The sequence below is a fragment of the Hermetia illucens genome, chromosome 5 (genome assembly GCF_905115235.1).
Source record: "Hermetia illucens chromosome 5, iHerIll2.2.curated.20191125, whole genome shotgun sequence".
Lineage (NCBI taxonomy): Eukaryota > Metazoa > Arthropoda > Insecta > Diptera > Stratiomyidae > Hermetia > Hermetia illucens.
The window spans coordinates 66,573,169-66,717,347 of NC_051853.1; the positions used below are offsets into that span (position 1 = coordinate 66,573,169).

The following is a 144,179-nucleotide window of genomic DNA, read 5'->3' on the forward strand; positions in this document are numbered from 1 at the left end:
CCTCTTTCGTAAGTTTGACGATTGGCCCAACGTCACATCTTCGGCTACATTACCACAAGGCGTGTTTTCTCTCTTTCATAGTCAGCTAACGCTAAGAACCATGGGAGAATTCGGTACCCCGACCAAATTGATAAGAGTAATTAGGCTGACCCTTATCAATGTGCGTGATAAAAGCAGCAGGATTACTCTCAAGACCATTCAACACCACGATCTAAGGCAAGGGGATGCCCTATCATGGGTTCTCTTTAACCTGGCCCTGGAGGAAATAATTCGCAATGCAGATGTTAATGCAAGATGGGCCATCCTCTCCAAGTCCACCCAACTATTGGCCGATGCTGACAATATCGACATTATGAGAAGAATAACCCGAGATGTACAGTCTACCTTCATCTAGATCAAGCAGGCGGCTCAAGATCTTGGGCTTCACATTAATGATATCAAGACGAAATACATTGAGGCAACGAGAGAGCCAAAAAACAAAGAACCAACCACATCGAATCGCACTGGTCAAACGAAAACAATAAAAATAGAAGACTACAACTTTGAGACCGTTGAAAATTTCCCCTATCTAGGGTCGAAAATCACAACCGATAACAGCTAAGATAATGAAATGCGCGCAGAGTTGTTGGCAGCCAAGAGAGCCTATTTCAGCTTACAAGAACTATTTCGTTCAAAACGTCTCTCGTCAGTTCTCATGTATGCTCCGGAGACCAGGGTTCTTAGCAAAAAAAATTGCGAAGTCTCGGCCACGTGCGAGAAAAGAATCCTCCGAAGAATTTTTGGACCCCTACATGAGAATGGACGATGCCGTAGCCTACATACCGATAAAATCTATGAGCGATACCGTGACCGTTTGGTTGTGGATAAAATCTAGCTCAATAGGTTGCGGTGCGCGGATCACTTAATCCGTACGGATGACGATGATCCAGACCGAAAAATCATATATCTGTGATAGAAAAAGAAAACAAAGCAGACCCTGCCTGAGATGGAGAAATGGCGTACGTCAAGACACCAGGCAGTTTTTAAGGATACCGGATTGGTAGCCCTCAACGCAAAAGCGGGTTGTCTGGAGTTCCTGACTTAAGTAGACCTAGATCGGATACTGGTGTCGTGCCGTTGATGATGATGGACACTCAGAACCACAGAAGGCGAAATGTTCTTCGATTCATCACACAGAATGCCAATTGTGCGTGAAATAACTTTATTTTTTTGTTTGCAAATATAGGTAGAATGGTTCTCAAGTTTTCCAATGTTGATAAGGATTGTGGTTTACGCTCTTCGGTTCAAAACGCAACTGAGTTGTAGAATTTCTTCCAAAGGCTATGCATAGAGTCGGCTTGGGGTTATCCGATTGTTACAGAGGACTAAGTTTACTAAAGAAATCGAAGATATCACAAAGTGGAATTCCTAATCCATATAGAAGAGGCCAAGACGGCCAAGAATTGCTAGGAGTAAGTAAGTAAACTCTGAAATTCTGATGTCAGAAATGAGCCCAAGCAGCCAATCCTGTTGCCTCGAAGTCATGACCTCACATTCCTGATAGTATGTGAGGCACAGGAGAATACTCTCCATAGCGGCACAAGGACAGTCCTGAATTATTTAAGAATAATGTATGGATGTATGAATGTATTGATCCTGATTGAACAGAAGTAAGCGGACTCCATCGTTATTTAACATGTGTTCGATATGCGAACCGTCAAACTCAACAACTAGTGAGGTATATTCCTACAGTTCGCATCATCCCCTACCCACGGTTTTTTGCATGACTGAGTATACTACGCAGGTCCATTCAAGACACGGATGCAAAAGGGGCGCTCTACTGCTTTCCTAAAGGGATGTGTTTGCATTTTCATATGCATAGTGACCAAGGCTGTGGATTTGGAACTAATAAGCGACTTGTCGACTGATGCTTTCCTGGCAGCTTTTAAAAGATTCAGAAAGTAGATTCAGAACTTAAGATCTCTCATTCTAATCCCGAAAAATCGTGGCGTTCTCAGCCCTTGACGCTACAATAACCATTAATCGCAGTCCCTAAGGTTGATAAGACTCAATGGAGTCTGTACGTACGATGGCACCAATTGAAAGCGATACGTCAGACGTTTAGGCAGAGGAGAACCCGTAAACATCTAAATCATCCATAGGCGAAAGCAAAGTTAATTGACTAGACTCCGAATGTAAAGATCGGTGAGCTGGTTCTTCTATGAAAACGTGATCCTCCCCTGACAAAGTGGCTATTGACACGAATCTATATCGTCGTCCATGTTTACATATTGGACGTCTCATCTCCATCGTTATCCTCTGATTAACAAACATCCATTTTTAAGGTTTTGTGTAAACACAAAACCTTATTAAAATCGGTTTACTGTCTGTCTGTCTGTCTGTCCGTCTGTCTGTCTGTCTGTCTGTCTGTCTGTCCGTCACACGCATTTTTCTCGGAGACGGTTATAGTGATTGACACTAAATTTGGTAGAAAGGTGGGAACTGTGAACGCTCACGCATACAGTGAATTACATCCTTTTACGTCGAATTTTTTTCATCAAATATAGTCATGTGGGGTATCAAATTAAAGGTCTCGATTAGTACTTTCCAAAGCCGATCTTAGTTTTGACATTCGTTGGAAGGGTGGGGAGCGCGAAACTACCAAACCGAAAAATCTGAAAAAAATCAGAAGGCTGCCACTATATGGTGCCTGGGCTCCGAAATACCTTCCATGCCGATATCTGTTTAAATAAAGTTAATAATAGTATATTACTATAATTTTTTGTAATTGGTTAGAAACCCCCTTAAGTTCATCCTAGTTCCATGAAATTTTGCAGTGATATAGGCTATAATATAGAGCATGATCTTGCCAAGTGGAAATCGCACTATTACTAACAAAGTTATAATACCTCAAATTTGTTGCTTCTTTGAAAATTGAAGACTATGAATGTCAATATCACCCAAAAGTGGATACTCTCACATAATATATGGATATATTGCGTGCTACGTACTAAGAAATACACAAAACCTTTCGTACCTGAAGCGTTCAGCTTCCGGTTTCCCGACTTGTTTTGTGCTAATTTTTGTTCTTTGGTTCTTTTCTTTTGGCTGCTTTCTTCTTGGAAAGTGGAAACGGCTTCTTCTTTTCTGCAATGGCTTTCATTTCTGGAGTGCTATCATACTCTTCTTCGCAGACTTTCGATCAGTTTTTTATTCTACTGCTTTTGGGTAACCACGAAAATCTTCAAAAGAGAAGACAGCTTGACTTGGACCAGCTCCTGGATCAAGGGCACTGATTTCTACATAATTTGAAGCTGCTCCTTCTTCTATTTGTGCGAGGCAACCATTGGACGACTCACTTGGTACAACAAAATCATGTTTCTTGGGTGGTTGATCATCCACAGTGTCAGCAAGCAGTCGATCAGCACAAATTTTGCATAAAAAGTCTGCTTCGGTAAAAACATGTCGTTCAAATCACTTTTTTGGAATCCTGAAATCATATTAGAAAGCTCTTTGCTTTTCTGATGAGCTGTGTTCACAAAGAATGCTGTATTATAAATTGATGCTGTTTTCCCAGGGTTTTGCATCATCCAAGAGTCAAGAGCTATATTATAGGCCAAAAAACAGTAACATCCTATGGTGGCATTTTACTTAATGACTGGGGAGGTAAAGTCCGTACACATTGTGCAGCACGAGAACTTCCAAGGACAAATGACTTTCTACGTTGTTAAAAATGAACAAAGTAGGGTTCTCTCCAGAACTGCAGGCCTTGTGAATGAAATGCTTAATAACTCGACAAATAGTTCTAATCCAACCAGTAGGGGTACCTAGGCCAAATGTGCATTTTACGAATAATTATAGAATGCCCGCTACTTTCTCTTTCCCCATGATGGAGGACATGGTACTTTGTTCATCACTGCTACTTCATATGCAATTCGTCGGCAATCTTCTACTGATGTAGTGCATTTTAGAGTACATAATTAGGAAGTTTTCCAGTATCTCCTCTTGCTCTGCTGTGAAAACCATCCTAAATGAGTAATTTGGCTTTTTATCTCACATTCTCCTCAATAGGTTCTTTGATTTCTTCCGACAGTGGTGACTGCGTGCCTAATCCTGTTTTACCGCTTGGCTCACCACTTCAATGCTATCAATTATAGATCGCCTCCAACTAAAACCATATTGTGTTGATGAGAAGTATTCCACAATACGTATTACATCAATCAGTCATGTCTTGATAAGCTGCTCAACCAACTTCCCCGCTGTGTCCAACATACTGAGTAAACGATACGCTGACGGCGCCTCAAGGTTGCCATTGCCTTTGCTCATTAGCAGAAATCTCGCAACCTTCCAGCGGGAGGGAAAAACACCCGCTGTCAAATATGCATTGAATGCGCCGAGTGGCAAGTTCAGCTTGGACAGAGCCGCTTCTCTAGTTCCTCTACAGTGAAGGGTGGGCATTTCTCCGTACTCACTTCTTCATCAGGACAGGATAAAGGGTCTGCACGATTTCTTCCATCTGCGCTGTTTCCATAGAACAGAATGACCGATGGACACCGAGTTTTTTGGTAACCAGATTATTCCTGAGGCTCCATGTCTCTCTGTCGTCGTCGTTGATTTTCTCCTGTCAGTAGAGTGCCTTCTGCCAGTTGACCTCGTTGCGGAGGTCTTTTTTCGCACTCTTATACTCTGGGGATCTAACCGCCATCTCGTTATGGCCTCTTTCACGCTGAGCAATCCGCTGAAGTCTGAGGATCCCTTACTAATATTTGAACCTTCTATTATCAATCATCCCAGCTAAATATTCGCCTTACTGTTATACGATTTTATTGTTCTGACTAATTGTCATCACTACGTTTTAAATGCAAAGTACATTGGCTGTACATTCGCTGATTTGGAATTATTGATTTGAATATAAATATTGTAGCATTAAGAATACCAATGTGAAATTACATATGAAAAGAACATGGATTTTCCTAGCGGATTTGCTATTATCATAAAAGATATACTCTTAAGGGGGCCATCCCGTGTGTCGGGTTGGAGAAATCGATCTTTTTTTTTGCATGAATTGTATCTATATATAGTGGAGAATATGTGGGCAAAGGGATTTTCCGATATTCCGAGTCCTTCAGAAATTACAGGGTTAAACAGGTAAGGAGTTTGCAGCCCCGGCTAGAGTACTCGATGAGAAAGAGCATCCAATCTTTTTTTACCTGTTAGTTTTTTACCTGAGCCTTATAAATTTGAACACAGGTATAAGTATAAAAAGATAAAAAACCAATCAATTGTCTAAACTTATTTACTGTTTGGAATAAAAAGGATAATCCAGTCTAGAGTGACTGAAAGGCGTTCAAGTTATACTCAGCTATATTTTGTTGTAAGTATTGTGCTGTTTGCGTGTTTAGTGATTTTTTTAAATAGATCGTACGAAGGGAGATCACTTTAACGTTCAACGTCATGCTCGCACTAAAAAACGAGTATTTCATGGGAATCGATACTTATCAGAGAAGAAAAAGGACTTCGCATCAACATCAGCAAAGAAACTTTTAGCAAGCATGAACATGGATGTTCCGATTGCGACAAGTTTTGTATATTGTATATTGGATTTTGCTGGAGTTTTCTCCGTTATTTCAGCAAATTTCTGCAAATAATAAAATATACGTAGTAGTAAAAAAGGAATACGTAGGACATGTCGAGAAAAGAATGGGAACGCGGTTTAGAAATGCAAAGAAGAATCACAAAGGCATTGGTGGAAAAGGGGCTGGAAAACTTACTGATAAGGACCTCATTACATTTTCTGGGCTAGCTATTCGTCGACAAGCGAATTCGATAGAAAAAATGAAGCAAGAAATTTGAGAAACTTTCTTCCATAAATGTTCTACAGACGAAAATCCTCAGCATCAAAATTGTCCAGCAGGCTAGGACAGTTGGTGCAAATGGCGCAAACCGGAAGCTAAAGAAGAACTGGATAGTTTCCACCACGAGAAGGCACCTTTGACTGAAGAAGTTCAAACAGTTATCAAACCAATCTATGAAGATTTGCCACGAGATGATCTCTTGAACAGATAACAATGAGCTGTTAAATGCAATGATCTGGACTTCCGCTCTTAAACACCTTCACTCTGGGGCCAAGATATAAGAAATATCCACTTTTCTGGCTGTAATTATTTTCATTGAAGGATTCAATGGCATTCTCAAAATCCTAGTGACAATGGGATGTCAAGTTGGTCACATATGTCAGGTTTATGCCGACCGCCGTAATGAAGCGCGAATTTGGCGGTCCGAACGACGATCGACTGACCTCGCTAAAAGAGCGACAATTGACACCAGAGAGCAACAATCGGCCTTACAAGACTTTTTTGAACAAATGGTGGGTGCTCTCTATGGACCAGGTATAGCAAATTAATAGTGAGCTAAAATTTTACTGTAGATAATCACATTTAAATTTTCAAATGCGTTTTTCTCGAAACCGCATCTTGAAAATCGGCTGCCACCATAGCTCAAAATCTATCCAACCAAATTCTTTGAAATTTTAACGGCTTCTTTAATACATATTTCTACGGTCCGCAAACTACGATAATTGCAATCGGACTGAATGTTTTTTTTTATTCATAAAAAAAGCGTAAGAAAACACCAAAATCCAAAAAATTAAGTTTAAAAGGCCACCAAAAATTTACCTTTTAATATTTTCTAATTATCCTAGTTTGCGGACCGTGGAATATTGTCCACATTAAAATGCCGTATACTTTTTTTTCCCTCAGATGAACACAGCGCCCTGCAGCGTGGCAGCAGAAAAACACGTTTTTTTGGAGATGGGTGCATAAATTAACACCTATTCCGAAAATTAGCTACGAAATCAAGCTGAAAAATTTATCACATATACTAGAGATATCAATAAACATAAGGTGAAAAAATCACGTTTCTATCTTTATCCAGTCCTTCAAAATAATTTTTCAAAAGAAGGCAAAAAAAACAGCCTTCACACGGGGTGACCCCCTTAAGTAACATCGAGACATATCTCTCCTAAACAACCTGTCTGACTGGAGCGGTCAAACCAGAAGCTTTTACCACTTACAAATTTAGATACTTGCTATCCCAATCAATATTATTGGATACTATTGAACGAAGGCTAGTCAACCTAGTGACAATTTTCGTGGCCGTTAAACGCTGGATTGGCAGTCAAAGGTTAGTATAGGTCCCAGGGTAAAACGTGGATAGGTACCCATGATGGAGCATTTCTTTATGAAAAACTTCAGACGGAGAAGGATGAAGGCGAGTCTCCCGCACCTAAAAACGGGAAAAAATGTACCAACTGGTCCTTCAGGATGGGGGTTGGGTAGGGCTGATAACCTTGCACAGAAAACGACAAACGGCAAAAAAATAACATTTTCTGATGGAACGCGCGCTCCCTGTACAAACCGAATACTGCTGAGCAGCTAGCCGATACCCTATGCCAATATAACGTTGATGTATCAGCGTTCCAAAAGATGCGCTGGACAAAGACCGGTTTCCTGGAGAAGAGCCCCCACACCATATATTATAGTGACCATCCAGTAAATCACGTAATCGCAGTAGGTTTCTTAGTCAGCCAAAAAATGAATCCTGCTGTTGTCAACTTTGAAAATATAGATGAAAGGCTATGCACTCTGCGTTTCCGAGATAAATTTAGAAATACAAGCCTCATTCACATTCACGCCCCTAAAAAGGAGACTGGCGAGTCGGAAAAGGATACCTTCTACCAGGCAGTTGAGCGGACCCTCGAAGCCTGTCCCAAGTATGATATCAAAATCTTTGGGTATTTTAACAGTCAAGTAGGGACGGAGCCCGCATTCAGACGATATGTCGGCTCCCATAGCTTCCATAGGGATACACATGATAACGGACTGCGAATTATTCAGTTAGCAGTATCGCACGGAAAGATTATTGGAAGTACCTGGATTGCGCGGAAAGTGGAACACAAACATACGTGGGCCTCTTCAGACGGGACCACTTTCAACCAAATTGACCACGTGCTGATCGAACATCGCCACTTCTCAGCCTTGATGAATGTCAAAACATATAGGGGGGCCAATATAGACTCGGACCATTATCTCGTTGGCGTCACCCTCTGACAATCAGGTGAGAGTGAATACTGAAGCCATTCACAACACAACCCTTCGCAACACCTATAAGGGGATATGGATGCTGTAATAACCGCCGCTAACAGATGTCCTAAAGATGAAGCATCAACAAATGATTTTCATAACCACCTGAAGAAAGTTATCGTAAATACGACCAGAAAGATACTTGGCCCCAGCCGCAAAAAGAGTCGGAACGGCTAGTTTTACTATGAATGTAAGCTAGCAACGGAACGGAAGAATGCCGCATGCCGAGTAATATTGCATATCTTGCTAGGCCGGATAGCCCCATATGCCCACAACTTAATAGTCCCATAGCAAAGAGGCTGCATTCCAGGCTAATCAGTAACAGATCAGAATTTCTCTGTGCGGCAAGCGATGGAAAAACTGTTGAAATATGGACATCAGTTGCACCATCTTCTCATCGACTTTAAGATCGCCTATGCATAGGGTAAAACTGGACACGGTCATGAGAGAATTCGGTATCCCGACGAAATTGGTAAGACCGACTAGACTGACCCTAACCAATGTGCGAGGTCAGATAAAAGCGGCAGAATCGCTCTTAAGACCATTCGACATCAACAACGTTCTAAGACAAAAAAATGTCCAATCATGCGTCCTCTTTAACCTGGCCCTGAAGAATGTGATTCAAGATGCCGATGTAAATGCGAGAGGCACCATCCTCTTCAAGTCCACCCAACTACTGACCTACGCTGACGATATTGACGTTATGGGAAGAACAACCCGAGATGTACAGTCTACCTTAATCCAGATCGAGCAGGCGACGCGAGATATTGGGCTGCACATTAATGAAGGGAAGACGAAGTACATGGTGGCAACGTCAGCACCAAAACCAAAAGCGAAAGAATGAACAACATCGTGGTGCACTGGTCAAACGAAAACAATGAAAATAAGAGCTTACAACTTTGAGACCGTTGGAAATTTTTTCTATCCGCGCACGGTTGTTGGCAGCCAATAGGGCTTATTTCGCTCGAAACGTTTCACCTTATTGTCAAAGCTCTTACTGTACAAGGCAATGATCTTGCCAGTCCTCATGTATTCCTCGGAGACTTGGGCTCTTAGCAAAAAAATACTGCAAACTCATGGCCGCGTTCCAGAGAAGAATCTTCGGAAGAATTTTTGGCCCCCTACATGAGGACGACCGATTCCGTAACCTACATAACGACGAAATCCATAAGCGATACCACGACCGTATGCTTGTGGAAAAAATCCGGATCAACAAGTGTCGGTGGGCGGGTCACTTAATCCGTATAGATAAGGATGATCCATCCCGGAAAGTCTATAAGGACAATATCTATGGTAGACAAAGCAGACGAAGCAGAGAGAGATGGAGCGATGGCATAGGTCAGGAGGCTAGATAGCTTTTAGAGATATCGAAGTGGTGAATCTCGGCGCAAAACCGGGGTGTCTGGAGTTCCCTATTAAGGCTGGCCTATACTGGATACCGGTTGCTGCGCAGTTGATGATAACGATGGTGATGTTAAACACTGGAACCTATTTCAGATTACATAAACTTTCTAAAATATAGATTGAGCAGAAAAATCAACTAGTTAAATAAAATGTTTTTAATAAGAAAGTTCCTTATACTTATTTTTTCTGCAAGACTTAAAGAAACCGTCAGTCATCCTTTCTGAAATATTCGGATTTGATTAACTTATAGATGTCCTGTTCCGGTATCTAGCTTAATCCTTCATTGAACTCCCTCATTCTACATACATCCTTTGCAGTAGGCATGTAACCTTGTACGCGACTAGTTTGCATGCTTTCGAAAACAACTCCCTTTTCAATATTGACCTTAAGCTACGGATTAGTCTGACATTTCAAAAAGGACGAAGTCACTGTGTTTTTATTCGACTGCACGTGTTTGCTCATTGGACAAAAAGTATTAGCTTATTAGTGCTGACATCCATTATCTTTATTAAGTTGACTTTTTGGACTTCTCCGGAAACCACATAAAGTTTCATTTACTATTCGTATTAGAAATATAAGCAATGTTTAGCGTCATCGACCGCCTCGTATACTGCTCCCTCTGCCTTATTTATTTCCATCTGCGGCTGGCGGGAATGGCAAATTTCAGATATGACAAAATGCGCGGTATCTTAGTTCGTTCAGTGTTCTGGGGTTATTACAGTGTTATTATAAACACTGGCTTCATAGCCTTCATCGCATATGCATTAAAACAGTTATTCATCACTTACTGGACTATAGAGGGAAAAGTACTTTCTATCGCAACAACTGCTGGCATAGCACTTGCCCACATTTCGACTATATGTTCGATTGGGACACAATTATGCAAACAAGATCAGTTTTTGAATCTTGTCAACAGGATAATCGTACTTGGGCGAAACATTCATCACGACATCGAAGTGAAGAAGTTTGCAGACCGTCAATTTCTTGCACTGTTCCTATCAAAAATTGCAATGTGGGTGTTACTGAAATGTCTGGAATTTAGATTCCTGATCCTTGCCAACCAGTTCAGAAACTGGGAAAGCATTTTGTACTGGACCCTAATAAGCACCGCATCGCATGTGGGAGCAGCTCCATTGACCCTATTTTACGTCTCAATATTATTTGTCCTTAGATTTTATAATATCTTAAACAGTGAACTTAAATTGCTAGTGTATCGCATGAAACTTGTTAGTGAAAGCAGACAACATAATAAAATGGAACACTATTGTAAGTTGAGTGATCTTTTAGATGCATACATATCGCTCTTCATAGATATCCATGGTGTGGCTGTTGATGCCGTGAAAATCTTCCAGTTCCAAAACTTAGTCATACTCAGCAAAACCTACGTAAATTTAGTAGCGCGGATGTACTATATTTTCCTTCTGGCTGAGACCGCACAAATAGCTGACGAGTATCTATACCTTTCTGGGATCTATTCCTTTTTCTGGTTTATCGATGACTTACTGTCCTTTTTCGTAGTTACGCTTATCAAGACGGAGACCAACAAAAGTGGAAAATACGAAAGAGTTGCAAGCGAGTTTCTAGGAGTGGATGAAAGGCTTCAAAAAAATGTACATAAGGTTATTATCCAAATTGCTTCATTTTGACATAATCATTCTTTCAGATCGAAATGCTGTCCTTCCTCCTCATCTTGAAACGACATGATGTCAAATTTTGTGGCATGGTTGATATAAATCGCGCATTCATTTTGTCTATAATATTTTCAGCGATTTTCGATTTTATGCTTTTAATTCAATTCCATCGTGCAACGTCAAAATAAAGAAGCTTTAAATAAAATTAACTTTGAAGTTCTCCTTCAGGATTAATTTAAGGAAATTTACTTGTACATACGAAGATGCCAAAATTGCAATTTCCTCATTACACCGTTAGAAGAAAGGATTTTTTCATACTATTATAAAGTGGCCCAGAAATTTTTATGAATTAGACAAGACTATTGCGTTGTAGCACAGTAGCACGGTTCTCGGGCATTTAACCATCGCACTTTTTGGGGGGAATATCGAAGCACTTAGTTTTTAAGGCTTTGTGTGAAACAAAAGCTTATTAGAATCGATTTTTTTTTTGAGGACGTGGAAATCTTAAAAAGACACTAGCCAGCGTGTGGGATTTCTACCCACTAAAACCATCCCCGACGCCCTCCAAGCCCCGTGGAGCCACCGTACGGTATTACATCACAGGGCGGAGTCAGCGCATTTTAGCTTGGTCTCCTTTCGTCTCTATGCGCCGTACGTAACCGCGCTTTTCTAGTGTCCTCTGCCTTTCGCAGTTTACTCTGAATAGATAACGACCATGGAGTTGATCGCATCCCAGTCTTCCTGACATGCTAACATTCTTCGCACAGATTCTCTGGTACGAGCACCTCTCCTAGAGTCTCCTCTAGGTTCTTCCTTTCCTCCACAAACCTTGGACAGTGGAAGAATACGTACTGTGGTTCCTCTGGGACTTCGTCGCAGTTTGGACAATCGAGTGAGGTATCCAATTTAAACCTGAGCTGAGGTACTGGCGATATCCTCCACGCTCCGTGAGAAACTGAGTAACATTATAATTAATCCCACCGTGCCGTCTCTCCAACCACTCGTTGATGACAGGGATGAGGCTGTGTGTCCACCGACCCTTTCCCGAGCGTTCCCAGCGCTCTTGCCATCTATTTAGAGATGTCTTCCTTTCGGATTTCTTCGTCTGCGATAAAACAGAGATAGACTTCGCATTATATATATTCGTCATCTCATTAGCCAATATGTGAATGGGCATCAGATGACGAATGCTGCATCATCTGAGACAGTCCTAAATGCCGAGCACACCCTTAAGGCTGTTCTTCTGTAGACTGAACTCAGTTTGTTAGCGTTAAATGTAACCTGCAATATCCTTCCCCAAACTGGAGCTGCATAGAGCAGGATAGAACTCACTACCTTAGCTATAAGCAACCTGGAAGCATCTCGTGGCCCTCCCATGTTCGGTATCATCCTTGCCAGGGCCACACTCGCAGTGGATGCTTTGTCATAAACATACTGCACGTGTTGCTTATAGCTAAGGCTTAGAAGCGATGATATGATTCCCAATTTGAATACGGACAAAATATCTTTTACGGCGCATGGTAATGAGGACCGCTTCCGTTTTTTCCTCCGCATCTCTCCGACCAGAACTCTCTGGCCAACCCTTAACAGCACTGATCGCTTCGCATGAGTATAACTCAGCATCTTCGAGATACTTTGCGACCATAACCAGCGCTATATCGTCGGCGTATTCCACCACCGTGGCTTCCACCGGAAGGGGAAGATTAAGTACGTCGTTGTACATGATGTTCCACAGCAGTGGACCCAGTACGGAGCCCTGTGGGACACCCGCGGACACAACGTACTCCTGGGGTCCGTCATCAGTTTCATACCAAAGCCTCCGTTCTTGTAAATAGCTGTTGACAATAGCTGCAAGATAAGCGGGAATACCAATCTTCGCCAGAGATTTCCGTATTAGCTTCCAATTGGCCGAATTAAATGCTTTCTCTCATCCAGGGTCACTATCACGCAATATTTGCCAGTGCTGCCTTTTCCTTGGATTGCATCTTTGGCCAAGCCAGTAACAATTTTGATGGCATCAATGGTTGATCTGGCTTTGCGAAACCCATACTGCCGATCTGAGAGACCTCCCGGGCTCTCAACAACCGGGAGTAATCTATTATAGATTACTCGCTCTAGCATTTTGCCCACAGTGTCCAAAAGAGATAGGTCTGTTGGGAGTTGGCTCACCTGGAGGTTTGCCAGCCTTAGGCAGTAGCACCAACTGCTGCCGTTTCCATGATGCAGGAAATATCCCCTCGCCCCTCCGGTCTGGATTTCACGGCCGGAGCCTTGTTATCTCCTATCCTAGCGCAGATCTCCAACAGCTCATCACTGGTGACTGGCGGTATTGCCGTTTCGTTCAGAGGTCGCTGGAAGCTGTCTATGCCCTCCTCTTGCTGGAGGAATAACCCCTGGATAATTTTTAACAAGAATGAAGGACACGTGATCAGCGGAGATGATCGGCCTCTGAGTCGTCCCATCACGATTCTATAGGCGCTCCCCCACGGGTTTACGTCCGCTTCTGAACAAAACTCCTTAAAACATTCCCGCTTGCTCCGTTGGATGGCGAGCTTCAGGTTTTGCGGGCCTCCTTATAGGCGCGCTCTTTTTGCCCTTGGTCGATTCTGCCTACCGCTCTCTGAGCTGCTCTCCTGGCTCGATGACAGGCTGATCGAAGGCTGGTCAGTTCAGTATTCCACCAGCAGTTTGGTTTTCTACCGGGGAATGACCCCTCTTAGGCATGGACGCATCACACGCTTTGACGATGCATTGGGCCACATGAACAGCTCTTTCCGTAGAGGCGCCTGCTTTATTAGGTTGGTCTAACCACACCTCTATGAAGGTCTGCTCATCCAGAGCTTTAGAGTCTGTCTGTCTGTCACACCCGCTTTATTAGGAAACAGCTTGACCGATTGTCACGAAAATTGGTAAGTGTGTGTGATCTGCTGCTCCCTTTACATGCAGTAAGTGGCGCCATTTTGTGAATGGTGTAAAATTTTTTTTCATAAATATGGGGTATCAAATTAAAGGGCTCAATTAGTTCTTTTTGAAACTGGTTCCATGTTTGATATTGGGTGAAACATAGGGGAATGACCCACAAAAACAGGTCTCATTCTCGAAACCTACGCAACTGAAAAGTCTGGAAAAAATCACAGTGGTGCATCTCTACAAAATCTAGACCTCAAAATATATCCGGTTCCGATATCTGCACAAATAAACTTAATAATAGTATATTTCCACATTTTAGAAATATGCCCGGCAACCCACCTTATGTTCACCCCAGAAGTACTTTTGGCATCGGTGTAAAGAAGAACGCTCTAATTTGTTCTTCGCTCTCAAAATAAAAAAGATGCTCTACAGTTGATATGATCCAGGAAATGAAACATTAAGTGGATGGCATACTCAGGGTTTCCTGCATTCTTAATAGCTCCCCATATCTGTGAACGCAGAGCGCAAAATTTCAATCAAAGGAAAGGTCTCAACTAGCACTTGTAAACTGGTTGCATATTTGATATCGGGTGGAAGGTGAGCGAGTGAGAGCTCAAAATATGACCCACAAAAAGTGTAACAGGTGTCGTTCTCAGAACCTATCCAACCAAAAAATCTGAAAAAATCACAGTGGTGTACCTCTACGAAATGTAGGCCTCAAAATATACCCGGTTCCGATATCTGCATAAATAAAGTTAATAATAGTATATTTCCACATTTTAGAAATTGACCCGGCAACCCCCCTCATGTTCATCCCAGAAGTACAAACATAGTGCACAATTTGGTCAAGTTTGAAAAAAATCCAACTATTATTAACAAAGTTATAGGGGGTGAAACTGCTTTTTTTTGTGAATTTCTACTCTCTCTGCATTCTACAACCTGTATGGCGTCATCATCAGATATCAATTCATCAATACCATAACGAAATGAATTCTTATGAATGGGGTCCCAAAGAATTATTTTGTTCTAGTTTTTAACGTTTTGTGTAAATACAAAACCTTATTAAAATCGGTTTACTGTCTGTCTGTCCGTCTGTGAATTACATCCTTTTACGTCGAATTTAAGGGGGCTCCCCATACATGCAAAAGGGGGGTGTGACATTGACATTCGTTGGAACGGTGGGAGCACGGGGGGTTGAAAGTGATCACTTCTTTAAGGGGGCCATTCTCAGAAACTACCTAACCGAAAAATCTGAAAAAAATCAGGAGGCTGCCACTATATGGTGCCTGGGCTCCGAAATACCTTCCATGCCGATGTCTGTTTAAATAAAGTTAATAATAGTATATTACTACATTTTTTGTAATTGGTTAGAAACTCCCCCTAAGTTCATCCTAGTACCATGAAATTTTGCAGTGATATGGGCTATAATATAGAGCATGACCTTACCAAGTTCGGTGGAAATCGCACTATTACTAACAAAGTTATAATACCTCAAATTTGTTGCTTCTTTGAAAATTGAAGACTATGAATGTCATATGAATGTTATACCCGAAGCGCGAGCTTCCGGTATTTCGACTTGTTCACATATGCCATGTAGACAATGCATTTTTTAGGCTCCTTTATGGTTTTCCATGCGAAATCACAATAAACTATCGACAAAAAGCCAGTTATAGATGGTTTTCTGTCTGTCGCAGGCACTTTTCTCAGAAACGGCTATACCGATTGACACGAAATTTGGTGAGAAGGTGGAAAATGTGAACCGCCAGACATGTAGTCAGTGATATTCGGTTGGGGAAAAAGAAATGTCATATTTTGTCAATAGATGGCAAAACTTAAGCATATTTTGTGTTGTACTTACCGCATCGGGTTATACTATACGGCGATTTGAAGACGACAATCTGTGCTACAAGTGTCTCGTTATTTTACGTTTTTACTACTTGAGAGGTAAAAATGCAACGAAGGTGGCCGAAAAAATTTGTTTATGGGTTTATGGGTCACTGTAACGATTCGCACAACACAGTGTTGGTTCGATCGATTTCGTTCTGGTGTAGTGGATGTCGAAGATATACCCCGTAGGTAGTAGTGGTAGGTCAATCGCTCGATTGGTCAGGAACTGGGTATAGACCATAAAACCGTTTGGAACCATTTGCAGAAGATTGGATTCCAAAAAAGCTGGATGTTTGCGTGCCACACGAGTTGACGGAAAAAAATCTCTTGGACCGAATCAACGCCTGCGATGCACTGCTGAAACGGAACGAATTCGACCCATTTTTGAAGCGGATGGTGATTGATGATGAAAAGTGGATTACGTACGACAACCTCAAGCGAAAAAGATCGTGGTCCAGAAGCGGCCAGAATTGGTCAATAGGAATGGTGTTGTGTTCCACCAGAACAACGCTCGGCCTCACACATCTTTAATGACCCGCCAGAAGCTACGGGAGCTCGAATGGGATGTCCTATCCACCGTACAATCCGGACCTGACACCAAATGATTACCATCTTATCCGGCCCATGCAAAACGCTCTTGGTGCTACTAAGTTGACCCCAAAAGAGGATTGCGAAAACTGGCTGTCTGAGTTTTTTGCAGGGGGGGACAATGAAGTTGCCTTCAAAATGGCAACAAGTTTGCGAACAAAACGGCACATATTTGACTTAAATCTGATAATTCTAAGTATATTAAATTAGAAAGGCGGGGAGAGGGAGGGGTCGAAAGTGATAATTTCTTTAACGGACCCATTCTTAGAAACCACCCAACCAAAAAATCTGAAAAAAATTATGAAACTGCACCTCTATGGTGCCCAGGCCTCAAAGTACTCTCCATTTCGATATCCGTTCAAATTAAGTTAATAATAGTATATTACCGTATTTTTGGGGAAATTGAGTAAGACCTTCCTTAAGTTGATCCCAGAGTTGTAAAAGTTAGTAGTAGTATAAAATATAATAGGAAGCATATTATCCCCAAGTTTGATCACAATCATACTATTAGTAACAAAGTTTACCGTGTAAATTTACTGCAACTAAATGTCAATATCACACAAAAGTGAGTAGTCAGACATGCTAAATGCATATACATAACGGGCTACGTACAAATGGGATAGTTCTACACTCAAATATACTCACAGGAGAAGCAAACAAAACCTTTCATACCTGAAGCGCCCAGCTTCCGGTTTCCCCACTTGTTCAGTCTATTTTACGAATTTTTGTTTTTAGTTATTTAACGTCAATATGCCGCGGTTCGTTGATCGATCGGATGATCTCCAAGAATATAAAGCCATAAAGGAGATTAAAATCGACAAGAAATCGTCGCGAACTGTTGCCACTGGGCAATGGTTCCACAATAATGCCCTATTGAAAGAAATTTGAAGAAGCCGAATTAAATGCTGCCACTGCTAGCTAAGAATTAATGTTGGATATGTTGAAATCATCCTCTAAAATAGGTGGCAAGCCGGTGAGTTTTTTAAGTTTTTTTTTTTTTTGAAATGATAGGCTGAAAGTCCTATTAATAAATATATTGTCCTTGAGATATTCAACGTAGAACAGGAACGAGCTTTAATGAAGTATATTTTAAAAGCTATTGACATTTACCATGGTATGAGCATCAAAAAATTTAAAGCCGTGGCTTTTAATTACGCCAAAGTAAAAGTAATCAACTTCAAGTATCCTGATGAATGGAATACACATGGCCAAGCTAGTGCAGATTGTTATTATGCTTTTATGCGGCGACATCCCAAATTATCGCTTCGAACACCTGAACCTTTAATAAAGAAAATGTTGATGTGATTTTTCGATAATCTCTCACGTGTGATGACCAAAACACCCTTCGAACCTCATAAAATTTGGATGAATGTGGCGAACCCACGGCCCCGACAAGAATGGTAAAAGTTATTGGAGCGAAGGGTAAAAAGCAAATCGGTTCAAATACCTCTGCGGAACGAGGAACGAACGTGACTTCGGTATTACCTGTTAATGCAAGTGGCCAGTCAACTCCACCTTTATATCTCTTTCCACGTAAAAACATTGAAGAGATATGCATGACTCATGCAACTGTTGGTTCCATAGGTGTTGTAAATGTTTCGGGATGGAAGACTTCCGAAGATTTCGTCAAATACGTGTAACACTTCATCCAACACGCTAATGCCAACAAAGAAACAGCTCTCTTGCTGTTCGATAATCATACTTCTCACTTATCAATCGAAGTGATTGGCATGGCTATCAAATATAGCACTGCACACACCGAATGGAGCCATTGGGCATCGCAGTGTTGGGACCGTTTAAAACGATATATGCTGGGAAACACCACGACTGGAGCCACGTGAGCGTTACATTCGATCTTCAATGTCTCAATGTGCCGCCACGCCGTAAAACACCAAAGCAGACTTCAAGGCACAGGAGTTTTCCCATTCAATCGTCATGCCTTCACCGATGTCGACTTCATAGCTGCCCAATTCAGCGGTGAAAACCGATGGGATAATGAAAACGATGAGCAAAAAACTGAACTAGGTATTGTGGTTTTATTCTCTTGTGATGTTGCGGAAAAACGAAGAAGTTTTAACATCTGAAGCTTCAATATCTAAAGTAGCCATCACATCTGGTATATAATCTGCTTCTCTACATGATGCATTAAAAGCTGTTGCTGCAGTAAAGCAAGCTGCACCGGCCTAAAAGTCAAATCGTGGTCGCAAACCGAGGCAAACGAGCACTTTGACATTGCCTGAAGTGGTAAGCAAAATTCAACAAAAAGCTGATATAAGGTGCGAGAAGACCGAAGCACAGAAAAAGATGATGCAAGGGCATATCCAGCAAAGTAACAGAAAATTCATGCTTCATTTACACCAAAGAAGAATCGGCAAAGCCACCAACGGCAGGTGAAAATGTGCATTCCTACATCATTTATAGTAAAAAATTAGCAAAGAAGCAAAACCGAAACAACACGACTCATTACAACGAGTGCGATTGAGTTGCTCACTTGCAATATACGTACTTTGTATGTACATATGTATGTATACTTTTATGCACGAAGTAAATCGGAAATAGGTGTACGATCAATTTACATAAATGCATGTGTAAGCATAGAATTCGGTAATAGGCAATGTTTGTTTGTTTAGCGTGAGCATAATATCTAGGTCTGTAATATGTAGGTATTTCTTGTAGTCCAAAAAAAGGAATATTTTGAGCTTTTAGCCATATACGAATGGAAAAATGTGCGTAGAAGGTTTCTCACATAAGATGAACACGAAGTACCAGCTCCCGGTATTCCGAATTGTTTTTTTCTTTCTTACATTCAAGTTTGGGTGCACTTTTTTGAAAAACGGTGAGAGATATCGAGTTATTTCATTAAGTACATACTGGTTTATTCATATAAATTTTTTGAAACAATTGTGTTGAAAATCTAATTTAATAGGTACATTGTAAACAAAGGGCAATAATCAATGCGTTTCTATATGGTAATTATTTTTTCCTTAGATCACGATCAGCTGATACCATCGCTGAAATTTCTGTAGGCGCATATTGATTCATATGATGTACCATAAAAATTTCATTAGCATTCCTGCAGCCTGAGAGAAGTCTACCTCATGACGCAAAAACACGATTTTTCAGATGAAAATAGAAATAGATATTTTGGGCTTCAATACCGAGTTTACTATTCACACTCGGTGTAGTCTTCACATCACCTTCACTTTACAGTTATTTTATGTGGTCTGATCAGGGAAAATATTTTTTAAACGTGCTTTTGTCGTTTTTTAGTCTCTCACTTTCTACAGTCTATTTTATTCCTTTTTGGTGAAAGGGGTTTGACAAACTTTTTTACAACGTTCCAGTTATATGAGCGAATTTTTTAATACAATACAAAAATTTTGGGTCTGGCCTCCCCTTAAAAAGAAAAGTGTCCATTGGGATGATTTGGGACTTGCTTTGCTTTTCATCAACAACACCGCTGTCATGATACATTGTTGATAACAGCCCATCATTTCGATATGTTCCTCTCATTACTCATTGTTGTACCAATCATTGTATTTTTATCATTATCATCAACGGCGCAACAACCGGTATCCGGTCTAGGCTTACCTTACTAGGGAACTCCAGACATCCCGGTTTTCCGCCGAGATCCACCAATTCCATATCCCTAAAAGCTGTCTGGCGTCCTGACCTACGCCATCGCTCCATCTCAGACAGGGTTTGTCTCGTCTTCTTTTGCTACTATAGATATTGCCCTTATAGACTTTCCGGACTGGATCATCCTCATCCATACAGATTGTGTGTGTGGCCGCCCACCGTAACCTATTGAGCCGAATTTTATCCACAACCGGACGGTCATGGTATCGCTCATAGATTTCGTCGTTATGTAGGCTACGGAATCGTCCAACCTCATGTAGGGGGCCCTATGGAGAGACGTTTCGAGCAGAACAGTTTTTGTAGCCTGAAATAGGCTCTATTGGCAGCCAACAACCGTGCACGTATTTCATCGTCGTAGCTGTTATCGGTTGTGATTTTCGACCCTAGATAGGAGAAACTATCAACGGTCTCAAAGTTGTAGTCTCCTAAATTTATTCTTCCGTTTGACCAGTGCGGTTTGATGTTGTTGGTTGGTTGGTTTTCAGTGCTGACATGTCACAATATATTTTGTCTTGCTTTCATTGATGTGCAGCCCAAGATCTCGCCCCATTCGCCACCTGCTCCATCTGGATGAAAGCAGTTTGTACGTCTATTTTCTTCCCGTGATGTCGATATCAACAGCATAGGTCAATAGTTGGGTGGAATTAAAAACGACACATGATAGGACATCCCCTTGTCTTAGACCGTTGTTGATGTTGAATAGTCTTGAGAGTGATCCTGCTGCTGTTATTTGGTCTCGCATATTGGCCAAGGTCAGCCTAGTCAGTCTTGTCAATTTCGTCGGTAAACCGAATTCTCTCATGGCCGTGTACAGTTTTACCCTGGCTATGTTATCATAGGTGGCTTTAAAGTCGATGAAAAAATAATGCAACTGATGGCCATATTCCAACAGTTTTTCCATCGCTTACCGCATAGAAAATCTAATCTGTTCTGATTTGCCTGGAGTGAAGCCTCTTTTGTATGGACCATTGATATTCTGGGCGTATGTAGCTATCCGACCTAGCAAGATAGAGGAGAATATCTTATAGATGGTACTCAGCAACGTGATACCGCTATAATTGCTGCACTGCGTGGTATCTCCCTTTTTATGTATGAGACAGATATTGCCACATTGCCAGTCGTCAGGCATTGATTCGCTGTCCCACACTTTGAGTATAAGTTGATGAACCGCTTGGTGTAATTCGTCGCCTTCATATTTAACCAATTCAGCTGTAATTCCATTGGCTCCTGGCGACTTATGATTTTTAAGCCGATGAATTTCACGATGATGTTCTGATTGTTCAGTAGCTCATCAAAGTACTCAACCCATCGCTCCAATGTGCCCATTCTGTCAGAAATCAGATGTCCTTTTTTGTCTCAGCAGGATGAACATCGGGGTGTTGCTCCCTGTACTTTTCGAGTTCATAGACCTGTTGGTTCTCCCAGGCTTCCTTTTTCCGTCTGTGAAGTCGCTTCTCTGCTCGCCGGAGTTCGTGATAAGTTTCCGCGCGTACCCGCGTTCTTTGAGAATGCAACATTGCTCGGTATCCATTTCGTTCCTAGCTTCCATTCATCGTCAAACCAGCCGTTCCGACTCTTCTTGCAGCTGGGGCCAAGTTTGTTTGTGGCCATATTTATGATAAAATTCTTCAGGTGATTGTAAAGATCATTTGTTGATACTTCATCTGCAGGATCTCTGTTGACTGCGGTTATTGCGGCATCCATTTCCCTCTTATAGGTGTTACAGAAGGCTGTGTTGTGGATAGCTTTAGTGTTAACTCTCACCTGATTTTCAGGGGGGGGTTCTGGGTGGTATTGCTATTCGAGCTCGGAGCATCATGCGAGATGGTGATCCGAGTCTATACATATATTGTCCCCCGTATATGCTCTGACATTCATCAAGGCTGAGAGGTAGCGGCGTTCAATCAACACGTGGTCAATTTGGTTGAAAGTGGTCCCGTCTAGAGGAGGCCACGTTTGTGGACCGCTTTCCGCGCAAACCTGCTACTTCAAACAACCATTTCGTGTGACACTGCTAATTGCATAATCCGCAGTCTGTTATCATTTGTATTTTGATTTAAGCTATGAGAGCCAACGTACTCCCTGAAAACGGGCTCCGTCCCTACTTGACTGTTAAAATCCCCCAAGTATGATTTTGATATTATATCTGGGACAGGCTTCGAGGGTTCGTTCTACTGCCTCGTAGATGGTATCATTCTCCAACTCTACAGTCTCGTCTCGTCTCGTTAATGAGACTTATTTTTCTAAATTTGCCTCGCAAGCGCAGAGCCTTTCGCCTGTGTTTTCAAAGCCGATAACAGCAGGTTTCATTTTTTGGCTGACTAACAAACCTAATCCGAGCACATGGTTTACTAAAGGGCCACTATAATATAAGGTATAGTGACTCTTCTCCAGGAAACCGCAACGCATCTCCTGCAACGCTGTTACAGCAGCTCTATAATAGGACAGGGTATCGGCTAGCTGTTTGGCAGCTCCATCTCTGTACAGGGAGCGCACGTTCCATGAGAAAATGTGCAAATCGTTGTTCCGTTATCGTTGCCGGGTTCGTCGTTGTATTATCCGTCAAGTCCCAGGCTCCTGTTGTTGGTTCGTAACAAGTTGTTTTTGGTGTAGGGTTGTCAGCCCTACCCAATCGCCAACCTGGAGGACCAGTTGGTATATTTGTCCGGTTTTTAGGCACGGGAGACTCGCGTTCATCCTTCTCCGTCTGCAGCTTTTCGTTAAGAAAGAGCTGCCAACGGTCACGTGGAGGTGGAGACAGAGTAGACCTCTTAGTGTTGATTCAACAGGCGTTTCCCAGATTTTATGCTCCATCGTGGGTGCTAATTCACGTTTCGCCCTGGGTTCCATACTACCCTTTGACCACCCGAAAAGTTCGGAGTTAGAGAATAATTCGATTTAGAGGAATTTCGACTTAGAGAGATTCGGATGTAATACATAACTCCGGGATTTTCGACTCTCCTAGGCGTGTTTTTAGTTCCAAATTTCGTTAGCTTTGTGTAGGATCACATGATTTCTTGATCTTAAATTTTAGCAATGCGAGATATTTACATAACTCCCTTTTTTGTAGGAAACATTATTTTATAAAATAAACATAAACGACCCTGTTACGCCAGAATAGTAAAAAACCACATTAATTTGTAATCATATTTGACGACCCTTCTAAGAAGCAGAAAAAGACTCAAAAATAAACACAAATTCCAAAGTCCGGACTCCCCACCTTCAGTCTTGCTCAATAAAACCAACAACTCCCATAAGAAGACGTCCAGCTCAGCGAAATGTAATAAATAATTCAAGCCAAGGCCCCGTGCCCATCTCGCCGCACCCCGCTCGGATCAAATTACCAACATTTGTTGTTGCCATTCATTGCCTGAGTCTAATTGAATTTCCGCTCATCACGCACCGAACTCGTGGAAGCATCATCCCCGCACGCCTCACCCGACCCTTTTCGAAACGCGCAACCAGTTCTCTACCCTACTCCACTTTCACCACTACATTGGTCGAGGAAATCCCCACTCCGGCACGACTGCTTTTCCGCAGCAGCGCTCAGGGGAAGCCAAGCGGAGCCGCAGCTGCTGCAGCGCGAGTCGGGGCTGAGCAAACACTCGAATCTAAAAACAACAAAAAGATGGCCAGCTGCCGAGGCAACAAAGATTCTTGCCAGCTGCAGCCAAGTGCCAAGGCGAGTATCGACCCCGGCGGTGGCGGCGAAGAACGGGAAGGGAAATGGCCGGGGCATGAAATTAGACGCCATAAAAAATAATGGATTCACTTCAGGAATTAGAGTTTTACGGTCTGCCCTGGGGCGACGCCAAAGCGAGCCCGGCGAAGGGCTGGAATGGGGTGCGCTGCACCCTTTTTTAATTCGCACACTTGGCGTTAATTATCACGAATCTGGGTATCATTGCAACCGGGCGAAAGCGGGTCTGCGATTAGATAATTGCGTCGGTGGCGTGGTGGGAAAAGTTAATTATGCAAATCAACAGAGAAATTGTTTCTGCAAATCACAACCAATTGTGGAGCCTGGAATTAGCATAAAGCTCCCCATTGGGCTCGTACGGAATTCAGATGGCAATTTCTGTGTTAATTGAAGATCACAATGAAGGTCAATTTATCTAAATTAAATTAAATGGACCCGAATTCGCTCCATCGAAAATAACAATAATTTTTGCTTATTTTTCTGACTATGCATCCCAAATTCAAGATTTCTATTTATCTGAACCCAAGCCGCGAGGCTCGAATAGGACATCGGACCTGCATAAGAGGATTTGCTGGTTTGTTCTCTGAAGACGCAGTCACGACTTCGCCGACGCAAAACAGGTTCCCAAGACGCCGCTTGAACGTGTTGGTTCGGAACATCTGCCCACGCCATGTACAGTCTACGCTTTCTTCGAGGTCGAACGCGGGTCATGTAGTGAAAGGACGGATAATCCCCACTCCGGGAAGTTGGCAACGCGACGTTCGCCGGAAACGAGATAATGATTCCCACTCATTGTGGCTAGCAACAGCTAGGGGACGGCTAATGGGCATCGATACTCGGGAACGTGCTACGTGTGCGGAACAGATTGGAGTATCGTTAACTTTGCTTTGGTTGTAGATAAAGATACGAGAACAATGCCAGATACTTGGGTAGTTTTCCGATCTGTAGTTTGTTGGTTGGAACCGAAGAAACTTTTTGTTCATAGTAAATTAAAGTTGCCAACAAAGACGGTATCAATTATAATAAATGCAGATACCCGCAATCTTGATGGGTATTGTATTGTGCATTGATAATTCTAATGTGTGTTTAAAATTTGGGCTGGCGGTGTCCTCCCAAACGCAATTAGTCGACGTGTAATTCATCTAGTTTACAACGCATGGCATAAATGGGTTCTATGGGCGTAAAAAATCCTTTAATACAAAGACTTTTAGAAAGTTTTCTTCTATTTTGCTAACGCATGTGGGTGATCTTCATTAGAACATCAAAAATGCAAGTGGGAGCTTAGACCAGCTTAGTTAAAAAATTGACTATTCTTAACTAAAACTGTCGCATTTTGACCATTCAGATTTGTCAGCCCCCAATGAAGAACCACAGACTACGCTTGTCTGTTTCTCTGCTATTCAGGTATATGGTTGAAGCGGCATTTATTTGGTGGTGAATTTTTCGGGTTTATATATTATGTATAATCAAATACTCCTACCCTTATGGATAATAATAACCAAACCAAACGTCCATTGAAGATTCCAAACTCAGATATTCATTGTTTCATATGGACCCCACGTTGGGCGCCGTCTGTGATTACTTGTAGACCATCCTTATCATGATTATCCAAGTTGACTACCGTTAAACACAGGAAACAGTCGCAAAAATGGCATCTCACATTGCATAGTCAATGAGATATAAAGACAAGGTGTGTACTTATAGGCGACCCATCACTAACAACTGAAATAGAAGAGGATACAATCCATCGTGGATTTTACTCCATTTAATCACGATATCTGCAACCAAAGTGTTAATCAAACGCACCTCGACCGATACTTCGTTAGAAGTACACCTACACTCGGGGCGAACCTAAACTGTTGAAATTCAGTACTTTTTCAGTTTTTATAATGGTTCTGCTCTTTTGGTTGAACGTAGCGCACGAAAACTCATGGGGGCATCCTCAACAGTATTGTTCATTACACGATTTATATGGTGGCAGTACTATGGTACTATGTCTATCTGATCGCTCTCTTTGATAAGGTGGGGTTGGCCACCACATCGTGTGAAGGAATCTTCCGATCAGCGACGAATAACACGAAATAATAACAGTCACTAATGGAAAACGATAGTTCGTTGATACGAGTAAAACTCAGCGATTACGTATTTTTTCGGGGTGGCAGACTTAGTAGGAAATGTCCCTGGGTAAGCACTGGAAACCCTAAGCAAAGCGTTAATCTAAAACCTAACCCGACATGTTCTTGTAGGTGGAGTAAGTTAAATTCGCAAAGGAGAGTTTGGGTAACGAAGGGCTTCCCAGAATAATTATCTTTGAATATTTACAGGGGTTAATACAAGTACCAAAACGAAACCACTGATAAATCCACGCACAACTCAGTGTTCCACAAACTCTGAGGATGAAATTATGGAAAAAACACATCTGCCCTCGGAAAAGTAACATAAAGTAATAAAAAATCCCGGTAACAAGACATCCCAACCCTTTCACACTCTTCAAAGCCCAAAAGCGAAGGAGGTTTGTAGAACGAGCACGAGGAAGCGTGCAACCTAATCAATAGAGCAGATGACTCCATCTTGTAGCGAACGCCAAAGCTGGAAATAAAACGCCCTGATGAAAATTTCTACTAACACCTCCATAGTGCGGATGGTGAGGTTACGGATTGGAGAAGTTACCTTAAACTTTTACAGTTAACCTTTAACAATATGAGCAAACGATCGACAAATACAGAAGCTAATCTAGATAAACCGTCGGCATCGAATAGCCGCAATGGCAACAATCAAGTGAAACCCGAGGATTTTAATATTTTTTTGATTTTACATAAAAAGGAATCTTATTGCTTAGGATAGTGAGGGATCCTAAGCCCACATCCACTTGATGTTGGACCAGACTGTACCCGTGAGAGTAAGTGGCTCTCCATTTGGTCTGGTCCAACATCAAGTGGATGTGGACTTAGGATCCCCCACTATCCTAAACAATAATTTAGCTTTAGCCTAGCTCAGGCTCAAACTATTGGTTTCACTTGGATATAATTCGCATCCTTGGCGTATTTTTGCGAATATATAAAGGAGGGTTTTCCGTATGGTGCCACTTACAGTCACGCTACTCCAGGGCGGAGGTGAGGTAGCATCTGATGAGTTACCCCTGCCCTGGACGAAACCGTTAGTCCCTATTTTTAAAGGGAATCTGCCGGCCAGATTGCAGTAATGTGTGGGATTCTTACCCATTAGAAGGACCACCACTTCTTCGCGTATATCTCCGCGGGACCACAATGGGAAAACTCCTAAAAATGCCCCTTCTGTCATGAACGATTCAAATGTTCTTATGAACTATGTGTGCCGTGCCTGATTTTAGCAACGTGATGGTTTTATACAAAATCCCCTATTCACCCATAGATTTCCCTGAGTGGTCGTCCCGTTGAACTGTTGGCTAAGGTCCATTTTCTTCCTATTACGGGGAAAGAATTACAATTATTGTCAACAAAAAACATGGACACGACATTCAGGGTAATTTTTTCCAGGAAATCTTGTTAATTACAACCTTGTAAGCAGCGCACCACGGGTTACTATTTGCCTCAGCTGCCTGTAGTAATTTTTCTTACTTTCCAGTATGACGCAGACACGATTAACTCAACAACGAGGTTTCCTGGTTTCACCGTAGTTTGATTTCCTACTGTGGTGGAAACGCCATTGAGCCATTGCCTCAGTTATCCGCTTATATACCTGACCTCTTCTCCTTGGGTCACGACTTCTGTCGATGGTCGCCCAGAATGTCTTCTCCCCGAAAGCTACAGCGAACCAGCCAAGTATTTTAGTCATTTTCACTTCCGGCTTCGACTGTCACCTCTTTGGCTTTCAATTCCGAGAACTGTGGGCTTTAGCGTCCAACATCAAGCCGTCTAGCGTCTCCTCATATTGCACTATTGTTAAACCAATAAAAACGTAAAAACTGTAAATATAAACACCGTTCACTTTGCGATTGCCCTTTTGTATAGCTTACTTTCTTCATGCCCATATCGCCCTCGTTATTTCGGGACGGAGTTTATTTTTGCTGAACACCTTTGTTGATTATTGGACCTCCATTCCAAACTACTAACAAAGTTTCCCACTACTGAGGCACTGCGGTTGCTGGATATCAGCGACCGGGAACCCACTTTTTGACTCCCAAAAAACGCTGGTACTAGGTTTCGGAAGCCCTGAATCTTAAAAAACTTCCTTTTCGTCCTCCATATTTAATTTGATTTCTGAGTATCCTCCCAAAGCCAATTTTTATCCTCCGCAAGAGAGTACTCAGTTGCGTAGATGTCCATAACGCATTGACGAAGCATTCCTTTATCCCCACAAGGGTGGGTGTAAATATAGTGTTAGTCCAGAAATCTAAGCTAGTGAATGAAAGCATAACCGAACTCAGGAGCGTGAGAAACAAGCTTATATACGACATGTTCTGTAATAAGCCCAGGATGTATTCACTAAATCTTAAATTTACAAATTGTTCACTTTAACACACAGGAGAAGACCAACGGCTTATCTTTATGAGATCCCGTAGGTTGTGGCTGTCATAAATAAGTAAACAAATCCATTACCTCGGATTTGCTTCGTATAACGATAAGCATACAAATTTGTTTCAAAGAATGTTTACTTCTTTGATACAACCGTACTGTTACCTCTTATAGCAGGTGAAATTTATATTAATTTTGTTCACCATTAGTTTATTGTGCGAGGGGGTGTACTGCCTCCTTTAATCTGCAAAGGAACTACAGGGTACAGAACATAGCTATTCTCACCGATAGCCAAGCAGCGATCAAGGCACTTAGGTCCAACCAGGTGAACTCTAAACTGGTATGGGAATGCCTTGAGAGACTGAATACACTCGGTTCGTCCAATAAGGTCTGGATACCTTGGGTTCCAGGCCATGCTGGGTTGGAAGGCAATGAGGTAGCGGATGAACTAGCCAAGAAGGGAGCAGGGATGCCTTTACACGGGCCAGAACCCTTCTGTGGAATCGGAAACGGTTTCATGGCTATGAATCTAAGAAACGAAGAGAAACGGTTGAGGGAACTATATTGGGCGGGCCTACCAGGGATGGAGCAGTCCAGGGTGCTTATTGGGGGATACGAACCCATGCGCACAAAGGATTGCTTAAACCTCATCAAAAAGAACCTCCGAATCATAGTGGGAATTCTCACTGGTCATTGTCGGCTGAACTATCACCTAGGGCTAGGGTTATCTACGGACACTGCCTGCAGGTTTTGTGAGGAGGAGGACGAAACCTATATGCACGTCCTGGGACAGTGTCCGGCACTTGTGCAAAGTAGGTCGATACATCTGGGAGAACACTTAATACCAGATGCAAAGCTGAAACATCTGGAAGTGGGGAACATACTAAAGTTCCTAACGGTTACAAGCCTGCTTGAAATACTATGATCAATAGGTACACTATAACCAGTAAAAGGGGCACAATAGTTCTTCAAGGACGCGGTGCGACTTTCCCTTAACAGAATAATAATAATGGAGGGGGTGTACGAAGATACGATTTTTGGACGCGCCAAAAATTAATAAACAAATCATGTTTAACTGATTTTTTGCTTATAAAATTAAAATAGTTTTTTTATTAAAAACAATTACTCAATACAAATAAAAATTCAAAAAAGTAAGTAAAAATAAAACAAATGTTTTTCGACTAAATAAGAACACATTTTTTTTAAAAATGGATTTTTTTAGATTAGTTAGGAATTAAGGCTAAAAAAATACGGAATGGAGGGTGCCTAAGTACAGGGAACAAAAGGTTATCATTAATTTCCACAATAAAGATGAAATCTCTAGGAGTATTGCCAACATTTTTAATGAAACCACGACGACTGCATACAATATTGTCAAAATCTTCAAGGAGGATGGACCCTTCGAGTGTGGATACTCTAAAGGGCGACATTTGACATTTGTTTTGAAGGCGGCGAGTGCGAGGAGCGCAAAGTGATTTCTTTAACGGACCCGTTCTTAGAAACTACCCAAGCGGTGTCCGGGCCTCAAAATACTCTCCATATCGATATCTACTCAAATTAAGTTAATAATAGCACATTATTATGTTTTTAGGTAAATTGACTGAAAACCCCCCTTAAGTTTATCCCAGAGTAACAAAAATTTGCTATAATATAGACTATAGTATCAAACATCATACAGCCAAGTTGGATCGTACTAATATTGATAAAGTAGTTTTTTTTCCTGTAAATGTACTGTAACCCAAAATACTAAATATTAATATCCCACTAAAGTGAGTAACTTGACATGCTAAATATACATACATATACCTTACGGGCTACTTACAAATGATATAATTCTGCGTTCAAATATACTTACACAAGAAACACATAAAACCTTTCATACCTGAAATGTTAAACTTCCGCTTTCCCGGCTTGTTACATGTCAATTTGAATACTAACATAATTAGGCAACTTCTGTCAACTTTGCAGATTTGTAAGTTAGGATATTGCATTTTAAAATTTAGATGAAAAATGGATTTTAAAATTTCTTCAAAGTTTGAATAGTTATATCTTCAAAGTAATGATGACCTTTGCAATTGAAAAAATTGTTTTCGAAAATGGTATCAACTCGGGGATTAAATGATTGAGGGAGTGCAGAATTGTGATTGGGCAGGTTAAGCTTTCTGACACTATTTATAAAAACGGTTTCACTCTGTAACGGTATAAGATAGAGTGGCCGATCCATGGAACAATTTTCTTCAAACGAGTAATGCCATCCACCATTTAAATAAAGGCTGTATAAAGGCATATCTCCTCATCTTAGGACACTTTGATTTACTGCATTTCGAGTTACAATGCTTAAAAGGTTGCAGAATATGTTGAAACGATTAAAGTCGGTTCCCTAATAGTATTTACCGCCACTTAAATTTCATATTATTATCTAAAATTTGGTAAGAAATATTCCATAAACCCTATTGGCCAGGATTCTCGGCTTGTACCAAAAAAAACTGTTATTATCAAAAAAAACTAAGAGTTGGCCAATAGTGTCAGAAATCAAATTGAAAACCTCAAATTTAATGCCAGCTGAGAATTGTTCCAAGATGGAACTAGTGCTGGCTGTGAAGAAATTTCCTGATCTGCTTAGAAATCTTCTTTTTCTTTAACCTTTGTCTCGTTCACAAGCCATTAGCCGTAATGGTGATTGACTGCACCATTTTGTTCATTTAAAATCGCCGTTGTTTCGGCCTGCCTTTTGGTCGCTTCCCATCGATTTCGACGTTTAGAATAACTTGGGAAGTGAATTCTCGTTAGCACGAATTACATGACCATACCATCGAAAATGCCTCTCTAGCAATTTTTCCACGATCGGTACAACCCAATATCGATCGCTTAGGAATATTATTGAGAAAGATAGTTAGATCCTAACACGTCGATGAATGTACCATCAGATGGGGTCGTATTTACTTCCAAAGAAAAAAGCTACATCACCTGGCTCCAAAGTCTACGAAGATAGGCATCAGTTATCAAACAATCAAGTAAAGCTTTAAGAAGTACAATTTATCACGCAAGGGTTTACTATTAGTGAATAATGCTCCAGGGCATCCTACAACTGTAGAAAAAAGTGGTGAAAATATGAAAGCGTTCAGCCTACTGCCAAACATCACTTCTCCGCTATGGCGAATAACATTATACAAAAATAGGCAATTATCAATCAAGGAAGCGGCCTGCTTTAGGAGGCCTCAAAAAGGGGTTTTTTCACGATTCTTTTTTTTTTAATTGTTTTTAACTTTTAAGAAGCTTTTTTTTACATTTTTTTTCAATATTTTTTTCAACAAATTTTCTGGAATAGAAAACAATTTAGTACTGAAGGAAGCAGGCTAAACTTTATCCCGAAGCGTTCATTGATTCAAATACGCGCCCAAATCTAGAGAAATCATAAAAATGAGAAGTCTAAAGGAGTTTCAAAGTTTTCTATAAGTACAATTTTTAAGGGTTTTGCGTAAAACAAAACCTTATTAAAATGGATCTGTCTGTTTGTCTGTCACACACTTTTCTTCAAAACGGCTAAACCGGTTGAAACGAACTTTGGTGGACAGACGGGAACTATAAAATCCCACGCATATAGTGAGTGACATAAATTTAGGTGGAGCGTGAAGAAGGGCTCCCCATACATACAAAGGGGGGATTTAAAATTTTTTTCATCGGATATCAAATGAAAGGTCTCGGTCATTGCTTTCCGAAACTGATATTAGTTTTGACATGAATTGTATGTTAAAGTGCGCGAGTAAGGAGTCAAAATGTACACACTTTAAGAGAGATAGGACTTATTCTCGAAAACTACCCAACCCAAAAATCTAGGCCTGAAAATATGTGCCATTTCGATACCTGCTCAAATAAACTTACTAATAGTATATTACCAACTTTTAAAAATTGACTGAAAAACCCCCTTTAAGTTCATCCTAGTAATACCAAAATAGCATAGAAGACAATATCTTGCACACACGTGTCCATTTCATGGAAATCTGGCATTAACGCCAAAGTTATAGCAGTTCAATTTATTCAGTTTATTGCTTCTAACCTCATGCAAATAAGATGCTAACATGATAATTAACGAGAATAATTGACATTCGAGTGAAATTTTAAAATTTCATTCATAAAGAATCTACTTCTCCATTTTTTGTGGATATCGTGCATTCTACAACGTGTATGACGTCATCATCCCATACCAATTCGTCAATTCAACGAAGTAAGTTCATATGAATGGGGTCGCAAAGAATTATTTTGTTTTAGTTTTTTTAATCATTTCTGTATGAATACCAATTACTCCAACCAGACATCTGTGTATGAAGTTTGCAACAAGTTTCTCATATAAGAGGAACGTAAAACCTTTATACCCGAAGCGTGAGCTTCCGGTTTCCGACTTGTTTGTATCTGTTGTGGTTTAACTTCTTCACATTTGCTAATAATATTAAATTCCGATTGTAAAGTATGTGAAGTTGACTATTATCAATACAGTGCTTTCTATCAAGTGATTTATTTAAATCGCTTTCTAAAAAATAGAAGGCAATGGAATTTTTAATTATGTGACATATAACTGTAATGCACTCATCGCTCCTCACATCTTCGTTTTTTTCTTCATCTTTTGTCCCGTTCACAAGCGGGGTTGGGTCGTCGTAATCGGTTTCACTATTTTGTTTTAACAAATACCTGATCTGGATGTAACCGTGAGCCTTTTAGCGTATCAAGCCACCGTTGTTTCGGCCGGCCTTTTGGTCGTTTACCATCGACTTCCATGTTCACACCAATCTTGGTAAGTAACTTCTCCTTAGCGCGAATTACGTGACTATACTATCGAAGATGCGTCTGTTGCAGTTTTTCACGATCGGTGATCAAAACGTGTCACGCCACTAGTCCAACGCAACATCTTTGTCTCCATTGCCGCTAGACGCCGTTCGTTGTCTTTCACTCACTCGACACTCGAGACCGACAAGACGGATGTCATTGCGATAAATTTTAGATTTGAGACGTTTGCTGATACTTCGATCATAAAGAACACCAGTTTTGGAATGCCCCTTCATCTAGGTTGTGTTAATGCGTGAAGCAATTTCATTACACAGTTCTCTATTGGCTGATAGCATTGACCTGAGACATTTGTCAACGGCAGTGACCTGCCCAGAACTGAGCGATTTACATATCTGGAGTCAATGCTATGTCAATGGAGGACTGCGTTATACTTCTTACATAGAAAAACACAAAACCTTTTATACCTGAAGTGTCAAGCTTCTGGTTTCCCGATTTGTTTGAATATTTTCAGTAGACATTTTTTATTCAGCAAATAACAAGCTGGCTCTGGGAACAAGTTGTTCCGGAAATATCGCTATTTGGTGAATAAAACATTTCTACTAGCGACGGAGACGATATTGAATTTTGATTCCTAAAAACGGTTTGCTAAAAATACCGCGACCACGTATTAACTGTTTTCAGTAGTTATCCACTAATTAGCTATTCTTGATCCATATAATAGTCGAGCCTTACCTACTGTGTTGAACATCCGTTACCTTTCCATGTAAAGAACCCCAACTGGATACTCAAAAGGAGCTGATCGTGCTGTTGTTTAGCCATTCGAGTGCAACGTAACTACCTGCTCTGCTTTGTGTCGAAGGAAGCAATGATTATTAGATTCTTTAACTTATGTTCTCAAATATATTACGAATCGATTGGTGAAAAAAAAACATCTCTTCGACTACTTAAAGCAGGTTTCCTCCTTAAAGAAATCTGGGGAAACATTTATATTAGGCGCTGTTAAGCATATTAAAACTTCTTGGAAAGAGGCAACTATTTCCGCCATGAAGAGAGCCTAGCGTAAAACTGAGCAAGAATAAGTAACTCCTTTGGCCCGGATACCAAAAGTGATTTCGAAAAGACCAATAATAAACATTATTAAATTGATTAAACTATAGGCTTTGGCGAAATAGTTAAAGAGGATATATTTAAAGAAAACAATCCTCACGAAGACCCTTTCTTAACGAATATTGTAATATATAACCCAGAATTAAACATGGGGAAGGGGAGTTTTCCACCCAAAATAAATCCGAAGTTTTTTAATCATAGGCTTTGCAGATTTTCTTCTAATAAATAATTTTATTTTGAATTGTAGTCTCAAAATGGTGGAGCTTCTACATTCTAAATGCGCTTTTAATATCGTTACTTGTAGGTGTGTCCGGATGGCTCGAGTGGTTAGAGCGCTGGGCTGTCGTAGCAGAAGGTCGCGGTTCAAATCTCACTGGTAACAGAGGGATTTGTTATCGTGACTGGAAGTCGGATACCAGTCGACTCAGCTGTGCATGAGTACCTGAGTCAAATCAGGGTAATAATCTCGGGCGAGCACAATGCTGACTACATTGCCTCCTACAGTGTACTGTAGTGTACCGTTGCGGTCTTGAATGAAGTGCTCTAACATACTTCAAGGCCTTGATCCAATATGGATTGTTGCGCCAACGATTATTATTATTATTATTACTTGTAGGTACTATATTAATTTAGACATCTCACAATCACTGACATGGTCTTACATACTGAAAAGCTGTTATACAATTTCGAGAATCATTGTGTAAATCACTTGGTAAACAATCTCTCATGGAACTATCGCTACCAAATCAATACCTCAGAATCATCGGGGTAGAGATAGGTAGAACTGAAAATTCTTTTGAATCAATTTGGGGGTCATTGTTTAAATGTAACCCAATAGGAGTGTTTTTACCTTTTTTAGAAACTTACGTCATATGTATGTGGTATTTCGGAAATCAGGCCACATCTCATTATCGAGCATAACCAGAACCCACCAGGAACATCGAAACTGATACTCAGTGCTTAAACTTTAGGCTCGATTTCGTCCGCCTGTTGTTCTTTGTTGCATCTGATATCTTTGAGAAATGTTACATTAAAGGCAAAATGTTAAAACTCCTATCATGGAAATATATATATATTTTTTTTTGAGAATTGTGGGGTCCTAAGGCTGACGTCTGACGATTTGTCTCTGCCTTGGCAAGAAACCGTACAGCCGTCATCGCCTGACCTTTTTGTAAAGTTTGGGTGCAAGCCCTTAGCGAGGGGTCCGTGGACCAGGAAAGAGGGAGTAAGTTGCTCCCCATTTGGTCTGGTCCGGCATTAAGTTGATGCGTACTTAGGACCCCACAATTCTCAAAAAAAAATATATATTTTCAGCTCTGGCCAAGCCTGGTCAATAAGGCGGATTTGCGCTCAATATAATTCGTAGTCATGTCGTATTCTGCGAATTATATAAAGAAGCACTTAACATCGGCGAGCCGCTTCAGTCACACTGCTCCCAGGATAGAGGTGAGGCAGCGTATGACGATTTGCCTCTGTCCTGGTAAGAAACCGTAAAGCCGTCATCGCCTGACATTTTTGCTATCATGGAGTCAACTCTAAACCAAAATTCACATCAACGATCAAAGGAGACAGAAAAATAAAATATATTCTCGACACAGCAAAGGAAATCAGGACCACTCATTGCAGTATTTTCAGTAACAAAGTTACTAAATTTAGTACCTTTTGAAGTTCATCAGTATTTGAGTACTTTTTGGTACTTTTAAATAGGTTTTTTTCAAGACGTTTTTACAGACCATGACTCACAGCTAATATTTGACAATATCATGCTTTGCTGAATGACAAAAAGAACCGAAAAGTTGAACTGGTAACGTAAAATAGGAACCAAATTTTCCCCGATATGATTTAATACCTTTTTCAGTTCGATGCATTATTGTCATACAGTTGTAATTGCGTCCATAGCTTTAAAATTGAGCTTCAGATTTGGTTGGTTTTAATTAGAATTCGTTCATTAGGAAACAAGGTTTCTCAAACAAAGTACCAAAAATATTGGTAGCCATATTACACGATACACATGTCTATGGTACAAACTACAACAACAGGAGGTATGAAAATCTCGGTACGCTTATATAAAAGTATGATTTAGTACTCTTTTGCCACATTTTTAGTACCTGAATAATATCTGATGATAATGAAACTGAGGCACAGTTTGATTGTGTGTATGCCCTATACTCCACTAAGAAGCGAACAGGAAATACTAATAATTTTCCCACGTCCAGACGTCGAGGCAATATTTCTCTAAGAGGAAAACATTGAACCAGGGAACTTACTCAGCCTTACTTTAAAACGGGAAATTCAGATTACTTCCTTCAATAGACAATACTTACTAAGGATTTGGGTACAATATGTTAATGATGAAAAAGAGAGCAGCAGGCGGTAGCGTAATCTTCAAAAAGAGCAAAAACCCATACATAAAGTGTGCAGTAACCAAACACATAGTAGAACAAAGACACCATTTAACGTAGAATCACATCGAGATCGCCAAAGGAGTAAATGATGTGAAGAAACTGGGCGCTTCAGGTGTGAAAGGTTTTGTGTATTTCTTTTATAAAGACATTTGTTCCATTAGTACGTAGCACATAATATACGCATAAGTATATTATGTGAAAATGTCCACTTTCAAGTGATATTGGCATTCAAAGTCTTGAATTTAAAAAGAAGTGAACATTTTTCATCTATTTTAACTTTGTTAGTGACAGTGCGATTTCCACCAAACTTGGTAGGATCATGCTCTATATTATAGACTATATTGCTTGCACTATGATGACCTTAAGGGGGGTTTTCCAGCCAATTACTACAAATTATAGTAATATACTAGTATTATCTTTATTTGAACAGATATCGGTATGTAGGATATTTCGGAGCATAGGCACCATGTAGTGGCAACCACGATTTTTTTTCTGAGTTTTCGGTTGTGTAGTTTCTGAGAATGTTAAAGAAATAATCTCTTTCAACCCCCCGCACTCCCCACCTATGCAACAAATGTCAACACTAGGACCGGCTTCCGAAAGTATTAACCGAGACCTTCCATTTCATACCCCACATTGATGAAAAAAAATTACACCCCCTTTTGCATGTATGGCATTATATTATATTCGACGTAGAATTATGTAACTCAATGTGCGCATGAGCGTTCACAGTTTCCACCTTTCCACCAAATTTGGTGTCAATCGCTACAACCACCTCCGAGAAAAATGCGTTCGACAGACAGACAGACAGTAAACCGATTTTGTTTTGTTTTACACAAAACCTTAAACACTTCACATTTCCAAAATTCCCCCTGAAAAAAAGTTGAACACTGACATAGGCAACAATTTTTGTGATTTGGTTGAGCTTTAAGCATACAATTAGACTTTAGGTAATTAACATAATAGGATACTTAGATTAATAGGCCAATTAGGATATTAGAACTTGTATAAATCGAAAATAAATTATTTGAATTTCAGAAGAGACTAGACCAAATCCGGTATTTGTCTTTCTTTCTTTATATCTTATATTATTTGATTACAATACAAGACATAAATTGCATGATTAAATTGTAACATTTATTGGACATAAGTATATCTAATTAAATAAAAAGTGGAGCAATTTTGACCGGGCATGGAGGCGAACTGCCCGGTAAAGCTCTCCTATCTTGGCATCTATATCACCCATGTGGGGTATGAAAATATTCGGCTTGCAAATGAAACTTGGTAAAAACCGCCCTCTTACTATTAAAAGACCACCAAAATCTACAATTCGTAAATGCTTCCTCGTTCAAAGATGAATAGTTGCTAAAGAAGTCAATATTATTATAATATGGGAATTATTTGAGCGACACATTTTCAATAAAATATAAATTTCATTTTCAATCGCATTAACATACAAGTGAAACCAATAGTACAATAGTACAATCGTAATCACCGTAATAACATGAAAACACAAAGAATGATTTCGGTTTGCTCAAAGGCTCTTGTAGATATGTATGCGCCCACAAATTGCAAACAAACCCTCATGTACGTATGAAGGTAAACCAAAATTAGATATGAGGTCGTTTACTTTCAATTTGTAAGCATATGTTTATGTTTATGTGTGAGTGAGAAAGTACAATCCAGATAAAAACATTTATCTGATCCTCAATTTAGCGCAAAAGTGCCCCACTGACTGCATTAGTATAATTACTTGCAACCACGTTGCGAATAATGAAGCTGCAATCATAGCTGCAAGGATACATTGCAAAGCTCAGCTCCTTCAAAAGACCAAAACATAATCAGCACTTATCCGAGATTTTACCATATAAATGGCTCTTCTGATTAGATATTCTATTCTAGTTCATTTGTCTGATGGGAAACATCGATTGCCACACACTACTTAAAAACAGCACCATGGCCATGCACTCAAAACCATTATCCTTAATATTATTCCACCTCAGGTTGAAATCATAAAAATGTGCATGTCATCAACCAGTAAGATTAAGCAATCGCGACTGAGAATACAGGATTATGATTACACGATTATGATTACGTGATTACATTATTACGCAATTCCAATCGTAACGATAAGAGCACAATTTTGATCATGAAATTCGTAATCATAATCACGTAATCACGAATATGATTTTGTTCAATTCTGATCAGATTCCAACTTTTAATACCAACGAATCTAGAAAACCTACTAATTCTTCTAAGCGCTAATACATTGCAGAATAAACATATTCTATATAAGTATGTTCAGAGCGATTGAGGGGGTCTATGTAGTTCCGAAGGTCCCATGTTCCAAAATGGTCGAAATTGAGTTAAGTATGGTACTGAATAGAATAGTACAGCAACTTTTTTCCGTACGGCTCCCCTTCAGGGTGATATGGGCCTTCAAAGTCGGTTTTACAATAAGTAATCACATGTGTTTTTAACACAGTTTTTCGCGTTTCCTGACGTTTTTGGAATATGTGACTTCTACAACCCTCAATTGTCTTTCAAAAATATGAATGGGAGAATCGTTAAAAAATGGGAAAGGCGTGACTCTCAAACATTTTATTCTCATTATCAACCTTTACATGCTTAGAAACAGTATCTAAGATTGTAATTTGTGATCAATTTTCTATTTCAATTCTGATTTAGCAAACAGTGAACTCTCCGCGTAAGAAACTATTTTTTTGTATGCTGAAATAATAATTTGACCTGCCCAATTACGATATTCGTTGAAAAAAAAAACTATTCGGAAAGCGCATTTAGAAATTATAATAGTGTGAAAATCGACATCTCACTAAGCGGAAAAAAACGCGGTGATTGACTGACGCTTCATGTGACGTGACTGAGCGAATAGTTTGAATCTTATCTACGTGAAAGCGTATGATTTAGTGTTTCCTACTTCCGACTTTTGAAGTAATCACTCACTTTCTAACAGTTACGTAAAAGGACAATCCGTCAATTTTTAGTAGTAATGGTAACGAGCTATAATGCAACTTCCGACAAATACAACGTCCTCGAAACGAAAAGTGTGAAAACGGAAAAGTCAATATGTTGCGCATTAATTACATTGTACTAATTAGAATAATAGTGCTGTAATGCATCTGGCAATATCTGTCTCCACTGATGGCTTCCAACATATTTTCTATTTTACAAATGTGAGTCCAAGTTTTCGACATAAGCTACATAATTGATTTGCAGGTCCTAGGATAATGTTTACCCGGTTTTGGCAAAAATAACGGTCGAACAAAGATGCACAAAAAACTTCATTCACGACTTTATCTGGTTGGCGATAGAAATGTATGTTTTTGGAAACTTGGCCAAAAAATATCGGATTCGCACTGAGCGGATTTCGATCCTTAAGTCGATTCATCGTTTATTCATCTTCTTCAAAATGCTTTCCAAGACACGCCTCCTTTACAATTTTGAACCTGTAGGTCGAATTTTCTCTGGGTGGTCACCATTACTACCACTATCACAGCAAAGAAGGCCAACCTGTTGATAGCGTGCGGCGCTAATGCAAGGCATACGCTTTAGAGCAGCTCGGTGTGTAACAGGGGTAGTACACCAACCTTCCAGATCGGTTCAGCATCCGGAAGCTGACGAGTGAAACCTTCAGCATCTATTACTGGCACAAATATTAGCAGCCATAAAAGAATTGCCTGAAGAAATACCAATCGGTCATCAAGGCTGCCAAGAAGCGGTCCTGATTGGGCTATTGCCAGAACATCGGAAGCACATGCAAATCTGCGAGAAAATTGATAGACCAGTAGCTTACTCCGAAGAGCAACTTACCCCCTTCATCATGAAGGGGGTAAGTTGCTCCCGAAATATATATCTACACTGTAAAATAGGAATACATCCTTTTTTAAAAAGTCGTAAGCCCCTGGACGGAATCTTCTGGTGAAACCTTGGAGTTCCTGTTCAGATGCACTTCTCGGTTTACGACGAGGATTGTGAGTCAGAACCTTGCCTAGAGGGTATACATCCACCCCAGCCGTGCGAGACTATCGAATCGGTAATTACCGAGGATAAGATTGACTGGGCTATAAACAGCTTCCCCGCAAATAAATCTCCGGGCCCACATGTCGCAATGCCAACCATGCTACCGAAGTACCACGAGCTCATTATGCCGTGACTTGTGGAGATTTACTGGAGCAGTATCTCTTTGGGATACGTACCACGACCTTCAAGATGCGCACGAGTGGCTTTCATACCGAAAGCGGGCAGGCACCGTCATGAGTCCGCGAAAGACTTTTGATCAATCACTCTCACCTCTTTCGTGTTGAAAACTTTAGAGACATCTACTTAAGGACGATTATGGAGAAGGTGTGAATGTTGGCTGCAAGATGCGGACTCGGCATAAATCCAACCAAAACAGAACGGATGCTATTCATCACCAAGGCAAGGGTACCCGCGTTCCACCTACTGCGGTTGAATGAAGAAATATTGATTTTTTCCTCCAATATAAAGTATTTAAGTATAACCCTGCATCCAAAGCTAAATTGGAGATTGAACATAGAACTATGACTTAAGGAACTCTCTATAGTCTTCTATGCCTGCAAAAGTTCTCTTTTGCAAAGAAATTGGGTCTCCAACGGAGGATAGTTCTCAGGATGTACATGTGTAGCTACCAGGGCTCTGCAGTCCTGCGCGGCAAATACTCTCAATGTACTCCTATACTTCTTTCCCCTTGACCTTCACATTAACTACGTTATAGCGTGCAGTGCTGTCAGACTACGTGAGTCAGAATGTTGGACAGCGAAACACTACAGACATTGCAACCTCCTAGACGAAGCAATTCCTATGGGCTACATCACACACAAGCTACACTTCATGAGAAACTTTCCGGTGGACTTTCCGACCATTGCAAAGTGGAATACCAGCGACGTATTGCAAGGGTATGACACAGTATCTTTCACCGACGCAACAAAGATGTTCTATGGATTTGGTGTGGAAGTTTGTCGAATAAACACAGTGTATCTAAGTTGTACGGTATTCCAAGTTTCGCCAATGTATTCCGAGCGGAAGTGTTGGCGATACTAGAAATCTGGCAATGCCTGGGACATGATCCGAGTCCCAGGCCTAACATAGCCATTCCGACCGACAGCCAAGCGGCCATCAAAGCCTTGTACTCAGAGTCCAGGCTGATAGGCAACGAAGAAACATGCTAAACAATCTAGGCAGCACGCTTAAGAACAGTCTCCTCTATGTTCCTGGTTATAGCAACATAGAGATCTCTGCTCCCCATAGTCCTTCCGCGGGTACAACCTGTGTTCCGATGGCAACTATCAAGGGTAGAATTTTGGATGCCGCCAGACTCGGTATACCTTACAATTCGCATTGCCGAAGCTGCAGAGAAGAAGGGAAACCCTTCGACACTTCCTTTGCGATTGCCCAGCTCTAGCTAGAGTCAGATTACGGGCGCTAGGTAAACTATTCTTTGAGGGCCTCAGAAAGATATCTAGCAGTAGGGTGGAAGAGCTGGTTGTGAAAATCAAAGCCAACTGCCCTCTTCCTTCTTGCCCTTATAACAGTAGTCATGGTCTTAGGAGTTTATGGCATCAAAACGCTGCACCACAGCGCTAATTGGGATCCTCGGAGCGGCCACTGATACCTACCTATCTACCTACGGACATTGAAGACAATGAGTTGGCAGATTGATGACTGTAACACGGGGAATTCTGGTATTTGTGAGAAGGGTTAAATACAACTTAGCTGTACTCGAGGAATCACATATGAGAATGCTACGCATGGATTACAGGAAAATTAAAGATATTGCGCCCATCTGTCACGAAATGGACAGGATAAGAACATACGTTAAATCAAATCCCTCGAACGGAATTTTGAACATGGACCCTGCAATAAACCAGTGACGACTTTGCAAAATCATAGAATGTGGAACCATGAGTGGGCTGATAAATAATTGAATGGAGGTGCTTTACATAGGATTAGACTATGCAACCTATCTTCAGAGTTTGTTATTTTCCAAATGATATTCTATGAAATGAAGACTACATTTGACGTTTAAGAATCCACTCCCTTAAGTATTGATTTATTTTGGATTTTTTGGGTTGGGTAGTTTCCGAAAATGAGTGCTGTCTCACTTTAAGTTTGTACATTTTGATTACTTACTCGCGCACTTGGCAATTCACCTCAGAAACTAATATCAGATTCGGAAACTACTAATTGAGATCTTCCATTTGATAACCCTCATGACTATATTCCATGAATAAAAAAAATTACATTCTCCCTTTACATGTATGGAGAGCCCCCCGTTAAACTGAACGTAAATTTATATCACTCATGGTATACGTGGAATTTCATAGTTCCCATGTGTCCACCAAATTTCGTTTTGAACGATTTAGCCGTCTTGGAGAAAAGTGTGTCTGACAGATAGACAGACAAGCAATGAATAGATTTTAATAAGGTTTGGTTTTACACAAAACCTTAAAAACAACTCGTAACCGGGAAGTTCGACGCTTCAGGTATTGATGGTTTTGCATGTTTTTACTTACAAGTATACAGGAATTCAGAACAGTCCCATTTGTACGTGGGCCGTAATGCATGTATCCCCCGCATGTAGTTATCTTTAATATGTCAAACTGGTCACTTTAGTGTGGTATTGATATTTAGTATTTTAGGTTGCACCAAATTTGTACGGAACCTTGAGCAATCTTGCACTTCTGTAACTTTATCGTTAATAGCAGGATTTTGATCAAACTTGGGGGTATCCTTCTTTATACTATGTTATATTGCTGCATCACTTATGAGTCAAGGATAAGCTATTTTTAACTTAATTTGAGTGAATATCGGTATGGAGGATATATTGAGGCCTGGCAGCTACGTGATATTTTTTTCAGATTTTTTAGTTACTGAGATTGTTTCTGAGAATACATCCGTTAAAGAAACGGTTTTTTCCAGCGACCGCCCCCCCCCCCCCCTCCCTGTCTCTCCAACAAATCTAAAAACCAAGAGAGAACCCCCTTAAACTTAATTCCTCTCCCATCGTTATCCTTATCCTCCCGTCTTTCCTTATTTCAGAATTATCAACAATGAAATAATATTGGACGTTGTAGTTAACTTTTCTACAAATACCCATTTATCTAAAATACAACGATATAATGAGATTTTATTTGATTAGGTTTCATAGTTTTAGCCTTTGATTCACTGTAAACTGTGCAGAGGGAAATGAAATCTCGGATACCATAACAAAAGAGGGTGCAATCTTCGCCACGCCGGGCACGAAACCAGCAATTTGAGCATCAGTAGCATTGGCTAACCAAAGTTGCCCATCTCTACTAAAGCTGTCTTCATAAACTAAGAAAAAGCGTCCCATAACGGCAGATGGCAGAGCCTAAACGCTGCTCGAAACAAGAAACTTGCCTGTGAGAACCTGACATGCATACCGCAAAGTTAAAGCGAGAAGACTTGGAAAAGTATTGTAGGCATTCTGACAAGCCGTTAAGTCACAAGCTGGACATACATATGTTCAGAATTGGAATCGGACAAAATGATTCGTGTCTCTCTTGTAATGAGGAAGCCGAACCCATGGACATTTACTATGTGAATAGGGGGACCTGCCTATGGACACATCAGACATCATACCTTTGGTGCTCATGTGATCCAGTTGCAACCGGTAGCATCACATCTACTTACGGAAATGCTGCGACATATATACAAATCCGGGATATTCCGCTAGACGCGGGAATCGAGTACAATTGGATACCACGATCTAAGTGTTCAGAGGTTATAAAACGATGCTCCCCCACCACAAATAAACACTCACATAGTTATGCGGGGATGAAATGAAGTGAAGGATCTTTGTGCTTCACGATTCTTAGCTTTGAGATCGATTATAAAAGACTGGGAGATGAAAAAGTGGGGTTATAATTGAAGAACCCGTTTCCAGAATCTACTCACTCATCTTTTTCTTCAGCCTTTGTCCCGTCCACAAGTGGGGTCGGCGTTGTGATCGGTTTCGAGAATCTACCCAGTCCAAAAAATTAAAATAACTCACCCCTGTATAGCATCTAGCTCTCAATATACTTAATATGACCAAATGAAACTAATAATAGTATAATATATAATTACATTTTTACGGAAAATGGCTGCCACCTACTTTAAGTTCATGCTAACATCATTGTTAAATTTTGCTTATATGATGCTGAAAAGTTTAGTGAAAATTGTGCAATTGTTGACAAAATTGCCCCCGCCACTACAATCCAAAACATTAGTCATCCTCCCAAACATCCATACATTAAAAACCGAGTTTCCGACTTGCCTCTCTTTTGCAGTCTCCTCATTCCACAAAAACTAAGGGGCCATATAGGGGATATATTCTTTTTTAAGGTTTTGTATAAAACAAAACGTTATTAAAATCAATTTGCTGTCGGTCTGTTCATCTGTCCGTCACACGCATTTTGCTCGGAGATCGTAGCAGCGGTTAGCACCAAATTTGGTGGCAAGGTGGGAACCGTGAATGCTCACGCACACGATGACATCCTTTTACGCCAAATTTAAAGGGGGCTACCCATACATGTAAAAGGCGGGTGTAAAATTTTTTTTCATCAAATATAGTCATGTGGGGTATCAAATGAAAGATCTCGGTTTGTGCTTTCCAAAGGTGGCTTAGTTTTGGAATTAGTTGGAAAGGCGAGGAATTCGGGGGGTCGAAAGTGATCATTTATTTAACGGGGCCATTCTCAGAAACTGCCCAACCGCAAAATTTGAAAAGGTCAAGATGTTGCCACTATATGGTGGCTAGGCTCCGAAATACCTTCCATACCAATATCCCTTCAATTAAAGTTAATAATAGTATATTACTATAATTTACAGAATTTGGCTGCGAAACCCCCTAGCACCAACCTAGTCCTAGCACCAAGAAATTGCAGCAATGTAGGCTATAATAGAGAGCTTGATTCAACCAAGTTTGGTCGAAATCGCACTATCACTAACAAAGTTATGATATGCCAAAGTTGCCACTTCTTTGGAAATTCAAGATTTTGAATGTCAATATCACCCAAAAGTGAATATTCTCACATGATAAATGCGTATATTACGTGTTACGTACTAATGGGAAAAATTCACACTCAAATATCTTTTTAAAAGAAATACACAAAACCTTTCATACCTAAAACGTCCAGCTTCCGATTTCCCGACTTGTTTTTTCAATAAATCGATTTTCTAGAAATATTTTTTTCTTATAGTATAGGAATAACGTTCAATATAATAATATATGTATATGTCTGCAAACCCAGACAATGTGTAATGTTTATCTTAGGAGCGCGTGGATACTAAGAATCTCCTAACATGTTATTCTAAAAACGTCAACTACGTTTTTTTAACTGATGATGATTATGAAAAATCCATTCAATCGAATTGGCTCAAATTTTGAGGAATCATTTTACACATAGAGAAACTGATCCAAAAGTAATGATTATGAAACATACGTAGTTCTCTAATAAATCAACTTAGCAGCTAGTGTGGATTGCTAACAAGTCCTCCAAATTGTTAGCACTGATGAAGTGGTTTCCGAGATATCTGTATTTGCAAAATATAAATCAACCCTAGCTAAGAGGAAAAACGTCATCCATCACTTCGTTATCGTCTACAAAATTCGTCCCTTGGGGGTACCTGATTGTTGTTTCGTTTCAGGGTCAAAATGGTGAAACCAGGTCTCATCTACAGTCCGCTTGGAATTTGCGAAATGTCGACCCGTTGTTAAGATTTTGTTGAAACAGCGCCTAGCTTCTGATTTCCGACTTTATTTTTCGTTTCCCACTTCGCAGATAGTTGAAAGACTGAAGTAAATAACAGGACCCCCCAAAAATTTTAATATTCAACATAATCCCGAAATCGATTAAATCGTCAATTCTAAGCAAAAAATCTGTTATGGAAAATGTTCGTACAAGTAGTAGCTTTCGAATCATTCATATTCAAACATGTCGTTTTTTCGTATTTTAAATGTGTTTTCGCAAATAACTCAAAAACATGCTTTTTATATATAAATGATATGAAGAAGAAACTAATTTAATAACAAATCTTTCTGTTTTTCATGGACGCAATGCGGACTGAATATTTCAACAAAAATATCGCAAACCAATAACTTTTCCGTGCGAATTGAAGTGAAGCTTTTTTAAAGAGGACCTACCCGGTACGATAGAAGTCACTGGGATAAATAATAACAGAGTTATAATCTAAATAATATAATTACCCGAATTTTTGAAATAAAAAATCAATAAAAGAATACCCGGTTTTCTCATATAAATTAAAACGCACCTAGAATTAAAAAAAAATGAAACAATTATATAAAACTCTGGAAATTTGGAAGCACCTTTCCAATGAAAATCTGACAAAAACCGAATAAGCTACGCTCAAAAGCTTGCCAAATTACCGAAATTATGCAATCAATCCACGTGAGTCGGATGCTAGACAGCGAAGTCCTACGGCCATAGTAATACCCTGGACTAAGAATATCGGTAACTCTGGGCATTTCCAATGGATTACGCCATACCCAAGCCGAGCTTCAATTGGAATTTCTCTGGGGGCTTTCCAATAATAGCACACTGGTAGACCGGTGACGTACTGCAAAGTTATGATACATATTCTCCATTGACAGTATAAATATGGTCTGTGGAGTCTGTGCAGATATGCACAGTGTCGCCGATTCGTACCGTCTTCTGGGATTCATCAGCGTATTCCAAGTAGAGGTGCTGGCCACACTGGACACCTGTAATTGATTGGGTCATGATCCGGGTCCCAAGCCCAATATAGTCATTTTCTACAGTCATTATAGATTTACAATTAGTGGGGACAACCTCCATGCCGGTAGATTAGCGCAAAGGCGCACTGAGCAAACTTGGAGATACACCAAAACTACCCTCCTCTTGGTTTCCGGTCGCAAAAACATAGAGTGGGATGAGCGGGCTGACCATGTGGAGCTCTGCTGCAGTCCTTCGGAGGGTACAGTCCATGTACCCGCTGGTAACTGTCAAGGGAAGAACCTACTCGCACTACTTAGTGGCCATGGACTTCATATGGCAGGGACTCACCACCTGCATCAAGTCAAAGTGTATTTGGCCGTCCATAACAAGACCCGATCGCGACAGTTTTTGGTCCAGGCGCATACATATTGGACTATGCCGACAAACTCGACTTACCCTACAATTAGTATTGCCTACTTTAGGTAAAGCCAAGCTGCGGACACTAGATAAATAAATTTTTGGGGATTTCAAAGAGACCTCTGGTGGCAGGGTGGAGGAGCAGCTATCATTCGAGGATGTAACAGGCTTGATCTGAAGCTCTGCCTAAGCCGGACTCTGTTTCCTTACTCTTCCCACGGGAGTCGGGTTCTAAGAGGTTTCCGGCACAGTTAGATACTAGACAGCTACCTCACTCCCCCTTGCCCCTCAAGGGGGGAAATCAGTGCGAGTACACACGATTTCAAATTGTTTTGCCCTTGAGCATGAGCGAGATGTACCGAAAACCCGATCAGCTGTGTTTGACATACCGCCCGGACTTACCAATGTATTGGTGAGATTGGCAAGTTTTTGCTTATGTATAAGTGAATACGTGAAACAACTTTTTGCTATATGGGTGAGCACGCCGTAGTACCAGAATAGCAAAAGTTCACCGATCTCTCTCTTACCAATACGATTTGACGAAGATTATGCCTTTTCCTTGTTTAGCGTCTCTGATGTGTACAGATAAGCTTCTGCAAGCACATTTGCAAGTGGGGTCATTTTTGTAAGGGTACTGCCTATAGTAGATCTACTGTGGTTTCCGGTATCAAAACAACGCACCACACCCTATCCAAATTTAAGTATTGATTCAGCAAAACTGAGGAAACAGTTTTGTTGGATTGTTTACAGGTCACTTAGAAAACCTAAGTACTACGAGATTAGATTTTTGGCTGCTACTTGTAGTCTAGTCTAAAATTGATAGCCAAGGTGTAGCTTCCTCGAAACTAAAGCTATAGCTTTGTACTGAAGAAGGGGGTAAGTCACTCCCAAAATATATATTAACATTTAAAATTAAAAATTGTAGTTTGGAGGAAGCTACCCTTTCTATCAATTCTGGGTACTACCCCGCGCGATTCGCTATTGTATTCTTACGCCAAAAAACTTGGACGTCGTGGCCACTACTTTGTTCTTTAACTGTTTGTAACAAAGGGATTTTAATTTTACGGACTCAGAAAAGGAGAATGTAAAATGTTAAATTTATAACATTTCTATGCGTTTAACATTACAATAATAGTTATCGCTCCGATGCTTGTAGTTCTTCCAAATAAAAATAAAAATAGGTAGCTCCTCCTCAATACTTAGTACTGAGGAAGAGAGTAAGTAGCTCTCGAAATACGCATTTACTAACTATTAAAATATATTGTAGGAGGAGAAAGCTACCTAGTTTTATTTTTAATTACAATAATCCTTTGAAGGGTTATTCTAGTGTTAAACGCGTAAGAAAGGATATCAGCTGTTATAAAAAAGAAACTTTGACAGCTATCGACCTAAAATGTGCACACTTCTCTATTAAAGGCTAATATAACCTTGTGATTTATTTTCTTGACGACTTTTTTAATCACCAAAATGCTTCCTTAACTATTCAAAAATTATATCCAAAAGTATTCTTGTGAAGGAATTTTTTTTTAAATAGCCAAAAACGTGCATCTTTTGAGTAAAGGCTTGGTGTCGATCTGCAGGTAATTTGCGAGCGAAATTCGCTATTCTTTAACCTTATAGTGTAAATGATGGCTAATAATGTGTTATATTGTATCGGTATTTATTAATCTTTTCAAATAGGTCACTAGATGTCTCTAGTGCTTGAATATTTATCCTAGAATAAGAGCTGATGCCAAAAGCCCCTCTAGAAAACATAAAGTAGGTTTCGCCGTGAGTAACTCCTGTTTCTTACAATTAAACTGATTTCATTAGCCTCGATGAGATAAGTTATTACCGCGATGCTTGATCAGATTTACTCAAAACTAGGACACAAGTTTTAAGGCTAAAAAGCAAAACAATTCCCGATAATTCTGTGAATAATTTATATCAAGGATGCCTATAATGGTATAATGCAAATTATGAATCAATTTGGAATTACAATGGCATTTTATTATTATAACTTTCGCTCAAAAGCTGACGAGTATAACAAAATTTCGAAGACACTCGCCGATTCTTAAAAAATCAATATATCTAGAAATCTGTATCCTATATACTGATTTAGATTAAAAAGATTTTTTTTTCTAGCTTTAGATTAGCACTAGTTTTACTGCGTGCCGCAGAGTATCTAAAATTCGACTCGCTTCGGGGGAAATTCTCCGGTGCCGCCATTTTGATATACATGCACCTGTACAAAAATTTACTAAATATAAAAAAATATAAACGCAATAATTGCCTCCACTTGAATCCATCTACCGCCTTTTGTTCTACCAAGTAAAACCATTTTTAGGCCTTTACAGTGTGCTTACCCCTTAAACAAGGCGGGAAACCGGAAGCTAGACGCTTCAGGTATGAAAGGTTTTGTGTATTTCTTTTATAAAGAGATTTGAGTGTTCATTTGTCCCATTAGTATGTAGCACGTAATATATGCGTACATTATGTGAAAATATCTACTTTCAAGTGATATTGACATTCATAGTCTTGAATTTGCAGAGAAGCGACAGCTTGGACCTAGTATAACTTTGTTACTAATACTCCGATTTTCACTAAATTTGGCAGGATCATTCTCTATTTTGTGATTCTAGGGTGAATTTAAGGGGGTTTTCCAGCCAATTACTGAAAATTATAGTAACGTACTATTATTAACTTTATTTGAACAGGTATCGGTATGGAGGGTATTTCGGAGCCTAGGCATATGGTGGAAGCCCACTGAGTTTTCGGTTAGGTAGTTTCTAAGAATGGGTTCGTTAAAAAATGATCACTTTTAACACCCACACACCCCACCTTTCTAACAAATGTCAAAACTAAGACCGGCTTCGAAAAGTACTAACCGAGACCTTTAATTTGATACCCCACATGACTATATTTGATGAAAAAAAAGTACACCCCCCTTTGCATGTATGGGGACCCCCTTAAATTCGACGTGGAAGTATGTAACTCACTATATGCATGAGTGTTCACAGTTCCCACCTTTCTACGAAATTTGGTGGCAATCGTTACAACCGTCTCCGAGAAAAATGCGTGTGACCGACAGACAGACAGTAATCCCATTTTAATAAGGTTTTGTGTTTAGACAAAACCTTAAAAACGAGAGTCTGCATCATAGTTGAAATAAATAATTGCGACTGCAAACTCCCAGAAATATTAAGTCAAAAATCTGGCCGCGATTCTGATGTCAATTAATCTCTGGACCCTCATACCCTGGACTATTACCTCAGCGTAAGGTTGCACTTTATAGCTATGCTTACTAGTGAGAGCTTAACAACAGAATCGACGGTTGCGCATTCGCCAATATTACCGCTAGCAAAGAGAGTACATTTAGGTTTCTACTTCAGCAACTCCCATATATCGAAAATCCACCCTTGAACTGCCACATATTCTTATAGTCGTGCCTTCAATAGTCTCAAAAATAAAAACGTTGAATTTTTGTGAAGATATGGGTGGGTTCCAATTCGGCTTTCGTATGTTTTTTTCTTAATGCAGATCGCTCCAATGAGGTAACCGTGGTATTAACACGGTCACATACATCCGATGGAGCATGGTCTTTGTGGCTGCAGCATGTTGCTCTCGGAATTTAGTTCCCTCAAAAGCCCCACATTGGGCGCCATTTGATATAACTTTGAAAACAATGCAGTTTCTCCCTCAAGCAGATAGCTGTTCCGGAACTAAGCTGCTTCTCGATGGATTAGCCAACCTGCAATCGTAGTAGAAGACTCAACCGGTTTTCGAAACCATGATTAATTCTCTATTATACCAAAGCTAACCTTCTTCCTCTTCAACCTTGATGGGTCGCACCATTTTGCTTGGTCATACGCTTGTCCTGAACAGAGTCAAGAAGCTCTCATTCTCCATCCAGCATATCAAACCTTCTTTGTTTCAGCCAGCCGTTTGGTCGTTTTCTATTGGCTTCGATATTCAGATAAATCTTGCCAAGAGAATTTCTTCAGGGCGGAACTCATGTCCAAGCCGTCGAAGACGCCCCTCTCGCAATTTTTCCACGATCGGCACAATCGCATATTGATCGCCGATGTCCTCATTTCGAATATGATCAAGGCGTATTACGCCACTGATCTAAAACAACATTTTTATCTTCATAGTTGTTCTCGTTATTTAAATCTCGTGCTGCATCTGCACACCCTTTGCATCTATTGGAAGTAGATCGGTAACTCAGTTTCTTGGAAAAATCACGTCGTTCTTAAGATTATTCCAAACGGCGCCCAATGTGGGATTTTCTGCAAACAATTTCCGGATTTTTAACTAAGAAATCTCAAAAATCATGGTGATACCAATTACACCAAAAGCAGTTCGCATTCGATTTTAAAAATTTGAGACAGGATGACTGAATCGTTAGATAACATCCAGGCATATCACAGAGCAAATGAAATAAATTTTACGTGCTGCTAATAGTTATCATGATTAATTAGTTTAGATAGATAGATAGATAGATAGCTTTATTAGTGTAAATCAATTCATGTTCAGATACAATCAATATTTAAGTGATACAGAATTAGTTTAGATAGTAAATATCTTTCTGCATTAGTGACTTCGCCTTTAGAATTCATTCAAAGTTTCCCTGCTTGTCGTAAGAAGCAACTAAAAGTAAAATTCGAAAGTAACTAATAGAAAGTGATCCAGCCGTGGAAAGTCCCAGAATTGTCAATTACAACGCTTGGTCTGAAAACAAACTGAGTATTTTGTGCTATTAAACAGTTTTCCTAACACTCAGCCCGCTGCTCTAGTCAATAGTAAGCAATCGTATTTCTCGCTAAATGCATGTCCTGCTGCGTACCTGAAACTAATTACTGAAGAAGTCATTGGGTTTTTAACCCCAATTGAAGGCGTCCTATGTGTTATTCAGGTAGCGGAAAAATAAATAAAAAAAAATAAATTTTTAAAAAAATTACCTCCTCATTCCTGGGCTTGCAATGCCAACGCAGGACTTATTCATTCAGATAATTATGCAGACTAGAGTTAACTTTTGCTCATGAACTTTCGAAAGATGTGGCTGCTTCGGATTCTCCCATGCACCAAAGCAAGCCGTTGAGAGGTATCGACGCTAGAATGTCCCACTCGCTTCGTATCGATACCCCAGCACTTGTTTATTTAAAAAGCCCCTGCACAAACCCTGGCTGGTCTCTGGCAAAGCCAAGGTAAATCCTTGCGGCTCAAGAGCTGTCGAAACGAAAGGGCTCCGGCGAGATGAGGGGGAAGGAGTAGTGAAAGCGACTGCGGATTGTGTACGGGAAGCGAGTTTCGGCCTGAGCTCAGCTGCTATGGCGAACGTCGGCCTCAGCTTCGCAGCCATGGGAAACTTGGTCTGGCAGCGGCACGGCGGCGCAGCACAGCACAAGACGGGCGAAACGCAAACCAAGTAGTGTTGTGTGAGTCTCTCTCGGAAGCACTACGCGGTCCACGGTCGCCTCCGCCTGTTGTCTCTGCAGTCGCCCGTGTGTGTTCCCATGCCTTCTGACAATCCCCGAGTGTTGACGTTATTGAACTAATTGAAAATAAACGCGCGAGACCGACCGTCCATTAATTTACGTGCAGCAATTGTGACTTTTCCTTCGCCGGCGCGCGGAAGCCGCGTATATTGATGCTGTTTGAGCGACCAGCGCGCGAACTGTGTTTCGGTAGGTAATCAATGATGTAAGCCGGTCAGGCGGCGTTTCAGCGGCAATGCTGAACAGCTGATGCACTTTTTGATTGTCGTTTGTTTTTGTGATAATCGCGTCTCATTGGCCACATTAGGAGCAACCATCAACTTGTCCGTTTGTTTACGGGACTCAGCTGTCACTTTCACTACTCACTTGCCGCCCTGTTGATTGTTATCACCGGCATTCGGCTGAGTGTATTTTGTTTTGATGATTGACAACAGTTTGTTTAGTACTTTAGCGTCAATTAAGTATTTTTCATTCTTATATCGGGTTTTATAAAGGTAAAGATACTTGGATTCGGGAACCTCCGAATTTTAGAAATAAAAGAAATGATGGAATTACCGGGTTTGTCTAGCGTTGTAAATTGCAAACACGGATTTTTGCCTGCACGTAGATAGATAACATTGCTTTTATTAATAATTGCCCTACCCCCTAAACAGCTATAGTCTGAGTTTGATTCTCGATAATAGTGTCAACTGTTTTGGATTTCAGGATTAAGTCGAATTCCTCCAATGTGATTCCTTTTAACCAATATTGACAATACCAAACTCATCGAATTTCGTGACAATAGGTTCAATTATGTCCGAATAAATTGTAAAAGCGCACAGGCAAACGTTGACTTGGATATAGTAAGTTAGTAACATGACAGCACTCCTAATCAAGACTTAGTGTCTTGCGGACGGAGAACGGAGGCCATACTAACACAGCGATGTCATATCCAGTAGAACGGAATACCTTGGCAGGGCCACAGTGGAGTGTATTAAATCATGTATATAAAATGCGTTCTCAACTACCAGAACGTTCCAGAATAAACCTAATAAGCCAAAATCAAGCCCAAGAATTTTTGGAAAATTAGAACCTAAGGTTTTTTCAAATAGAGCCGAATATTTGAAATCACTAATGTCATATAAAATGTTTAACTTTGGCATTCATTTGGAATTACGATCCTTGGAATAAAGGTGAAATTGAAACGAATGACATTTTGGAATTCATCGAGGAAATAAACAGAAAACTTCCTATAAAATTCGCAAAAGGATATGATCTACCGAACCTAACTTCCGGAAAGCACAAGGCACATTTTGGCCACTCATTCATTCCATAGTACTGAGTCAAAAACAACAAGGGGGAAGATTTGCCATTAATGAGAAAGCTTACAAAAGATAATCTTTCTTAAAAATATGTATATATGGCTACCATAAGAAGATTCGGACCTTTACCCTACAGATCAGGCGCAAACATATATATATATATATATATATGTATGAATTAAGACTTTGAAGAACAGATTCACACTGCGCACTTTACATCATCTCCTGACATAACATGGAGAAATATCTAAAGAAAAACGAAAAGCTAAGGAAAACTTAAAAGGCAGGAACCTAAAGTGACCATTGAAATTAACTATGGTGCAGAACATACTTTCATGCCCATGTGATAGCGAAGGGAGCCCATTTTAGGCACTCCAGCCTCCTCCACGTCGTGTACAAAGTTATATATATAGAGGATACAGTGCATTAGAACCGCGCACGGATGGATCAGAAATCCAGATCTAAAAGGGAAAATAGATCCGATGGCGCGTAGAGGTTTAAAACTAGACACCTATATGCCAGCAATGGAGGGAAGTTCCATGATGAATCGGATTCGCTTGTGATGCTTCCTTCACACAGAGGGTCTTACTGGAAGCAGGAAGGGGTCCTCAAAAAATGAATTGTCTATGTTCATTCATAATATTTTCTTTCAAAATAAAAAGGAATTGTACATTCGATTCAAATAACTAAACGCTTCAGGTATGAAAGGTTTTGTGTATTTCTTATATACTTGAGTGACTGTTTGTCTCATTTGTATCTAGCATTCATTTTTTATTTAGTATCTCAAACTATTCGCTGTAGCATAATTCCGAGTTTCGCAAGGCTAGATTGCAGTAAATCTACAACAAAGCGACAATTTTGACCTATTATAACTTGCTAGTAATGGCAGCATCGTGCATTATATTATAGTCCATATTAGTACAGAATTTTATGATTTTAGGATGAACTTAAGGGGGGTTTCCACTCCATTTTCAAAAAAATATATTATTATTATTAACTTTATTTGAGCGGATATCGGTATGGAGAGTATTTTGAGCCTTAGACACCGTATAGTGGTATCTTTGTGAATTTCAGAATTGTTCGGTTGGGTGGTTTCTGAGAATACTACCTTTGAATACATACTACGCCCTGTAGTCTCCCCTTTACAGCCGATGTCAAAACTAATACCGGCTTTGGAAAGTACCAATCTTCGAAACTTTTCACTGACTATATTCGATGAAAAAACTAACACCCCACCTTCCTTTTGCGCCCCCTCCCTTAAACTCAACATAGAACGATGTTACTTACTGCACTGGTGGGCGTTCACAGTTCCCAAATTCCCGCTTAATTTCGCGTCATTTGCTACAGCCATTTCTAAGAAACGTGCATGAGACAGACAAACATTGAATCAATTTTACTAAAGTTCTGTTTTACATAAAACCTTAAGAAAGATAAAAAGGAATTACTAAAATGTGTGAAGGACTCCGTCATCCATAAAAGTTCACTTTATACGATGACGATGTCATACATATACCAATGCCAAATTTTGTATTTCTATAATGAAGTTAAGGAGGGTTTTCAGGTAAATTTCTCAAATATGGTAATATACTATTATTAACTTTGTTTGAGCAGATATTGGAACGCAACGTAATTTGGGGCTTAGATTTCATATAGATGCATCATTGTTATTTTTTTCAGATTTTTCGGCTGGATAGGTTCTGAGAACGAGACCTGTTTCACTTCTTGGGACTCCGCTATATTTCACCATGTATCAGAATTACGATCAGTTTTGAAAAGTAATAAGATTTTGTTTCACAAAACCTGAAAAACAGAATTCTAGTCCGTTGTCGATATGAGTGGATGGAAGGGCGAGTGTGCTAATGAAACTGGATCTTTTTAGCAATTCTCTCATCTAAAAAGAAAGCAGCCAGAAATACATGTATGCTTCACAAGTATGATCCTTGTAAATGCCTAGAAGACTTTATTAATGTCGTTGTTCCATTATTTGTAGAGTTTTGAAATACATATGTATATCAAGGAATGTTTTGAATTGGAAATAAACAGGTCTCACACAAGATGAACACAAAATCTTTACACCCGAATCGTCCAGCTTCCGGTATTCCAACTTGTTTTTCTTTTTGTTATTTGGGTTACGTTTTCAATCGATGGTAGCAATTCTGCAAACCTCGACCTTCTACTAAAAGGGTCGATCAATTGCACTGAAGAGTACTCCCCAGAATCCGTAAGACCGATCTCCTGAGAGAGTGGATTTCGCAGTACGACTGGTCTGCCTCTTGAAGTAAATACTCCATTGTTTTGTTCCGTTACATATGGGTGGGTGCAATTTGTACCTCTTTTAGCAGTCTCTGTATTAAAATATGCGCAGGAACGTCGTTCACCTTGCGTATCTGAACCCATTTAACCCCTTACTTCGATGCTAGCAAATAGCAATGAGTTTCTCATGCAAGAGTTTAGCTGGAACTCATTGCTACTATATGGACAACATGAAGACGAACAAGGTTGTTCATACCATTGACCACGACATAGTTGTGTATGGTATTATCACGTCAATAGACAATATCCTATCCAAGGCTAACAAGCAAGTTGGTTTCATCAAAAAAATTGCAAAGCAGTTCAAAAGCGTTTGGATGCTATGACATTTATGTATATACATTTGTACACCCAGTGCTTAAATACGCCAGTGCACGCGATGGAATCGGATCTATTCAAAAACATTTTCATAATTTCTCCGCCTGTAAAGCTACAGGCTGTATCTCCCAAGTTTAAGAAACCTTTCATCGAGGAAAACGCTAAGTGATGCACCAAATACTGATGCCCTTTATATTTGATTTGATGATTCTGATTCTGAAAGTGAAAGCACAGGCCGATGTTGACATCTAAAACAAAACACCATAGCAATGTTTCTTATCTTCTAGACAATTTTTAATTGATCATGATGGATATCGCTGATATCTGCAGCATTTGGGACATGATGATTCCAATTGTTTTTCTTTGCTGTGAAGATGGACGGATTACAGGTTTACTCCACAATTTTTGAATCCTAGAAGAGAGAACGTAGTAAGCGATCACCTGTATCCTGGATCGAACCTCCAGAAAGGCAGTAGAGATAGGTATACACACGCCACCTGAGGAATCTTTAAAACATCAACTGCGTCCCCTAATCCTTTTTCAGCGATTACTCAAAGATGTTCGATGGGATGCAAGTCAGGGGTTTATTCAGGCCATTGAATGATGTTTATGTGTTTGCTGGCTAGTCAAATGTTCGTCGTTAGAGTCGAAAGTTGCAGATTATTGTACTTCATAAAAATCCAAACGTTGTACAATTTGTTGCGGAAATAAGGCAGCATGGATCCCGATAATAAACTGCAGTATTTAGCTGCAATCATTAAATCCACGGCCTTAAACATTGGGATAACTGCATCGCGAGAAAAAATAGACCATACCATCATGAACTGCTTCCATTTTTGGCCACGGGCACTGAGTATTTGACATTCCAACATTTTCTAACAGGTAGTCGAGTATGACGAATCTCTTCTATTGAAAAGAGCATAAATTTTGATTAGTTTATTAAGCCTTTGACAGATTTAGTACTTCGGGTTGTAAATTTATATGGTAAAGACAATTTTGAGCTACTGTAACTTTGTTACTAATAGTATGATTTTGATAAAACTGAGATAACTTGCTTCATATTATATTTTATACTACTACCAACTTTTATAACTCTGAGAAAAACTTAAGGGGGGTTTTACTCAATTTTCCCAAAAATATGGTAATATACTATTATTAACTTAATTTGAGCAGATATCGATATCGAGAGTATTTTGAGGCCTGGGCACCATATAGAGGCAGCTTCATGATTTTTTTTTCAGATTTTTCGGTTTGGTTGGGAGTTTCTGAGAATGGATCCGTTAAAGAAATAATCACTTTCCACCCCTCCCACTCCCCGCCTTTTTAACAAATCTCAAAACTAAGACCGGCTTCGAAAAGTACTAATTGAGACCTTTCATTTGATACCCCACATGACTATATTTGGTGAAAAAAAATTTTACACCCCCTTTTACATGTATGGGGAACCCCCCTTAAATCTCAGCGTAGGAGGATATCACTCACTGCATGTCTGGAAGTCCACAGGTCCCACCTTCTCACCAAATTTCGTGTCAATCGGTGTAGCCGTTTCTGAGAAAAGTGCCTGTGACAGACAGGCAGACATTGAACCGATTTTAATAAGATTATGTTTTGTAAACAAAACCTTAAAAATTAATTTCATTGGCCAAACCAAAACATTTCTAAAAGTACCTATCGTGACTCCACGAGTTTTCTGCATAATTTGCAACGTGAGGACGTCATTTTGAATGGATCTTTTCACAGAATACGCACAAACAGACGATCCTGAGCCTCAGTTGATTTCCTCAGATGTTCGTTACCCTTCTTCCTTGGAACGGGGTTCGTGTTACGAAATCAGACGGCGAGATGTTGAATCCCTTAGTAACAACTCCTAACTAGTACCTTCTTGTACCATTCCAAGGGTTTCAACTTTCCGGGCAATTGCTTCCCAACAACACAATAAGTTAACAATAAACTTAGAAGATTCCTTTGACCACATTTTTTGTCCGATAAATCAACCATAAATTGGAAATATTACTTTGGGCACAATGTTTTTTGCTCAAAAAATTTACAAAAACGGCAGATATGAAAGAACTTTTTCAAAAAATGAAATTGTGCTACAAAATCATATTTAAAGATATAATATAAAGATTAAAAGTATACTCTTTCTTGAACAGAAAACTTTTCTAAAAAATTGATATATTGAAGTCACAAAAGTAGACGGCCGCCATTGATGCTATACAACTGATAAAGGTACAGAGGCGGTACAACGTAAAATGAACATCCAAGGTCATGCAAAATTCGAATCTGAGGCAAGGAGGTCAAGAGGCTGATGTTCACCCGACTCAGGCAACGCACCGTTAGAAAAGTAGAAAAGGTGTTTTATTATAGTAAGTTAGAGTCTCACAGCATGGTTTTTGACGCTCTCTACTTTCTTACAAAAAATATTGCAAACCGATGCCAGTAAGCTTTTCTTCAAAAGGAACTATTAGCTGAAAGGGTAGTTCCCTGTCGATATGGCACGATTAAGTGTCTCCTATAATCCTAATTTAGTTGAACTTCAGAACTGAAAGGTACCTATTCCATGAAAATGACCCCAAAATACTAATTGTTTTATTATACTATATACATGTATTTAAAATAAAGCCTAATATATAATTTTTAAATTAATTTTTACAACATTATGATTCCCGATAAAACTGTATCAATAACAGGAGATGCGCTACCGCAGATAATATTGCAGATAGGATTAATGCTCGATTTATATGAACCAAACCGCCAAATTTAATTTTGTCTCCTTTTAAAGTGAGAAGGAGGGAAAATATTTCAATCTGAAATGAAAAAAAAATACTAAATTAATTAATACAGACGAATCTAATTTTTCTATAAGTACATTTCTCTCAAGCCTTTCATCTAAATTCAAAAACTGGTTTCCCAGCTTCCCATATTCCACACTTTTCTCAGTTTCTCTTATTACTACCGTGACTATAAAGAACGGCAGCAAATAAGTGAAGAATGAAAACAGAATATACAACGCGGTAAGAAGAATATACTCATTGGATATTTGTGTGGCGTCAACAAGGAGGAAAATCAAATACATGCGTCCCACCGAATTTATGTAGGCTTCGCCAAATATTGCTAAGCTTTGGAATTGGAAGATTTCCACGGCATTTACAACTGCATTGTGAATGTCTATAGATAGTGAGGTATAAGTATCTAAAACATCGCTTAGCTTACAGTATTCCCACATTTTATTGTGACTACTTGTAATTGCTGAAGCGAGTTCCATCTGACGTGCGAACAGCCTCAACTGGCTATTGAAGATGTTATAAAATCTGAGCATGCACAATATGATTACATAAACAAGTCGGGAAACCGGAAGCTGGACGCTTCAGGTACGAAAGGTTTTGTGTATTTCTTAGTATGTAGCACGTAATATATCCACATATTATGTGAGAATATCCACTTTCGCATGATATTGACATTCATAGTCTTGAATTTGCGAAGAAGCCAGAACGTTGACGTATTATAACTTTGTTAGTAATAGTGCGATTTCCACCAAACTTGGTAAGATCATGCTCTATGTTATACTCTATATTGTTGTGAAATTTTGTCGTGCTAGCATGAACTTAAGGGAGGTTTTGCAGTCAATTATTAAAAATTATGGTAATATACTATTATTAACTTTATTTGTACAGATATCACTATGGAAGGTATTTCGGACCCCAGGCACCATATAGCGGCAGCCCCCTGATTTTTTTCAGATTTTTCGGTTGGGTAGTTTCTGAGAATGGCCCCCTTAAAGGAATGAGCACTTTCAACCCCCCACACTCCCCATCTTTTCAGCAAAAGTCAAAACTAATACTGGCTTCAAAAAGTACTAACCAAGACCTTTAATTTGATACCCCACATGACTATATTTGATGAAAAAAAAATTTACACCTCCCTTTTGCATGTATGGGGACCCCCCCTTAAATTCAACATAAAAGGATGTAACTCACTGTATGCGTGAGCGTTCACAGTTCCCACCTTTCTACCAAATTTAGTGTCAATCGCTACAACCGTCTCCGAGAAAAATGCGTGTGACGGACAGACAGACAGCGATTAATCGTTGACTGGAGCGGAAGTGTATTGCGAACGCTCGCAAATCAAGAAGGAACAAGTCGGGAAACCGGAAGCTGGATGCTTCAGGTACGAAAGGTTTTGTGTATTTCTTAGTACGTAGTACGTAATATATCCATATATTATGTGAGAGTATCCACTTTCGGGTGATATTGACATTCATAGTTTTCAATTTTCAAAAAAGCAACAAATTTGAGGTATTATAACTTTGTTAGTAATGGTGCGATTTCCACCAAACTTGGTAAGATCATGCTCTATATTATAGCCTATATCACTGCAAAATTTCATGGTACTAGGATGAACTTAAGGGGGGTTTCTAACCAATTACAGAATATTGTAGTAATATACTATTATTAACTTTATTTAAACAGATATCGGCATGGAAGGTATTTCGGAGCCCAGGCACCATATAGCGGCAGTCTCCTGATTTTTTTCAGATTTTTCGGTTTGGTAGTTTCTGAGAATGGCCCCCTTAAAGAAGTGATCACTTTGAACCCCCCGCGCTCCCCACCCTTCCAACAAATGTCAAAACTAAGATCGGCTTTGAAAAGTACTAATCGAGACCTTTAATTTGATATCCCACATGACTATATTTGATGAAAAAAAATTTTACACCCCCCTTTTGCATGTATGGGGACCCCCCCTTAAATTCGACCTAAAAGGATGTAATTCACTTTATGCGTGAGCGTTCACAGTTCCCACCTTTCTACCAAATTTGGTGTCAATCGCTATAACCGTCTCCGAGAAAAATGCGTGTGACGGACAGACAGACAGACAGACAGACAGACAGACAGACGGACAGACAGACAGACAGACAGACAGACAGACAGACAGTAAACCGATTTTAATAAGGTTTTGTGTTTACACAAAACCTTAAAAACTAAAACAAAATAATTGTCTGCGACCCAATTCATAAGAATTCATTTCGTTGTGGTATTGACGAATTAATATGTGATGATGACGTCATGCGGGTTGTAGAGTGCACGAAATTCACAAAAAATTGTAAAGTTTCACCCCCAATAACTTTGTTAATAATAGTTGGATTTTCTTCAAACTTGATCAAACTGTGCATTATATTCTTCGTTACACTCATGCTAAATTTTGTATTTCTGGGATGAATATAAGGGGGGGTGCCGGGTAAATTTCTAAAATGTGGAAATATACTATTATTAACTTTATTTGTGCAGATATTGGAACCGGATATATTTTGAGGCCTAGATTTCGTAGAGATGCACCACTGTGATTTTTTCCAGATTTTTCGGTTGGATAGGTTCTGAGAACGAGACCTGTTACACTTTTTGTGGGTCATATTTTCAACCCTTACTCCCCTATGTTTCATCTAATATCAAATATTGAACCAGATTCGAAAAGTACTAATTGAGACCTTTCATTTGATACCCCACTTGGCTACATTCTGTGAAAAAAAAATTTGCACCCTCCATTCACATGTACGGAGAGCCCCCCCTTAAACTTAACGCAAGATGGCGCCACTTACTGCATGTAAAGGGATCACCAGATTACATACTCTCACCAATTTTCGTGACAATCGGTCTAGCCGTTTCCGAATAAATCGGGTGTGACAGACAGACAGACAGACAGACAGACAGACAGACGGACAGACGGACAGACAGACACCGTCACCATTCTAATAAGGTTTTGTTTCACACAAAACCTTAAAAACATTCAACGGAGCCGCTCCTATGTGCCACACAATGTTGGTCATAAACCAAAGAAAGATACTCCTCCAGTTGTCCAATTGAGGAAGCATGACCATCATCCTGATTTCCAAATATACTAAGAACACCCGTATAACAATTTTCAAACTAAGCAAGGCTACCAGTTGGTAATTGAGGAACTTCTGTGCTTCTAAGTGATGAAATAGTTTCCGCTCAAGTAGAAGGAGTCTACAAATAAAGTCTTTCAATTGACGTTTCATACACCATTGTTTGCCTATTGAAAATATGACCGAAGCGTAGTTGACAAATGTGGCAGCTCTCAAAATGGCTGAAAGCAATTTTTCTCCAAGAAGCCAGTCAGAATCTAATATCTCACTTGCAAATTCATAAGCTATTAAACTTATGGAGGCAGCATTCACAACTGCACAATAATAAGCCCAAAATACTGAGGAAACTAAGCGGCCACGCTTCTTATCGTATCTGAAATTTGCCATTCCAATCAGCTGCAAATATACAAACGCAAAATTGACAAAGTGATACCAAGGACGATTAGCTTTATTCAACATTGGATGGGTTTTTTAAGAAGGAAGCACAAATAGTAATTAGTTTTTAAGCACTTCTTCAGTAGCTAAGATGAAGGAATCCTTTTGTTTCAAGGTATTGAAATGTCTTAAGGCGAAGAAAAGAAAACAACTTCATCCAAGCTATAGTAAGGAATGACAATTTTAATTAAGTAGAAATTTCATTAGTCACTCTATCAATTAATGAATTACTTTTTTGGTGTCACATGAGATGCGCAGTAATCACCATCAGCAAATGAAAAGTTATCGACATTTCAGTCAACTCTTGCATTTGCTGATGTCCTTTCTATTTTGGTGGACAATCTTCTGCTCTACGCTACGAATTTCTACTTTAGGAAAACTCTATTTTGGAAAATTCCTAGAAATAAAGTTTAGATAAATATGATATAGCTGTGCGAAATTGAGATCAATTCGAAACAGTTGGATATTTGCAGACTTAATAATACAAGTGGCCGCTATGAATGTGCTCATTAAAAGAACGTGCGAAGTTAATATCTTAATTTATCCACGAACAGATAATGAACAAACCGAAGACCGCAAGCTCGGAACTTTGACTGCACGATTATTCCAATTTAATACTATGTTGACAATCTATCATGTCTTGGAGTGTGAAAATTCACACGAAAAGCATGAATTTGACCTATTACAAGTTTGTTAATTATAGTAGGATTTCCATGTAGCTTTTTAGCATTTTGGCCTATATTATGACCCGTTTTTATGCACTTTGCACTCCTGGGGTGAAGTAATGTTCAAAATGTTTATGTATATATGTATAATTGGGTAGTATCTACAAATGAGTCCTACCTCACTTTAAGTGTATAAATGTCCATCCTTACACCCGTACTACCAAACTAATGCTAGAACAAGATCATTTGATAGCCTACACGACTGTACTTGGCGAAAAAACTGCTGCACCTCATCCCTCCTCCTTAACATCTAAAGGGAGTTGTCCCTTAGACTCAATATAAACCATACCATTCACTATGTCTATGGGATTTCATAGTTTACATATGCCAAATCAATTTCGCCCGTGAACAAATTTCAATTAAGGTTCGTTTTACACAAAAGTTTGAAAGAGCAGCTAAATGCTTTTGCCTGGCCTCGCACATTGGTCAGGATCAGCCGTATCAATTTCGTCGGTATATAGAATTCTCTCATGCCCGTGGGGTGAGGGGCCTGGAACTCGATCAAAAGATGCTGGAACTGATGACCATATTCCAGTAGTTTCCTTCGCTTGCTGCAGATAGAAAATCTGATCTGGTGCTGATTTCCGTGGAATGAAGCCTCTTTGGTATAGGCCTAGCAGTATAGCGGAGAATATCTTATAGTTGGTACTCAGCTCTATAATAGCTGCACTGAGTGATATCCCCCTTTCTATGTAAGGGGCAGATAATACCCTCGTTGCCAGTCGTGAGGCATTGATTTGCTGTCCCTCGCCTTGAGCTTGATGAACTGCTGAGTAGCGTTGGTCACCTACATGATTAATCAATTCGGCTGCAATTCCATCGGCTCCTGCCGACTTATAATTTTTAATCCGATAAATTGCATGGACCGTTTCTTCCATGCTTAGGAGTGGCAGCCCCTTATCCGTCGTCTTCGCCTCACTCTAACTCGCCGATATTTTATTTACTGAGTATATAATCGCTTCAATATGCCCATACGATGAAAAATCAGATTTCCCTTTGCATATTTGTGGATCAACTTCCGTGCAAACCAAGTACCTCCAACAAACATTTTGTGCGATACTGGTAACTGAATAATGCTCAGTTCGTTATCAATGACGTTTTTAAGCATGGGAACCGACGCTCTGCCTCTACTTGACAGTTAAAACCTTTTTTTGTTTTTATATCATACTTAGGACAGGCTTCGAGGCCGTGAACGTTAATGAGGCTAACCTAGTTTCTAGCTTTTCACTTAAGTCTTCAAAGTCGATAACAATAGGTTTTTTCCTGACTAGAAAACCTACTTCGAACATGATTTTCTTGGCGGTTGCTATAATATATGGTGTAGTAGCTCTTCTCCAAAAAACCGGTCCCTATCCAGCGCATCTCTTGCAACGCTGTTCCGTCAGTCTTATATTGGTAGGTATTGGCTTGCTGTGGTCAGCATTCGATACATGTACATGAGGGAGAAAATGCGCAAATCGTTATTCCATTTTCATTGCCGGGAACCGTCAAACCTGAGGCTCCTTTTGTGCCTTCGTAACTCAATTTTCTGTGTAGAGTTGTCAGTCCCACTAAACTCCTAATCCCCAACCTGGGGGACCAATTGGTACAATTTGTCTCGTTTTCAGATGCAGGTAACTCGCGTTATCCTTTTTTGTCTGCACTTTTTCATTAAGAAAGAACTCCCAGTGATCACCACGAAAAGGTGGTGTTTCAACCACCAAAATCGTTCTTTTAGAATATCTGAAAAACTTCCTACCCATCGCGGTATCTATATTTTTCTAAGAGGTTACCTCGACAGTAAAGTTTATCCATCGTCCCTAGGATGATCGAATCAAAACAGAATAATATTAAAATTATATTTTTACCATTGTTCGCCATAGAAGCTTGTATTTACCCTATAACGTTCTGTACCACATGTAACTGGGGTGACACACTCGTCGATCATCCTGGCACTGAAGTTATCGGCGCTTTTCAATGTACAAACTATCGCTGCCAAATCTGTCTTCTCTTAAACACGTCAACAGGGATCTGATCGAGGAAATAGGTGTGCGGTTGAAGCTTTCAAGCACTAGAAGAACAGAATATCCTTAACTTTATATTATACGATGAGGCTGGATTGATTGATTTAAATCAATGATTTATGTTTGGGGATTTGTTTATGAAAATCGAGCTTCAATCCAACTTGACTTTTTATCAACCTAAAATCATAATAATTAAATCAGTTAATCAAATAAAAATACTTATTCAAAAGCACAATTTTTATTAATATTATTATTTTATTTTTCTAAACTATTGAGCAGCTCAATTTTGAACAAATAACAATAATTATACGTTAGCAATAAAGTAATTAATAATATATCTGTCCTTAATGCTTACGCTGTCCCCATCTTTCAACTAATTTGTTGATCTGATACCGCTAAAATATGTCCGGTTTTGTGTTGAAGGGCGCGAGGCAGTTTTTGGTTCGACAAAGAGCGAAAAAAATGGCGCAAAATCTGGACAATATGGTGGATTGTAAAGAACCTTCCATTTAAACTCTTGGACTTCGCTCTTGACTACTCCTGCAACATGAGGCTACCTTGACCTTGTCACTCTGGTCGTCTCAGTTGAATTGCTTCACTTACGTTCGGCAGCTGGGCAAATGATACTTCCTTGCTGACTGCACTGTTTCTTCTAATCATCTCCCAATCCAATATACCCTTCTGGAACCACCAAGCACAAATCATGGTCCTTTTTGGGTGCAGGTATCCATTCTTTCCTTTGCCATATTGACCTATAGGCCCAATTTCTCATCTCCCGCCGCGACTCGGAGGAAACATTGTTTGTGATGTTGAGAGGCAGTTTGAAAGCGCCTTTGTTCATTAAGTTGAGTTGAGGAATCCATGTTACAAATTTTTAGGCAAATCCCATGAAAGGTCAAAAACAGCGAACGTAGAAAATGCAGACTTTTTCCCCCTTAATTTAAAAAATAATAAAAGAACTTACCAAAAAACCAATTATCACAGTTTTGTGGAGCAGAAAACGTTCTTTCAAATGACTGTATTTGAAATAATTAAGACTTACCTTATCTTTTCTCTAGTAATATTTATTAACCTTGCAAATACCGATATTTCGGAAACCACTTGTTCCGTTCATTTTTGCAACAAAGAAAAAACGCAATGGACCACTGAGTTCCGGTGATGACCGTATAGATAATGTCACCGATAATGGAAAAAGTAGATCAGTGACAATAAGAAACTCCGACGAACCTCGCTCTGAACTTCAAATTTCTCTGGAATTTTATATCGTATTTCGTGCCTTTTACATGGAGCTCTCTAGATACAGTGCCTATGGATGATTTCGAAAGTGTTCGCGAAGTCATTGAAAAACAAATGGGACAGGGATCTAAAATCAGTGAATTGCTCCAGAATGAAAGCTGTTGATGTGGTCAGTGAAGAAGAATCTAGAGCAAAAGTCGATTAGGTTTTGGGAGTACTCCTTTTTATTTTCTGCAGATATTTAGCTATACTCTTTGCGGTAATGGGGAGCATGCAAATATTCCTCCAGTTGCCACACTCAAGATGAACCCCCTCTGAAAAAGATCCCAGATAGAAATAAGAGATAAGTGAAAGTTGTAACTCTACAAAAACTGCAAGGGCTGACAGGCATAGTTCCACAGGGGAATCATAAAGACTGGCCGCTTATCTCCAATTGAGTGTGTTGATGGTAGAAATGATTTCGCTTCTGTTTGGAGGAACGCTCTATAATCATATGTTATGGTTGCTAGTCATCTCATAGACGAGAAGTGGAATTTCGGCAAATGTTATCCAATTGGGAATTGTAGTAGAGTATTCCTTCCACTTCATGAGTTGTTCATCGTCGTTATGCAATACACAGTACTAAAATCATTATAACTTAGGGTAACTTATGCTTCCATAATCAGAATAATGATATTTTCTATGGCTATTAAAGATGGATCAAATGGCCATCTGTGCTAGTTGCCGTCAACCGAGAAAGAAGAGTTAACCGATCCTAACTGTTGAGTGGCGAAAATTATCTGTGCAGGTCCCCGAATACCTAAGTGTAGCTTAGTATTTGCTCTCTGCGGTAGCCAGGTCTGAAAATATGAATTTAATCCATTGAACACTTCATCCCCTCACGCGTCATTTACAAAAAACATGTATCTTAATGCTTGGTGCATGTTAAAAAATGGTTGAAAAATAAAAACTCAATGAAAATAAAAGCAACAATCTTTGGCCCGAATATTACTGCGAACCCGAAAATACGAGGAACCTTAGGCCTCAGGTGTCCGTGACGCACGGCCTATCTATCCAACATATGGGAATATCCATAGGAATACATATGAAGATTTCGGAAGAAGTTAAAAGAAACGAATCCTCAAATTAAACATGAAATTTTACTATTTCATAATTATCATTACCATCCTTCAATTAGACACAGTTTAAATAATTAAAAAATCATGACATCTTTGTAAGGCAAGTACACATTTTCTAATTATAAATTGGAAAGTGTGAAAGCTATGATTTTCAGATGATCCACTTAACTCTATATGGAAGCGTTTTATTGGTAGAATAAAAAAATACAAAAAAATCAGAAGATCTTGCTCCCCGAGCTGTTCTACATGCTGTCGGAATACAGAAGTCGTTAGTCCCTCCTTTTGGGGTTCGTTAGACCCTTCCCATAATCTCCAACTTCCATTCTCTCTAGAAACTGCTGAGTGGTGCAAAAAAAGCGAACACTTCGGCCCCCAAATGTTGGCACGTGATGCATACACTGCCTACTAAAATGACAAAAGAATGAAGCGAGGTTTTCTTCATCATGAAATATCGGCCACGGTCCGCATCCACTTGATTACAGACTGGGCCTTTTGGGACTGAGCCTCGTCCTCGTGGTTATCTTCAATCTTCTCTGTTTGAAATTAGAGTACGAAACCAGAGCAAATCAATAAAGACATAGCCGACTGTCTTCCTCAGAAGTTCCGATTTAATCATCACTTTTTCCTGGAAGAGGCACAAAAGGCAAAGTAAGATACTTTCAAGAAGTTCCGATGAGGAATATCTTATGGCGCATAGCTGCTAATATAATCTACGCTCCAGTGTGAATACAAGCATGCCAATACTTGTACAGTATACCACACAGGCTGGGACAGGAAACTCTACTCTGCAATGTGGGATGGGAATGAGGCAAAGCAACACCAGCATCAAAAAAGAAAGGCGTGCAACCCAAAACTAGAAGATTAAGTCAAGGCACGTTGAACTCAGACGGGAAGTAGGTGGTGAGAATGATTTTATCACTGTTCATAAAGGAAAAGCAAAATACGGTCTCAGATTGAATTTAAACAAAACTGAATTTTTGACGACCGATCCCCATGAAACAGGCACAATCACTGTCAGCGGCAGTGATCTGGCCAGAACTGAGCGATTTAAATACCTCGGGTCAACGCTATCAGCCAATGGAGAACTGCGTTATGAAATTGCTTCACGCATTAACGCAACCTGGATGAAGTGGCGTTCCACAACTGGTGTCCTTTGTGATCGACGTATCAACGAACGTCTCAAATCTAAAATTTACCGCAATGTCGTCCGTCCAGTCGCCCTCTATGGTTCTGAGATTGCACCCAGATCAGGCATTCGATAGAGCCAAATGGCGAAGCCGATCACGACGAGCCGACCCCGCTTGTGAACGGGACAAAGGCTGAAGAAAAAGAAGAAGAAGAAGGAATAGACTATTTCCAGACACAGACTATTTCACTTTTTTGCACCCTAAAAAATGTAGGACACCACGTTGGGCACCATTATAACGTACATATCTGTTGGGGATGACTGAAATTAATATCCAGCTGAATACTATCAATCATCTCGGTGCAAGCCCTACACGCACCGTATATTAAGATGCGTGAATTTCATAGATGGGGAACCCCATAAGGAACTGAATTATGAAGTGTCCAAAAGACCACGTCCACATTCGCGAGCCTGGGTAGCGCGGAAGCAAACAAGTGCATCTCGACGGGATACCACATTTGAGCTGCACTTAAGTATTCGATAAAACTATCTGGCGTCCTAGCCTACGCCATAGCTCCATCTTAGGCAGGGACTGCTTTGTGTTCTTTTTCTACCATAATTATTGCCCTTATACATTCCGGTCTGGATCATCCTCATCCATAAGGATTATGTGACCCGCCCAACGCAAACTGCTGAGCCGTATTTTATCCAGAAACAGAGAGTCATGAAATCGCTCATAGATTTCGCCGTTATGTAGGCTACGAAATCGTCCATTGTCATATAGGGAGCCAAAAAATTCTTCTTCTTCTTTTGCATGAAATGTCAGAATTGGGATCATCATTGAAAAGTACTTGCTGAGACCTTCCATGTGATGCCCCATATAGCTATATTTGGTGGTTTTACACTTCACTTTTGCATGTATGGAAACCTCCCTTGAGTTCCACATAAAACGTTACATGCTTGTGTGTTCACTGATTTCACCCTTCCCACCAAATTTAATGTCAATCGGTGTAACCGTTTCTGATAAAAATACGTATGAAAGTAAGACAGACAGATGGACAGACTCGCAGGCAGTAAACCAATTTTAATAAGGTTTTATTTTATACGAAACCTCAGCTCACATTTCTTGCCAAGAGAAATGAAGTTGATAATTTCCTCCTCCTTAAAGGGAGGTTAATAATGCAATAAAAGTCTTGAAAGTAAATTGAACACCGAGAATTGACGAAATAGAAAGGGTCATTCGCAGACTATCATGCTGATAACCTAAAGGTCATATCGCGGTTTTTCCTTGATGATGAGCCTGGTGATCCAGCAAATTAGGACTTCCAGTTAATTGCAAAAAAAATTGAAGTTATAATCTAAATTGGAAATCGGACGCTAACTAAACACAATTTAGAGCAGATAAGCGGTTTACACGAACTAAAAAAGATTTTTTAGTTTTCCATTATAATATCAAAATTTGTATGTAGAAAGACAAAGTCCCGCGCTTTTTTTATCGGCCATCTTCACACCTGGGTTACGTTACGGCTGTGAAACTTGGTCCTCAGCATGGGTTTTTGAAAAATTGTTAAACGCCCTTGAAGGAAAAGTTTTGATATGGATTCCTGGAGAAGCACCTGGCTACATAACATAAACCAGAAACTTACTCAACAATGATGAGTCACCATAGTAAACAAATGCACAACTTGAGGATACATTGAGAAAAAAAAGATAGGAAGACTCTTTCGGCACTATCGTATAAACATGAGGGATCGAGAGACCCACATTGGGCGCCATTTAATAGATTAAGTATTTGGGGTAATGTAAAGATCATATCGGTGCAAATTCAGATAAGTCACACTTAAAACGCCTGAATTCTTGTAAAATATCATGTGGCGGACTGAAGTACCAAGGATCTGTCCCAGCTTTCCGAACTGGCTAGCAAAAAGGCAAACAAGCAAATGTCTGTGAGCCAAAGCGGTGGAAATTTACATTTTTTCGAAATACCCTGAGCACAATTTGACTCATATGATTTTCTTCATACGAAACTATTTTTAATTTTATATATTTATAGTAGATTACGCACGTCATCTATGATAATATTTTCAATGCAGATAATATTTTAATTATAGGTCGCAAACAATGACAACCGATAATGACACCAATTTTGGTCCTGTAGTTACAACGCCATCATCGTTTGGAATGGTCTTTCCACACGATAAAGGTAAGAAAGAAAATCCATAATTCTTATTTTCTATCTATTCTTGTATGTGACAGTAACTTACTAGTTTTAGGTTTTGTAGAACTTATGGTTCATTAAAATAGATCAAGATATCGATTGTATTAGCATCTCCAAACGAGACGGTGGAAATGTATATTGAACTGGAGAATAAAAAAGCTACAAATGAATTTATTACACTTAGGAACATGTTACTATAAATATTTAGCTTTATATCAGTATTTGCTGATAAAGTAGCAAATGTAACGCAAGAGGGTTATAAATTATTCAAGAGTACTTTAGCTCCGAAACTTTCACACGATCCCTTCCAACTTGTTTGCTGCTGTGCGATAGTGGGGTTGAGGCACGAGTAGCCAGTCTCATTATCTGCTTCTATCTTCACTATGTCAACTTTATTATTATACATTGTCACATTTGCAAAAGATAATCCATTCCGATACACTGCAAATCTGCTTTAAGCTCAAAATTATATGGTCTAGCCAGTAAAATTTATGAGGTTAATAGTTTTCTATTTGATGTACTTGTTTGAACGCATTTATTCTACAACAATGTACTATAGTCGAATTTCCCTAGCATTTACATTTTGTAAAAAGCCTGACCCAAAGGGGTGCGCATATCCATATGTATAAACATTTGACGACGTTCAGAATTGTCGGTTTATTTCGTTTGTGCTACTTTATTGCCTAACTATACTCAATGCGCTGCCGATGAACACAAAATTCCTTTTTCGCATGCAACTGCCCACAAATTTGGCGACCGTTATCCTTCCTTCATTAGTCAATAATGCTTTCCTTTGCCCCTCCCTGTAAACAAAACCTTATTCAAATCGGTTTACTGTCTGTCTGTTCGTCACACGCATTTTTTTCGGACACGGTTGTAGCGATTGACATCAAATTTGGTAGAAAGATGGGAGCTGTGAACGCTCACGCATATAGTGAGTTACATCCTTTTACGTCAAATGCAAGGGGGGGTCCCCATACATGCAAAAGGGGGGTATACATTTTTTTTTCATCAAATATAGTCATGTGGGATATCAAATTAAAGGTCTCGGTTAGTACTTTTCGTAGCACATTTTAGTTTTAACTGTTGTTTGAAAAGTGGGGAGTGTGGGGGTCCAAAGTGATCATTTTTTTAACGAATCCATTCTCAGAAACTACTCAACCGAAAAATCTGAAAGAAATCAGAGGGCTGCCACTATATGGTGCCTAAGCTCCGAAATACCCTCCATACCGATACCTGTTCAAATAAAGTTAATAATAGTACATTACTATAATTTTTAGTAATTGGCTGGAGAACCCCCCTTAAGTTCACCCTAGAATCACAAAATTGCAATAATGTAGGCTACATCATAGAGCATGATCCTACCAAATTTTGTGAAAATCTAACTATTACTTCAGTGCAAATTCAAGACCTTGAATGTCAATATCACTTGAAAGTGGATATATGCATATATTACGTGCTACATACTAATGGGACAAATGCACACTCAAATCTCTATATAAAAGAAATACACAAAACCTTTCATACCTCAAGCGTCTAGCTTCCGGTTTCCCGACTTGTTTATTATTTTTAAGGCTTGGACCCAAAACGAGGGACCTAAAAAGAGAAAGTAAGGATTCCCCATTTGGTCCAGTCTAACATAAAGTGGATGCGGACTTAGGATCCCTCAATCCTTAAACCGTACATACCTGAGGCGCCCAGATATGACCCCTGAAAATTGAAATAAAGTATATTTGTCTATTAATGTTTGATTAGAACGTGCCAGATGAACTTTTAATGACCCGGCACAAATTCTCCCTTCAGATTTGAGAATTGCTCGCTATTAGATGAGCACAATCCTAGCTCAGAGGAAAAATTTTGATCATTTATATATGTAATTTATGGGCACGGTTGAGTGTTACTCTCGGTATTATATGGAAATAGCACTTAAATTTACTCGACAAACTGTCATTTGGAAGATTTTTTATTTAGTTCTGAAAACTTGTTGAGTGAACTGAGTCTGCTTTCAGTTCACTAGCATGACCATTCCCGAAACCATATCGCCAGGACGAAAATATAATCAGACCCATTTAATCCCAGGGTTAGTGTCCCATTGAGCATTTAACTACATTCATATAGAACAATAACACAATTTGTTATATAGGAAACTAATTCTAGACTTGCTTTAAAACACTTGCTAGCACAGATTCAGCCGGATAAATATTTGAAAATCTCTACTATTTTAAGGTTTTGTGTAAAACAAAACCTTATTGAAATCGGTTTACTGTCCCTCTATATGGCCATCAGTTGCACCATCTTTTCATCGACTTTAAGGCCGCCTATGATAGCATAGCGAAGGTAAAATTGTACACGGCTATGAGAGAATTGGGTATCCCCCCGAAATTGATAAGATTGTTGACCCTGACCAATGTGCGAGGCCAGATAAAAGCACCAGGATCACTTTCGAGACCAGTCAACATCGAAAACGGTCTAAGACAAGGAAAAAACCTATCCTATCATACGTCCTCTTTAACCTGGCCCTGGAAAAAGTGATCCGTGATGAAGATGTTGTGTCCACCCAACAGTTGGGCTATGCTCACAATATTGACATCATGGGAGGAACGACCTGAGTTGTACATGAATTGGTGAACCTCGGCGCAAAACTGGGATGCCTGGAATCCCTTACTAAGGCAGGCCTAGACTGGATACCGGCTGTTGCGCCGTTGATGATGATGATGGTAGAGCATGATACTACCATGATAGAAATCGCACTATTACTAACAGAGTTATAATAAGTCAAAGTTGTTACTTTTGCGTAAATGTCTTGCTTCTGAAGACTTTGAATGTATCACACTAAAGTTTTGATTTGACAAACTAAATGCATAAACGTTACGAGCTAGATATACATGGGACAAATGCCCACTTAAATATATTTACTCGTATATAATGCACAAAAGATTTCATACCGGAAGCGTTTAGCTTTCGGTTTTCATTTTGCCAAGCAATTTAAAACTTGAGCAGAGCGGACTGGAAGAGTATAGCAATGCTTAAACCAGCAACTGATTACCTGGTATACCAACCGATCCCTACAGCAGAGAGGCGGATGCAGAACACGTCTAAGAAAAAGTGTTTTGAACAAATGGTAAAGGAGTGCTTATAGAGAAATATGAACCAAAGTCCTGACAGGATTTTCTGAAACTCACCAAGAAGAAGCTTTGGATCATAGTGAAAATAAGCGTAGATCACCATAGGCTAAAGTACCATCTGGAGAAGCGGGGATATCCGCGTACAATGTTTGAAGATTCTGTAGAGAATGCAATGAAATCTCGATCTCTTCTGGGAAAATGCCAGCTACTTATGCGAAGTAGAACAGCAAATTTAGGAGGATATCTAATATCAAAGGTGAAGCTAAAAATCTAGAAGTAGGAAACATCCCACAATTTTTGTTGGATATGGGACTGGCCGATATATGTATGTTACTATAGTTAATAAGTGCACTATAAACATCAAAGGGTCATAATAGCTCCTGAGGACACGGTGGCATTTCCGTTTGTAATATTATGTTGTATCCTTTACACATAACGCCGATCTAAATATTTGTTTCATCCATTTAGCTTTTTCTTCCATACGGAACATGTTTTATTATTTCGTCGATTTACCTATTTTGGCATTCAAACACTCTCCACTGAAAGTTGCTCAGCTGATAAACAACTATGCGAGGGTAACATGTCAGGTAGCAGATATTTCAAAAGTCGTCTGTGTTTATGACACCGAATCATCTGTATTTATGACAATGAATGAATTTTAAAAGAATGGTTTGAAGGTAGCGAGATCTCTTCTTATCTTTAGGTATCCGGGTAGTGTAGGTTTCCTGATGGAACGTTCAATTTATGGCTGGTTCATAATAAACAAATCTTAAATCAGGAGACAATAGTTTTGCTTTAAAGTTTAATGCGGGCATGTCAACAGTATTTGCAGAGTGGCAGGATCATTTTCGAAGACCTTAGTAAACTTCTTGAACGGGCGGACAACGTTAATTTCCCTTTCCCTCTTGTTCGTATGTTATTGTGGTATACATTGGCAATACTCGAAGGTACAATCCTTTCAGTAAAGCACTCCCATAAAAATCGCGCGCCTTTCACATTTGACAAATAAATTTTGACATTGATTTATTGGTTCTATTCATCCATTCCTCATTGAAATTAATTGATTAGATTTTTTTGAGTTGCATAGATATCTTGATAAAATATATTGGAAAACCACTTTATATTGAATTTTCCAGCGAATACTAATTGATTAGTATTAGATAAGTTAAATAGAAGAGCTTATACGCGGGGAAAATTTAATTTTTTTTCAAATTATAATTAATGGGAAAAGAATGAAAAATCTATTTTTAAGAAATTATTTTGGCCCAAAGATCGCTTTATCAATTATTCTAGGAAAAATTACTTCAATCAGCAAAAGATCTTCTGATTAAGCACATCAGAAAGGCATATCAAATTGCCAGTCAGCAATTGTTCTCTTCGTCCAATCTTGATTTTCTTTCGCTTCCCACTTAATCCTCAATTCCATTCAGACGAACTCAAAAGCATCACCGACGACAGCACAAAATCTCTTTGAGTAGGGGTTCTTTTTATAATACCCAGCATAAAATATGAGGGAAGAAAAAATATCTTCAGAAAATCAATACTAAATAAAGATCTTTACGACTACTAAAACAGTGGCTATCATACAATACATGCTGTGCTTGGGTGTGCGTGCGATTGTACATAAACTCCAAGCCTCCTAAAACCCAAAGCGAACCCTGAGGCAAAGATATTATCGTGGAGAGTACGAAGCATGAAGTCGCACAATCAAACAAGGATTCGGATAGCCTTGTAGCCTCGGGGGTATATGCATTGAAAAGGGAACGAACGATAATTTTCCCTTGGGATGAGAAATGGAAAAGGGATTTTCTGTACCCTGGATTTTATGCCAACGAACCCTCCCTAAGCCTGGAGCCATTTTGCTGAGTCCTAGCCCAGTTTCCTGTTTTCGTGATTATTATGAAACTCCCAACGAGCAATTTCCCTTTGTGGAGTAGTGGTAGGGATAGAGTGAAACTTGTTATGTGCATTTGTTGTTGTTGCTTTATAACGAACAGTATAATTGCGGTGAGCATGAGTTTTGGTGAATTTGGGACCTAAATCCAATTATCTTTCGGAGAAAATGGTAGAGATGGGAAAGGTAATTATAGCTTTAGGTATTTCAGAAAAACGTTATGCTAGGAAAATATGTTAATAACATTCGCATTTCTATTTTCTATTTTGTAACCAAAAGCCATTCAAATTCATTTCTAATTTTTAAAATTTATTTAAAAAAAAACGTCAAATTTGACGACCCCAAACACGGAAGTTTATGGCAGAACTCCGGCACAAAAACCATTAGTCTAAATAGCCCACATTCGGTCTCTGGTATAATATTGGATTTCTCTGAACAACGTCAGACAATTTCACATTTTATTCTTGAAGCATGGCATGCTATAATATAAAAGTGCTCTTGGCAGCAGCTTTGTTTGGCATGACTCGGTAAAAGTGGGAAGGTTGAAGTCGGTATGTATGAAGTTGTGTACGGTGGCGAGCTTGCACGAAACGCGATGATAGAACCCACCTTTCCCAAACACTTTGGCCCCCCGGAGTGAGCGTCATGTTCAGATGTATAGCTTGTCTGTGTTGCGTTCCATTTATATATTATATTTTATGCATGGCTGTGTAAATACATTTAGAAGCAGGAAAGGAAAAATAATGTGCCTAGAGTTTATATTTTTGTTCCCGGACTCAAGTTTTGCTGTAACTAAAGCAACTATAACGATGGATGTGCTTTAAGATAAAAATATACATTGATGTGGAAGTACTAAAGATAAATGAGTTTGGGTTGGGATCACTGTGCAGATTTGAAGTGGAGGGGCCCCCATTTAAGTGTACCATAAAATAAATACATTATTTCCGCAGTATTTACTTTATAACGTAAGCGGAATTTTATAGCGCATTCCCTCCTGGAATTAACACCCCTACAGTAATTTTAGGTAGACGATGAATATTTAATGATTCCATCTGGCGCTCTGTTATATCTAGATAGATAGATACCTATTTTTTACTAAGTATGTATATCAGATACGTACTTACATATATCCAAAATGGAGTAACCCTTAAATCAACTTTTATCATAACGAGATAAGATTTTCCTTTCGTTATAAACTTCTTATCTGCACACAAACAAACACTGATTATCTTAGAATAACCATATCTTATCAGTAAATTTTAGAGACCCCAAAATAATCAGTGAATTACACAAAAAAAATCAAAAACCTGTGAGGTAATTTTATACCGAATTTGCCCCTAAACCACCCAAAATGGAAGCTCTGAGCAATAAGAACTTCTGGTACATACCCTTTCCAATGATCGTATCCCTAACTAGAATACTGTTCTATGACCTTCTTATCCAAATGTTCATAATCTCCCTTTGAATCGCACAAATTTTGACTATGAAAACACGACAAAACCTCTGGTTTATTTTCGTATTAGAATTGTGTACGTGGCAAGATTTTTGCTGCCTAACGTTCAGAAAATACCTTATCTATTATCGGTTTTTACTTATTTATTCTATGCCTTCTCATGAGTTCCATACTGCTGCTGTGTCAGGATAGGAACAGTTAATACCATTGAATAATATAACCAGCAATAGAAACAAGACTCTACAACAATATGCCAGTCCGTTGGTAACACTCACTCAGTTACCATTTTCAAGTTTTACTGGCTTGACCTGTATGACAAATTAGGTCGATGACGCACTTTAAACAACAAACGACGCTTCTGAGCCATACATGTGATTACTTCCAGATAAGGTAAACCATCCATATGCGATCTTGTTAGAATATTTATAGTAGGATTCTACTTAAAACTTTTCTAAACCTGCATGACAGAAAGCAAGAAAAATTGGAGACAAGAAGACAAAGAAAGAGTTAGAAAATGCAAGTGAATAACAATGTAAGGAAGGTAAGCGAAAAATTGGTCAATATGAAAGTTAGCAAGAGAATATCAGAGGTAGAATGGGCATCCTCAGTATACAAACTGTGAATAAATAATCAAAAACAGTCTAATACCAATAGAGTAAAGATAATATATTTTAATTTACTCCAATTAGTTGGTCCAAATTGATTTGACAGTTTATATACCCTTCGGTTTACACTGTTGCAAAAACTGACTTCAAAAGTGCAATCCTACACAAACCTAAGTAGTATTCCTCATTAACCGTTGTATTCCGTATAGATGGTATTGATCCACCATGTACCAGGAATAAGGCAGAAACCCATTATGCACTGAAACCAACGAGGGCAATGTAGAGAACTTCAAATTTGATCAAACTTACCCCTAATTGATCCAGTCCGACAACAAACTGAGGCGAACTCAGGGCTGTCTTCATTACGTAAAGGAAAAACTTTGCTTGGTCAACTTAGAGTTTAGTTTAGTTAGTTTTGGACGAATTCGCGCATTTATCATATTTAGATGTCTCTCCCTCCTCCTTGTGGAATATACGATTGACCTTAATTTGGATATTATGCGCTTATACTCATGCTTTACCGTCTGTTATGACCGGTGTAGGATGTAAGAAATTATGCATCATTGTTGACTTCATTCAGCAATTCCTGAGCACTAGGCAACGTTGTTTTTGCCCGAAATCCAACAAATTAGGAATAAACTTTGGCTGCCATAAAATTAATGCCTAAAGCAATGTGTCGGCTATTCAATAAGGCGCTCTTTGGTCCATCTAGACTGGTGACCTACTCATGGGATCGCAGCGATTTGCACGGGACATTGGCCAATAGACCACCACGCAGACATTTGTCATACCCTATAATACTCACTATCAAAAGGATGCAAGACCGTCAAGTAGTTCTTCTGTTATTGCCCAACTCTATCCGAAGCTAAGCACACAGGTGAAACCGCATCATCAGATAAATCGTGCAGAGAATGGTTTCGACGATTTAAAGGTGATAGTCTTAATGTTGAAGACAAAGAGCATTCGGGATTGGGTCAATGACGAATGAGAAACATTACTCGAGCAAAGTTCGTGTGAAATTCCAAAAAAGTTCGTAAAAACATTCTCTGCAAGCTAAGACATTTCGAAATGGCCCAAAGCCATTCAAGCTGAAACCAAGAGATATCAAACGACCATTTTGTATGTCAGAAGTGTTACTTAGACGGTACAAGAGAAAGCCGTTTGTCCATCGAATCATAACCGTAAATAAAAAATGGATTCGGCATGACAACCAAAAATGCTAAAAGTAGTATGTGAAGCCCAGTCATCTGGAAACACCAACGCCGCAGCCGTAAATTTATGGTGTCAAGTGTATTTGGTGTGATGAAAAGAATATTATCTAAAGCCTGGTCAAACCATCACGGGAGACTTCTACAGCCAACAACTGATCCGTTTAAAAAAAAGTTAAAACTGAAAAATGTCTAAGATATGCGACCAGACATGAGTGCATAATATTTCACTATGGCAACTCTCGACCTCAAACTATTTGGATCCCACGTCTTCCGCCGACCATTCATTTCGATCTATGCAAAACACTTTGACTGGAATACGTTTCACTTCAGAACAAGGTGTCAAAAATTGACTCGATTCATAACTATAACTTAAAAAAACATGATAGCTTCTTTCGCGATAGAAACCCTAAATTGCCAGAAAAATTGTAGAAGTAGTGACTAACGATGGACAATACTTTCAATAATATATTACGTCATGTCATCTTTCAAATAAATGCGTTTTTCAAGCGAAAAATAGGCCGAATTAAGTTACTCCCAATACAGAAAAGGACTGGTGGAGACCACTATAAAAAGTCCAGACAGTGTTAGATAGTTCCAAAGTCAGAAAAAAAGCAAGGAAAATGCGTCAAAAATTAACGAGGCAACATCGGTTAGCAAACAATCGGAGAACGGATTCAGCATTCCTCACAATAAAGATAATGGAGAGTCAGCTACGGATGTTAAACTATCCAACCCTCCGCCAATCTACTACAACGATTGTAACAGTTGGCATTGATTAATTAGTTAACCCTGAATATCAGACCGAACATCTTCAACTTAGTTCCAATAAAGAAATCCAGAAAAGTCCAGATATGTATATAGCAAAGGTGACTCTCGGAAAGCCACAAAGGGATCTGATTTGGTAGCGAACCAAATACTGCGGTATATATTATACTACATATTCAACTTAGATGGAGCAAAGGGCAGTAGTAGCAATAATTTAATTATATGATTATATATTATATTGAATCCGGAACTGATCTTACGAAGGGCCTCTAAATTAAATCGGTATATGACATTAAAATGAACTCAGAGTACCATGACCTCTGTTTAAGATGAAACTAGAGACGAAACTAAGAAAACTCAACAAAAATGAAACGAATCCAATTTATAACTTGCTTTACCTTCCGCATGGAAGGATAACAGCTAAACCCCGATGAGGCGATGGTCAAAGTTTGGAGAACACGAAATCGTGCTGGGTCCAGCATATGCGATGATTAGTATCTCATATTTAAATGCTCATTAGACAAAGAAGACCCAGTATTTCGTGAACCAGTTGTCCTCTGAGTTTTTGTCTTACACAATCTGCCACTCGAACGAGAATGATATTAGCCAACATAAAATAGAATTATAAGCATTCTTCGTCACCAATGGGTCAGACATCCTCCCTAATATCGGAGACTCATCTCATTCAACAATATATATGTATAATACCCAGCTACAGATTCAACGTTACGAAGCACCCAAATGCAAGTCAAGGAGGTTTCGGGATTCTTATCAAAAACTGCTACAACACTATGTCACGGGCGATTTCGTGAAGGACTATCTACAAACCACACCCAGCGTGCAGTAAAATGGAGAGACAATATCACAATGTCTACTGTACACTGCCGCTCTAAGTTGAACAATCTCTGCGAAGTAGTTTCTAAGCTTTGGTATAAAATTTATTCTAGCTTGTTACTTCAGTGGCAAAAACACATACTGGGGATTGAAACTAGTCTTGCCCAAGACAAAACCCTTCGGGCTGGTGTATCGATGAATTGAAAATTCGGCGTGTTATCGAACGGTCATCCAACATACTAGCCAACTGATCGCCGTAAAATACCTCACCTTATCAACTTCAAAATGACGAAAAATATAAACCGAAACCAACTATCGACCATTCGCCAGCCCTAACATTCTTAAATCTTCAACCAATCCTTAACAATTTACCTGATTGAGGATAAAGCAGACTGTTTGGTTTAAGTACCGATTACCCCCAAATAAATGTCTTCCTGAAATCAAGCCTCGAACTAGACAGGATTGTAGATTTTATCAACGGAGTTTTCATATAAGTTGCGCTGCATACCTCACGGGTGCTCCCATGTCCAATCACAGAGCATCCAAAATGTTCCAAAAGAATCAACGCACTAAAAAAAGGGACGAAAACTAAAAAAAACACATAATTAAAAAAATCGATCAATAGGTAGGAGAGAGTTACAAAAAGCATTGAAAATGGAGAAATATAAGGATAAAAAACGCTTGCCTCGAAATTTAATGACTTTACCAACCCTGAATCTCCTTTGGAAATGTGTGAAGAAATTTAATTAACCTATCGTGCGGGAGTCACCAATTCTATTCTCGGGCAGCAGCTGAACGGAAAGTGATGATGAGAAGTATTCAATGTTTGCTCAAGAGATACGAAGCTCTTTTCAAGTCCAGCAAACGGAAGAAGATATACCCCAATCAATTTTTGCAAAATTACCGAAGTGAGATTCTCCCAAGACCATACCAACCCTAAAAAGGTTCCTCCAAAAGTAGCCAAAATCTGCCATCATCCAACTGACCCACTGATTTCGGGATTTGTTGCATTCTGGCTACTTTCCCGAATGCTGGAAATGAAATTATCCCTTTTCACCAATTTATATTAACGAGATAACTTGGAACTTTTGAACAAGTTCATCGGTTAGCCTACAAAGCTACGTTTTGAAAGGCTGTATTCTTTGAAAATGCACGTTTGATAAGATCTGACATGACGACCTTGTCTATAAAATCTACGAGTCTGATCTCAGCCGTGGAAGATTTATTATTAAATAAAAAAAGATTAACCTTCCGGATATCAAACGTCAAAGCAGGGGTACGTCAAGGAAGGATCGCCTCTGTACTTTACTTGGTATATACTGAAAACTTCTCTACAAATGAAAGCTTATTTATCTTTACCTTTACCGACAATACGGCGATTCTCAACACATATTCGAATGTGTCTATCGAATGTGAAAGAGTAGCCTCTGAGAAGGCTTCAAAAATTCAAATGGTGTGATATTGGAAAGCCAGTGCAAATAGATTAAAACGCAACAGCTTGGTCGACCCAACTAACAAACTAAACATCATTGTTGGTTGACGAAATAAGTGAACGGCATGAAAATTTTCTTGTAGTTTATTCCTTGGATAAGATGTGACGAAAAAAGGAAGGCCAAAAGAAAGATTGGGCGACAGTATCAAGGTCGTGGAGATCCGTCATTTTGAAAAAAAACTATTATAGCCAAATGAGGAACAATTAATGGCCTAATACAGATAATCCTTCGATTTTGCTTCTGTTGAAATGAGAAACCGAATATCAAAAAAACAAGCGAGTTCATTGATGCCCCATTTGCTTGCATAAGAAACTTAAACCATTAAATTAGTCTTGGTAGAGCGAATTAGACTTGGAGAGATTCTCCATTCCAACTTTACGTCTTCTGATTCCAATTTCAAGTTATTCAACCTTTCACAAGTTTGCTAGGATTTGTTATAAAGAATTGGATATACAACAAAAATTAGTTCAGGATTTTCTCTCCAAAGCCATACCATTACAAGGCAGCCAGAAATGAGATCGTCCAAAATCTATAACGCCGAACCACACATTCTGCACTAGCCGTTCTCCACCCCATTACGAGCTTTTTATAAGCTCGGGTGGCAACGACGCCATCCTGGATAGCACACATAAATCCCACCAACTCAGCAAAATGGTCATGTATCGCCTTCGACTTCCATTCATCTTGGCCTAACTGCACCCCACTCAGAGGATTGAAAGATCAATCTTTTAAGTTACGTAGAGTCAGCCCATAGGTTACCTTACAAATAGCTGCATGCAAGGGAGTCGCCTGCTCTTTGCTGTAAAAATAATCGCGCAGGGCTTGACAAGTGTTAGCATTTTAACGAAAACTATCCATCCACTAGCCATTTAATTCCAGCTAAGGAGGGAACATATAGGAAACCTACAAGGTTAAAAATGGGGGGACCATCAAGCTAATAAGCGAAAGCGATGAACTACCAAACTTCGTGACTGTGATAAAAGTTTTCGGAGATAATATTAGTAATCGCATTAATTGAAGAAGAGCTACCTGAAATTTGCAGTAAATTACGGAGACAGGGCCTATAAGGCCTATAAGATCGCGATAAAGACAAAGTCGGACAATTTTACCAAATCGGATGGAACATAGAGTCCAGTGGAGACAGTATAGCAGGTTCGGCCGAAGTTTCTGTTGGTACCTTACGCTGGCAAACCTCCAGGCGAGCCCTCCTCATCTACTTGTAAGTACTGTAAGGAAAGTGTCGAAGCGGGTAATAATTGTTCTGGGCACTAGATATCCTCTTCTCAGATTCTGAGCCCAATTTCCGAGATGCGATCATAATGAAACTATAAAGTTTATTAACATATTTGCTGAAAATGTGTAGATGTTAGATATGCTTCAAATTCGGTCAATTGGAACCAAATCAAGAAATCCCTAGCGACGTCTTACCTTCGCGGTTATCTTGTTATTTTTGTCGATAACTACCCGAAGCATCCAAATTTCAGTAAGTGTATGACGCTAAAGGATTAGTTATAGTTTTAACATTTTAAGGATGTCGTGAACTATAGAAGCACAGAACGAATTACTTGAAGCTAAAAGAATAATAGAGGGGTCCGCATAATTTTCATACCTCGCGGGATTTTCTCTCTATATTCCTTAAAAGCAACCCTTGATTGTGGACCTAAAGTACGGAGTTATTATTCTTGAGGTTTGTAGATACACAACTTCCAGTATTCCATTTTCACAATTCCACAGATTCTATTCTTTCTATTGTAGATGAAAAGAGGATTGTCATGCTGAATCAGCAGTTCCGAACTACAGCGATAATTATTCTGTTACTTATGTTTGCCCCAGTTTACATGGTCATATATCATCAACGCCCCTAAATTCAGATTAATAAGAATACTTGATGTTTGCTTCGCTGAAACACAACATTTGCATTTTCAAATGATGTTATGGATTATTTCCATACATATCGTTTGTTCCGACGTAAGATGATACAATAAAACACAAATATAAAAAGTTGTTAACAGTTTACAGCCCCACATTTGAAAAGATCTGCTACAAATTTGGTAAAAAGTCAATCAAAATGTACTCGACAGATTCAGATTGCAATTATTGCCCATGTACCCGGGGAAAAAATTATCTATAAAATTGCCTTTTCCCTCTTTATCTACTCTAACCAGTTTCTTGAGCTTTTCATAGATACTTTAATTGGGTAGTGCTGCACCAGCACGGCGCCTTGGTATCTTTTATCTGCATCGTCCAATAGAAAGGAACATGTCCATGGTAACTTGGGCGAATTGCTGCAAAAAAGACTTCTACGAATTTCGAGCCCAAAGCAAAATTTCGCAAATAATTTCTTGAGGGTAGAGAAGAACTACATCCAATGCCATTATATTGTACACCTATAGAGGTCTGTCTATGGCATGCATAGCGCGTAAAAGGTTCACATTTACCTGCTTTAATGGTGTCATGGATCTACAAACTCGATTTCGTTGTTTGCTTACCATCTTACGATACTTAAGATTTCCCACCAGAAAATTTCAAATCGAAACCGGTTTCAAATTCCACCACATTCTGTCCGGATAATGTTGTTGGTGTTGCTATTGTTGTTTTTGTTGTTGAAATAAAGAAATAAGAAACGTTGGAGAAACGAGAGAAGGCTCAAAAAGAAGTTGCATCTGAAAAGTTTTCCTACCATAAACAAAGGTTGAATAGACCAAATGCGAAGTAGTCAGGTAACTATCTACGTTCGCAGGTATATCGCAATAGCAAGAAATGAAGTCGTCTTAGATCAGGTTGGAAGTGCTCGAATTTCGAGGAAATGTCAGAAGCTCAAATTCAAAGTTGGGATTTGAACGCAAAAACATTTTGGAGCGGAGTAAGTTGAAATGGTTTTTTATCCTGATCATCAAATATAATCAAAAGATATCCTTAAACGTACAATATATCCAATGTTAGCTTTGTAAAGACGAACAGGACATTTTGGGGAGTTCTATCTTTGGTTAAGTTTACTAAAAAAAAATCTCTATTTCATTCCTATTATTTAAACATATTTAAAATTGAAGAACATATTTATTTCAATTTCATTCATGGTGGGAACGTTCTGAAAAGTAATTACATTACTTTTGCAAGAGCCAGTACTGCTTTCTTTAATGTTTGTTTTAATAAATACAGGGATTACTATTATATTTGATAAACTCCTTATACGGCAGAGATGTCTACATCTTTCTTAATGAAATGAGATAATATAAATTACCCATAAAAGGACGCGAATGTTTTTATCGTTTCTACGCAAGATTCTCTATGTTCATTTTGGAGGCAAGTTTCCGGTTGTCCTTGGTACAACCATATCCGTAGTTAATAGCTTCAACTAATATAGTTTTAGATGATATATAACTCACTTATATATACCAATATTGTAGCAATATAGCAACACAGATTAGAATCATTATACATGTACCATTTGATGGAAGTCTATATAAGAGTTATATGGTAGAAGAGGTGACTTCTAATTTAGATAGTCATCCGATCAACGCTCTATAGAATTGAATCACGTCTGGAAGTTTGCCGCACATTTTCGAGATAGAACTCACAAAACATGGATGGTTGAGGGTTTATCTATCTCTGCACATACCTATTGTATATGACAATCTGCAAGACTTGTAGTGGAAATTCTTCGCAACCGAATTTCGAATAGGACGAAAAGTTATCGATCGATTTTGCTTTTATTTTGGAGATTTGCGGTCAAAGGTGTATCACCATAATAGTTATCCTTTGTTAGTTTGGCTTAATATGAATTTACGGTTTTAGCAGTTTATTTAAACGCCACTCATAAAATTTACTTCACTAATCAATTCCAAGTTTAAGATGGTTTGAATTAATTTGTGTTAAACGCTGGTGTTCGGCACTGAAATAATCCTCAACAAAAACTTAAATTTACGTCTATTTAACATACATAACCTTAATGGCAAACTGTACTCTCACATTCGCATTGGTAGCGGCTGGACGATGCAAAGCACCAGAAGAAAGAGGATGAATTACGAGTTTTCTAGGCCTTAAAACCGCGGCTAACAGGGGACTATGAAACAAGCAAACAAACTGTTGCAGTGTAATTCCTGTGCACCTGAAACTGAAGTTCACATCAGAAATGCCACGACGACTACGACAGTGAAAAAAGGACTGTAAGTTTGGAAGCGCGCGCTTCCTGGTCAGAATTGGTGCTCTTAGAACACCCATCGAACAGGACGAAAAATACAATACGCCTTGGCGGTCCAGGAAAACAAATAATTACAGTGTGAGATCTCGAAAAGAGGAAAAGGGTTTGGTACCCGAGAATGTGGTATAGCTTTTGTCTTCCGCAAGGACACAAGAATTTTGCCTGCCACATGGTCTAATGTTCAGATCAACAGAAGAAATGATGCGCTTCAAGTAAAAACCAAATTTTTCAACGTTTGTCTAATTCACGTATATGGTCTAATGCAAGACAAGACAACTCAGTAAAAGACGAATACAAGAGCTATTAGACACCTTGAATCAGTATTTGATTTAATGATTTCAATGCAAAAATCGGATCCACAAAAGAACATGAGCCTCATTAGATGGGACGACTTTCAACCAGGTTGGCCACCTCCTCATTAAGAAACAAACTGGCATGCGTTAGCGAGAATAATTGCGACCACAACCGCTATTACATCATTGCAAGTCCTCGATACCAGATAACAAGTAATGGAGTAGCAAGTTCACTCTAACTGGCGCAATTTGCCCGAAGATTAGAAAAACGAATCCAACAGACTTACAACCGACAGCATGAAGGCGATAGTGTTGAATTGAAGTGAAGTCAGCTGGAAGAGGCAAATCTCGGCAGAAAAGAAATGAATGGTTTGACAAAGAGTGCCAGCAGGTTATCGATGAGAAAGGCGTTGCTTATAAACAATAACAGGGGCGACTTACAAGAGCCAAACCAGACAAATATGCTGAATTAAGATGTACCGCTATGACAGAATCTGCAGAAAAAAGAAACATGATGATATAACTTAAGATCCGCTCACAACTTGACGAAAAGAATGGCAGCAATACTCCAGCTCAAAACCATAGTTTGCACTTTTGAACTTACTTAATGCCACAATCCCTGCACATCAAAGAAGTAAAGACCATATAGGCCATATACCTGGATCGATACCCACACTCGAAGGAGTTAAGGATGCTTCTAAAAATGAGGAGTATGAGTATGTCGACCAAGTTTCATGAGCTGATGGACACCCTTGGGTCAGTCAAGGGTCATTATAAAAAAGCTGACATTTATATTATAAAAAAGCTGTGTACAGGTCACAAAGTGCTTCCAAAATTAATCGAAAGGTGACTCGAACCTTCTCAAAAAATATTGTGAGCGAAAATCAGCAATGAATTCAACGTGGAAAGTCAAGGATTATTGAGATGTTTTCAGTGAAACAGAAACTGGACAACAAGGATCATGTTTGCCAGCAAAAGATTTTAGCTTTTAGTATCAATTCTAAACAATGTACACGGGAAAACAATGTTCACAACATATAGAACCCTAGTTCGGTCAGCGAAGCGTAGACAATGAACTAAGCGGAAATATAAAAAATCAATGCTTTGAAGCGTCAAGTCGTCAGAAGAATCTTTTACTCAGTAAGGATGAATGACGGAAGGTGAATCAGATACAGCAATGATTTGTACCTATTATACGACGAACCAGAAGACGTCATCTATATTAAGATTTAAAAGGTCCAGTTTTCAGGCTATGTAGAGTGTTTGGACGACCGAAGAAGTCGCTAAGAAAAGCTTTAAGGTAAACGAGCACCTCGAAAACTCCAAAGAAATAAGAGGACTAAGTCTATAAAGCAAATTACACGCTGCTTGGCTTCCGAAATAGGTAGTTGCTTCTGGAGACCAAGGCAGACATTTAACTGTAGTGCGATAGAAGAAAAAGTAGAAAAAAAATTTTTCTTTTTCTTGGTTTTGTGATATTTTATATTATCTGCTTATAATGGTAGTGTTTTTTAAAATTGTTCCGCTGGCGATAGTTAACCCTGTTCAATAGCCCTAAAGCCCTTGAAGCCTCGGAGTTTCAAGATAAAACTTCAACTTCATTAATCTTGCCATCATCGTCATCTTTCCTTGCATTCAAAGAATGCTGCTGGCTTCGAAGAACATCCATAGTACCGGAGTATGTCCACGGTACCTTTCAAAATCTCGCCGATAATGTTGGGGAACAATACTGATATTAAATTCATCACATCTTCGGCATACGTCACCATGACTTTTTCTAATTTTCTCAGGACTATAAACCAGGGCACTTGGAAATTGGCATCCCCTTGGGACATTAATTTACTCACGGCCTTGGTTAAGTGGCTGACTCTCATATCTCTTATAATTACTTTGATTCTTAGCAAAGATTCTACCTTCAGCATAAGACAACTCTCTTATTCTCTGCTGGTTTTATATCCAGGAAGACAGCTAATGTGTATTGCTTGTAATGTAACGGTCTTATTGCCTCGTAAAAAACGGCCTCTATAGATTTGCCATGCCGATAATTGCAAAGAAAGATCTCATATTAACTTTCAAATGGATGTGTGTTCTTTACATCTATCTGTCGTCATTTCGTGAAGTAGGTCAACGTTTCCACAAAATCGTAAAAACAAAGTAGTGATTTCGGTGAGTGCAGTCCACTACACCATAACATAAGACATAAAGTGGGACGATACATTGGGGAAGCTGACAGTTCGAAAACAATGCGACGTCATTCGTAGTTCACATAAAATTCCATACAAAAACACCGCAACATTGCAGTCGCGTGACCAGAATGAAACCATTCATCTCAGAAAATAAACCCCTTAAACAAAATTTTAGTTTAGCCTCGGCCGACTTAGGCCTAAACATTTTACAAGGCGGATCTGTGTTCGCTATAATTCACACATATAACGTGTTTTTGAATTAATAAAAGGAGCAAATACCACCTCGTAACCACTTGGGTCACGCTACTCCCGGGGTAGAGGTGAGGCAGCGTCTGATGAGTTACTTCTGCCCTCGACGAAACCGCATGTTATAAATTTTGAAACTTGGGTGCTTGACCAAGGATGTGCCCTCCGTGGACCACAACCGTGAAAGTATGTTGCTATCCAACTGGCCATTAAGTGGATGGCGGACTTAGGAATCCCTCGATTTTTAAACAAAATTTTAGAAAAAATTATTTATTATTTAAATATATTTTAATTTATGTCCCACCTTAGGCATAGAACAACCCTTTGCCTTCTTGCAGGACAACAACCCCACGTATACTACCTTCTCAGCACGAAAATGGCTACAGTAGAATGTCCCACGTCGGCGCTAAATGCCTCCACTATTGGTAAACCTTATCCTGATTACTCGAGCTCCAGGTCCATATATGACACACCTCCCATCTTTCTTTGAAGGAAGCTATGAAGAAAATAATGATCGTTGGCGCAACAATCCATATTGGATCAGGCCTTGAAGTGTGTTAGAACACTTGATTCAAGACCGTAACGGTACACTACAGGATTACAGTACACTGTAGGGGGCAATCTAGCCAGCATTGCGCTCGCCCGAGATTATTACCCTGATTTGACTCAGGTACTCATTTACAGCTGAGTCGACTGGTATCCGACGTCAAATCATGATCCGCACCAGTGAGATTTGAACGGCGTACGATAGCTTTGCGCTCTAAACACTCAGCTATCCGGATATTTAAACATGGCTAAACGGCTGGAATATACATTGTGTATCTGAATCAAACGTGATCAATATCTTTTAAGCTGTAAAATAAAACGTACTGTTTGTCTTTGAGTTGGATAAGACTAGCAAAAAGATGGGAAACAATAGGAGTACTGTCGGTTAAGTTACCTCAACCTAGTAATTGCCTGACTTCGTAGGAGCAACATCTCATTTGGAACGTCAATGTTCATGTCTTCCAATATTTCGCTAGTGATACTAACTAAGTGTAGATCGTCGTGCAGGTTCAAGGAGCGAAATACTTTTTTTATTGTCCGTCTTCTTCCGTGCCGAAATGAATTCCTTATTTATGAGGAGCAAAGAAGGCAGTCTGTTCTTTTGGGACTCTTGGGCTATGAAAGCGCAGACAATTAACTAGTTGTTCTTGTAAATAGGAACAGGCAAAACCGATCTATAAGTCTGTTAGTCTTAACACTCTCCTCCTCGCTAATCTTAACAAATCGTGAGCTCAGAAAATCCCAGAAGAACATTAGATCGGTCTCCCATAATTTAGTACATGTCAAGAAGGTAGTCGATGCCGATTTTGAATAGCTTGGTCTCCACAATGTTCCTTACTTGCGGGGATAGTTTATTACCAATGACACTAGGATTTACCACCGCCACCTGCAAATAACACCCGACCATTTTACTAAAGGGCTTCGACGAACTAGCGCCCTTGTGCGGCTATTGTCTTCGCATCCTTGCAAATACTCCTTCTTTTGCTTGCGTGATCGGACTCCCCATGCCATCGATTACATTATGTTCTGCTAGTTTACGTCTTCTCACTTGCCATATTCTTCAGAAATTGCAACTTAGAATTATCATATATTTGGACTAATACATAATACATAGTACCATAATAGTGTGGACCGTTATATATATTTGGTTTCCTTCAAGCATTTCATGCGCACATGAAGTCTTTAGCTCTCAACTTTTTTACACAATAATATCTTTCGCTTTGTAGGATGTCCCAATTTTTTTCAAGGTGTTGACCTCACAATTTGTGATTATTTTTCGGCATAATCGAATACCCGATTGAATTTTAGGAATGGGTGGAACTGACATACCCTCGAGAACTTCGATTTTGTTGGCTGTTCACGCACTAGGTTCACTCGAGCTTTGGATAGAAATGTTTAAAACAGTCAGAACAGATTGCGGATGGACATTTTCTTTTCAAAATGTGTGCCTTGACTACATCTTTCTCATGGTATTTTCGTTTCTTTGTGATGTGGATTTGAAACCAAAAATTTGCTTCGTCGGTATATTGCGAAAGGACTATGTTTTCAAAAATTAGTTTTTCTTTCGAACGTGTTTCTTTTTTGTGTAAGAATTTCCCCTTGGTAAATAGTTCCAAATTGTTAATATTTATAGATTTGCTAAGCAATGAAATGGGAGTCTCTTGAGAATAAAACTCTAGAATGAATTCGAAAGATTTCCCGTATTCAATTCCCACAATATAAAAAAACTCATAAAAAGTAGTAATTTGCCTGCTAGGTATGATTCATAAACTTTTCTTAGATTTTTAGATTCTAATAACTCCAAAAATGGCATCTTATATCTGGTACGTTTTAGTCCATTACTTCTACTTTTTTGTAGAAAATTTCAAATCAATGGTACTCATCATGTATACTCAGCGAAGAAAAAACCTATTCTGGGAATTTTGTAATTGTTGGCTTGTTAATTTCAACTGAACGGAGCTGTGACGTACAGGACAACACGACGTAGAGTTGGTTTTCATGGGGATTTTTTCGCTTGAATCTCCTCCTATCGCATATATCACAAGTATTCAAAATTCAAGGAAAAAATTCCTGCTAAATTTAGACAAAATGTGTACACCAGGAAATAGATAGTGGTTTAGTCAACCGCAGGCCCATCAAGACGAAAAGAGGGGGGGGTTAGTCTGTTTCAAAAAAAAACTCAGAAGGGTTTTGCAGTTGCAATAACAAAGCTGAAAAAAATCAAGGGACTTTCCAGTAAGTTTTATCAATTTAGAATGTTTTGGATTGCCTTACAGCATCAATTATTTCTTCTTATTCATTTTATCACTAATCAAGTAATAAAACTTTAAATTGAACTGGAAAACTAGATTTTCGAAATCTTTTGATTTAGAAAAAACCGGTATTGATCTCGTGAAACATGCTTTTAATAGTCCTTTTGAATAGATAGTCTTAATATTTACAAGCTGTCACTGGCGGAACTAAAGTTATCCTTGAACTTCAGGAACATTTTGAAGCCTTCTATTAGCTGTTTTAATTTATTATAAAATCTACTGCAGAAACCATAAGGCTCTTTTCAGCCCCCCGCTCATATAGCTTGAATTGACTCTGAACTAAGCCTTCAATTAACAAACTGCAAATAATTTGCAACCGGTAGTAATAATTTGCATATCCATTAGCATTTTCAGCTCTTTAGTTAGCAGTGACAATAAAGTGAAATCACGAATCCGATAATTCATGTTGCGATAGAAACGTTATTGCAGTATGGGGGTAGTCCAGTTAAAATAGTGTGGTGACTCAAATTTGATTTTTAATCCGGCTTTTGGAGGTAACTTATATTTTGTAATTCTAATGATATCACTGTGGAATATTTATGAATGGGTATTTCATTTCACGAATTTGAATGTAAAATGAGTTGACAAATGAACTTTTGATTGTGATTTGTCCTGATTTGTGTTAGTTTATAGTTCAAGATGAGAAAGTATGACCTGATGATTAGCACTTGTCACTGTTAATTGCTAACTCTATCTTGAAATGATTTACCAAATGTTGGGCCAGTTTTTTCCGATTAAGAATCAGAGAAAATCTTCTCGTGCGGCAACCGAGAAGTTTGGGTTAAGGGTCATGAATATGATTACAAGCTTGGAATTACAAATTTGTAGTTAAGTGTTGAAAAACACTCGTGACCTTTTAAAGGGCCTATGTAATATAAGTAGAGGGATTTACCGTAGAATGGGTGTCGAATATTAGTCGACCCAGCTAACACACACTTGAATTCCTAGGTCCAACTTGGACTATGATGCCATCGATTGTTTATGTTACGTTCCATTACTTGTATTAAATATTTGGAACTCAGACTAAATACTTTAAACACCAGCAGAGAGACTGCATCTAAGTAACAAAACCAGTTTTGAGTTATTCAGCGAAGTTTAAGTAGGCTTTTGCCCTTGGCTGATTTAGTAGGCATAGCACCAACCCCACCAGTAGCAGACCTTGCAATCTAAGACGTTAAGCTTCCCACAAATGGAAGACAAATTCTTCCTCAAGTGAAAAATTGATATGTTCATTTATTCATCAATTATTTTCCGCGAATATGGTATGCTTCGAAAAAAGTTACCAACTAAATCCAAGTGATTGTAAGAAATAATAAAGTTACCATTCCAGCTTAAAATCATTTCTTCAAAGCAATATCACTTCTGCTTAAAGTGAATGTATCAGAGAAAACAGCAACTTCAGAACTTAACTTAATAATAGAAACTGTGAATGTGAATGTTGTCCCTATCTGTCAAGTGCGGATTGACATGTTCTGTATGAAACTCAACCCCCATCTTACCTTGTTTCCTTTTTTTCTTTCTCAGTAGATTTTTTTTATATAAATATTTGTAGGTGGAAATTTCCTCGGTAGATTTATGTCTTTTCTGTCTTATAAAACAGATAATACCGCTACTTGTTTTCTTTTAAACCGCCACGTATGAACTTCACCAGTTAATTCCGTCAAAATGAACTTTTGTCCACATTTTAAGTTCCTCTCGGAAAATATTCTAAAAATCTCCTAGGAGGCATTAGAAAACTCAAAGTTTCATGCCCAGTAATCCCATTTCTTTCCAGTCACTTGGAAACTCTTGTTTAAAATTCTGGTGCAGAAGCTCTTGTTGTGCCACATATGCAAGAGTTACAGCAGTTCTCTGTCAAGAGAAAGTATATTTTAAACCTCAGGAATCGAAGAGGGTTCTATTATACCACAGTTCTAGCGATGAAATTCTGAGCTTAGATCTAACATCCTTGGTGTCTTTTCCAAAGTTCTCATGTCTGTCCTAAGTATAAATGGGTTAAGGGGGCGATCCGCGGTATCGAATTTTTTTTGGCATCAATTGTATCTAGATATAGTGTAGAATATATAGACAATGTGATTTTGATATTCGGAGTCGTTCGGAAATTATAGCGTTAAACACGTGATAAGTCACATGCCAGATTTATGTCAATCGGCGTAATAATGACTTCGTTAAAAGGACGAGAATTGAAGCCAAGGCTGTACATATGTTTCTTCAAGAAACCTAAGGTTTATGGATTAGGTATAGCAGATTAATGGTCAGTTAAGGTTTTATGACTAAAAATCCCATTCTACTTATTAAATGCGGTTTTCTCGAAACTGCATGTTGAAAATCGTCTGCCACCATAGCCCAAAATCTATCCAACGAAATTCTTTGAAATTTTCAGGATTTATTCAGAACATATTTCTGCGGCCCGCAAACTAGGATAATTGCGATTCATTCAGTAGTCTTTTTTAAGGTTTTGTGTGAAACAAAACCTTATTAGAATCGAGACGGTGTCTGTCTATCCGTCTGTCTGTCTGTCTGTCACACCCGATTTATTCGGAAACGGCTAGACCGATTATCACGAAAACTGGTAAGATTATGTAATCTGGTGTTCCCTTTACATGCAGTAAGTGGCGCCATCTTGTGTTAAGTTTAAGGAGGGGGCTCCCCATACATGTGAATGGAGGGGGTAAATATTTTTTTTACAGAATGTAGCCATGTGGGGTATCAAATGATCAATTAGTACTTTTCGAAGCTGGTTCAATATTTGATGTTGGGCGAAACATAGGGGAGTGAGGGCTCAAAATATGACCCACAAAAAGTGTAACAGGTCTCGTTTTCAGAACTTATCCAACCGAAAAATCTGAAAAAAATCACAGTGGTGCATCTCTACGAAATCTATCCGGTTCCGATATCTGCACAAATAAAGTTAATAATAGTATATTTCCACATTTTAGAAATTTACCCGGCACCCCCCTTATGTTCATCCCAGAAGTAAAAAAATTGGCATGCGTCTAATGAAGAACATAAGGCACAGTTAAGTCAAGTTTGAAGAAAATCCAACTATTATTAACAAAGTTATAGGGGGTGAAACTTCACATTTTTTTGTGAATTTCGTGCACTCTACAACCTGCATGACGTCATCATCACATATCAATTCGTCAATACCACAACGAAAGGAGTTCTTATGAATTGGATCGCAGAGAATTATCTTGTTTTAGTTTTTTAGTTATTTGTCAACCAGACATGTGTGTATGTAGGTATATAATATATGCGTGCTAATGAACTTTGCGGGTAGTGCCTAATTCAAATAGATATAAGAAGTTAATCGGAAATATGGGTACGATCCCTTTATATACGTGCATATATGTGTACAGTATTCGGAAATAGACAGTTTGTTTGTTTAGGGTGAGTGGAATATCTATGGCTGTAATATGTACGTATGTCTCGTAGTTTGGAAAAATATGAAAGATTATGTTGAATTTGTAGTTATATACGGATAGAAAAATGTGCGTTGAAATTTCCTACATAAGATGAACACAAAACCTTGATACCCGAAGCACGAGCTTCCGGTATTCCGACTTGTTTAATCATTGAAAAAGCCATGAAAAAACAAAATTCACAAAAAAAAAGTTTAAAACGGCACCAAAAATTTAGTTTTTAAATATTTTTTAATAATCCTAGTTCGCGGACTGTAGTTAAGTTTGTACGTTAAAATGACGTTGACTTTCTTTTCTCTAAGATGATCGCCGCGCCCTCTAGCGTGGCAACAGAAAAACACCTTTTTTTGGAGATTGGTGTATAAATTGCTAACCAATTATGCTATCGGGCTGGAGAAATTACTATGCACGCTCAAAGTATTAGTAAATCAATGGTGAAAAATTCGTGTTTGTACCTTTATCCAATTCTTCACCAAAAAATCCTAAAAAAGCAAAAAAAAACGGCCGTCACACTGATACAACTAAAACGAAAAGGATATGTTAAAGGCTTGTTTTTAAAGGATATCCGGTATCAGATACGTGACACTTTTCCTGTAATAGTGATGGAGGATTGAAGCAGGATGTTATCATAAACTTAACAAGTAGAGTATTAGAGAAAATATCTACATAGCGTGAGATTTATTACATTATTGGAGCGATTGGCGGTCAGTCACGACCATCTGCTTAGTTTGAACAAATTTTATCTTTTTAAGGGAAGTATGAACTCTTTATTCCAAGCAAAGGTGATTATCAAATTTTTTGTTAAATCACTAAATATACCTTTTTTTTATGTATCTTATTTGATGTTTAAAAGACCATAGCCTCTTCCTTTTTCATTGTTATATCTTTCCTATTTTATTTCTAAAGTGCAGGTAATAACCCTTCAGTAGTGGGGCAATTATGTATAAAGGAAAACATAAATATCCTTCACCGGAACCAAGGCTCGAATCTCCGAAATATCCTCCTGCTTCGATATAATCTTCGAGGTTATATTACCAGGCCTGGAAAGCTTTCTCAACGTTGTCGTTTAGAGTCGATGTAACAGGAGCATTTCTTCAATCGCATCCCAATATTTTCCTTTCCTTTTAAACAAGAAATCAAAAACTGTGGCCGAAACAGCTCAAAATTTTAAGGAGGCTGGAGAATCAATGGGTCCTTCCCAAGAAATCTTTGATAACAAAGGCATCGCGCGTTGTTTCTGTTATGTTTTTCGACAACGCGCGAATCTATTTCTCTGTCTTTTTAGGACTTTCAAATCGAGAGTTGCATTTATAACAGTTCCAATAGGTACTAGACACTGCCTGTAATGACAAAACAAGCCAATAAACATGACTTTGATCCTCGACTTGGTCAAATATAACTTCCTAAGGCGGAACGACACCTGTGATTTCCCATTTATTAAGAATCATTCTCACATATTTCCAAAGTTTCAGTTCGAGGAGAGAAGAAATTGATAGACTGCAAACTTCTTCGTTGGCCAAGTTAAACCCGAACTTTTACAGGGACAGGTTGGCAAAGTAAGCGAAACTACCAGCTAATGCTCCTTCTACATAGCTCAGCAAGAGAGCCACATGAAAAATCGTTTATATTACTTATGGAAATCAGCCTGCATTGATATCATCAAGTATTTCCTTTTTGGCCACATTTGTAAGATTATGTATAAAACGAAATTCTTCCAAACAGCAGCTTCATTGTTTGCCATAAGGATCTCGCTTCAGCTGCTTTCGCATCTAAAAGAGAAATTCGCCTCTTAAGGAGAGCTTCATCAATTGTTTTACCTTAACTTTCCTTTTGCTGGCCACCTTGTTGCTAACGTGGCAATTTGTCTACTAAAGAAGTCGCTTCTTAATCAGGACTTCGATGTCCTTGATTTTTTATGTATGGGACACATAATGCTCCGTTGCAAATCGTCAGGCATTGCTGAGTAGTCAGGTATAGTTGGTCGCCTACATATTTAACCAATGCGGCTGTAATTCCGTCGGCTCCTGAAGCTTATGGTTTTTGAGCCCAAAAATTGCACGAACTGTTTTTTCCATGCTTGACGGTGGCCGCATTGGTTCCCCGTCTTCAGTTGGTCAACTGTCTTGCCTCAATTTTTCTGTGAGGTACAATCTATAACTTAACAAATAACAAGCTAAAAGTTCAATAGAAGGAAGAAATGTGGGAAGAGAACTCCATCTTCTGAAATGCACTGCTCTATGAGATTGAAACTTTCTCTACTTCAACTAACGATACATCATTCATTAAAAGCTAAAGCTAAAAGTATGAAGTTCTCTGCAATAAGGCTACTGTGATAGTTTCTTAAGGAAAGAATGAATAGCAGGTAGCAGAGGTAAAAAATCCAGAATACCATACCCTTCATCGGATGAGGTTTCCATAACATTGTACTTCCAAGCTTCTCCGTGTCCTAACCATTGTCCTGGGCATCATTATCATATTTTCATCGTACGGTGCAATACGACTCTAGCTGGACTTAATCTTCTTCTTTCTTTTGACCAAAAAACTGGCTCGCTTTAGGATTCGCACCGAAACGAGTTACGCCCATTTCCACGAAATTTGGTCGGGATATTGAAACGATGAGCTCCCACGCGTTTAGTGAATGGATTTAAAAGGGGGCTTCCCAAGGAGGGCATTTGTTCCCCAATATGATCAGGTTTCGATTAGTGATTTATGAAAGAGGTCCTTGTTCCTGGAAGTTGGTTGTAATAAGAGAGATAAAAAGAGCAGATTAAACCTAAAGGTATCCTCAGAAACTAATGAAAAGAAAATCTAAAAAGAATCGAAAATGGGACCTTAAATGACACCACGTCCCGGATATTCGTGGATTTCTCATTCGTTATCCCAGTCCTCTTAAATCACTTTCTTTTATTCGCTCCTAGTAAAAATTCGTTTTCTACCAATATAGATCTCCATTTCACTCCTTGTGAAATGTAGAACATCTGCTTAACCGATTTCGTACTGTTATTTATTTTTCTATTTTCTTTTCAATAAGGCTATGTGTTTATTTATATCATATCGTTTGATACTGTGCAATTGATACGCCTACAGTAGCGGTACATACACGACAAACCCGGAGTCGAACTCGGGGCCACGAAATCAAGTGGCTGAAGGTCAACAAAAAAAGTTTAAATATTGCCTTAAATGTTCGGCAAGGTATCTAGTAATTGAGGGGCAGACACTGAACTTTTTTTTGCGCGAGTCTTCTTAAAAAAAATTCATGCTTGTTTCCCTAGATGTTTCTGAAACATTACTATTTTCATATCATCGCTAACAAGAATATCGTTTCACTAAAAAAAGACAAATTTTATTTTTTTTTTATTCCTTGTATTCTGGTATTTCGAGGACCAGTTATCTCTTCTAGTATAAAAGGAATAAAAAATATTTTATTATAAAATAAGCCGAAAAAACGACAAACACAACCGAAGAAATCGTTTCAGTGTTCAAATGGTTTTATTTACCTTCTATATTTGAATTCACATTCACTTACCACATACTTATATAACTTATGTTAATGAGCTTTATGATTGTAGCGTTAAGTATCAAGTGTAATGGCGGCGTTTTATATTATATATAAGTTGGGAAAGCTAAAAACTAACAGACAAGAACTGAACCAAAAATGCCCGCTGCAAAAGGCCTGTAAATTCTGGTTCTTCAATTTTGAAGTTTCTTGGAATGTGACATTTTAGAAAATAGTCCATTCGGGGTCCGATTTTATTTGTTAGATGGCTGTATAATGGAAATTATATCAGTCGCTTAACTAGGCTGCACATCCACTTTCTCCATCTTCATAATTACTGTTATATGTAGTTACGACTTAGGCTCTACAAAGCAAGTGTTCCTTCGTCACGTTCCTATCGCGTCTCATAGAGTAGAGTTCCTATCCCTATCCTCTACCTTTATTAGTGACCCATAAAGATGTGCCGTTCTCGTTTCTAGGTCTGGAAGTATTATACCTGGCAATTGATTGCCTTCCAGATGCCTCCGGAAGTAGACGCCTTTGAACGATGAAAGGTGTCTTCTTTTCCAGTACAAGTGTTTACTGTAGGACTAGTACTTAGCCGAGAATCTTACTGGTAGAATAAAGGAGCGAAAAATTAGAGGGGAATGTCCTCAAAGTTAGTTGATTTGACTAAATGTGTCTATCAGGTTGTTGTTAATTTGGTTCTCTCTCTTCTATTTAAAGGCAATGTTTAAATTTTGCTGTCTTGAATCGACTAAGGTTCTGAGAAGCTTCTCATTCTTCAGTAAAACTCTTGGTGAACTGTTTACAAAGAATCGTTATCTCAGATATTGTTTGATTTAGCTTAGAGTCCTTTGCTTTAAGTAGCTTTGAGTTGGGGTTGGAATCTTCTGTCATCTCCAATTTATCAATGTGTACAGGTTAATCCAGGCTTGCAATGGGGTAACCACGGCTAGCAGTTTGCCCAGTGTTGCAAGATGATTTTTCCCTATGCCAGTATATTCTACACACGACTTGAGCACTGCCATAGAACTTCTAACCTCAGAGTCGTGGATTCAAACCCACATTGGGCGCCATTTATATAAAGAACCTCCACTTCATACTCATGACAATTCTGGCAGTATTTTCTAGGATTTTCTCGGTCTTGCAAAATAAAGCACCGGAAATTGTTTATCTAAGGGTCCAAGTAAAGACTTAACGAGTCCTTAAATTGGTTGGGCAGAACGTTGATCGGAATACCGAGTATTCTGGTTATACATATATATTAGTGATCCCCCCTTTCCAATTTGGTAGCATGAAATATATGTATATAGGAAATAACTTTAGAAACTGTGTCAATAGATTAAGGCGTGAAAATTATATCAAAATATCGAAATCCACTCTCTCACAGTAACAAAACCTGAATCTAGATACGATTACGTAACCCCAAGGCTTTAACTGAATGCTAATGTTTTCGTAGGCAACATTCCGCATCGCTACATCCCCCCTTCCTCCCCACCTTTTTTTCGATCACTTATCTTTGCTATAACAGACACGAGAACCAATGAAGTCTAAAACCCCCACACCATACCACCCAGCAGCAAAAATTACTGAACAACTTTCAATCTATTACCAATGACAAGGCAATTATCGCATTTTCGAAGTTGGCAATTTGTCAAGATACAAGCATTCCAACGAACTCGGACTGGTCAAGAAGCAACGAGCCAGCTAGTGGCTATATTTGAAAAGCACCGAATTCAAGCACAATCATCAATCAGAGGAGAAGAGGAACAAGCCGTCCCGCGCACCATATTGCACTTTGAAAAGTAGCGCAAAAATGTGTCTAAAGCTGAAGAAAGATATTTTTTTCAATCCAACGAAGAAAAAAAACTTGAAGACTGGCATTAAATTTTTTTAACCTTGGGCGCTTTCGGGGCACTTGCCAGTATTTCTACCATAAAAATATATGTACGTGCATTTATATTTAAGTTGCCGTATATAAGTCGTGCTGCTGCTGTTATGGCGTGCTATTGCACGTTGTTTCGTCCATATAAAAATAGATTTGAACGTTTTTAAAATGGATATACGTGGACTGAAACGATGTCGATTCAGAAATGGAGTTCTCGTTAAGTTGGATCGCAAGTCATGCATGGTCGACTGAGTTAGGTCTCACTCTACAAAAATAAATTATTGAAGTGATGATGTCACTTAGTTCTTCGTTTATGCAACTATGTGACTCTTTGAAATCCTGGTTTACATATCTATGAACAAAATAATTCCTTTTTCAAAGTGATATTATGGTAACATCACTAAATGCCATTTATGAAAACCCCGCATTCGGGCCATCAATATTACAATAATAAACTTAACTCCCGAATGACTAATCCCCCTGAGAAATCACTACCGGATAGACTAATATTGTCAAGTTACTCATCGCATTTGACAATGATGCGAAAATCCTCGAAATTATTGGCGAAAAGTGGAAAAATGTTTAGAGAAAGAAGGAGGTAAGAAAAAAGGTCAAATAAATCTCTTTTGAAAGAGCTGACGCATACGGTGAAAACAAGAAAATCGATAAACAACATGGTTCGTTCTTTAAGCTTAGAAATGCAAGATTTTTTTTTCATTTTCAAGCACTACTCTTCTATGTTGTCATCTAGTGGTACTGATTCTTATATTCATTACCGGAACAATAAAGTGACACAGATCGAATGAAAAGGAAAGGAACGGTTTTTTAAACGAACTGCGTCAAGAGCAACCTTTCAGGTGCTACCTCACATCTGCCCTGGGAATATTGTGACTGCAAGTGGCAGTTAGTTGCTAGCTATTTGTATTTTTTCCACACTGGGCATGCCTACGAAATATATTCATAAAAACCTGTGCAAATGCGGGTTTCGACTGACCCTAAAAGGCTTCTTAGCTTTTTCCGTTATTGTGATCAGGGGAGTTCCCAGTCCACATCTAGTTGGCGGTAGATTGTGTTAAAAACGGGGGGCGTGTTCACGATGTTTATGGTGCGCGGAATTCAGGTCTTTGAACACTTCAAAGGCTGTCTCATGTCAACGCTCAGAAAGGAAAGAAAGTAGCGCTTAAAATGTTACCTTTGGTCTACATAAAATCGCAGATTGTTTCTCTAAAAAAAATCATCATTTTTCTCAAAGTGACACAGCCATGTTCCCGGTGCGTTATCTACTGAATATATACTCGGTATTCACTCATTTTCTATTTTCAAAGCAGGTTTAATGATTGGGAGATGGTCACAACAATCCGCGCTGGTCGAAGTCAACCAAAAAGGGGAGAGTCACCCCAAAAACCTGAAGATATGGCAACGAGAGGTTCGCCCGCAAATACTAAAACTCCACTGAAGTATTCCGCTCGTACGCCGCTGTGCTGGCCAGACTCGGGAAGTGTCGGGACGAGGGAGAAGGGTCGAATCCTTTTGGACACTTTAGTACCCGAAGTATCATTACCCAAAGTGGAACCCCGCCGAAACCTGAAAAACAAACAGAATATCGCGCAAACTTAGCGAAAATCACACATGAAGCTCTTTTTCTTCTCCATATCGTTCCCCCTATATATATTTCCCTGGCTTAGGGTCATATTTCATCTGTTTTTCTACTCCAACAGCCCCCACTGCACGAAAGTACCGCCGTTTAGTCAATTGGCCTGAAGAGACTGAATCAACAAGAGATTCTTTGCATAATAGAAAAACCGGAACTACTTATTCTGCCGAAAATGTTTCTTCTGTGGCTCAACATGTGCTGGAAGATGCAAAAGCATCAAATAATGCGGTACAATTGAACCTTTCACGGTGGTCTCTGTACGACATTTTAATGACGAGTCCCATTTCTATCTTAATGGAAGCGTGAACAAACAAAATTTTTCATTCTGGGACTCATTCATGAAGAGTCATTATATCCACTCATAGTCACTGTGTCAACTCCTTTTTAAGAGCAGTGCATGCCACAATTGGATGGATTTGTACTGCTGAATATGTAGCTCCAGCGGGACGGTGGAACTGCCAGCATGTTGCAGAATGCGCATCCTGACGCCACATTTCCGTATTTTGTCGCCATTCGTTGGCCGCCAAGATCACCAGATTTAGCCGCTCCAAATTTCTATTTGTAGTTTTATGAGGTCCACGTGATAAGCTCCAGACTCTGAAAGCCCTTAAAAAGAACATCTATTAAAAATTTCCGAATGACAGAATGCTAGAGTAGTCTCCATAAGAAAGCTTTAAAAAGAGAACTATTCAAACCCGAAGAGCTTCAGCCGGATAGCTCAAAGTCATTTTTGGCCAGACGCATAACTCAATATCATTCTTGACTAAAATATCTGGAAAGTCCGGTTGAACGTTACATTCTCAAGAAGGCATTAAGTTTGTGCTCGTAAAGTGAAGTCTTGCGTGTCTAATCCCCATTCGAATATGCCATGAGTGTTTTCATGTATATTTAAGGGGATATTTTACTGTATGGAATAATCATTCAACTTTCCAAAGACGTGAAATATCCCGGAGTTATTCTAGATAAGAAGCCTCTTTAGAACACATATGTAGGTTAAGGAGTGGCAAAAACTTACTCATTATTAGCTAGCCTTATTGTAAAGTACTGTGTCTGGGTAATACTAAGGTCATGAGTACGACATACAGCGCAGTTCTAGATGCACTACTCAATTTCCAACCCTCGAATGTGCATATATGCTCAGGGCACTGCATCTAAAGCAACTGATAGACTAATTCGTTTAGGTTTACGGAGGAAAGCAGTATAGGTAGATGAGAGGCACAGAGCATTTGCAGAGATATTAAAGGAACTGAATACATTTGTATGCTTAGTAGGAGGCATAAAATTAGCCTCAATCGTAGAAAAAACTGAAGTAGGCAAGAATAACGCATGGCATGATATACTGAGGTTCTTTGAACTAACGGCGCATGAAAAAAATTCTGAATCAAGAGTCTACTTTCCAGATTAAAGCGAGAGGAGAACTTTTTTCTTGGCAAAATATTCAACGATCCCAAGAGTAGTAACTTAAGTGATTGAAGGACAGGCACACCGCAATCTGTTATCATAGCCAAGCAGCTTCGACCATTTCAAAAATCATCCAGAAATGTAGAATGTATTTGAACTATCTGAATTCAACATGGTGAAACAACACTGTGAGGTAGAGGGAATGAAAGTTACCATTGCAAACATATGTCAACTACTCCCACGAAGTGTCAGTAACACTGACACTGCTATGTTCAAAATCGGAATATTAAAAATGTAGGTTTATCCTATAACAAAGAATCGGAATCCATGCAATAACACTATGTGAATGTCTTAACTACGGAAGCCTCAGGTTTTTTATGGACTGAAGCTTTCTGCCACTCCATGCACATGCACACAGCCTGAGAAGCTGGAAAAAGTGAGGACTCACTTGAAAAATGTTTTAACTTCCGAAATATACACTCTCATCCCTTAAAACAAGTCTCCACTTCCGAACTAAAAATACTGCTCGGATAATAAAAAAACTCGATCCTAAACAAGCATATAGTTCCAATAGAATTGCAAGTATAACATGCATTGATTGCTCCTTAGACGTATGGAACGCCTGTAATTATTTTGGTCGCCGAACCAGAAAGACAGCTGATACAAATATAATAGCATCTTACGGTCCAACAAGTTTGTCCTCTACGTTGTCAAAAGTGATAGTGAAGCGATAGGTGAAGCTTTTAACGACAAGAAATATTGACCATCCACCTTTCCAACATTGGTGAGGCTTTCGATATGGTGTGGCACAAAATAGATATTTTTCAAGGTAAAAACAAATTTCTCTCTACTATGCTTTAAATAGTCCTTCTTGAGGAGCCAATTTTAGACGGTATATCAGAACACTGCACTCAGTACCCTACGCTCAATTGACAGTCCAATCTCATTTTTGAAGAATCATGAACCGGTGATTCCGCCGCCTCGGTTTCCGCCGCTATATATTTTCTTGAATGCATGCTGGACTATAATTAGATTTTCGGATGATATTGGTAATAGTAGATTCAGATGATGCATAATATAAATCAAAAATATCGCTGATTTCCATAGTACGTCTGAACAATTTGGAGACGTTGTCGATACTGAATAAAAATGACAGGCACGGTTTGTCAAAAAAAATCTTAACTAAAAGAAAGGTGTTAGTATGGAAGCTCCTCCGTAGAACATGTGTATTAAAAATTATATAAGGAGCGAGGTCTTTTTCCACCCATTAAAATTTTTCCAAGTTCAAAACTGGTTATAATGAAGGTGTTATGTACCAAGCTAAGGTTTTCAAGCGATGTCCTGAATTTAAGAGAGGCAGAACGGTGTTGGTCACTACCCAAATGATGAATTGATGCAAACAATTTAGAAAATTTTTCATAAGGACCAACGGTTGGCACTGTTTGAAATTTCTGGGCTGTTTTCGCATTTCCCGAGATCTCTTTTATACGAAATACAGAAATGGGGGACTCTGAAAGTTATGCGTAACATATCTAACAGAAGAGCACAAATTGACTCGGGGTCAATATTAATTGCAACCTAGTCGTTGTTAAGCGATTATTGCAGGCCGATACTTACAATTCTAAAAAGCCTGAAAGAGGATTTAAAATAATCAGATGAATAATAAATAAAGATTAATAAATAATTTTTAAGAAACGAGGAGAGAATTTGAACTGAAAAAGAAGATTGAAGTGACCAAACATTAAATTTCTGAAAAAGCTGGGTATTCGTCCAAAAACTATGGTCTGTGCTCTAGGAAGAAGGAGTAAAGTGCTCCTCAAAATGACTACATTCTGCATGGTAAGAGACATAGCCTCTGAGCACTCAGACTGTAGTAGTCCACTGTACTCGAAAGTTAGGTGGTGGGAGACTCAGGACCAGTGTATCTTCGAAAAAAAAGTTGCTGCCGTGTTTCGGTGGAAAAATCGAGTCCTCTTACTTTCTTGACGTTCCTTGTATATTTAGTAAAGGTATCAATGTACGACCATTGCCATGCTCTTTATCGAGTTATCAGTCAAAACCTCAAAATAACAAAAAGCAGACGTTGCAGTGCTTGAAAATCCACGGTTTTTCTATAATACTAGGAACCCAAACCATTCAAATGATCAAATTTTCTCGAGTTGCCGTCATGGCAAGTTTATACAACGTACCAATCATTTTTTTTTCATCTTAAATTAAAAATTAAATACAATTTACTTCGTATTGGCAGCTAAGGCACTAATGGTAAATTTTATGCTCTCCTTTCAGATATGCCAGCGCTTAACTGTGATGATCTATTCCCGAATCCACCAAGACAAATTGATGAAGTCAGCCAGGATATACCTGACATCGTAACTGCCGATATCATTGATTTAAACTTCACCAACGGAAGCTTATTACAAGACAAAACAGACAGCTCGAACGATACTCAACTCCCTATCAACAAAGATAACGACGGAATCTGCCATTACGATTTACCAGACATCCCAAAAGAAGCTGAGAAACCAGAAGCAGTAGAGATTGAAAAGGAAGCAAATTATTACCTCACAGAAGAAAAAGACAGCAACGAAAACTCATCGCCTGTAACTGCGGAGGTTCAAAACAACGAGGAACCTTGCACGGACGGTGCTCAAACTCCCAGTCGACTGCAATTACCTTTACCAGTCGTGTCCCCAGCACTTAGTATATCTTCTTACTACTCTTCAGCTGAAAGTGTATCGTCAGCCACATCCACAAGCAAAAAGAAGAAACGTAAACGTCATTGTGTAACCTGCGATCTCCACTTTCCACATAAAGCTGATCTTCTCGAACATCTCAAAGTACATATCAGCCAGCCATCAATACAAGTTCAAGCTCTCCCTGACGACGATTCGCTCTTGCAAGAATTTCGTGAAAGACAAAAAACTATGGAAACTATTGACACTGAAGATGAGGAGCAATATACTGTCGTTCCAGAGGCAAAAGGTGATGCCCCTTCTCAAATTGAGTCTGGTAGTCTAAAACTTAAATTGAAACTTTCAGGTTCGCAAAACTTTCAAGTGGTACCGATGAATCGGTTAACTGAAAAGCGCGAACCTCCGCCATCTAGAAAACCAACAGAACGGATTCTTACTGCACAAGAAATTAAAAGTAGTCCACCACTCTCAAGCGCTCCTAATGTGAATGGTGGACCATTAGATGCAATGGTTGCGCTTGCTGAAATGCAACGGACTATGAAACCGCAACCTACTGATGACAACCTCCTAGAGAACAAGTACTTCGAGTGTCCAACGTTAGACGGTCTCGACCAATTTGCTGAAGAAATTAACAACGAAGCTGCCGAAGATTTATTGAAAAAATTGTTAGAAGGTGGCAGCCAGCAAATGCCGCAAGAAAATGATTGGTCTTCAAACACAAATGAATTCATCTCCATTGATCGATTGGCAAATATGTGTACTGTATGCAACGCGAATTTCCCTGATGCACTTCGTCTTCACGAACATAAGCGAATAACAGGGCATAATTTCCAACATCCAATGCATCCGCCTCCTTTGCCACCACACATTTCTAATATGGATATGGCCAATCCCTATCGCATGAGGCCACCTTTCCAACCTCACCTCGCGCCATCAATACCGAATGCTCCTAGAATGCAGCAAGGATGTGGTCCTCCCATGAATATGCGTCCGACTTTCCAAGGTTATCCCCCACCGCAACAACAACAAAGGTTTCTCCCCGCACCTCCGTTTGGCCAAGTACCGCCAGCAAGACGCCCCCCTCCTTTGTATCGGGTGCCTACACCGCAAAATGCTCGCCCTATTAATATGGCACCGTTTGCAGAAATGAATCCGGAAATGTATATACCAAGCAGCAATGGGAATATGATGAACGGACACTTCCAGCCAAACCAACCTCACATGGAAAGGCCACCAGTTTTTCTCAAAGCTAGACTTCAAAGGCCTATCCAACGTCCGAAAACACCTGGAATGCACGAAAGAAGCCCCAGTGCAACACCCTCTCCTCCTGTTGGGCTCTCACAACAAACCGTTGTACGACCGAAATTTCTGGGACCGATGTCAAACCAGATTCCAAGGCCGCCTCTAAAGAAGATAAAAACGGAACCAGGTACAGATGACTGTGAAATCGTTTCAACACAGCCTCGTGCCGACGGCCTGCCTGTCATCCAAAGCGTTCAAGGTGGGGCTTCTGTGACACAACCTTTCAATAATGATAACTCCAAAGACCCAATTCTGTTGAATGATCAAATAACTTTAAGTCTTAAAAATAAGGAGCAAAATAAGAATCCCAAGGAAGTCGCAAACATATTGGCTAATCGAGGCATCATAGTCACGCATAAGCCAAAACCTCATTCCGCTGCCCCTTCGCGTGAAACCTCACCCAAAACTGTCACACAAGAAGCCGTTCAAAAGCTTCAGCTTAATAATTCTGTTAGCATAATATCAAAGAAACGGCAGCATGAAGCCGCAATGGAGGATCTACAGAGACAGCGTACAGAGGAAGTACCCTTCATATCCTGTCCGGTAGCCGATTGCGGTGAACAATTCCTAACACAAGAAAGCCTTAATCGGCATACACAGCGTGGTCATAAATTGGTTAAAATGGGCATGAAAGCGTTCAAATGTAAACTATGTCCTGCGATGTTCTCTACTCAGGAAGGCCTGGTAGATCATCAACGGAAGAACCATCGAATTCTCAAAACCAGCGCCGACGAGCTTGGAATCCCCATTATCGACCTGCGAAATGATGAGACCAAGAGAAAATTAGCTCAACTAGGAATTGTCAACTACATCCCGCTAAATCCGAAATCCACGAATGGTTGCTTCGGATTTCCTATCGTATCTGTGCAAGGCGCTGGTAATCCGAATATCTGTAATATGATGGGCATGGGAGTTAATTCCTTGCTGTCCCTCGGCCCCATTAAACAAATCCCTATGAGGAAAATGGATTAATCACACGGATCGTGTTAGTTTTAGAACAATGTTTTAGCTAAGCAGAAGCAGAAATATGGTTAATTGTATGGAATATAATTGTATATAGAATGTAAATACCATTAACGTAGCGAAAATTAGATATCATTAAGTTATTATGCATACACTTTATTCTAAGGCTTCCATTTCATTAGCAAAATAAAACAATAATTTTAAGTTCTTTACCAATTTGGCAATAAATGTACGATTTTGTAATGTAAACTATTTTCTCTTTTATTTCAATTTTTTCCTTATTTAAGCGCTCATAATCTGAAGTTGCTCAATCAAAATTATGAAGAGAAGCATGTACAGATCAAGGACTGAGCTTAGTACCTTATTTGCAAACATGTTTATGTTTTTTTTAAAAAATCTTTTTCTATGGTTTGTGTATGCGTATACCTGATCGGAAAGTTAATATACGTAAGTTAGTCGCCTTGCTTACGCTTTACTTGCTTAACTAGATGATCTATATTAATTCATTTCAGATTACCCGACGACTGTGAACTATGACCTGTACAGAGAAAAATTGGTAAAATTTTAACCTTGGCTTCAGTTCGACCACGCTAGTTCAGCACTGTAATTAAAGACGCTAAGATTTCAACCAATAACGCCCTAAAAACAGGAGAAAACGTCGCAGCGTCGATCCGCCAGTTACTATCACTATCATCAATCACCAATTCGATACCCCTAATAGCTGCCTGGCGTCCAGCCCAAGGCAACCTAATTATCCACAACGAGACGGTCATGGTATCGCTCATAGATCGTCCATGATCTTGTAGGGTGTCAAAAATTCTTCAGGGGGTACTTCTCTTGAACGGGGCTAAAAGTTCACAATTTTTCTTACTAGGAGCCCAGGCCTCAGAAGACTATATGAGAACTGACAAGATCATTCACTGCCTTTGACAGTAAAAGCTTTGATCCTATGGTGAGACGCATCGACCAGAACAGGTTTTCTGTGTTATGTTGACTGCCAACAACCGTGCGCGAATTATATCGGCGTAGTTGCTATCGGTTGTGATTTTCAACCTTAGATAGCAGAAATTATCAACATAAATTATTATGTTGAATTTTCTCGAGAATGACCCCGTTGTTCTGGCCGTATGGGGCTATCCAGGAACGTGAAGAGAAAAATTGGGCCCAGGATGAAAATTATCCGGGCTCCTCTATTAAACCTTTAGGCTTAGTCACTTCGTTATGTGTCTCTATTCCAGTTCATCTCCCCAATCCTGGGAAATCGACTTGCACGTATACTGCACATGGCCTGCGTTCGGTATCATTCGTGCCTCGGCCTTACTGCCGCTGGATGTTTAATATATACTGCAAGAGCTAGTTAAATTTTAACGGCTCAAAGGTAATGAAGTGGTTCTCAATGCTAATGAAAATCTTCTTTCATGGCGCTTTGTGGTGATAAGTATTATTTAGGCTTTTCATCTCGCGAATTTCTCTCTTCACTTGAGCACAACTCGACATCCTTAGGATGCTTCGTCATCACAACCATGCAGGATTGTGCATGGCTTCCACAATAGTGAGATACGTGTGTAGGTAATGTTTTGCTGTAAAAAAAGAGGCTCGCTGTCGCGAAAACCATCGAGAGAGGGGAATAGCAACCTCCGATATGGAATACACAATTTGATTCTAGTTAACCGAATTTGACGCATTCCACAAGTTTCAGCTAAACCAATAACCAACTTTCCGATTTCGAAAATGAGATGATCTACGCAAACCAAATTACTAATCTCCAAAGGTTTTTAAGCCAATACCAACCCAGAACTGTTGTTATAAGTATATGGGTCAATAATACAATGCTCGCCAGGAGGCTCACGAAGTGTGGATGCTAAAAGAAGTTACTGCTTGTTACTGCAGGGAAGATATTATTTGTAATGCATTCATTAGCGAACTCAGCAAACATATTCGGCCCTGTCTTTACGACGAGCCGGAAGACCTTATAAAGTTTATCTTCAGGAAACAAGACTTTGGTTCTGCATATCGTACTGCAAATTTTCCGTTCTCTGATTTCTATGGGGAGCCCTATCTTCCAACACTCTGATAATAGCCACAGTTTTCTCTTTACTGAAATCCTTAAATGATTATCAGCAGGAGATTAGTCCACATGATTCGCGGAAACATATGACTTTTGAGAGGTCTTATCACAACCCTCAAGAAATCCACACCCGAAAAAATTATATTATCTCTGAGCGGAGTCTTTCTGTCCGTGCCCTTCCGCTATTTCGTTCAGTCTAAACTACCACTTTCAGAACAATAATCTATTCTGTGAGTAGTTAGTTTTTTTGAGAAAGGCGGGGGGGGGGGGGGGGCGGGGGCGTGTGTGCGTCTTAGTTTAATCTGTGATCTATATATTATTAAGAGGGCTTCTATAAGGTTGACTTCGAAAGCGGTCTTCAGAAGTTGAGTTAACTTTTTTTTCGATTCCAGTTAATATCTACCTCAATTCCAGGCATATGGTGCTCTCAGCAAAATGGCTATTATGAAAACCCTCCATTCTTTCGACATGTGGCCTATATAACCATTCTGCTTTAATCAAACCAATTATTGCGCTTTTATATGCTTCCGTAAAGTATTCATGCATGATAAGGACCGTACAGAGAAAATCTGGACTCAAAGTGAGTACGCACCCCCGTTTTTGTCAAGTAAACGTTTGAAAGTTTCTTCTCGGGACCTCCAAGAAATCTCCAGACCAAGAGAGAATCAACATTTTCCATTGAAGTGATAAAAACTTGTTGTTTCTTTTTCGTTGGTGTGGGTATTTATTCTTGCAAATACCGATATTTCGGGAACCACTTGTTCCCTTCACCTGTGCAAACAAGTTGCAAGAATAAATACCCACACCAACGAAAAAGAAACAACAAGTTTTTATTACTTCAATTAATTAATCGTTGGAAACACCGCATAATTTCACTCTGATGAACATTTTCCATTCCACTCACGAAGGACTAAACAGAAAACATATAAGCTCGCTGTGAAGAAAATCATGAAAATTGTAAAATATGTTTACCAAGCTGCAAAGCAGGATGGCTTAGAATCCATTATCCTTATTAGAGTTTATAGGCCTCAGCTGACTGAATACGTTAACCCTATTAGAGGAATGTTTGGATCAGGATTTTTTTCGTATCATCAGTTTGCCTAAATGAACCATAGTCGCTTGGTAAGACTTTTAGAAATTATCCTTTTTCGTTTGTGAAGTTAATCTACGTTGATTTGGTTTCGTTTAATTTTATTCTCTATCTTATTCCATTTTTCCATTTCTAATTCCAGTGTCTGGATGGCTTAAGTGGTTAGAGCACTGGGTTCTAATAGCGGAAGGTCGCGATTCAAATTTCACTGGTGGCAGAAGCGTTTGATAACATGGCTGGATATCAGCTACCAGTCGACTCAGAGTACTTGAGTCATAATCTGGGGCGTGCACATTGCTGACCACATTAGCTTCTACGGTGTACTATAGTGTATCATTATCATAGGGTATCATATCATAGGGATGGAGCAGTCCAGGGTGCTTATTGGGGGATACGAACCCATGCGCACAAAGGATTGCTTAAACCTCACCAAAAAGAACCTCCGAATCATAGTGGGAATTCTCACTGGTCATTGTCGGCTGAACTACCACCTAGGGAAGCTAGGGATATCTACGGACACTGCCTGCAGGTTCTGTGAGGAGGAGGACGAAACCTCTATGCACGTCCTGGGACAGTGTCCAGCACTTGTGCAAAGCAGGTCGATACATCTGGGAGAACACTTAATACCAGATGCAAAGCTGAAACTTCTGGAAGTGGGGAACATACTAAAGTTCCTAACGGTTACTGGCCTGCTTGAGATACTATGATCAACAGGTACACTATAACCAGTAAAAGGGGCACAATAGTTCTTCAAGGACGCGGTGCGACTTTCCCTTAACAAAATAATAATAATCATTATGGCCTTTAATGAAGTGCTCTAACACACTTCAAGGAATCCAATTTGGATTGTTGCACCAACGATTATTATTATTATTATTTATGCCATTCTACAATGGTCAATAGCTATTTGTAGATATATTTTTGCTCCCTCAATAGTTTTACCCATGGTAAGAGTAACAATTTGATCAACAAATGCCGCCATTTTGCCTTCATTATCACATGTTTAATAAAATAACAGAGTTGGGCCCAAAACGCAGCCCTGCGGTACACCAGCTGCCATTTTTTTTTTAAATTCAGATTATGTTTTTTCGTATTTCACTCACAGGACACATAGGATTTTGGATCTCAATGAATTCTTCCGGGAGGTCCCTATGCACTTTATACAGCATACCTTGGCGCCACATCGAGAAAAATAGCTGAATACACCTGATTTTTCCCACTGCATATGCACATGCACAGTTATAATAATAGAGGCTGCTTCCCTGGTACCGTCTTCAGTTTGCCTAACCTCCAAATCGCCGATATTCTGGTTGTTGGGCAGTTTATCGAAATCGCTCCAATAAAGTTATTCGGTCGTAAATCAGATTTTCTTGTTTGCTCGGCAGGAATGTGTACAAGGCTTCATCCTGCTGACCTGTTGTTAAAACTTCCCCGCCTGATGCTGTTTCTACCTGTAGTTTTCGAGTTCACAGATCATTTTGGTTTTCCCAGGCTTCCTTTTTCTAGCAATGAAATCGCTTCTCCGGCTGGCGACGCTCGTGATAGGTCTCCGTGAGTTTGAGACAGGCTTCGGGGGACTGGTCAACTGCCTCGTAGAAGATATCTTTCTCCGACTCTGCAGTCTCCTCTGTAGGGGCGTGAACGTTAATGATATTTATATTTAGAAATTTGCCTTACAAACGCAGAGTGCACAGCCTTTCACTTATGTTTTCAAAGCCGATAACAGGAGGTTTCATTTTTTGGCCGCCTAAGCACATGGTTTGCTGGATGGCGACTATAATATATGATGTGGGACCTCCCCCCTTTGAAAATCATTTGCCCGTTTTCCTTGTCGGGTCTATCGCTGTAAGTTGCAACAACACACTCATACAATTTGTCCCGTTTTTAGGCGTGGGATACTCGAATTCATCCAGGAGCTTTTTGTTAATAAAGAGCTCCCGGGGGTCACCCCGTGGAGATGGAGATAGAGCTTGGTAGTAAAGTTGTTGGTGTTCAGGTTTCATGCTCAATCGCGAATACCAATCCACATTCTCAACATCCATTACCGGGAGCAATAAATAGAGCAGAAAAAGCCCTAAACGAATGCTTTTTGTTGACTGATAAGCCAACTCAACTCCGGATGCCAAATTCCTCTTTACTCAGGATCCGGTGCGAATTTGAAATAACTTACATACAACATCTCAAAGTGGTCAAGAAGTGCCAAAAACTGGGAACGACCAATGAAAAACAACCGGTCAAATATTCGTAGGAAGTGGTTGAAAGATTGAGGAGAGTAGCTGAAAATAACCGCCTAGTATCATTTGACGTCAAAGCATTATTTCTCAGTACAGCGGTAAAAGAAGCAAGACCGAAATTTGAAAAAGGAGAACCAAATACAAGGTTTACCTCCCCTTGTGTGAATGAGAATTATTTCACATTAAGAGGAAAATATTTTAGGACAACCTCGGGATGGGCGATGGGCAACCTTCTCTCTCCACTTCTAAATGAAATCTTTATTACTTCATCGGAGGAGCAAATGGAGCAGAATGGATCGCCGCCTTATGTTAAGTGCGTGGGTCACATATTGGCCGTTATCCCCAGCAAACGCCAATAAAATGGTAAATAGGATCGACATACTGCATTCAAAAATAACCTTCACACATGAGATTGAACCTTTACGGGACCGATTAATCAAACGACAAAACGGGCAGTCTTTTTTAAGATTTGGTGTAAAATAAAATAAAAAATCGGTTCAATATCTCTGTCTGTCACACGCTTTTCTCATAAACGACTTTACACGAAATGTGGTCGGAAGTTCGGAAATGTGAACGCCCACACATGCAGTAAGTTACATTTTTCTACATTGAATTTAAGGGTAAATACATGTAAAAGGGGGTGAACATTTTTTTACTAAATATAATCATGTCGGGTATCAAATGAAAGCAAATCACATATTACTCTTTTGACTAGGAATCCCCCTTAAATTCACCCTAGAGTCATCAGTAATACAGACTATAAGGAAGCATGATATTCCCAAGTTTTGTCAAAAAAGTGCCATTAGCAACAAAGTCAATTTTCTATAATTCCTCGTCAAAATGTTAATTCCAATATTCAACTGTTAAAATTACCTAGATCGCCTTTGAACTTTTTGTTCCCAGGTATCCAGTAGATTATGAAGCTTTCCAAAGCACTTAATTTTCGTAAGTCATTAACCTCCTTCATTACCCTTAAATTATCCTTAGTTACTGTATGCTTCTCCTCGGTGATGTGTCTAACTACTAATGATTTGAAGGCATATGTTTGCCTACTTTTCTCTATTGCCAAAATTACTTCCCTTAAGGGAGTAGCACTGTGTGGCGCTCGAAATTTCAACGTTATTTCGTTATTTTCTTAACAAGAAAATTATACACGATCACTTTGAAATTTTCATGATTTCAATGGAATCTATCACTATCAAAAAACTATTTGTTTTACATTTATTTATTTAAATTTTTCTGACCAAAATGGATAAAGTAACAGATGACGTCCCGCGGGGAAGCACATAGCCTTCTGTGGTGGTCCGAATTAAAAAAAAATAATTTCTTTCTATTCTGTACACTTGTCCTATATGTATAATATGTGAAACCCCGAACTTGTGAAGATTTTTTTAAATAACAAACTGGCGACTTTGTGGGCTTTTTTTTTGTTGAATAATTAGAAAAAACATCTTTGATTACAAAATTAAATATTTTTAATGTTCCACATACTGCTTGCTGTACCAACTGCCGCGCACTCCAATCTATAGTTTTATAAATAATTTGAATTTTAAGCTTCTGCGATACACATGATGACGCTAATGATAGTATATTTTCAATATGTTATATTTTCGACACTTGTAAAGAAAAAATTGTGTTTTTTTAAACAGTCACACTGTAGTCCTGCCTTAAGTGCTTGTTGAACTTCGTCGTTATTAGCCTTCTGGTTTGCCCTATATGTGATTGTTCGCAATCCGTACAAAATATCTGGTAGATTCTGCTTGGGGTCTTTGACGCTTCCTATTCGTGTCTTCAGTTAATGTGATCTTCTGGTAGATATTACTTCGATGTAGATGATAGGTATCCGCCGTTTTTTTTTATGGTCTTGCTTGTGTGAATGCTGTCGTCAAATTGTTTTCCGCCATTTTTATCAGTTTTCTTGCGGATGCATCCTTTAATAGTCTGTAAAACCCGCGGCTTCCCTGGATGTGCAACAGTTCATTTGCTTTGACAACCTGCGAGAAAGTGCATTTAATAATATGCAACATGCCCCTATTTCAGGATTCAGTACCCTTTACCCAATTAATTAAAATGACCATTCTTGTTTGTATTTTTGGAATTTTCTTCACACGACCCTCACATTTTTTAACTTCTGGCAAAAGCCCGCAGTCAATCTAAATACTTTCAAGAGCAATATAGACATTTTCTATCATTTCACAAATTATCATTGAAGTTTTTGTGGATCCGATCATCTTTTTCTTCTTCTTCAGTCATTGTCCGGTTCAGAAAAGGGTCGACTCATCGTGGTTGCTTGCGCCATTTTGTTTTATCAATTGCCTGAACTGGGTGCAGTCGCGAGGCTTTCAAATCCAGTTGTTTCGGCCTGCCTTTTGGTTGCTTACCATCGACTTCAATGTTGAGACATATCTTGGCAAGTAAATTCTAGTTAGCACGAATTACGTGACCATATTGATCAGGAATATCCTCATTTCGGATATGATCATGCCGTGTAAAGCCACTTGTCCAACGCAACATCTTCGTCTCCATTACCGCGATACGGCACACGACATTGCAGTAAATTTTGGATTTAAGACGTTCGCTGATACGCCGATCACAAGGAACACCAGTTCATCCAAATTGCGCTAATGCATGAAGCAATTTCATAACGCAGTTCACCATTAGGTGATCCAAAATACTTAAATCTATCAGTTCTGGGTAGGATACTGCCATTGACAGTGATATTTTCATGGGGATCGGTTGACAAAAACTCGGTGGTCATTCCATTTTAGAACAAGTTGCTTGAAATTAGCTTTGCTATGAGACGCTAGAAAAGTACCCGTCAGGCCACGTTGCTTATTGCTTCCTCGACTTCAGTTGTGCTGACTGCCATTGAAATCTGCTCAAAACATCTACCGTTCTTGTCATTAACGCAACAGAAGTGTTCAATATCCCGTCTACGTCTATCCCGAGTGTCCAGTTTATCATAAAGATCTTTGATCTTTGGATCGCTCGGGTAACAGCCATCGTTTTCTTTGCTTCCCGGTTGTCCTTCTTCTCATTTTGTAATTAGCTAGTGGTATATCGTCAAGAAACTTATTTGATATTGTAATCACATCATTACAACGCCAACCCCGAGGATTGCATAGGCCGCTCTTTGGATAGTGTTTTTAGATTGATTCTTCGATTTTTGGACATTTCTAATAGTTACCGATCGCGTAAATGAGACTATTCCTTCTTTTTTCTCACGAATTCTCCACCAATTTGCTGTTTTATTGGTGGCTTAATCCGCAAGATAGCAACCAACGGCCGATACTGAGGTGCGATGATGTAGAGAGCAGCTTTGCAGTCAGTGAAGGTAAAGAAATGACGTCGCTTATGTCGGTATCGTCGATACAAATTGCAGGAAGGTGAGACAATATTTTAATAAACCATGTACTCGTATTCACAAATACAAGGTCATGAGTGTCGGCAAATTCGACTATACGCTCGGGACCTTCATTGCGTACTCCAAACCCTTTTCCTATTTTTTCACCTACATGACCATTAAGGTCGCCTGCAATGATGATATAGTCATCAGCAGGCACTTTACAGAACTTTGTGTCGCGAAGTTGCCAAAAGACATATTTTTCATCGATGGTGAGTATGTGGCAAAGAAGGAAATCGTACGATTAGCTGAGATGATGGTGATCTTCATCAGCCGGTCATCAAATCGCTCGCCGTTTCTAATGACATCACGGAAACCCTCAAAGATGACAATGCCAATTGAATTATTCAGTGTATGGGCTACCAAAATCGAGGAGTCTATCGCGATTTTTACCGTGTTTGCGTTCTATGTCCGATCCCTGCGAGTCCCTCTGTCTTTGCAGTGAGAGTACCAACGTTTAGAATGCAGACAAGGATTTGTTTTGTTCGGACTAATTTACTTAGAATCCTAGCTCTTTTCTCGGCAGGACGGGCTTCAGTCGACTGAGATGAACATCGAAGCAGCTCGAGACATTGTATTCAATACGGTAATTTTTGTTTTTAACGACATTGAATGTATTTTCTTGATTTCATCAAAGGAGATCAGGTAGGATTTACCATAGTGGAGTGACTCCATCTATACTTTATTTATCTCTTTCTCCTTAGGATGGAAGCTAAAATAATCATAGAACGCATCAAAGAACATCTCGAAGTTTACGCTCCGGATCCTTCTACACTGGCCACATCAACTCCCTTCAGATCATTTTAGAGCAGCGTGCGGAGTTTAGCTGTTCGCTTCACCTGCTCTTCAACGATTTCGAGAAAGCTTTCAATAACGTGAACAGAGAATGCATCTGGAGTGTTCTACGAAGGACAGATATTTCGGAAAAACTAATAACTAATGATGCAGAATGCATAAAATGTCACATGCGGCACCAAGGTAAAATCGCAGGGGAATTTGAGGGCCAAAGTGGGGTCCACCAGAGTTCCATCTCGTCATCCATATTATTTCCCAAAGGAAATGAAGGAGTTCAATGGATCATGACATCTTTCCTCAAACACCTCGACTACCATAATTGCTCTTTCACCGGGCGATGAAACTTGGCTACATGACTCTAGATTTGGAAAGAGAAACAAATAGAATTGGACTGAAAATAAAGATAAACACTAACAAAACCAAGTTCCCCCGTCTGAAGGGTCATCGTACTCTCCCTATCTACGTTAATGGAAGCATCGAAGTCATTGATCAATTTGTATAGCTAGGAAGTGTGGTTTCTTCCGACGATGGCACCGAACAGGATGTCATTCGACGCGTTAACAATACTAGATCCGCTTTCTCTGCCCTGTCTAAAATCTGGAAATACAATTATCTCATCACCGACATCAAGTTGAGATTGCCCTATGCTAATGTTCTTTCGGTATTACTATATGCAAATAGCACATGGAACTGTCGCTCAAAAGCTCCAAGCCTTCGTGAACACTTATCTGCGACATATCATTGGAGTTCGCTTCCCTGATACTATTACAAACAAAGTACTAGCTCGTCGCCCAGCCTGTCACCTGCGAAATCCTGGGAGAAATTGAAACGCATTTCAGTACGGGTGGGGATGCGATGGCACATAGACATGGTTGATGCACCACCATTAAACATGAATAGCTGCGGTATATAGTAAGGACGTCAATTACATAATCGCTGGAAATTTAGAAAATCACCTGCTCGCAAATCTGGAAATTAATTCAAATCGGTTGCTGGAACCCTGTACAAGCAGTCTGTGTCTGATTTTCTTTTGTGGCTGACATCGTAATTGAAACCGGAGGACAACAAAGTGTACGGGAGCCTGTGTGATAAAGTTGTTTAAACAACGCTTGAGTTTTATGAAATATGAAATAAATCCAATGGTACATTATCAGCAATATGAAGATATATAATTTCACGATGGACAATATAAAATCGCTGGAAAGAACCGAAAAAAATCTTATCGGGGAAGGTTATAAGAAAAAAATGGCGAAAAAGTTACAAGTTCCCAGTACTTTTGGACTAGGACTCACAATAAGAGAAAGGCATCTGATTTCGACTAATAGTTTATTCTTGAAAAAGCACATCGTTGTCCTTCATTAAATTAATTGAAATGTTTGGATTGATGCCTAAATAACAAATACTGGTCAATAGAGTTCATGAGTCACAGGACTCTTTGGTTTTTTACAATTTATTTTTTTTTAATTTCAATTTGAATTGTTTTTGCAAAGTTTAAAACATGTATATAAATAACAGCCACATGATATTTTCCGAATTTAAGAAATATTGTGTATAGTAATTCACAGGAATGGTACTACATTTTAAGTCTTATGTGGACTAACCACTGGTAGTTATAAAATTGTTTCAAAATCCTGATGATGGCATTCGTGGTTTTTCCATTAAAAGCTAAACTTTCCTCGAACTTTGAAAAATCCAAAATTGTGTTTGTTGTGAATCATAGCTCCTATTCCGATGTAGTTTTGCATGACAATTGGGCCTTCCTCAAACTTACAGATGGTTGTATTGTCGGCATTTTTTGAATTATTGTTTGAAATTGTTTGGACTAATGCATCGTAAAAACCATCAACTGAATAATACTTTCGGAACTTGTCCAGACCCTCTTTGATGTTAGCTGAATTGTAGGGATCTGAAAGGAGATAACAAAGTGATAAGGATGTTAATTCCAGTTTATTATCTAGAAATTATTGGTGTAGAGTTGATGACCCGCAAATCCCTCGGGTCCAATTCATCATACCTGGTGGTATGTCTGTAGAAGGTGACACTATCTACTTCAAAATGACTGATGAATAGCTCATACTCGTTGTTATAATTAGCAAATATATACGCACATATCTAACCACATATATGTACAGCCAGCGCTATCATTTATTAGATCTTAGGTGCTAAGCTAATTAGTAGAGGCTGAATTATGTATATTTTATCAGGAAATAAATGGCTGACAACATTTTCTAATATTTGCTACGCTAATTCTATTAATAACTCGTTTCCAAGGAGAACTTTCTAATTAGTTAAGCGTTTCTTTCCTCTTTTGAAAAAAAGTTTCGCTGAGAAAAGTCGAGAGGGTAAAATTCCCGATAGATTGACAGATCATTACCTTAGTTGAACGGCATTTGATTTAGTATTCAATCCTGCTAAGAAAATTGAACCGTTAAAAACTATCAAAAATACTCTTCAATGACACCAAGTAAGTTTCAAAATCCTTTCTGCTTATAATTATTTCAAATTCAGATCCATTACGTAGTTCCTTTATTAAATGTAGAGGTTCTGCACTGGTGTGTCTCATAATTTTGTGTTATGTATTTTAGGATATAGGTCAACTTACTCTATTGACAACTTTCATTAGAACAACGCTGAAGGGTTTTGCAATTCAAGGAAGCTACCTTCCAAACGTATGTACGTAAAGGAATGGCTTCCTCCAGAATAGAGCTATTTTTACAGCATTCAGCAACGATGGCGATGAAAACGAGACTAACAATGAAAGCGCGTTAAAATGAGGTTATGCACTTTAAGCTAATAAGTACTGATAAAAAAATATTATAGAATTTTATAGGATTTTCTTCTGCGAATGGCGCTGTGGCAGTGACAAGCCTAGAATTAATCAACAGTTTAGATGTTGAAGTTCTCTCAAAGTTCTGCGAAATTTACGCAAAAAATGGAAAACAGAAACTACACTATCATAGTGATGCAGTGGAACTTGTTAAGGATTACTCCCTTGGTGAACTGATGCCTAGGACCTTTCAGGATCGTCGGCACTCGAATACAGCTCCAATTTGCTAATTACGTCAGGCATACAATATTACAGTGTATCAGATATCATATCATAAGAAAATAGTTGAAGAAAAATTGTATATATAGAATTAAACCGTATTAGGACAAACCAGTGTGAATAAAGTATCGGAAAGAGTAGTACTAACAGGGTATTATTATTCCACGACTACTTTTATTTCATTCATCCTTACCCAATCTACCAATATTGTTCTCTCCAAATATAGTTGTCATTTACCCTTTTGTGGAGCATAGCGCGCCATCTACACCTCCCGCCATAGTCCATAGTTACCTAAAATACGCTTAAGCTCCACCCACGATTCGCTGAGACGCGTGCGCTCTTTCTCTACTGTTTTGCACCAAGTTTCAATAAAAACCTCTGATCTAGAGTTTAACAAGTCGGGAAACCAGAAGCTCGGCGCTTCAGGTAATAAAGGTTTTGTCTGATCCTTCTGTGAGTATATTTGAGTGCAGAACTATCCCATTTGTACGTAGCCCGTTATGCACATGCATTTAGAATGTCAAACCACTCACTTTAGTGTGATATTGATATTTAGTTGCAGTAAATTTACACAGTAAAGTCAATTTTGAGCTACTGTAACTTTGTTAGTAGTAATACGATTTTGACCAAACTTGAGGATAACATGCTTCATATTACATTCTATGCCGCTACAAACTTATATAACACTAGGATAAACTTAAGGGGGGTGTTCCACCCCTCCCACTCCCCGCCTTTCTAATCAATGTCAAAACCAAGACCGGTTTCGAAAAGTACTAATCGAGACCTTTCATCTGATAGCCATCATGACTATATTCGATGAAAACAAATTTTACACCTCTTTTTGCATGTATGGGGACCCCCGCCCCCTTTAGTCTCAACGTTGGCCGCTAATAATAACAAAAAAAGTGAACTTACGTACGCTGATATTCTGCGCAAGGTCAAAACAGACACCTCGTTAATAGAGCTAGGTGAAGGTGTGAACCGCATAAGGCGAACGCAGGAGGGCGACCTATTGCTAGAATGTAAACCAGGCGAAAACAAGTCAGAAGACTTGCAAAAAAAATCGACTAGTCATTGGGTAAGGCAGTAGAAGTGAAGCTCAGTAAAAATCGGGTGGTTATTGAGTGTAAAGACTTGGACGAGATTACAGCGAAGGAAGAAATTTGTCAAGCCCTACGATCCCAGCTGGGAATACAGTCGGTCCAGGAGCGAGATATTCTACGGCTAAGGCAGACATATGGGGGCACACAAATTGCGTCCATAAGTCTAACACTTGAAGCGGTCAAAAGGGCGCTGCCAGTAAAATTCTGAAAAAATGCTTCAGGTGTTTGTAATTTGGGCACGTGGCGAAAAAATGTACTAGCGTTCACGATAGGTTCGACCTGGTTGTAAATGCCGAAAAAAAGGCACATTGCAAAAGTCTGCAAAGAAAATCCCGATTGTCTGTTCTGCAGGCAAATCAAAGACATTGACAGCGCCCATATCACAGGCAACAGCCGGTCCGGTGTATAGGAAAGCGATCGACACTATGCGCAAATGAGCTTCCTACAGCTAAGCCTGAACCATTGCCTAGCCGCTCAGGATCTGCTCTCCCAGACGTTATTGGGAAACAAAATCGACTTTGCTATTATCTGCGAGCAGTACAATAATCTAGAGCGGAAAGGCAGCGATATGGACATGCGGAGATCGAGTCATAGAAGAAACCACGAAGATTCTCGAGAGTGGTTTCACTAGAGCAAAAACAGGCGAAATATATATTTACAGCTGCTATGCGGCTACAAGCCTCACGAGAGAGGAGTTCCATAGCTTGGTGGAGAGGCTAGCAATATATGCAAACAACCATAGACCTAAGATAGTGGCTGGCGATTTCAACGCATGAGCTGAAGAATGGGGCAGCCGAGAAACGAACAAAAGAGGACGTATATTACTCGAAGCTCTTTCTCGTCTGAATCTTGTACTTGCTAACACCGGATGAACACTTTCCGGAAGTGAGAAATGGGGTCCGTGATAGATGTCACTTTTGTAAGTGATGTTTTAGCGAAAGATCTCCAGTGGTATGTCAGTGAAGAATATACACATAGCAACCACCAGGGCATCATTTTTGATGGAATGAAATGGTCTCGGGCGCGAGCTGAAAGGTGGACAGCTAATAAGTTTGACGAAGAGATTTTCGAAGAAGTTCTGCACCAAAATACAGCGCTTTAAGGAAGGGCAGAAGATAAAGCTTTACAGATCGGGCGAGCATGTGACGCCTCCATGCCAAAGTATATTGTATCCCAGAAGAAAGTTCCGAACTTTTGGTGAAACTCTGAAATCGGAGAATGCCGCAAGGCCTGCCTCAAGGCCAGAAGGCGTAGTCAGCGAAATATATACACGAAGAATACAAAAATGCTCGGAAAAAATTACATGTGGCCATAATAAAAAGTAAAAGCGAACACTTTAAGCGACTGTGTAAGAACGCTGACACGAACCGCTGGGGTGGCGCCTATAAAACAGTAATATCGAAAATCAAAAGCAAATGCTCCACACCGCTTAATGAAATAATAACGGATATTTTCCCACAGAATGTGAGTAGCGCTAACCTTCCCACTGTCGAGATAGACACCGCGGAAGTTCCCATGGTAAGTAAAAAGGGGGTCCTCAAACCTGCGGATAAAATTGTTGGAAATAAAGCACCTGGCTTGGATAGCATCCCCAATAAAGCCCTCAAGGCAACAGTCAAAATAGCTCCAGATATGTTTGTCGATGCGTTCACCACATGCCTTAAAGAAAGAGCATTTCCTACACAATGGAAGAAGCAAAAAAAAACCTTTGGGGGAAGCTTCGTCCTACAGGCCAATATGCCTTCTAAATAATACTGGCAAACTATTCGAACGAGTAATCTATAACAGATTACTTCCGATTGCCGAAAAGGATGGCGGTCTCTCCGAAAATCAGTTCGGTTTTCGAAAGAAGAGGTCTACAACGGATACAGGTATCGTAGTAGCTAACACAGCTAAGACCGCACTTGACGAGGGCAAATTTTGTGCAGTGATTACACTTGATGTGAAGAACGCCTTTAATTCCGCTAGATGGAGCAAGATACTTAGGCGTCGCGAAATGCCTGGTGTTTAATGCGCTGTCTTAATTAGGGGTTTACTATAACCAAATTTTTCTCTGTAAGTGAACAGAATACGCGTAACCTTGATTTTTTCTCAATAGATTTTCGATATGTTGCCTGAAGTTTGGAAGTTTAACTAACTCCGCCCTCAACCTTCAGCTGTTCCTTACCAATGTTTTGTTCAATGGTGAAAGACAAGCCTAAAAATATTATCACAACTACCCATTGAAAACTCCTTCCTTCCGGGCTCTCTCTTCCTCACAACATTTTTAAAGATAATGACTTCCTATTTTCCAATTATATCATAAATCCTACATGTGTATTATTTGTGTAAACAAATAACCAAACGTTTGCTACCTTACCTTGATAATTATACAGAGGATGATCCGTGATAGTCTTCCATGGTATCTCGTTAGTAAACGGATTCCAAGACGCCATCCATCCTATTGGCTGCCCTTTATTCCACATAATTCGAATGCCATGTTCATTTCTTTCACTAAAAAATATAAAAATAGGTTAAAAGGTATTCCTTCCTTTTGGAAGCATAAATCCAACATTGGTTTGAAACTTGAGAAATTGAATCGATTAGCAACAGTGAGACCCTGTGAAGAAAATCTGTTGTAATCTTTGCAAACATTGAAACCGTCACTTATGAGTGTTGCCACGCCATTACTTAGTCCTCCAATTGCGCTTCAGCATGCGTAAACGTATAAATATTTTTTTATTTTGTAAGGAGAACAATAATTAGAGCAGAAAAATAATAACGAATACTTACGGTATCAGTGAACCCTCTGGATATGTCAAAGTTCCTCTTATTAATTTGTCAATTTGAAATAATCGCAATTTTGTATTTTGCAAAATCCTCAAGGATATAAAATCATATTTGACTTCGAGTAGGGTTTTAGTTGTTAAAATATAAATGCGTTCACGCTCATGATCCCAATGGCTTATTCTGCAAAAGTAAGTCTGTGATTAAAAATGATCAATTTAATAATATAATTCATACTCCGTCAAAAGCCAAGTTCCAATGATATCGACATCGTTTGCCGGCCTTAAAATAATGTTGACACAATCAGCAACAGCTTGTTCTAGAAGTCCTTCGCGGAATGAGAAAAAATTTTTCGGCGATCCTACCTTTGGCTTCACGAATACCACCTGTTGAGGTTGCTCAGCATTTACTGGTTGTGGTCCATCTGTAAAACGCGAAAAGAAAAATTGTACGCTTATATTTTCCTGAATTTGTGAAATCAGCAGTTCTTCTTCTTCTCTCCAATTCGTAGAAAATACAAATGGTTCCCGAAATATCAGATAGTAATTAATTTCTTCAGAAAAAGCAGAATTGTTACCTGTTTTGCCTTCATGATTCTTTAGAAAGAAAGAATTTCATAAACGCTAGTAGTCAAATACAATTTATAGAGCGAAATATAGTAACCAATCGAATCTCTGTAAATCTGTATCTCGGGATCATTGATGTTTTTTGGGATTTTTAATGTCTAAAGCTTTATTTATACAATCCAGTAGCTAGGGTATCCAGCACGGAGCGTATTCACCACAGCGCAAACGAAAGTATCCATACTATCCAGCAGCAGGCGTTCCGTATCCAGCACGAAGCATATCGGACACGGCATCAGTAGAAGTAAAAAAAACTCGTCTCCCAGCTTGAATTTATATGGTGGAAGAAAATCATTGCACGTACAGGCTTAAATTCATACTATGCATCCTAGTGGGACTTTGTGCAAGTATGCCGTTTTTGCATCAATGAATTTATCAACGCAAACTAATGAAAAATGTAAAATTAGTGTGGTTTTATCGATAAATGCAATTAACATTCTTTCTGCATGACATTGTAATCATAATCAAGTTGATGTTAAACTCACACTTAGAAAAGCAACGAATTTGTCACAACACAACTTTTTTCACGAAATTACAAATCAAATGGAAGTTTGCATTGCACTCTAAACATGAAATCACTTTATATTTGCGAAAATTATGGTTCAGTTCTTGAGAGGTACATTTTAATACAGATTGGACCGACGGAACAATTCTTAAAAAACTCATGCGCATGTCCTTGCTTCTTCACTTCCAATTGATTGGGTTTTCAATTTCCCTACTTTGGCCCAACGTAACATCATCGTCTTCATTACCGCAAGACGCCGTTCATTGTCTTTTATAGTCGCCCAACACTCAGAACCATAGAGAGCGACAGGACGGAAGACATTGCGATAAATTTTAGATTTGAGACGTTCGTTGATACGTCGATTACAAAGAACACCAGTTGTGGAACGCCACTTCATCCAGGTTGCGTTAATGCGTGAAGCAATTTCATAACGCAGTTCTCCATTGGCTGATAGCGTTGACCCGAAATATTTAAATCGCTCAGTTCTGGGCAGGTCACTACCGTTGACAGTGATTGTACCCGTTTCATGGGGATCGGCCGCCAAAAATTCATTTTAATTCAGATTCAATCTAAGATCGTGTTGCAAGAGACAATCATTCCACTGTGGACAAGTTGCTCGAGATGACTTTTGCTATTAGATGCGAGGAAAACATCATATGCATAAAGCAGTGTATAAGGCGCTGGACGTTGGATGTCTCGTGTGACGGTGTCCATAACAAGAACAAAGAGGAGTGGTGAAAGGGCGCTTTTTTGATGAACACTAACAGAGGCACGAAGCAGTTTTGATACACACGCCACACTTCGAACTTTACTTTTCGGATCGTGGTGTTTCTCCATGAGTAACCGCAAGGCGTGTATTGCGTCCGTAGTTCCACAGTTCTTGACAAATCCAGCTTGATTTAAGGTTATTTCAATGATTTCGCGAAGACTGTTGTCGAGAATGCATTCAAAAATCTTCATGGTATGGGATAGTAATCGGATCGGACGGTAATTTGAACATTCTGCTGGATTACCTTTCTTTTTCTATATTGAAACTATGGAACTTTCCTGCCAGTCAGATGGTGTTCTACCTTCCTGAATAACTCGATTAAAGAATTCACTGGTGAGAATAGTGAGTGCAGCATATCGGGAAGATGACGGAATCATGCGATGCTACTATGCCCAGAAGGCGATTGCTCCCCAGTATGCAACCCAACTATTGGTGGAACAACGAAATAGCAAGTTTGAGAGTCACATGTTTCTGAGCAAGAAGGTTTTACCAGAAGCTTAGGAGAAATTCCGATAGGGACGATGAAGAGGACTGCTTGAAGAGGCCAAAAGTAAAGTAAAAGGAACTGCTTTAAACAGTAGTGCGAGGCCACCAATTTAAACCCTTAGGGTGGGGCTTACAGGGTGGTAGTGAAACGGCTGTGAAGATCATACCAGAAATTGTTGCTACTCTGTTACCACACCACCAAAGCAGCGGAAGGGAAATGGTGGTTCAACGAGTACGTGATACTTCTAATTACCAAGGAGGATTTGCGAGAAATGTGTGATAGGATCGGTAGCAACAAGGCCCTGGGTTCGGATGCTTACCTATGCAAACCTATTCGCTAAAAGGAGAAAAGGGAACGTTCATGCATCATCATCACAATGAAAAAGATAATGATCTACTGTTATAAACCGTCGAAAACGGCAATGACCTGTCGCGGCGCTAGTATTGATTTCACAGCTTTCATTGGAGCTGCACTGGCCGACATAGATGCTCCTGGATAACTAACAAGCCTGGTCGAGAATTATCTCTCAGAGAGAATTCGCATCCTAAAGACTACCTCGGCACAGCGGGGGCACCACAGGGCACAGTACTAGGCCCTTTGTTATGGAAGATTGTGTATAATTGAGAACTTCTTCTTCCCATTCTAGAGGAGGCTTTGATTGTAGGCTTTATACATTCAACGCGCTTAATTTATTCTTCCCCGAAAGATGCGATATCAGCACCAGCTTTACAAGTCGCAGGAATTCGGATAGCAGAGCATCCTTCAGATCACCAACTCGAGCATGGGTTCCTTGCAGAATTCCTAGGTACTTGTAGAAGTCTGTCTCGGTCATAGCTTCGATGTGGAGGTCATCAATACTATGTCCGGCATGCGGCCGTAGTTTTTGCAGCAAAGCACCCCGAGGATGTGTGGGGTTACGCGACGGAGACGGTGAGAGCGCTAAAGACCTGGCTGGAAAAGGCAGAATTGACCCTGGCGAATGGAAAAACGAAAGTGGTCCATTCTGCTTATACGGCAACTGGGTGAGCGGAGGTGCTTGCAAACTCTCGGAGAAAGAAGCAAGTGAATTCGGGTTACCAGCTGATGGCTCTGAGGATGTGAAGCCTTTTAAGAGACACATCAGATGAGGTAGTAGGCATGATCCCAGTCGTGATTCTAGCGAATGTAATAAGTGTACTATACCATACGAAACGTGCGGATAGAGTTGCATGATCTCTGGCAATGCAGATGAGGCTAGTCTTCTGAGGCTTATTCCAAACAGTAGGTCGTGGCTTGAGCGGAAACACGAAGAAACCAACTACCATAATATCCAGCTCCTCGGGCGACACGGTTGTTGCTACAGTAAATGACTGTATTGTTTTGGGCTGGATGATTCGTCAAATTGTCCTGGATGCGATGGTGTGATATTTCACGATGGAAAGGAGGAACCTGAATCAAGCACTGGGAAAGACCGTGAGCCATGAGAGTATAGTTACGGAGATGCTGAGATCGAAGGTAAACTGGCTTACGATTGCTTCCTACCTAAATGGTGGTCCCACGGGGCTGGGGCTGGAGTGGGTGTGAATCACACGCGCACCCGCTTTAGCTCAGATGTTCGTTTGTTCGTTCGGCTGAGTTGGGCAGACGTGTCTTTCTCAGATTTTTACACTTTGGTATAAGCAAAAAAGACATCAAATCATTGGTGCTGATGGGATCCAATTACAACGAGAAGAATTAGATTGACGATACATATAATATCGTCAAGAGATATCGCACTGGGTCCTAAAAGAACTATTTTTTTCCTTTACTGGTTATAGTATACCTAACCTATATATAGTGGGATACATAGACGTGTTTGAGATGTTTCTTTAGACAAGAGACTGGAGTACAATGGATCGCTACGCTTTGAGTGCTCAGAGGCTATACCACTCTACCACCTCAAACACACACACATGTCAAGTTATTAATTGGCGTCGAATTGTCACTAATTGTTGCTTAAACTAGGTCGGCTGAACAAAACGTTCCTAATGAGAGTAGCAGTCGAACATCGTTAATAACGAAGAGTTTGACACATAAACCCGTTAAAGGTCTGACAAAGATGAAGGTTCAAAGTTTCATACAGCCGAATGGAAGAGCTCAAACTGATGTCGACAGGCCAAAAACTTTACGGAAGAGCCTGAAGCCAAAAAATAACCCTTTAGAAAGGGTGACATAGGAACACAGCAGAGCTTTTGACAGGCCGTTGCTTCTAAACTGGAGAAAATTGGGGTGAGGGTCTTGGCCATATACAGCCAACGTGAGAAAGAGTATCCTCCGCAGCTGCATGGTTGCTCAGACCTCTGATGGAGATACCTGAGTAAGGTCTTCTCCAACAAAGAATCTATGCACTTTCTTCCTCTTCGAATTGATCTCCGATTCGCAGTAACCTAGAGTCATGCAAACAGGAATCCGTCTCAACATTTTAGAGAACTGTTTAATAGGTCCAATACAGGACATTGTGGCTCACCCACTTCCTTAATATAACCTAACATATATAATACATGGATTTAAACTTACCCCACACGTAACTCGGCTAATAAGAAAAGTGAGTCTCTACTTAGATTGAGCGAAATAGTGGTTTTAATTGTCTTCATAGAGCTAGCGGATGATCTACCAAATTCCACAGGCATTAAGTTAACAGGATGTACATACTTGTTATTCTTCCTAATCGTATTCAGAAATATTCTAGATTGTTGAACGAGGGGGTCTGCGCTCACTTAGATAAAAAGCGAGAAATAAATATCCGATTAATGGAATAATGACATTGGTCCCAAATATGCTTATACATAAGAAGGGACAATTTTTTACCATGAGAGAAAGAACGTTTTAAAATAAATCGTTTCTACTAGTTATTATCTACAAAAAGCAAAGCTTCTAGAAATTTTTTAACATAAAAACAAGATAAATTACGCAGGACATGCTGGTAGTTGAGCGCTTGCATGACTCAAATGTCGTTCGTCTCGTGCTAATTTATCGTCAGGGGGATAGTAAAATATAACATATGCCAAATGAGTCGGGCAATATGTCTGAAAGACCTATTCATAAAAATTGTTTGAACGGGAGAGGCTTTGTTCGGAGCATCAAGATATTGCATCACAACCTTATCATATATAAGAATATTTTCTGCGGTTTTTATATAAAACTTGCTATAAATAAAAACGCAATATTCTTAATCAATGATAATTGCTAACAATATGAATAAAAAGGAAATATATAGATAAGGAAAATATAGTACCAATTGGTCTCACAAAACTTAACTTGAAATTGTACAGAATATCCAGTAAGAGTTACGTGGAGATTAATCTTTTCCAGGGTAAAGGTACACATAAGATAACACACTACTCTGTAGTCCATACAATAGAAAAGCTACTAATTGATCAACCAATAAAGTAGCTCTATCAAAATTATGTGTCATCGATAAAAAAGGCTTCAAATTACCGACTCATTACTCTGAACTTGTTTCGTATGAACGAAAAATGTTATTCTGTAGATAACCCGCATCACAGAAAATGTGTCATGCTAGGCACTCCGTATTCAATCTTCTATATTTGCCCAAGATATCTATGCTTAATTAGATTAATTGTTTTCCTAGAATTACCTGGAACACTAGCACCAGAGATACTCCCCACTGCCCCGCCGTCTGACCCACTCAAAACGGAACTTGTTGCTCCTCCGATCCCCTGCGTCTGGTACTGTCTTGCATCCTGTTCAGGACTTATAGATTCTGATCCAGAAATCTTCAATGTAGCTCCGGCAAAGGAATTGTTACTATCATCCGGATCACTATCACCGCCCGCTCGAGCGCTAGCTTTGGCATTTTCTTCGGCACGAAACATTTTCCCGGAACGAGACGCAAAATTTAAAATCAATTTCCCAGCCCGCAATGGTTCGGATATTGTTTATGTTTTCTTACTGTTGTATTTTCACTGAGAATCCAAATAATTGATTTCTTACAGGCCACGTTACGTTACTGATTCCATTCCCAACACTACAAAACACACAAAAGTAAGGAAGGCGAGAAGAATGAAACTTACACAAATTAGATAAGACCACTCAATGTGCTTTCCTTATCGCGCATGACGCTTTAATGTCATTTGCAATTGTTGATAGTGAACTAAAATAAAAAGCAAGTTAAAAATGTATGAAAGGAAGCAGATGTATGAGTTAGTCATACGCTTGAAAAGCTCAGTCGAATAACATCTTACTGGACTATGGAGTTGATACCGCTTCAAATCGACTAGATAAACAGTGACCAGCTGTGCAACCTATGAATACTTAAGATTGGAAAAAGCTTGATTTATCAACAGTTTATAACCGTGGGGACTGTGGAAATAACAAACCACCTGAGGTCAGCAGAAGTACATCAAGCAAGACTCACTCTCGTACTAACAATGTTGTGACTATCAAAAGCTTACTTGAAGAATAAGCAAGGCAAGCTTCTATCAAGTTACATATTACAATAAATAACATTAAAATTGATCGATTCTCAATAGCAGCCTGAAAAACAACTATTTTTATTTTTTTATTTTATTAGAAAATTGTTCGGTAACTGATTCTGTATGCTTCAACCTTGACATCTGTGCACTATATTGAACGTTTGAATGAAGGGAAATCTATCTAAATTCAGAAAACGATTCGAAGTTCGTGTGGGATAGTAAGAGTGAATGAGAGTGTTTTCCTTTGCAGATCAGCACCACTTCAACACGTCCTTTTCGGGATTAAGCCCCCCCTTTCCAAGCCCTCAAATGGTAATAAGCTTCTATTTGGTGCTTGAAATATATCATAAAAAGATTCGCAACTCAAGATTAAAGTCCCATTGTGGCCTGCAGCGCCATGCGGAAATTCGACAGCGAGACTCTACGCATATTTGAAGAATCCGTGGAACAGATAAAGAACTTTCCTAGATGGATAAGGCATCAACTACTGATTGCAATCAAATCACAACCTCCTGAGCAATGGTTTATTGCAGTCTGTTCCTACTGCATAAGAATCATTTGTTTTTTACTATCGAGGAAAGGTATTGGTTGGCCAAACAGGAGAAATAATGACGAAATTGGCTAGCACACGCCGACACCAGAAAATGAAACCACAAAACGCGTTGCCTCGAGTGCAACAAAAATCAGCACACACTACTTCACGTCAAAATCGAGGAAAGCAACAGGACCTGACGACATTGCCCTCAAGCTCTAAAAAGCGTAGAGCTGGGACCCAACATTGTGGCTCTAGTGTTCTTCGATCGGGTTATTCAGGAAGATAGGACACAATGTGATTGGCAAGAAAGTACCACCGTTCCAATATGGGGGCGCTGGGCGCTTCAGGTATGAAAGGTTTTGTTTGTTTCTTGTGTGAGTATATTTGAGTGTAGAACTATCCCATTTGTACGTAGCCCGTTAAGAATATGCATTTAGCATATCAGATTTAGTACTTCAGGTTGTGAATTTACACGGTAACGCAACTTTGAGCTACTGTAACTTTGTTACTAATAGTACGATTTTGATTAAACTTGGAGATAATATGCTTCATATTATATTTTATACTACTACCAACTTTTATAACTCTGACATAAACTTAAGGGGGGTTTACTCAATTTTCCCAAAAATACGGTAATATACCATTATTAACTTAATTTGACCAGATATCGATATGGAGAGTATTTTGAGGCCTGGGTATGGTATAGAGGCAGCTTCATGATTTTTTTCAGATTTTTCGGTTGTGTAGTTTCTGAGCATGGCTCCGTTAAAGAAATCATCACTTTGCACCCCTCCCACTCCCCGCCTTTTTAACAAATCTCAAAACTAAGAGAGGCTTTGAAAAGTACTAATCAAGACCTTTCATTTGATACCCTACTTGACTATATTTGGTGAAAAAAAATTTTACACCCCACCCACCCTTTTTACGCCCCTTTTACATGTATGGGGACCTCCCTAAATCTCACCGTAGGAGGATATTACTCACTGCATGTCTGGGGGTCCACAGTTCCCACCTTCTCACCAAATTTCGTGTCAATCGGTATAGCCGTTTCTGAGAAAAATGCCTGTGACAGACAGACAGACAAAAAGACAGACAGACAGACAGACAGACGGATAGACGGACAGACGCTTAGCCGAAGATTTTGGGAGTCGCGAAACAAATGCTAGAGGCCGCATATTGCTCGAAGTATTTTCACGTTTGAACGTTGTTCTGGCAAATACTGGCGGCGTCAATACTTTTCGGAGACGGGATATGGGATCGGTAATAGAGCTCACCTTTGTTAGCGATTCATTATCTAAGGATCTCCAATGGCATGTGAACGAGGAATATATGCACAGTCATTATCATCTTCCAGATGGAGCGTACGACAGGAGCAAAGCAAATCAAGAACACTGCAATATCGGGTTGGACCTCCAAAAAACTTGATGAAGAAATGTTCGAGGAAATACTTCTGCAGGAAGCGATGCCGGTGGGAAATGCACGAGAAAAGGTGGCGCAGGTCCTTGAAAAGTTACAAAAAGCTTGTGACGCTTCCATGCCTCGCCGCACGGTACTCAAAAAACGAATGCCCAACTTCTGGTGGAATGCCGAAATCGAAGAACTTCGTAAAGTTTGCCTTAAAGCCAGAAGACACAGCAGCAGCAGAAACCGGTCTGAGTCTGAAGAGTTGCACAACCAATACAAGAAGGCGAGGAAAGCATTCCAAGCAACCATCTCTAGAAGTAAAACTGAACACTTCAAGAGATTATGCAAGGAAGCGGACTTCGACCCATGGGGAGGTGCGTATAAGGCAGTTATGGCAACAATCAAGGGAAAGCGCTCACCGCCGATCACCAACTCTGATTTGCTACGGGAAATCATTAGCACTCTGTTCCCATACGTTTCAAGTGAGTCGAACCTACCCACTGTCCAGGTAGATCCCGGTGAAATTCCCGAGGTAACCACGAAAAAAGTCCTGGAAGCCGCGAAGCAGATTGCCGAAAATAAAGCCCCAGGTTTAGACGGCATTCCGAATAAAGCACTGACAGTGGCCGTTAAGACAGTTCCAAGGTGGTTCTCTGAAACATTTACCACGTGCCTCAAAGATGGGATTTTCCCGGAAGAGTGACGGAAACAGAAGCTTGTGCTAATCCCGAAGCCAAATAAACCTTTGGGTGATCCTTCGTCTTATAGACCTATATGCCTGCTAAACGGCATCGGCAAACTTTTCGAACGGGTCATCTTCAATAGGCTTGTACCAATCACAGAAAGGGAGGGTGGTCTCTCAGACAGGCAGTTCGGATTCCGAAAGGCAAGATTTACTGTCAATGCCATCAGCACGGTGACGGAAATTGCGGAAAAAGCAATGGAGGCCAATAAATCTTGCGCGGTAGTTACTCTCGATGTGAAGAATGTCTTTAATACGGCAAAATGGAGCAAAATAATTGCGGGTTTAGTCAAATTGGGCGCTCCTAAATACCTGGTGCACATAGTCATGAAATTTCTCCGGGAGAGAATATTGTGTTACGATTCGGACGATGGACCTAAAACGTATACAACAACCTGCGGGGTTCCACAAGGATCAGTCCTCGGTCCTCTCCTGTAGATAATAATGTATGACGGAATTCTAAAGTTGCAACTACCCAAAGGAGTGACAATCATTGGCTTCCCAGACGATATCGGAGTAACTATCGTCGCACAAGACATTGATGAGATCGAGGTACTCACAAACGAGGCAATTTTTGAAATCAGGTCTTGCCTAGAGGAAGCTGGTTTGACACACTCGTGGAGCATAAAACCGAGGTAGTTTTGATTACAAAGCGAAGGAAGCAGACGTCGATAAGGATCAGGATTGGAGAACACATAATACCGTCGCACCCAACGCTTAAATACCTTAGAGTTATGGTTGACCAAAGACTGAAATTCAAGTCTCATCTTGAAAATTTAGCAACCAAGGCTTCCGGAGTGGCTACATTGTTGGCAAGAATGTTGCCAAATATAGGTGGTCCTAGGCAAAGCCGTCGGCTCCTGATCTCGAGAGTTGTTAGCTCCATCTTGCTTTATGCAGCTCCAGTCTGGGCATCGTCTTCGAAGGTGGAAGCAAACAGAAGAAAATTGGCAGCCCCATACCGATACCGATAAAGGACGCTGGACACGCAGGATTATTCCAGATGTCTCTAACTCTGACTCTAACTCAGTTCCTAAGCGGACACGGAGGGTACCGTGCATACCTTTATCGCTTCGGGCGTGATGACTCCCCGTATTGCCCAACATGCGTGATGATTCCGGAAGATGCGGAACATGCTGTTTTTAACAGCCCGCGGTTCGCTGCACACAGAGCGGAGGCGGAAATTGACGCCGAGGCACGGTTGACACCCGAGAATATAGTGGACTACATGCTAGCCTGCCCCGCGATGTAATACCGAAATGGCAGTCCCGCGGGGTAAGCGAAGGAGAAGGAGGTGGTTTTAGTGAGTAAAAGTCTCACATAACCGTATGCCAGGAGCCAGCGGTAGGTTTTGAATCTTTCCACCTTCCAACGTATAAAAAAAAAAGACGGACGGTAGTCCGGCAAAATGTTCAAATTACCGATCACAACTCCGCTTGTAAACGGGAGAAAGGCTGAAGAAAAGGAAGAATTAACGGAATTAATGATGTACACACACCATTCAGAAGGTTTCGCCGATCTTCCAATCCAATTGCAATCTAGTCGTGGATGCCAACGTAATGGACTTACTGACGAGACTATTTCCAAGCGAAAAATCGATTATCCATAAGTCGAAGTGAAACTCCAGCCAGTAGTTTGTGCAACCCGACTTCAATGTCAACTTTGGAATCAACCAGATCCAAAGGGCGGAAGTCCTCGAAAACGTAACTGGACGAGGCTTGATAAAGGACAGGCTGTTGTTTGCTCAGAAAACAAAACTAAGCTAGATCCTGTCTGGCAATGTGCCAGGACGGGAATTACCACATATTAAAGAGGTCATCCCGTGTGAAGGCCGTTTTTTCTTGGCTTTTTTTAGAGTTTTTTTGTGAAGAACTAGATAAAGATACAAAAACGAATTTTTCACCATAGATTTATTAATATCTTGAGCGTGCACAGTAATTTTTCCAGTCCGATCGCATAGTTCATTATTGAAATACAGAGCAATTTATACACCCATCTCCAAAAAAAGGTGTTTTTCTGCCGCCAAGCTAGAGTGCGCTGTGATCATCTTAAAGAAAAAAAGTAAACGGCATTTTAATGTACAGACTTAACTACAGTCCGCAAACTAGGATTATTAAAAAATATTAAAAGCTAAATGTTTGGGTGCCGTATTGAACTTTTTTTTTTGTGAATTTTGTTGTTTTTTCACGGCTTCTTTAATGAATAAAAAAAACTACTGAATGAATCGCAATTATCCTAGTTTGCGGAGCGTAGAAATATGTTCTGAATAAGTCGTGGAAATTTCAAAGAATTTCATTATATAGATTTTGGGCTATGGTGGCAGCCGATTTTCAACAACACGTTACGAGAAAAACGCATTTAAAACGTAGAATGCGATTTATAGCCATAAAACCTTAACTGACTATTAATCTGTTATACCTAATCCATAAACCATTTCCGAACGAGTCCGAATATCAAAAAATCACTTTGCCCATATATTCTACACTATATCTAGATACAATTGATGCCAAAAAAATTCGATTCCGCGGATCCGACAGACGGGATGACCCCCTTAAGCATCTCCACTGAAGAAAGGCTCTCTAAAGTTTCTTTGTCTCTAACGATTCAATTGAGGACGTCCTCTAAATGAATGAATGTGAAGTTAGTTACCAGGGTTCAGTAGTTTTCGAAGAGTGAAACGCTACCTTTTAAAGACGACCACCTCTGTGAAATTCCACAAACAAGGCGTTCGCTTGCTTTAATCGCGCCTAACCGGGACCTGGGTATTCGACGCTTTTACAACAAGGCATCGCAAGGTCTGGGCCACATACGAAAGGGGGTCCCATTTACTGGGCGGGATGGATCGGACGATTATTTTCCCCATCACTCGATTATTAAAATGGAGAGCTCCATCACACGTACAAGATTCTAGGGGTACCGTCCAGGGTCTGATATGGAAAACTACGAAGACCGCTTTTCGTTGTTTAAAAATAATGAAGTACGATCCGTTAAGTAATCTGACAAAGAGATGCTTTATATCGAATATAATTTGACCCTCTTCACCTCTTCCACCAAAGATGATTGCGACAAAAATCCTTATGCAGAAAATTTTGCAGTCAGGCATTGGATGAGGTGAACCTACCTCAGACAAGGCTCTGGCATATTCAGTCATTATCATCATCAACGGCGCAACAGCCGGTATCCAGTCGAGGTCTGCCTTAATAGGAAACTCCGGACATCCCGGTTTTGCACTCAGGTCCACCAATTTGATATCTCTAAAAGCTGTCTGGCGCCTACCCCATCGCTCCATCTCAGGCAGGATCTGTCTCGTCTCCATTTTCTACCACAGATATTGCTTTTATAGACTTTTCGGGCTGGATAATCCTCATCCATACGGGTTAAGTGACCCGCCCACCGCAACCAATTGGGCTAGATTTTATCCACAACCAGAAAGTCATGGTATCGCTCATAGATTTCGTTGTTTTGTAGGCTATGGAATCGTCCATCCTCATGTAAGGGTCCAAAAATTCTTCGGTGGATTCTTCTCTTGAACGAGGCCAAGAGTTCACAATTCTTCTTGCTAAAAGTCTCCGAGGAATATATGAGGACTGGCAAGATCATAGTCTTGTACAGTAAAAGCTTTTACCCTATGGTGAGACGTTTCAAGCAGAACAGTTTTTGTAAGCTGAAATAGGCTCTGTTAGCTGACAACAACTGTGAGCGGATTTCATCACTGTAGCTGTTATCGGTTGTGATTTTCGACCCTAGATGGGAGAAATTGTCAACGGTCTCAAAGTTGTATTCTCCTGTCCTTATTCATCCTGTTTGACCCGTGCGGTTTGATGTTGTTGGTTAGTTCGTCTCCGGTGCTGGACTTAAAGAGAATCGTACCTGTTGCATTTACCTCAGCATCACGGATCACTTTCTCCAGGGCCAGGTTAAAGAGGACGCATGATAGGGCATCGCCTTGTCGTAGACCGTTGTTGATGTCGAATGGTCTTGAGAGTGATCCTGCTGCCTTTATCTGGCTTCGCACATTGATCAGGATCAGCCTAGTCAGTCTTCTTAGTTTCGTCGGGATACCGAATTCTCTCATGGCCGTGTACAGTTTTACCCTGGCGATGCTATCATAGGCGGCTTTAAAGTCGATGAATAGATGGTGCAACTGTTGTCCATATTCCAACAGTTTTTCCATCGCTTGCCGCAAAGAGAAAATCTGATCAGTTGCTGAGTTGCCTGGAGTGAAGCCTCTTTGGTATGGGCCAATGATGTTCTGGGCGTATGGGGCTATCCGGCCTAGCAAGATAGCGGAGAATGTCTTATAGATGGTACTTAGCAACGTGATACCTCTATAATTGCTGCGCTGCACGATATGCCCTTTTTATGTATGGGACCGATAATGCTTCGCTGTGTGTCATCAAGCATTGCTTCGCTGTCCCACATCTTGAGCATCCTGACCACTTCTTAGTTCAACAACTTTATGAACGGTGACAACTGCTTAAGGTCATTCACCAAACGGTCTAGAGAATGTGGTCTCAGGAATATCTACACCACTTACAGGCTCGGATTAAATGGGAGCCTGGCTAGTTGGTACGGGTCAGAGAAAGGCCGCCAGTATGTATTTGCACTATCCATCCCGGAGACAAGGGCGTAGCCCGAACAGTTACAGTTCAGTATCACAAATATTTGAGGAAACAAGCTGGAACGGTGAACCTATGAAGTGGATTCCTGCATGGCAAGCCCTACCAAGCGAAAACATTCTGCATTACCGCTGGCCCCGGACCTCGTAAACTGGGAATTTCACTGCACGAAAAATCGAGGAAACGCTCAATGTCTCGGCATTAAGGAGACAAAAGAAGGGACTACTAGGTGAGGTTTTAATCACCCTCTTCCACGTAAATAACCAAGTTTACCGCGACATCAATCAACTTCGCCACGATCAGCTCGGAGGTCTCCAGACAGCCACCCGATAAAAGCAGAGAGACGTATCATTTGGCGGTGTCTGATTCGCATTATCCAGACGAATAACAGCTATAGCATCCAGACCGACGGCACACATTTGCCATCAACATTTCCGGCAGTAAGGTGGTTGGCTTACCATGGCGATACCACATGAGAAATTGGATATAATACTGATGAACGATTCTCAGGCCACCAATTGCTGAAGTCGGGAATTCGGTACTTCGCCCAGTACAGATCGAAATTCCTTCCAAAGCTCCACATGTAACACATTAACACTTCCCCGCTACAGACCTGAGTATTGAGTTTATCTGCTATCATCATAGGAGGGGGAGGCGCTCTTGTTAGGCATTTATCGCCACCAAATTCTTGCTCGATGTTTCCGATTGTTCCAGAGTTCAGTACAGATAGAACTCCCTGAAAATGCTTAATTAACGGTTACAGAACTTAGCCATATAACCGTTGATCTAGGTTTTAGGTCAAATTGATCTGCAATCTAATTGGTTTATGGGAAATTTGAAAGTTCCAATTTGAAGCACATGGTATTTAAGAGAAAATTATGTATATAAGTGTACCCAGTACCTAAGTACGAGGATTTTGAAGTAAAGCATTAAGAAACTATCTTCAGCTCCCCCCAGGACCTCCTGAGACGCCGGACTCTTTCTCTACTGTTCTACGCCAAGTATCTTTAGAGCGACTCACCTATCGCGTATTTCCTCCTTAATGTGAGGCCTATCCACTGCCACTTCCGCCTTCCACAAGGCCTGTGCGACGACCAAGATCTTCGTTTGCAACAGTATCAGGCCAGCTTACTCCGATGATACGACGCAGACAAGGGTTGACGAAGGTTTGGAGCTTTCGAATGAGGGTTGGGGTCATTTTCCATGTAATACTCCCATGTAACACCACAGGAAGAATACTAGCATGGAACAGTCCCGGATCTTAGTATTGAGATAACTGCATTTAGAGATTTTAAACAAGACAGGGAGAGGGGATCTAGCTTTGTTAATGAGTCGGGCGAGATCCACTTCGGTTCCATCGTTGACAAAACCACGCTTTCAAGATATATAAATTGATCAACTGTTCATCAACGCAGATAAGGAGGATTCGATGACCTGTCAAGCTAAGAACCTTGGTTTCTTCGGTGTCTATCTTCAGTCCAACTCTACTTGCTTGTCGATGACGTAAGCGTGAATCTGATATTGGATTGACGTTTATGGCATTATTGTCCTCATCCTCACCTGATGGTTTATTCTATTGAAAACTGCGGGAAGTGGCCAACGTGACCTGCTCGATATCCGATATCATGGGGAATATTAGGAAATGAAGCGCATTGTATGCCGTAACAAAAAGAAATCTACTATTGCGCTGATCAAGGAAGCCGAAGTTGCTGCAAAGCAATAACGATATTAGAACCGTATACTGCATCAGGGTAAGAACTATCAGGTTATCGCAAATCTTTCCAAGATCCGGTCAAGGACTGTAGGTAGGGTTTTCATTCACAAAGTTACCTAATTGTATTAAACCCCGCAAAGTACCGATTCTGGAAGCATCGTGATACGAACTGATCGTCCAACTAAACGCAATAATCTTGGCTGTCAACACGTTCAAGCGAAGTAAAACCAACGTTCCGGATCCTCTTTTTCTTCTCATTATTCCTGACGTCTTTCATGTTAACTTAGCTTAAAGAAGTAGATGAAATCAATGGACCACATCATCTCTGCTCAAATACTTCAACTACATTGAACATATCTACCTGCTCCCTCACCGAGCCATTAACGTTAGCCAAATGGCTCTAGATCATTTATCATTTATTCAGGTTCCCTAGGCTTGAAATATGTTTGTATCAAATCTCAAAAGCTCAGCGTAAATATTCAATAAGGTGACCTAACCTCAACCACCGAATTCAAATGTCTTAAAGGGAGATGTCCTACTTTGACTTTGTTTCCATTTATAGTGTCATCTCTCATCAACCATCATAGGAGACTTTAAAACCCTCCCGAAGTAATATCCTTGGACATGCTGCAAACTTAAGCGAATACAATGGATAATGTAAGAGTGCATAGTCCTGTGCATGGTATTAGTATTTGAGCATTTCATTTCAACATCCTTCCAATTAGCGTGCCTTCAGCTCTTTAAATTTTTGAAGTTCACCTGTAATAATACTTGCTATCCTTCTCGAGAAAGTTTCCAGGTAATCTTTACTGTATGTACGGCCGCATCTAATAATTGCATAATTATCCATCAAAAAGTAATAACTTTTAGTGGATTGGAATTATTGAATATCGATTGAAGATTTGCCGTTTCCCTTCAAGGTGGCATGCACTGTGTACGCACTCCTTGTCGAAGAGTGCAAGAGGAACGATGAATACTTCAATACTGCTTATTATTATCTTATATTTCTCTGGTGCATTTGCTAGAGATTGCGGAAGATTAGGTACCAATAAAGATTACTCTTTTGTCCCTAAACGTGAGTTAGACGACTGTTTGGCAGTAGTTGGACAGAATCCTATTGACAAAAGTATTGCAGAAAATATCTGGAGAGCCATAAAAAATGTGAGTCCTTTTTCGTGTAGTGTAGTGCTTTTAAATTCATTCAGAAGTTTCCATACTTACATAAATAATGAATTGTGAAGTGTGCATTCTTTTACTTGAGGCTCAAAAATTCAGGATATTTTCTAAGCTCAGAGATTTTCTTTTATTGCTCATCAACCTAGCACTTGAAATTAATCCAGCTGATCCCTTTTTGGGCATCTTACAGGCATACGGTGAAGTAGAAGACATCCCTCTGTATGTGTACAAAAATATGGGTTGGATTTTAAGTGGTATATCATTGGACGATCTACGCAATATGACCATTGATCAAGGGGAATTGATTGGAATATTCGGTTCGGCTGAATCTTTAAACGATGATCAGGTAATATTTGGAGGCTAAAACACTAATCATAATTTAATTCATGATTTCTTATTTTTTCTTAAATAATTGTTCCATTTTATATTAAGATGGACGTCATTGCCCAGAAAGTAAAGTCAGATTGGGCTGGCAAAACTCCAGATAAATATTCCGAATACGATTTGGAAATACTTGGGAAAATACTTTGCTATTTCAATCAATCTGAAATACTTCAAATTCATCCGGATGCATACAGGTTAGTTAAATTTCAAAATAGACCCCCATTTGCGACTATATATGGATCTTGAGTTTTCAACTCTTGCCCACAACCCTTTTCAAAGTCAAGCTGACTGCACTTCAGCACC

At 39.6% G+C, this 144,179-nt stretch overlaps 4 protein-coding genes across 8 annotated transcripts in view; 2 read left to right on the plus strand and 2 right to left on the minus strand.

Moving 5' to 3' along the window:
- The first annotated feature begins 53,119 nt into the window (after positions 1 to 53,119).
- On the plus strand, positions 53,120 to 110,208 carry LOC119657983. Of its 3 annotated transcripts, XM_038065198.1 has the most exons (4): positions 53,121 to 53,491; positions 71,867 to 71,958; positions 107,288 to 107,983; positions 108,041 to 110,208. In XM_038065198.1, exons 2-4 carry the CDS (start codon positions 71,877 to 71,879, stop codon positions 109,966 to 109,968), a joined length of 2,706 nt encoding a protein of 901 aa, XP_037921126.1. In that variant the 5' UTR covers positions 53,121 to 53,491; positions 71,867 to 71,876; the 3' UTR covers positions 109,969 to 110,208. The 3 variants fall into 3 exon arrangements, with proteins under 3 accessions (XP_037921125.1, XP_037921126.1, XP_037921124.1); XM_038065196.1 differs by having other exon boundaries at positions 53,124 to 53,491; positions 107,288 to 110,208; XM_038065197.1 differs by lacking the exon at positions 71,867 to 71,958 and having other exon boundaries at positions 53,120 to 53,491; positions 107,288 to 110,208.
- Positions 59,799 to 79,442, minus strand: LOC119657984. 2 transcript variants are annotated; one of them, XM_038065200.1, is made up of 2 exons: positions 79,360 to 79,442; positions 59,799 to 60,038 (listed from the first exon to the last, which is right to left on the minus strand). In XM_038065200.1, exons 1-2 carry the CDS (start codon positions 79,411 to 79,413, stop codon positions 59,889 to 59,891), a joined length of 204 nt encoding a protein of 67 aa, XP_037921128.1. In that variant the 5' UTR covers positions 79,414 to 79,442; the 3' UTR covers positions 59,799 to 59,888. The 2 variants fall into 2 exon arrangements, with proteins under 2 accessions (XP_037921128.1, XP_037921127.1); XM_038065199.1 differs by lacking the exon at positions 79,360 to 79,442 and adding an exon at positions 60,101 to 60,308.
- Positions 110,209 to 120,858: 10,650 nt separating the features above from the next.
- LOC119657468 (tumor protein p63-regulated gene 1-like protein) lies at positions 120,859 to 133,143 on the minus strand. Of its 2 annotated transcripts, XM_038064387.1 has the most exons (7): positions 133,041 to 133,143; positions 132,465 to 132,980; positions 126,702 to 126,888; positions 126,471 to 126,647; positions 126,251 to 126,385; positions 126,058 to 126,191; positions 120,859 to 121,455 (listed from the first exon to the last, which is right to left on the minus strand). In XM_038064387.1, the coding sequence occupies exons 2-7, from the start codon at positions 132,700 to 132,702 to the stop codon at positions 121,208 to 121,210; spliced, it is 1,119 nt and encodes a 372-aa protein (XP_037920315.1). In that variant the 5' UTR covers positions 132,703 to 132,980; positions 133,041 to 133,143; the 3' UTR covers positions 120,859 to 121,207. The 2 variants fall into 2 exon arrangements, with proteins under 2 accessions (XP_037920315.1, XP_037920316.1); XM_038064388.1 differs by lacking the exon at positions 126,251 to 126,385 and having other exon boundaries at positions 133,041 to 133,136.
- A 10,140-nt stretch (positions 133,144 to 143,283) lies between these two features.
- The window catches only part of LOC119658121, a 2,346-nt gene continuing 1,450 nt past the window's right edge, over positions 143,284 to 144,179 (plus strand). Inside the window, exons 1-3 of the mRNA XM_038065389.1 lie at positions 143,284 to 143,477; positions 143,683 to 143,838; positions 143,925 to 144,070. Coding sequence (XP_037921317.1) covers positions 143,286 to 143,477; positions 143,683 to 143,838; positions 143,925 to 144,070 — 494 coding nt within the window. The 5' untranslated portion in view covers positions 143,284 to 143,285. The remainder of the gene's footprint in view (positions 143,478 to 143,682; positions 143,839 to 143,924; positions 144,071 to 144,179) is intronic.

Excerpts from the sequence above, each read along its gene's own strand:
- LOC119657984 (XM_038065199.1), bottom strand. The coding sequence starts at position 60,307 with ATGTATTTGATTTTCCTCCTTGTTGACGCCACACAAATATCCAATGAG. Across the intron at positions 60,039-60,100 it reads ATGAAAGGCTTGAGAGAAAT|ATTGAAATATTTTCCCTCCT; the intron begins GTACTTATAGAA and ends TTTTCATTTCAG.
- LOC119657983 (XM_038065196.1), top strand. The coding sequence starts at position 71,877 with ATGACAACCGATAATGACACCAATTTTGGTCCTGTAGTTACAACGCCA. Across the intron at positions 71,959-107,287 it reads GGTCTTTCCACACGATAAAG|ATATGCCAGCGCTTAACTGT; the intron begins GTAAGAAAGAAA and ends CTCTCCTTTCAG.
- LOC119657468 (XM_038064387.1), bottom strand. The coding sequence starts at position 132,702 with ATGTTTCGTGCCGAAGAAAATGCCAAAGCTAGCGCTCGAGCGGGCGGT. Across the intron at positions 126,889-132,464 it reads CTCTGGTGCTAGTGTTCCAG|ATGGACCACAACCAGTAAAT; the intron begins GTAATTCTAGGA and ends CGCGTTTTACAG. Across the intron at positions 126,192-126,250 it reads TTCTCAAGTTTCAAACCAAT|TGAAAGAAATGAACATGGCA; the intron begins GTTGGATTTATG and ends TATATTTTTTAG.